The 144,179-nt window shown below is 35.7% G+C and overlaps 1 protein-coding gene across 1 annotated transcript; it reads left to right on the top strand.

The window, feature by feature from the left end:
• Positions 1–24,591: 24,591 nt before the first annotated feature.
• Positions 24,592–68,016, top strand: LOC117707414 (inactive 2'-5' oligoadenylate synthetase 1C-like). The gene is given in 3 exon segments (XM_034500826.1): positions 24,592–24,870; positions 66,632–67,697; positions 67,916–68,016. Coding segments are annotated over 3 exon segments (1,446 nt in total).
• The last annotated feature ends 76,163 nt before the right edge of the window (positions 68,017–144,179 follow it).

The raw sequence follows: 144,179 nt of genomic DNA, 5'->3' as shown, positions 1-144,179 counted from the left end.
TTTAATTTGGTCTCATTTTATATGTAGTGGAGAATTAAATATCTTCTAGTACATTAAGTTCAGTTGACCGAAATGAAAGAAAACATTTTGAACTTAAAAAAATTTAATCAGTTATTGATTTTCTAAATGGCATACTTTTCTTGCAGTTATATTATAAATAAATGGTTACACACAAGCTATATAATGTAAAATACCCTAAACACAACTTTTGCAAAGTCCCTGAAATATAACATTAGAATAAAATATTTTTAAATGAAGAAACACTTTAAAATAAGAACAATTCTGAAACAAGGTAAAAAATTTAAAACTTAATGAATTTGCTGAGAAATTCTATTTCTTTTTATATAAGAGAATGTCATTGTATAATTAACTTCTATATAATATTTAAAAAGTTCATAAATGTATGTGTGTGGATACATACACAAATGTATTCACACATATACATATGTAAGAGTTTTAATAAAAGCATACCTTTGAGAGGAGATTAAACATCTTGCTTAAGCAAAGACTTCCAATGTCAAATCTGTTGTGAAGGTTAACTGGAGATGTGACAATATCATATCCAAGTAGAAGTATTACAATTTTTAAAATCAACACCATTTGATCTGAAACTCAGCAAACAACTGAAGTGGAGTTCCTTTTATGAACTTGGTGCATAAATTCAATATCCTCTTGACTTGTTTTTAATTTATGGAAGATGTAATATAATTTACTATTTTTTCTGATTACTTTTGGTTTGAAGCCTATTTTGTGAGATATTACAATGACTATACTCACTGTCTTATTTCTTGGATCTATATCTTTTTCTATTCTTTTACCATGCAATAATATTTATCTGTCCTGCTGAGCAATGTTTCATGGATTACTAAGTAGGATAAATACTGCTTTAGAATCCAACCTGTTAGTATGGGGGTTTTTATTATGGAATTGACATCATTACAGTTGATATTTATCAATGAACACTGATTATTGATTCATATATTGTTACAATTTTTGTTAATATGGGTTTTCTCTGTATTTTTATTTGCTGGTCTAGGAATATTTATTCCTTGTGTTGAAGTTTTCCATTTAGCACCTCTACAGAACTGGATTTGTAGACAGATACTGCTTAAATATCATTTTATTGCTGAATGCCTATTTTTCTCCATGTATTATGATTGAAAGTTTTCCTGGGTATAGTACTATGGCCTGGTGACTATGATCTTTTAGAGGTTGTACAGCATCTTTCCAGATTCTTCCATTTTTTAGAGACACCATTGAAAGTCCGGTATTATTTTATCAGGTCTAATTTATATGGTCTTTTTCTCACCAGCTTTTTAATATTCTTTTGTTGTACTCCACCTTTAGTGTTTTGATTATCATATGTCTTGGGAAACTTTTTTTTTTTCTGGCTCACTCTGATTGATATTCTACATTATTCTTGTACCTCAATAGGCACTTCTATATTTAGAAAAGGGGTTTTTTAATGACTTCATTGAAAGTATTTTCTGTGCCTTTTACCTGGTTATCTTCTTCTTCCTCTAGTTTTATTATTCATAGACTTGGTCTTTTCCTAGTGTCCCAGATTTTGTTGATGAATTCTGCCTGGAATTTGTTAGATTTAACTCTTTAAAGACCTCTATTATGTTCATAAAAGCTATTTTAAAACCATGGTCCTATGCTTCAGCTATGCTGCACTTCTCAGAAGGTATATATTAGGGTTGCTGGGCTGTAGTGGAGACATATTGCCCTTGAAGTTATTGATTGGGTTTTTATGCTGCCCTCTAGGTTTTGGGATGATTATGAATCTGGGTGCTGATATCTGGTCTTGTCTTTGTTGAGTGAATGATTTGTCTCTTGCTATTTTGTTTCCATCTTTGATTCTAAGATTGACTGGTTTCCATGGGTTGACTGGTAGAAAATGCTTCTCATATCCTACCTAGGGTCCCAAGTAGAATTTGTTTCTAGGTATTGAGAATTGACACTAAAAACTGGGAATGGTAGAAATGCATGGGCCTGGGAGTAGATAAGAAGGTCCATGAGGTTGAAAACTGGTTGTGCCTCCAAGTTCTGCATAGACTTATGGGAATAGGAGCACAGAAGAAGAGACTATAGTAGAAGATATGCTACAAAACTGGAGGGAATACTGTAGAATTGGTATTGGGGTGCTGTAGGAAGACTGATAATACCCTATCTGATTCCCTGGCTGGTGAGGCCTGTGGATTTTCAGAGAATGCCTTTGGGAGTCTGTACATGATATCCATGGATTGTCTGGTGGAGGAAGGCTATAAAAAGGTCTGCCTCAATTATTGCTTTTTTTTCAATTGATAATATTTTATACAGCTTTAATTAAATAATTACATTTTTCTCCTTTCTTCCCTCTAAGTCTTCTGAAGTCCCCACCCTTCAACTCCTTCGGTGTCTGCTCTTCACTCTCAAATTGATAGTCTCTTTCTTTATATTAGTTTTCCATACATAAACATCTGCATATACAGCCATGTAAGTACAAAGCTCCAGGGCTGACCATTTTGCGGGGACACTACTCAGAGAGGATAATTCTTCCTCTATCAGCATCCATCTTATTAGATGTCTGCCATTCTTTATTTAAGATTTGGGTCCTATGTAATTTGTTCCCTTAGATATAAGTGTTTCTATTGATATTGTTATTGTTCAGATTTTGTTGTAGAGCCATTTCTTTAAATGTTATTGTTTAGTCTCAATAATTTACATCCAAATTGCTGCATAGATAAGTGAAATGTAATGATAATCAACAAGACATTTAAATAAACATTAGAAACATATGCATATATAGTTACCTAAAATAAATAAAAAATAGTTTATTAATCTATTTCATATTTTGTCAACTTTGTGATTTTCTGTGATATTTTCTCTCTTTCTGTTTTTTGCCCAGGAAAGTAATGGTAAGATATCAGTTTAGGAAAACAATAAATATAGGTCTAAACAGATGAAGATTTTTATTAGTCATTGTTTTCAAAACATGTAAAACTAAACTACGCAGGTGCCCTGACCAGACCTCGGGCACTAACTCTACACCCAATCCCACAACACCCAGCAGAAGTTGGACTACCAGGAGCTCTAATATGCCCAAGATCATAAATGAGGAGGCCCCAACACCCACCCAAAACAAGGAGTAATTGGGACCCTCTGGGACCCAGGACCCTCTGCCCGGCCAATGGTATGGGTTCATTCCAGTCTGTGCCGGTGCCTGGAGCAGAGCTTGGGCACCAACTCTTCACCCAGTCCCATATAACCCAGAGGAAGCTAAATTTCCAGGAGCTCTAACACACCCAGGAATAGAGGATCATAGAATCACAGGATCTCAGGAGCTGGGTCACACCAGAATTTCAGGATCCCAGATGCAGCCTGACTCCCAGGACCTCTTACACCCAGGATTTCAGGATCACAGGATCACAGAGACAGCTGGACTCTGAGGAGTTCTGACACAACCAAGATAACAGAAAAACAGGCTCCAGTCAGAGACAGTGAGTACAGGTAGCATAGGGGTAACTAGATGGCAAAAGGCAAGCACAAAAACATAAGCAACAGAAACCAAGGTTACTTGGCATCATCAAAACCCATTTCTCCCACCATAGCACGTCCTGAATATTCCAACAAAACAAAAAAGCAAGACTTGGATTTGAAATCACTTCTCATGATGAGGATAGAGGACTTTACAAAGGACATAAATAACTCCCTTAAAGACATACAGAAGAACACAGGTAAACAGCTAGAAGTGCTTAAAGAGGAAACACAAAAATCCCTTAAAGAATTACAGGAAAACGCAGCCTGTTTAGGTAAAGGAATTGAACAAAACCATCCAGGATCTAAAAATGGAAGTAGAAACAATAAAAAAATCACAAAGGGAGACTACCCTGAAGATAGAAAACCTAGGAAATAGATCAGGAGTCATAGATGCAGAAGATATCATAGAAAACATTGACACAATGGCCAAAGAAAATGCAAAATGCAGAAAGTTCCTAACTCAAAACATCCAGAAAATCCAGGACACAATGAAAAGACCAAACCTAAGGATTATAGGTATAGAAGAGAGTGAAGATTTCCAAATTAAAGGGCCAATAAATATCTTCAACAAAATTACAGAAGAAAACTTCCCTAACATAAAGAAAAAGATGCCCATGAATATACAAGAAGCCTACAGCACTCCAAATACACTAGACCAGAAAAGAAATTCCTTCTGTCACATAATAATCAAAACACCAAATGTACAAAACAAAGAATATTAAAAGCAGTAAGGAAAAAAGGTCAAGTAACTTATAAAGGCAGACCTATCAGAATTACTCCAGAGTTCTCACCAGATACTATAAAAACCAGAAGATCCTGGACAGATGTCATAAAGACCCTAGGGGAACACAAATGCCAGCCCAGGCTACTATACCTAGCAAAACTCTCAATTACCATAGATGGAGAAACCAAGATATGCCATAAAAAAAACCCACCAAATTTACACAGTATCTTTCCACAAATTCAACCCTACAAAGGATAATAGAGGAAAAACTTCAATACAAGGAGGGAAATTACACCTCAGAAAAAGTAAGAAAGTAAATCTTCTTTCAACAAACCCCCAAAAAGATAGACACAAACATAATTCCACCTCTAATAACAAAAATAAGATGAAGCCACAATCACTTTTCTTAATATCTCTTAACATCAATGGACTCAATTCCCCAATAAAAAGACAGAGACTATCAGACTGGATATGTAAACAGGACCCAGAATTTTGCTGCACATGAAACTCACCTAAGACAGATACTACCTCAGAGTAAAAGGCTGGAAAACTATTTTCCAAGCATATGGTTCCAAGAAACAAGCTGGAGTAGCCATTCTAATATCGAATAAAATGACCTTTCAACCTAAAGTTATCAAAAAAGATAAGGAGGGACACGTCATAGTAGTCAAAGAAAAAAATCTACCAAGATTAATTCTCAATTCTGAACATCTATTCTCCAAATGCAAAGACACTTACATTCATAAAAGATACTTTACTAAAGCTCAAACGACATGTTTCACCTCACACAATAATAGTGGGAGATTTCAACACCCCACTCTTATCAACGGACAGATTATGGAAATGGAAACAAAACAGAAACACAGTGAAACTAAGACAAATTATGAGCCGAATGGCTCTAACAGGTATCTATAAAACATTTCATCCAAGAAAAAAAAAGAATATACCTTATTCTCAGCACTTCATGGTACTATCTCAAAAATTGACCATCTAATTGGTACCAAAACAAGCCTTAACAGATACAAGAAAAGTGAAATAATCTCATGCATCCTATCACCATGGTCTAAGGCTGATCTTCAATAACAATGAAAACAATGGACAGCCCAAATACAAGTGGAAACTGAATAATGCTCTACCTAATAATAACTTGGTCAAGGAAGATATAAAGAAAGAAATTAAAGACTTTATAAGATTCAATGAAAATGAAGGCACATCATACCAAAACTTGTGGGATACAATAAAAGCAATGCTAAGAGGAAAACTCATAGCTAAGTGCCTACAAAAAGAAACTGGAACGAGCATACACTAGCAGCTTGACAGTACACATGAAAGCTTTAGAACAAAAAGAAGCAAATACAGCCAAGAGCAGTAGAAGGCAGGAAAAAATCATACTCAAGGCTGAAATCAACCAAGTAAAAACAAAAGGAACTATACAAAGAGGAGCTAGTTCTTTGAGGAACTCAACAAGATAGATAAACCCTTAGCTACACTAACCAGAGGGCACAGAGACAGTATCCAAATTAATAAAATCAAAACTGAAAAGGAAGAAATGACAAGAGAAATCTAGGAAATTCAAAAGAATCATCAGATCCTACTACAAAACCTATATACAACACAACTTGAAAATCTGGATGAAATGGACAATTTTCTAGACAGATACCAGGTATCAAAGTTAAATCAGGATCAGATAAACCATCTAGACAGTGCCATAACCCCTAAAGAAATAACAGCTGTAATTAAAAGTCTCCCAAACAAACAAACAAACAAAAATCCTAGGGAAAAATGGTTTTAGTGCAGAATTCTATCAGACCTTCCAGGAAGACCTAATATCAATTCTCTTCAAACTAGTCCACAGAATAAAAATGGAAGGAACACTACCCAATTCGTTCTATGATGCTACAATTACGCTCATACCTAAAACTCACAAAGACCCAACAAAGAAAGAGAACTACAGACCAATCTCCCTTATGAGTATCAATGCAAAATTACTCAACAAAATCCTCTTAAACCAAATTCAAGAACACATCAAAATAATCATCCATCATGATCAAGTAGGCTTTATTCCAGAAAATTCAAGGATAGTTCAATATATGGAAATCCATCAACATAATTCACTATATAGACAAACTCAACAAAAAACCCCACATCATCTCACTAGAGGCTGAGAAAGCATTTGACAAAATTCAACACCCCTTCATGGTAAAAGGCTTGGAAAGATCAGGAATTAAAGGTCCATAACTTAACATAGTAAAAGCAATATACGGCAAACCTGTAGCCAACAACAAACTAAATGGAAAGAAACTTGAATCAATCCCCACTAAAATCAGGAACTAGACAAGGCTGCCAATTCTCTCCCTATGTATTCAATATTGTACTCGACATCCTAGCCAGAACAATTAGAAAACAAAAGGAGGTAAATGGGATATAAATAGGAAAGGAAAAAGTCAAAACATCACTATTTGCAGATGATATGATAGTATACTTAAGTGACCCCAAAAACTTCCACCAGAGAACTCCTAAACCTGATAAACAACTTCAGCAAAGTGGCTGGATATAACATTAACTCAAACAAAGCAGTAGCCTTCCTATACTCAAAGGATAAACAGGCTGAGGAAGAAATTAAGGAAATGACACCCTTCACCATAGTCACAAATAATATAAAATACCTTGGTGTGAATCTAACCAAGCAAGTGAAATATCTTATGACAAGAACTTCAAGTCTCTGAAGAAAAAAATCAAAGAAGATCGCAGAACATGGAAAGATCTCTCATGCTTATGAATTGGTAGGATTAATATAGTAAAACTGGCCATCTTGCTGAAAGCAATCTACAGATTTAATGCAATCTCCATCAAAATTCCATCTCAATTCTTCATAGAGTTAGAAAGATCAATTCATAGAATCTTTTGGAATAACAAAAAACCCAGGATAGTGAAAACTATTCTCAACAATAAAAGATCTGGGGAATCATCATCCCTGACCTCAAGCTAGAGCAATAGTGATAAAAACTGCATGATATTGGTACAGAGACAGGCAAGAAGAACAACGAATAAGCCCAGAAATGAACTCACATACCTATGGTCACTTGATTTTTGACAATGGAGCTAAAACCACCCAGTGAGGAAAAAAAAAAAACCAGCATTTTCAACAAATGGTGCTGGTTCAACTGGAGGTCAGTGTTTAGAAGAATTCAAATCAATCCATTCTTATCTCCTTGTACAAAGCTCAAGTCCAAGTGGATCAAGAACCTCCACATAAAACCAGATACAGAAAAGATATTGAGGAAGAGCCTTAAACACAGGGGCACAGGGTAAAATTTCCTAGATAGAACACTGTCAATAGGACAAAATGGCAAAAAAAAAAAAAAAAAAAAAAAAAAAAAAATAGGAAAGGATCTTTATCAATCCTAAATCAGATAGAGGGCTAATATCAAATATATACAAAGAACTCAAGAAATTTGACTTCAGACAATCCAATAACTCTATTAAAAATGGAGTAAAGAGCTAAATCAAGAATTCTCAATTGAGGAAACTTGAATGATCTAATAGCACCTAAAGAAATGTTCAACATTCTAAGTCATGAGGGAAATGCAAATCAAAACAACCCTGAGATTCCACCTCACACCAGTCAGAATGGCTAAGATTAAAAAACTCAGTTGATAGCAGATGCTGGTAAGGGTGTAAAGCAAGAGGAATACTCCTCCATTGCTGGTGGAATTGTAAGCTGGTACAACCAATCTACAAAGCAGACTGGTGGTTCCTTAGAAAATAGGATATAGTATTACCTGAGGACCCATCTGAGGACTCCTGGGCATATACCCAAAAGATGCTCCAACATATAACAAGGACACATGCACCACTATATTCATAGTAGCCTTATATATAACAGCCAGAAGCTGGAAAGAACCTAGCTGTCCTTCAACAGAGGAATGGACTCAGAAAATGTGGTACATTTATACAATGGAGTACTACTCAGCTATTAAAAACAATGAATTTGTGAAATTCTTAGGCAAATGGATGGATCTAGAAAATATCATCCTGAGTGAGGTAACCCAATCACATAAGAACACAAATGGTATGCACGCACTGATAAATGGATATTAGCCCAAAAGCTTTCAATATTCAAGATTCAACTCACAGACCAAGTGAAGCTAAAGAAGAAGACCAAAGTTAGGGTGCTTCAGTCCTTCTTAGAAGCAGTAACAAAATACCCACAGGAGGAAGTATGGAGACAAAATGTGGAACAGAAACTGAAGGAGAGGCAGTCTCCAGACTGCCCCACAAGAGGATCCAGTCCATGTCCAGTCATCAAATAAAGACAATGTTATGAATGCCAGGAAGTGCATGCTGAGAGGAGCCTGATATAACTGTCTCTTTGGAGGTCTGTCAGAGTCTGACATATACAGAGGAGGATGCTTGCAGCCAACCACTGAACTGTTCATGAGGTCTCTAATGGAGGAGTTATAAAGAGGACTGAAAGAGCTGAAGGGATTTGGGGCCCCATGGGGAGAGTGACAATACCAACCACCCAGAGCTCCCAGGGTCTAAACAGTCAGCGTGGTAGCACTGGTGAAGAGACTGATGGCTCCAGCCATATATGTAGGTAAGGATGGCCTTGTAGGGCATTGGTGGGAGAGTAGGCTCTTGGTCCCTTGAAAGGTGGATGCCCCAGTGTGGGGGAATTCGAGGGTGGGGAGGCAGGAGTGGGTAGGCGGATTGGGGCACACTCTCATAGAACCAGGAGGAGGGGAGATGTGATAGGGGGACTTCAGGGGGAAATTGGGGATAGTGGATAACATCTGAAATGTAAATAAATAAAATATCCAATTAAAAAAAAGGAAGAAATGCTGAAAAATCAAGCTTTTAATTTGTATACTGATAACTAATATATAGCTCATGGTTTACAATGACTTGAAACTGCCCCATTTTTAGATACTGCTAATTCTCAAATTTTGCAATTACTTATGCAAATTCAACTCAATTTAAGAGAACGTACTGTTCCTTAAATTTATAAGATATTTAAGAGCTCATACTGGATTGCTTGGAATCCTTAGGGCAATGCCACAGCAAATTTGTATACCAGACAGATTATAGGCTTTACACGGGAACAGTTAGCCAAACAATCTCATTCTTTACATCATCAAAATAGTAATAGCTTGAGACAACAATTTGGTATTTCTAGAGAATATGCAGGTCAAATCGTAAAGGCTTGTCCTGAATGCCCTCAGTTTCTACCTATACCATATAAAGGTGTTAATCCTTGAGGACTCATACCTAATCAGTTATATCGAATGGATGTTACTCATATTTCTGCTTTTGGACAATTAAAATATCTACATGTGACTATTGACACCCTCTCAGGCTTTCTAGTTGCAATTGCTTCAACAGGAGAAGCAAATAAAAATATAATTAGTTATTGCCTACATTGTTTTTCTATGCTGGCTATTCCAAATCAGGTTAAAACACATAATGAAACTGGCTATTGCAGTCTAGCATTTGAGACTTTTTGTCAACAATTTAATATTACCCATATTACTGGGATTCCTTATAATCCTCAAGGGCAAGGTACTGTGGAATGGGCCAATAAAACTTTAAGACAGTATCTTCATAAAATAAAAAAAATGGGGAGGTATATCTCTGTACACCACAAATTTATTTAAATCATGTTCTTTTTATTTTAAATTTTTAAAAATTTGGATGCCAAGAAACTCTCTGTTTAGTATGTATGGCACCCTATAAGTAGGCATACTTATGCCTAGGTGAAAAGAAAGAATCCACTTACTGGCCTATGGCATAATCCTGATCAGTGATTTAATATGGGAATGAGGGCATATTTGTGTTTTTTTCTGCAGGATGCTGAAGGAGCATGATGGCTGCCAGAGTGAGTGGTGAGAGATGCTGATGCTGGGACAAAGAATGATGCTGACATGTGAGCTTGCTGAGTGCCCTGACAATGGTGACTGGGAAGTTGTATTGGACATATGTTCCCAACCCACCTTTGCTTACTTATACTCCAGGTGGGACAAGTTGCCTTGCCTCAAGTTTTTAGACCTTGTGGAATAGATAATCAAAAAGAAAAGTTACAATGACACTTGTAGTTTTCCTAAATGTGACCGGTTCTTCAGACTCAATCATGGACTGGTCTAGAAATCAATCCAATCTTGGAAATAACAGTCTTCATTTGGAAGGCTGTTTCTGGACATTTTCAGAGACATATTTTCAAGTTAGCTGCAGTTCTCTATGATGTTATGTTAACAAGAGACAAATTTGGACAGGATCTGGATTTCAAACAACTGTTAGTAGATGTTAAGGCTCTTTTAATTGTCATGTTAAAATTAATTTTGTTTCTTCTAAAGTACCTAATGTAAGTTGTATTGATTGTACACTTTCTAATTAATTGTGTTACAGTATTAAAACCTGGCATGTTTGTGATGGGGATCTATCAACCAGCTTTTGTTTTATTGCCCTTAGTATTACTGGACCTTGGTACTCTGAAAAAGCTTGCAAGTACTGGAAGAAGTGAGTCAGGCTTTAAGAAGTAAGCGGGTAGTGGGCTTGATTATTGCTGGTATGCCAGCTTTAATTACATTAATTGCTAGCAGCACTGCTTCTGCAATTGCTTTGACACAAGAAGTCAAGACATCTACTTTTGTTAATTATTTAGCAAAAAAATGTTACAATGTTACTGATGGTTTGAGTATACATGAGGATTTAGATAGACACTTGGAACAATAAATTGATGCTCTTTATCCTATTGAAAATATTGGAAGGAGGTTCAGAGTTTAAGAGTAAGGAGTCATCTCAAGTGTCATGCCATATACAAATGGATTTGTGTTACTTCTAAAATTTACAGTGATAGTCATTATAATTAGAAAAAAGTTTAAAGACACTTGCAGCATATTTTGCATAATTCTAACAACACTCTGCATATTTTAAATATGCATAGTGAGATTATGAATTTAAAGATGCTCCTCTGCTGAGCTTTTATGCTGCAGATACTGCTGATAAAATTCTCCATGGCCTGAGGTCAATATTTCCGTTTTAGTCAATCTTCAAGAATGGTATATATGGCTTGATCATGCTAGCCTTTTTTGCCCTGGGAATACTTTAATTTCTGTTCATCATGTTAAAGCTTGTCTTTAACACCATCAACATATTGGCAGCCAAAAGTACATGACTTGAAACTGAAAATAGACCCTGAGACAGAGTTATTAATTTAACAGTCTGGCAAGCCAAGATGGGTACGATTCTGCACAGAGCCTTTCCAACCTAAGACAGAAATGCATTGTTTTGAAAATGCATATTCCATGACAGATAAGAAAGGCACTCTTGTCAGAATAACCTAAGACAGGCTCAGTCTTGTTTATGAAGTAAAAAAGGAAGAAAGGCAGAGAGCCTTTGGAGCTGCTTGGCAGTAATCTGACATTCGACAAGGACAAGGAAATGGGGTGTTTGACAGGAATCTGACATTGGCCAAAGACAAAGAAGTAATTTCAGGCAGGAATCTAAATCTTAGGCTAGAACAAAGAAGTTGGCTTCAGGCATGAAAGTGATTTTGGTCTAGAACTGGGAAGTAGGCTCAGATATTTTGGTAAACCTGATCAGCCCTTAGAAACAATGATCATGGGAGTGATCATGGGACTTCGTTTATTGTCTTGCTTAGTCTTTGACTATTTGTCCTTATTGCCTTACTTGTTCCTTGACTAGTTGTATCTATTGTATTGCTAGTTCCTCAACATAGAACTGACCTTAATACTTGCATGTAATTAAAATTGTATAAAAGCGAATTGAGAAAAATTAAAAAATAAAATAAAAAATATTCTTTATAACCAACTATAGACCTTGTGAATTTTATATTTTTAGAATAATCATCTTAATTTTGAAATTATATTGATTTGCAGCTATTTTGGTTTTGAAAATAGATAAACTGATACAATTTGTTTTTTTTTTTTAATTTTTATTTATTTATTTATTTATTTATTTATTTACATTCTAGACCCCCATTCCACTCTTGGTCCACCCTCCAACCATTTCACATCCCATACTTCCTCTCTACATCTCTGTCTCCAAGAGGATGCCCCACTACCTAAGCCCCTTCTCACCAGACCTTTAAACTAGCTGGGACCTCCAGTCTCTTGAGGATTAGGTGAATCTTTTCTGACTGAAACCAGACCAGGCATTCCTTTGCTATATATGTGTTGGGGCCTTATATCAGCTAGTGTATGCTGCCCAGTTGGTAGTCTAGTGTTTGAAAGATCTCTGGGATCCAGGTTAATTGAGACTTCTGGTCCTCTTACAGGGTCACCCTCCTCCTCAGCATCCTCCAGACTTTCCCCAATTCAACCACAGGAATCAGCAGCTTCTTTCTGATTCGTTGGGTGCAAATATCTGCATCTGACTCTTTCAGTTGCTTGTTGGGTCTTGCAGATGTCAGTCTTGATATGTCCCCCCCCTTTTTTTTTTTGAACTCCATAGCCTTAGTAATAATGTCAGGCCTTGGGACCTCCACTAATAAAATTCTTAAACTTCTTATATATCTGGTTGTGAGGCTAGCCTTTAATGGTTGAGCCATCTCTCCAGCCCAAATGTACAGCCCAGGCTGGCCTGAAACTAGTGATCCTTCTGCTTCTACCTCCTTCAGCAACTCCTAGGAGCATGTGCCACCACAGCTGGCTTAAACTCCTTTAGAAAATATTCTATAAGCACAATTTATTTAATATAAGATGCTATACTATACAAAATATATTTATCTCAATTATCTGATTTGAAATTCACAGTATCCTATATTTTACAGAACACTATACAAACAAAATATACAAGAAACTTCAGTACTGACCTTGGTGTACAGCACAAAATTCAGATTTTCAGATGAGTGCTTTGAAATCAACATTATTGTACTTCCCAATGCATTATGCACTTAATCTTTCCATGAAAATTACAAAAGCAACATTATCGACAAGTTCTTTCATGCCTTTTTGTTTGTTTTTAGGACAAAAGAGATTTTGTAAGCAGGTTTCACTTCTCCAAGTATTACCATCCACCCTCCCATTCATTTACATTTTACCACTTCCTTTTCTGGGTTTTCATCTACAAAACTAACTAGTAAATATTTCATATGTATATGATCTTACTCCACAGAAGACAGGGCCTCTGGCCCTATTTTTATTTGCGAAATATGTTGGTAACAAAATCTTAATGAGAATCCAGCTGCATCCATTTATTCATATACCAGTTAATGTTACAGTGAGAAAACTAAATGGTTATGTGATGAACTAAATAGCCCACAACGCACAAAATATTTATTGTACATAGCCTTACTTTTTTGTTGTGTGCGTGTGAATCACTGAATTTTATTGGGGTTACATACAGAAATATTGGTGAAGGATTTGTTACAGGATCAGAAATAGCTCAAACATGTCTGTATCACCAAACTCCACTCCATCAAGGATAACAGGTAACAAGTCTATGAACTTGGAGCATACTGAACTGCCTGCAGGCAGTTCAACAGGTTGAAGAGTGTCCTTTCCAAGTGTCTCAGTTGTTCTCAAGCAGACAGCTGGTCTGGTCTAGGACTTTTTTTTACCTCTTAGCATATGGGAGAGAGTGACGAAGCTGTCTTTCTTGTTTACTTTGAGAGGAAGGGAGGGACCTTGAGAATATGATCAGTTTCAGGGAATCCTTGAAGCTCCTTTGAATTTTTTCACTTCTGATTTAAGGAACTTCCCTGCAGAATGGAACATTTTAATATCAGAGAAAAAGGCTTCACAATATGTGTGTTTCATGATTATAACCCATAGTTGAATATTAATTTTCTATTTATTTCTACAAGTTAGCATCTTTTTATTGTTTCATTGTGGTCATTTACATTTAAGATTATTACTAAGAGTGTTTTTCTTATTCATGGATTTTTTTCTGGTTGCTTAGATTATTATGTTTTGTTTTGTTTTGTTTTTTCTCCACTATATTCTGCCATTCTCATTTGTCAAGAACCGCACTACCCCACGTTTGGGGGCCAAAATGTCAGGGACCACTCTATCAATGTTGGAACCCCCACTGCCAAAAGGCTTGGGGGCTAAACTGTTAGAGCCCGCACTGCCCAAAGCTGCTCCAGTCCGCGGGTTGGGGTTCAGCAAGAGAGAGAGTGAGGAAGGACGCAAAGAATGGAGACCAGACAGTATGATTCAATCTCGTTTATTCTTCAGTCTTTCTTCTTCTCTCCAAGTCCCTTGTTTCAAGTCCCAAGTTCCAAGTTCCAAGTCCTTAGTTCCTAGTACCAAGTGTCAGGTCCTAATCCCAGTTCCAGCTGTAATAAGTCTCCAGTCCTTATCCTAGTTCCAGCTGTAATAAATCTCAAGTCCTAATTCCTAGTTCTCTGTTGCTAGTCTCTTTCCTAGTTCCAAGTTCTCAGTCTCAAGTATTCTATTCTGTCTGCCTCTTACGTTTTATACGTCTCACTTCTAAGTCACACCTTTAAGTCTCACACACCCACGGGAAGATCCTGGGTATCTAAAACAAGATGTTATCAGAGTGCTCAGCTGTTGTAGGCTGTTGTAAACAAGTCTCTTGTCAGGGTATATGGCTCAAGATGGCTGCAAGGATGATAGCTGCCTTCTGTCAGCTCCCCACAGGTCCCACTTTAAAAAATTTTTTTTAAAAGAGAAGGCTGGGAAAATTTACAGAAACTGTGCCTGCCTTAGGTTGGAACAAAAGACCCCAGCCTCTTTTTCCTGTCTTTGGATACTCAACAGCCTTTGGTTGAGCTCCTGTCTTAGGATGGTGAGGCCTCCCTTTTTAGGAGCAAGGGTCTTGAACTGTTCTCTTACCCGTCATTGACTATCTGGCTTAGCGCGTAAGTTAGGGGTTAATCTTTATTAGTTTTGATGACATTCGTCTTGTAGTTATGAACTACTTGTGTTTATGATCTTCTTAAGATGGCCTTATTTCTTTTTTAAAAAAAATGAGAAGTCTTGTTTTTTAAGAATTCATGTGATCAAGAGGGGTGTAAAAAACTTGATCTGTTTTTAAGATTGATCAAACTAATAAAAAGAAAATATTTTATAATAATTTGTAGGGTATAGGGCCTTAATAATAAAGTATGTCACTAGAGATGAATGTTGACTCTCACTTCTAACAGTGGACTTTATCATTTTAATTCTTTTAAGTTTTCTTGTTGTTTTTGTTAATTTCATCCAAATCAATAAATATAATGATATTTATCCTTAATCCTGTCTCTCAAGGTATATTAAATGAAAAAAAATGGAAGAATGAGAATAAAATTTGGGGACTAGAGAATAGCTGTGTAAGTATACATGATAGTGTTTATAAATTTGAGGTTACAATAGCAAAAGGTGTTTAGGAAAATGAGTAAATGTATGATATAAACAAATGAGCTGCCCAAACGGTTGTATAATACACTTTGAATTTCTAGTTTTGGGAGCTGTCATCCTGTCATCCATGCTTGGGTGGTTTTTGTGATGCAGCTGACTTTGCATCGTTTCTAATTCTGTAAGAAACTCCTCACACATATTTTTGTAAATAAACAATAAAATACATTGGATCACCAAGTTAGATTTTGGTGGTACTGGTACTTTGGTCTATTACCAGTTTCCTTTCTGGGTAAATAGATATTTGTAAGTATCTCCCCATACATGAATATCTGATTATTTTCATATACTGACCCATATTTGCAATCCTAGACAGGAAATAGTTTGATAATGGTGTATGAGTTTGTAAATGTGTTTTTGAATTTAGTTTGAGAATATATTAAGAATTTTTTGCAAATATTTTCCCTTTTTTCTTTGTATTTATTCTTCTCTCATACAATACATCCTTATAGAAGCTTACCTACCCTCCATTCCTCTCAGTTATTCCACATCTACCCTCCAACCCCAGACCTACTCCTCCTCTGACTCCCTTCAGAAAAGAGCAGGCTTCCAAGTGTTATCAACTGAACATAGCATAGCAAGCATTACATTAAGACCTGAAACAAATTTTTATATTAAGGCTGGATGAGGCAACCCAGTAGAAAAAAAAAAAAAAAAAAAAAAAAAAAAAAAAAAAAAAAAAAAAAAAAGGCTCCCAAGTGTAAGCAAAAGAGTCAAAGATATCCCCAATCCCACTGTTAGGAATCTCACAAAAATTCCAAACCAATCAAAACATATATACAGAGGACATAGCACAGACCCATACAGCTTCTGTGGTTGCAACTTTAGTCTCTGTGAGACCCTGTGACCCCTATTTAGTTGATGCTCTGGCACATGTTCTCCTGTATTCTTGACCCTTCAGGCTCCTACAATCTTCCCTCCACTCTTCTGTGGGGTTCCCTGAGCTCTCCCTAATTTTTGGCTATGGGTCTCTGCATCTACTTCCATCAGCTGCTAGAGAAAGTCTCTTTGAGGAGGATTGGACTAGGAACCTATCTATGAGTATAGAAGAATATCATTAGGAATCATTTAATTGACTTGTTTTTTGTTTTTTGTTTTTTGTTTTTTGTTTTTTGTTTTTTTGCCAGTTCTGTTTGTTTTACCTGGGGTCTCCGGACCATCCAGCTTCTAGTTCCTGGCCATCCAGGTACTACATTGAAATGAGTTCCCTCTTATAACTTGAGCCTCAAGTTAGACCACTCATTGGTTGGCCATTTCCAAAAGCTCTGAGCCATTATTGTCTTAGTATATCTTGCATTCAGAACAGATTGTGGATTGAAGATTTTGTGGAGAGGTTGGTGCCCCAGTTCCACCATTGGATGCCTTTCCTGGTTATAGAAGATGGCCAGTTTAAGCTTTGGAACTTCTATTACTAGGAGTCCTCATTAGGGCCAAGCATGTAGGTTCTAGGAAGTTTCCTCTGCACTAGGTTTCTACATAGCCTCCCCCCCCCCAAGTTCCGCCTAATTCTAGACACCCCCTCTCTCCATCACATGATCTTTTTGTGTTTGTTTCCTTATCTAACCTTAGTATTAGATAATATGATCTTCATAGAATGCTTTAGTAGTATTCCAGCCTTTCTTATTTCATCTAATAGTTTGAGAAGTGCTTGGATAAACTTCTCTTTAATGGTGTAGTAGAATTCAGCATTTCATCCATATATTCCTGATCATTTTATTGTTGAAAGACTATTATTGCTTCAGTCTCATTGCTCACTATCAATATGCTTAAGTCATGAATTCCTGAGATTTATGCTTTTCATCTGCATTTGCCAGGTCCCTTAACTAGATAATACCTTCCTGATACTTCTTAAGTAAGTATACAAACTAGGCCTAAATGAAAATTTCTCACCTTTATTGACATTTGTTTTCACATCCATTTTCCTTTTTTTATTGGATATTTTATTTATTTGCAATTCAAATGTTATCCACTTTCCTGGTTTCTCTTCTGGAAAACTCCTATCCCATTCCCCCTCCCCTGCTTTTATGAGTTGTTTCATCACCCATCCACTCCCGCCTCCCCATCCTGACATTCCCCTACACTGGGGCATTGAGCCTTCACAGGAACAAGGGCCTTTCCTCCCACTGATGTCTGACAAGGCCATCCTCTGATACGTGGGTCTGTGGGTCGCTCCATGTATATACTCTTTGGTTGGTGGTTTAGTCCCTGGGAGCTCTGGGGGTCTGGTTGGTTAATATTATTGTTCTTCTTATGGAGTTGCAAACTCCTTCAGCTCCTTCAGTTCTTTCTCTAACTCCTCCATTGAGGACCCCCTGCTCAGTCCAATTGTTGGCTACAAAGCATCTGCCTCTGTATTTGTCAGGTTCTGGCAGAGTCTCTCAGGAGACAGCAATATCAGGTACCTGTCAACAAGCACTTCTTGGCATCCACAATAGTGTCTGGGTTTGGTGACTGTATATGGGATCCCCAGTTGGGGCAGTCTCTGGATGCCCTTTCCTTCGGCCTCTTCTGAATACTTTGTTTCAGTATTTCCTCTTGTGAGTATTTTGTTCTAGCATCAATTTTCTACACCTAATTTTCATTTGGGTCTCTACTATCTTCATTTTACTTAGCCTGATAAATGTTTTTGAACTCAGTTAACTTTTCAAAAAAACAACTACTTCATTCATTAATTTTTTGGACATTTTATTTACATTTCATCAATTTTTTTGTTTATTTTGATAATTTATTTTTAATCTGCTGAATTAGGTCACATGTCTTGTTTTTCTAAGACATTGTGGTGTATTATTTAGTTGTTTCTTCAAGTTTCCCCTAATTTTATGGCCTGAAATTTGATCTTTTTCAGAGAAAGTTTTATGGCCTTTTCGAAGAATGTGTATTCTATAGATTTTAGATAGAATACTACACAGCTATCTGTGAAGTGCATTTGATCTTTGTGGTAGTTTAACTTTAAAAGGTCATCTTTGATTTTCTTTTTGTCTCAATGACTGACTTGTTGATAAGTAATGGGTTCATTATCATTATATACCTAAATTCATCTATTTCTTTATAAGGTTCAGTGTGTGATTCATTTTACTAAAAACCATTATATCATCATTATAATTGTTCTCTTATATAATGTGAGTTAATATCTGATACATAGCATTTAAGATTTCTGCTAAGCATGTTGATATAATAATATACATGTTGGGTGGAAGAGGTGGTTGAAGTTTGAGAAACTGTCTTCTAATTCATGTTGGGAGCTAAGCTAGACTGTACGTGGAAGAGTTCTCTGAGGGTGTCATATAAACTTTAGCATATTCATTCCCCTTCTTTCCATATAAAGGGCCACTATGAACCTGCTTAATTTTGCAGCCCATGTGTTTCGAAGGTTTTCATTCACTTAATAGTCTTCACAGCTTATGTACACTTGGTGGGGTTATTATCTCAGCCAAATGGTATCTAGAAAGTTCACTGGATAACACAGGAGTAAACAGATCATGTACTAGAAAACCAGTTTCAGTTCTTTTTTATTTAGTACAACAGTGAATACCCTAAGAGGTAGGAGGTAGCAGAAATCAGGTGTTCACTAGTAGTAAAATTAAGAATTCATAGTCACATAAGAAGAAAACCATGACCCAGAGAGGCAGCCGTGACTGCCGTTAATCATCCAGTTAATGGCTTTGAGCATCAGGCTATCATTTTATGTAGGCAATTTCAGACAATAAGGCTTGCTGCTAACCATAGATGATGAGATGTTCTTTCACCATCATCTTCACAATGTAAACAGAGCCTCGTAAACATCACAGTGTGGTTCTGTCTAATCTTCTTCTTCTTTATAACTGCTTCATGTAACTGTCTCTCATGCAGAGTCGGCAGAGGTCTCTAGCTCCCTTACTTATGAATACTTCTATTTTGGAGTCCCTATTAGCTAATCCTCAAACAAGATTGTACTTGGTTATAGACATACAAGATACAATAAGTAACAAAATTAATTTCTTTTCTAATATTGACCTATTATAAAAAAATTCTTAATCTGATTTAATGCTTGAGAAAACTGTGGATTTGTCCTGTGGATAAGTCTCTCGTTCTCAATGGGCCCCTGGCTGAAGATGATGATATATTTCCCCTTGATCGCTCAATAAAACAGAATAGAAATCTGAACTGCCTTCTCAGTTTGTTGAAGCATGTTATTCCTGCTTCTAGTTTGTCAGCCATATTATAACCTTTTAGAGTTGCTGAAGACTGTCTCATTCCCCATTTTTAATAAAAGTAAAGCATAAGTTTTAAATATTCAAATTTTCCTTTCTAATTATAATATCAATCTTTTGCTGAGAATACACATAAAAGTAATTGCAAATTTATCATGATTTTTCCAGCCTCCTTTTTATATTAAAATTTTTGTATAATAGATTGTCATAATAATTCACTATTTTACTTTTGATCTAATTATTTTATATATAGCATGTTTTACAACATATTTTCTGTGTGTTTCAACAAATGTTTTAATACTCCTGATTTTCTCACTGTGACATCCATTTGAATTCCATTAACTGTAGAAAGTTCATATAAATTTCAAATGTATAATTGGCATCCAGAACTCAGGAGCTCCCATGTGAACCATGTGCAAATTTGGCAGAACAAATGGACAATTTCATTATACTGATAAAAGCAGCCCCAGCAAGAGAAGCCTTTAATATAAGTAAGATCATGTCATTTCTTGTACAAAGATTAGTAATGGCTTTCTATTTTCTATGGGATAGAAGTCAAAGTCCTTACAATGATCTCTAAAGCCCAGGCGGTGACTCTCTCTATTACTTATTATTCTCATTCCATTTCTCTGTTCTTTTAGTACTTGTAGAAAGGCTGACATCTTACATCATTGTTCATGAGAATAATTTTGTCTTTAGATTTCTACCTAAATACACCTTTTATGAAGACTATTTTTCTGCTCGTTATGAAATTGCATTTTATACATAATTTTCTCTTTATTTCAAATATTTCTCACTATCACTTAATGCCTAAAATACTTATTTGCTTACTTTTTCTCTTAATTGGCACAAGTTTTATAAATGGAAGTTTCATTTAGTTAGTTTAATTTCTTCAAGGTTTAAATATTAATGACATGCCAGGGTGATGTATAAATTTTGCAAAGGCTGTTGCTATTTTTTACAAATGTTGGTAAAAGGGGAAACAGAATTACAACTCACAGATATTTATCTTCTTCTCTATGTAATATCACATACTTTAAGGAATAATGACCATTTTGGTGATCAGACAGAAAAAAATAATGAAACATAGATAGAGAAATAATCATTCTTTAAACATATTACAAAATGTTTAGTTTGTGATTTATTTCTGGATCATGATGCTTCCAATTTTTCCAAACATGAAATTCAAGATTGCTAACATGTGTTGCAATCTGTTGACAAATTTTAAACTGGAAATTACTATGAGCATTAGAGGTTTTGAAAATACTTAAATGTCTATGAATTAGTATTTTGGAAATGAGCTTTTAGATAGTTATCAAAATATCTCATGATGCTATTTCATTAAATAATTAGAATGCTATTGGAATAAATTTTTTAAAACAAGATCCCTAGAAACAATCACTTGGTGATTTGCTGGAGATTAATTCTTTGGGAGGCAACTCAAAATGTACTTTAAAAGTAAAAACTAAGTTAATGAATTAAATATTTATTCTTTGTTCTTTTAAGCTCAAATGAAGATATATTTGAGATTTTCAACACTATTGATGAGACATCAGAACTTTATTGGCTTTTGACAAATTTTATTATTGTAATTTTTGCTATAAAATGTATTTTAATTCAAATTTTATAATCATAAATTATATTCCATATAAACTCATATAAATGTAACTTTCTAATGAGTTAATTTAAATGTTGAATTAATTACTTTCATAAATAATTCACTTATATGACTTTTCTACCCTGAAAGTGGTACATTTTTATAGTACAGTATTCTCCTGGTGTTCTTGTATAGGTTTCAGTTTATCTAATGACAATATGAATATTAATATATGAGTCAGACATGTGTTGGTTTATAGATTAGAATTTCTCTGTGCTGCATGAAGTAGACAGATTTGCCATTCTAAATATCTCCTAAGAACTGATATACATTTAAAGTACTTTACAAATTAGTAAATTAGTTTGATGTAATTACTTGACACTTGACACCTTGATGTTCTAAGAGAGAGAGAGAGAGAGAGAGAGAGAGAGAGAGAGAGAGAGAGAGAGAAATTGTAGGAAAAATCATCCTATTTCACTTGGAAATATAAGGCAAAATATTGATTTCATCTTCAAAGATTTTACTATGTTTAGTAAAGCAAGTAATGTTCTAAGAGTCACACAAAATGTTACTACACTGATAACCAGTTGGTCTTAAAAAATGTGTTATCCTAATCCTCAAGGCAGAAAAGTTGTTAATAAGGAAAAATATTTAAAAATGCTTTCAGTATAATTATTGCTTTTGTGTGGTAAAATCTTATTTAAAATTTTAGAATACATAGGGAAATTATTTGTCAATGAACAATTTTATAGATGCAAAACAGCAGTGCAAAAGTCTGCAGTAGAGAAAATGTAATGCAGCACTAAAGATATTCTGGCAAGAGATCACAACCAAAGCCCTTCTAGTGTCATGTAACCCAGCTAGAATGACACACTTTTAATTCTTCTGGCTGGAGTACAGACACACTCTTAATCCCACACAGTGGGGATAAAATAAGTTTGTAGAAGGAAGTAGAGATGTTTGAAAGTGACATCTAATTGATGGACAGAAAAAAAAAATGTCAGAGAAACATCTGACAGAATGAGTCAGAATGGGTTATTCCCAATTCTTTCTAGAACAGCACAGGAAAGAGCAGCTATCTTTTTATTAATCATTTTATTTATTTATATTCCAAATATTGCCCTCCTGCCCAATCCATCCCCCAAGAATTCTTTTTGCCATTCCCTCCCCTTTGCCTCTGAGAGAGTGCTTCCCACCCCATACCCTACCCCACCCCTTCACTTATTTTATGCATCCCCACTCCAACCTCCACTCCAAACAGGTAGTCCCCTTCCCTGGGGCTTCACTCTCAGCAGGATTAGGTACCTGCTCTCCCACTGAGGCCAAACAAGGCAGTCCTCTGCCTCATATGTGCTTTTTGCCACAGACCAGCCTATGTATACTCTGTGGTTGATGAGTTAGTCTCGGGTTAGTTGATACTACTATTAGTCTTCCTATGGGGTTGCAAATCCCCTTGAGCTCTTTCAGTCCTTTCCCTACCTCCTACAACTTAATATCTTTCCTGACCCTATAAAACTCCTATGACTCATGATTATACATATATGCACAGGCACACACACACACACACACACACACACACACACACACACACACACATCATATACACAGATTTGTGTGTATATTAAAACTAGAGAACATATAGAAAAGAAACATGCAGTATTTGTTTTTGACTCTCTCTTGTTTTATGTAATATAAATCACAAACACTTTCTGAGATGTAATGCTATTACTTTCTTAAGCTGAATAAAATATTATTTATTGTGTCTGTGTATCATACTTTTTTAAATCTATTCCAAATAGGAAAAAAAATGTTTATGTGAGACAAAAAAAGAAATTGGAAAAAATAAAGACTAAGGCAGGATGATACATAAGAAACACATAAATTGGGCTCCAAAGCAATTCTTGTGTAAGTGAACATGACAAGTATCATTCCAGCATCATGAAAGCCAAATCCCAGAGGGAATCAAGGGGTAGAGAGAGAAATGTGAAAGAAAGATGCTGAATGTGAAAATCTGTAAAACTAGTTGTCTTAGGGTTTCATTTCTGTGACAAGACACCAAAACTAAGGTAACTTTTATAAAGGAAAATGTTTAACTGGGAATGGCTTAAAGTTTCAGAGGTTTAGTCTATTATCACTGTGGTGGGAAGCATGGCAGCTTGCAGGAAGACATGGTACTGGAAGCAGCCAAGAGTTCTCTATCTTAATCCACAAGCAGTATAAAAAGAGTGTGCCACACTTTGAGTTTCATGAGCATATTAAAGACCCCCAAAATCTACCCCACAGCAGCATACTTTTTCAAACAGGGCCACACCTAGTCCAATAAGGCTATATCCCCCAATAATGTCACTCCCTGCAGCCAATCATTCACACACTGGAGTATATTGAAGCCATACCTATTCAAACAACCCCATAGGCTTGTGGCAATAACATAATGTAAAATGCATTTAGTCGAACTTCAACAGCTCCCATAGTCTATTCATAGTGTCAACAATGTTTAAAACTCCAAATTTCATATCAGGCTATTCCTCACTGCCCATGTGTCTCTAGTTTTCTTTCTCTGTCTCTCTGTCTGTCTGTCTCTCTGTCTCTCTGTCTGTCTGTCTGTCTGTCTCTCTGTCTCTCTCTCTCTCTCTCAATTTTTAAAAAATTGGATATTTTATTTACATTTCATATGTAATCCCCTTTCCCCTTCCCCCTTACCCAGAAACCCCCTATCTCATTCTCCCTCCTGCTTCTATGAGGATATGTTCCCACTCACCCTCCGACTCCCATCTCCCCATCCATAATTTCCCCCCACACTGGGGCATCCAGCCTTCACTGGACCAAGGACTTCCTCACTCACTTATGCCTGACACTGTCATCCTCCCATACATATACAGCTGGAGCCTTGAGTCCCTCCCTATGTGTTCCCTGGCTGGTGGTTTAGACCCTGGGAGCTCTGGTTGGTTGGTATTGTTGCGCTCCTCATGGGGCCGCAAACACTTTCAACTCCTTCAGTCTTCTCCCTCACTCCTCCATTGGGAACTCCTTGGAGCAGTGGACTGGTCTGGGCTTCCAACTGAGGCCATGCTGATATATGAGGGCCAAGCTCAATTGATCCAGCCTTTCACCAGCCATTGAAGTTGGCACCAGTGGTGATGTGGACATGAGAGAGCTGGCCCATCCCATCATTGCTTAATGCATTGTGGAGAGCCAACCCCATCTCCAATTGGGCAGCAGAAGAAAGCTAACCTTGGTAGCTTTAGTGTGGAAGAACTCACCTGGTACCTTGAGAGCAGGAGAGCTGGTAGGTTGAGCAACTCAGCTACCACCCAGGCCCAGATGCAATGCCAATGCTTTGAGATGGCCCACCACAACATCTACCCCACCTACACCTACAAGCTTCTGGAACTTCTGAAGGTGCTGATCATAAAGAATCAAAGCTGCAGGATCTCCATGATTCACAGCAACAACAAGGTATCCAAAAGGAGTCTTGTTGAGGATTCAGTATTGATGGCATAGCAGAAGCCAGAGGCTTCTTACCAGAACAGTCACTTATTGCAATGATCATTTGCTAAAAAAGCTATTTGGAAGACAGTTATACTGTGTGATACAGTGAGACACACACTGCAGCTTCCATGGTGAGATTTTTGTTTTGGTTTTTAATTTAATTTTTGTTTTATGATTTATTTTGGTGAGAGATTACAAGGGTGCAGGGTTCATATAGATGAGCTGGGAAATGAATGAAATTGGGGTGTATGATGTGAAAATTACAAAGAATCAATAAAAATTATGAAAAATTTAAAAACGAAAACAAAAAAAAGTCCAAATATCAAAGTCTGTTCTGTGATTCACGTAATCTCTTCTTTCTTGTTTATTGGTTGTTTTATTTATTTACATTTCAAATGTTATTCCCCTTCCTAGTTAAGCCCCCTATCCCTTCCCCTGTCCCCTTGCTTCTATGAGGATGCTCCCCCACCCATCCACCCCGTCTTGCCTCAATGTCCTAGCATTCCTCTATGCTGGGTCATGGAGTCAGCCTTCACAGGACTGAGGGGCTCCCCTCCCATTGATGCCAGATATGGTAATCCTCTGCTACATATGCAGTTGGAGCCATGGGCCCCTCCAGGTATACTCTTTGATTGGTGGTTTAGTCCCTGGGAGCTTTGGGGGGGGGGGACCGGATTGGTTGATATTCTTGTTCTTCCTATGGAATTGCTAACCCCTTCAGCTCCTTCATTCCTTCCCCTAACTCCTCCATTGGTGTCCCCGCACTTAGTCTGATGGTTGGCCATGTGCATCCACATCTGTATTGGTCAGGCTCTAGCACAGCCTCTCAGGAGACAGCTATACCAGTCTCCTGTCAGCAATCTCTTCTTGGTGTTAGCAATAGTGTCTGGGTTTGGAGTCTGTAGATGGGATGAATCCCTACATGGGGAAGTCTCTGGATGGCCTTTCCTTCAGTTTCTGCTCTACTCTTTGTGCCTGCATTTCCTTTCAACAGGAGCAATTCTAGATTAATATTTTTGAGATAGGTGAGTGGCCCCATCCTTCAACTGGGGGCCATGCCTATCTACTGGATATGGTCTGTACAGGTTCTATCTCCTCTCTGTTGGGTATTTCGGCTGACCCTCTGGACTTTTCTTCTGTCTCTTCCTAAACCTGATCCTGTCCTCCCATTTTCCCTATCCCTCCTCCTTCCCTCCCAGATTCTTTCATCCCTCTGCCTACCGTGATTATTTTCTTGCCCCTTCAGAGTAAGAATGAAGCATTCACACTTTGGTCTCACTTCTTCAGTCTGTGAGTTGTACCATAAAAATTCCAAGCTTTTTTCTTTCTTTCTTTCTTTCTTTCTTTCTTTCTTTCTTTTTTTTTTTTTTTTTTTTTTTTTTGGTAATATTCACTTATCAGTGAGTACATCCCACTCGTGTTCTTTTGTGACTGGGCTACCTCATTCAGGAAGATAACCGTGATCCCCTATAAAATAAAAATACAAAAGCAGATCAAATACTTTCAACATATCATAGCACAGAATTTACATTACTATTCCAAAAACATATGGAAGGGAGCACAGTGAGGAAATGCTGGGCCAAAGCCAGACAAAAAACAACCTAGGTAAACTCCAAACTCTGCATCTCTTTGTCTGATGTCAAAATTCTTTTCAAATCTCTAACTGCTTTCATCTTTGTTGGCTGTAACACACTGATTTCTCTTGGGAAAGTTCCACTTCCTGTTGGCAGCATTCTTTGGTATGTATCCCAAGGCTCTGCCATCTCTAACCTCTTGAGGTTATCCAAGGCAATTCAGGCCAATAATAGCCTTTCACAGCTTTCACACAAGGAATTCTATAGGCGTCAGTGGGGATAGCCCTTCCATGTACCTGGCTCAGCACCTTTCCTTAATTGTAGAGGGAGATTCCATAACCCCTTTCTTGTATACTTGACTCTAAAGCCAGAACCATGTAGTCAAAGCTGTCAAGTTTTGCTGTTTGCTAGGCTTAGAACATGCCTTTGTTCAATTACATCACTTCAGTGGTTTTCTTCACTGCCTAGGTTTGGCTATTCTGCAGCTTGCTTCGTAGACCAGGCTGCCCTTACACTCAGAGATCTACATACCTCTGTCTCCCAAGAGCTGGAATTAAAGGCATATGCCATCATGCCTGAACTTAAGTTTTTCTTCCATTGCCTTTTACAAAATGAAACCTTAGCTGGATGGGATCTTCCTCAATGTCACCACACCCTTAATTCCATCTAATGTCTATAATCTGTTTATCTCAATGAACATAGGTTTTATTACCATTCCCGGTATCCCTTTAACTTCTGAATCATACTTTTTGTGTCTTTTCCTTGTTCAGCTTGCTCTATTTAATCAAAATAATTTTTTATAAGAGTAAACCATAGAGCAGAATCTATACGAGCCTATTTCGAGATTACTTTTGCCAATACAATGTAAATCTCTTCCCCTTAGGCTTAAGCAAACTATTCAGACAAGGGCAAAAGCAGCCACATTCTTCATCAAAATATCACAAGAATAATCTCTTGGCCACATACTAGAGTTCTTCTCTGAAACCTCTTGAGTCAGGCCCCTACAGTTCAAATCACCCTCAACACCCCTATTTTCTATGTTTCTAATCAAATGACCCATTGAGGATCACTGAAGTCATGCCATAGCGTTCCTAAACCAATTTGTCAAAATTTACATTCCTCCAAACAAGAACATGGTCAGACCCATCACAGCAGTACTCCAGTCTCTGTAAGCAAGCCCCAGTTAAATGGTTTTCTTTATAGGAGTTGCCTTAGTCATGGTGTCTCTTCACAGCAATGAAACTTTAAGACACTATTGTTACCATCATATTTTAAAAGTCTGTATATTTCAGTTTGCTGAATTATACAATCTATTTAAAGTGCATAATTTAAAGTACATTGATTATAATGATATCAAGAAAAAACACACCCTTCCCAAGAAAATAAGTGGTGCTAAAGGAAAATTGTAATGTAAATTATGTTATATTATTACACCATTCTAAACTCTCAAAGAAGTAGCAATTTAAAGTATATACCTACTTTGAAATCGAAATTAGATCGAATTCACAAATCACAAGAAAACAAAGGAGAAAATAAATACCTAAGCAGTATGGGAGGATGTGCTTTAAAAAACTGAGGAAAATTTTGTGAAAATAAAGTGGAAAACAATATGAAATTATAATAGTAATTAGAAAATAAAGCATGTCCCAAAACTAACAATTCATTAATTTCATGATTCTATAATATGATTTTTATAAACATGAATATTTAATATTCACATGCATATATCTCTAAAACTTATAAATTAACAATAGAAGATATCACATTGTATACCAGCAGTATAACTTATAAGTAAATGGTTATTTCTGGTATTTTACCTCAAATACTTATTTTTAAAGAATAATGAATTCTTTAATATGATGAGAAATTTCTGAAATTCATCAGTGTGGTCCTTCATATAAAGATAGTTTGATGATTTGAATTGAAAGTATACATTTGTGTGTATTATAAATTGATTTCCTTCCCAATATGTAGAAATAAGCAGTGATGGGCATAAGCCAGTTTAAATATGTCTATATTGTCATTTGAATACTTTGAAATTAGGGATCACACAAAGTTTATGGAAAGGACATTTTCACTCTGGTATTTTATTTATTTTGTACTGGATATTTTATTTATTTATATTTCAAATCTTATCCCCTTTTCTGGTTTCCCCTCTGAAAACCCCCTATCCCATTCCCCTCACCCTGCTTCTATGAGGGTGCTTCCCCACCCACCCATCCACTCCTGCCTCCCCACCCTGGCATTTCCCTACACTGGGGCCTCAAGCCCTCACAGGACCAAGGACCTCTCTTCCCATTGAGGTCTGACAAGGTCATCCTCTGCTACATATGTGGCTGGGGCTCTATGGTTGGAGTCCCTGGGAGCTCTAAGGGTTCTGATTGGTTGATATTGCTGTTCCTCTAATGGGGTTCAGCTCTTTCAGTTCTTTCTCTAACTATTCCATTGGGGCTCCACTGTTCTTTCCAATGGTTGGCTACAAGTGTCTGTCTCTGTATTTGTCAGGCTCTGGCAGAGTCTTTCAGGACACAGCTATATCAGGTTCCTGTCAGCATGCACTTCTTGGCATCCACAATAGAGTCTGGGTTTGGTGTCTGTATATGGGATGGATTCCCAGGTGGGGCAGTCTCCCAGATGGGGATGGTCTTTGTTTCAGTCTCTGATCCACATTTTGTTTCTGTATTTCCTTTAGACAGGAGCAATTCTGGGTTAAAAATTTGGGGATGTGTGGGTGGCCCCATCCCACAACTGGGGGCCATGCCTAACCTCTGGATATGTTCTCTACAGGTTCTCCCTCCCCTTTTTGTATATGCTTATTAGAAGCAATGATAAACAATGGAGAGGAATACATCATCAGGATTCTTGAAATGAGTTATTTATAGTATAAGTAATATCCACAACTTTTAAATGGTTAATGAACATTGGAAAATAGAGGGTCAGTCTATGATAAGCAAGAAAAACAAAGACAACAAATACTAGCAATCCAGATCTGAGATTTTTTTCTTTAATACTAAATAATTGTGGTTAATGTGTCTGAGAAATAAGATGTATAATTGGTAACTAATAAAGATTATAGCAATCAAGTATCTGTCAGTACTGTGTCATCAAAGGCTCATTGAGGAAAGATGAACTTCAGAGTGGCTTTTATTATGGAAGAATCTGTTTTCTATGAGGCTGCATGTTTAGATGCCCCAAAGTGGTTCATGGAAAATCCCAGGCCACAGAGACTGTCTTCTCTTCCTTATAATATGAATATCTAAGCATGGTTATGTACTTCATGATGTCACATTGTGAAAGTCAGGAGGGAGACTGCAGTTTGGCAGGAAGATTGATTAGATGTACATAGTAATAAAATCATGTCAATGACAGCCCATCACTTTCCTATGTCCTGTGGTTAAAAGAAAGTCACAGATCTAGCCAGCAGTCAAGGTGAGCAGATGATACATATATCAGGAGGTTAAATCAGATATTTGGCTATGTCTTAACAACATATAAGTCATGTTATTAAACTTAAATTGTCTCTAATATACCTGCAACACAAGTGCTGTAGTATAATACAAAGAAAGAATGAACTAGAAACATGTAAACATACATGTTGCTCTGACAACCTGACCTTTTCTCACAGTTAAAATGTTGCATATATGATAGATGTGTCATGTGACAGATATATACTTCATGGGGTACTTAAACTCAGTAAACTCCTGAAAGCATTATGCATTACAGGAACCTTGGCATTTTATTCTGGAAAAGGAAGTTTAAATATATTTGTTTATAGCAAACTGCGGTGGGTACTTACACTGAGACTCTATTAATTGTTCTGTTTGGTTTGCCACATTATAATTTTTAGAATGAAAAAAAATTTCAGCAATTCAGCCTGCCTCATATTGCTTCTGTTGTTATATTGAAGAAATCAGTATCCCTTATCAAAACCCCATTCATGGAGCGAAATGCTCACTTTCACATCAAAGAATGCAAGGGTGAATTATGAACTGGCAAATTTATTCATAGCTCATTTCCTTGGATATCATCTTAGATGTCTTGCAAAACAAAATACTACTTGAATATGATGTATGTTACAATGAACTTGGGATAAGCCCAGTGAAGGCAGTTTATAATTTAGTTATTTAGTTTATTTATGTGCTCTGTAATTTATATGTGCATCAGCCTTAATCAACAAGATATCTTGGTTTTTTTTTTCACCTCAGGTAATTTATAAATGTTCGTGTTAATATCATATGCTTTCACTGATTCAAGATTAAGCATCCTCAGTTCTATTTCTTTATTTTGACTTATTAATTTTAGTGCATACAAGTGAAAACAGAACTATCCTAGAACATATTGTTACTTTTAATATTCAAAGAATAAATCTTGAAATAAGGCCTACTTATTGTTGATTGTCTTTGAGACATAAATGCCTGAGGGTAAAAACTACCCTCTCACAAAAGATATTGAATCATTATTTATGATTTAGAAAGCTAACTAAATAGCAAAATATGTATAACAATATTTTTTTCTATTTGCTATCATTATAGAAATCATTTAAACTAGAAAAGGCATTTATGTAATAAAGTGTGCATGTGTCATCCAAATTCTCAGTTGTATATTGTTCTTCTAGTGCTTTGTTAAATTTATTGAGGTATAGGTGAAGAACAAAACACTTTCTTAATTAGATGAGATAGGTAGATCCAAAGATTTTAACCCTATGGAATCCATTAACTGATCATTATGACTGCATGAAATAAAAAACCTATCCCCATTATTCATCTTTTCATTTTTCTCATAGGAGTCAATGTCTTAAAATGTACTAGTGTGGGTCTTATACATTGTTTTAAGAAGGGTTGCAAAGTCATTAGTCAAATTGCATTCAATTAGGTCTGCATCTGTGCTTTTCTTCTTAATCTGGATTAGATTACATTGAAATTTCATTCTAAAATGTAGTCAGAAAAAAATGGCATTGTTTCTAACTCTCCTCATTAACCACAGCTACAAACTAGAGCATAACTCAAAATAGCCTTATACAATAATGGAAGGTTACAGGAGAGGTCAAACTTCTACAGATAGATTAGGAAGATAAAGAGGCCACATTTTATAGAACAGATTCTCAAAGTGGAAACCTTTGCATTCCGAGTTGTACCAACCCACAAGCATACTATTTTTCAACCTTCCTAATGCTACAACCCTTTAATATAGTTCCTCATGTTGTGGTGATGCCAAGCCATAAAATTATTTTTGTTGCTATTTGATCCCTGTAATTTTACTATGGTTACTAATCAAAATGTAAATATCTGATATGCAGTGTATCTGACGTGTGACCCCTGTGAAAGGGTCTTTTGACACCTCAATGGATTATGACCAGATCATCATGGATGCTGAGATTGGGATGGGAAGGACATGTGTGCCATATGTGTGATGTTCTGAGGACATCTCCTGAGAGACTGTTTTCTTCCTTTGCCGTGTGGATCCTAAGGATGAACTCAAATCATCAGGTCTGATGAAAGCCATCTTTTTTCTGTTGATCAATCTTGCCAGCTTTATCTTCTTCCCTGTAAAGATACAAGAATCTTGGATCCATGGCAATTCAAAACAGTATGATTTTATATTCTTTAAGACCATAAGAAGTTTTTTTTTATTGCCAGAGACCATAATCCAAGATACTTCAAGTTAGAGTATAACATATTCTTTGAGGATGATTATGTCGAGTCCAACATAACTTTTGGTAGCCAAAAGACAGAGTTCTAATAAAAATGTGGAATGTGATTTGCTGTTACTTTTATGAAAAATAGCACGATGACGTTCATGTGCTTTCATTTGGTGAAATTGAACAAAAGGGATTACATAAGTCTTATATTCAAGGAGAAGTAGACAATCAATACTCCCAATAGCCACAATGGTGAATCCTACTATTGTTGTCATTTTAAATTAAAATTTTGATGTGTATAAAACTTTGATCAACAAACCAAGGAACACAGCAAATATTAGAGCAAGGATTCTAACCAAAGCCATTCATTTATAGGTCAATTTCTAGGTTCCAGAAAGTACTAGCTGTCAAAATTTCATATAAGAATTGTTCCCCTAAGAATACATCAAAACTGGATCTTCTGATCTCTTCCTTCAGGTATCTCCACAGATAAAAATAGATAAAAGTGTACTCTAAAATGACTAAAATAGACAGGCGGTGGTGGTGCACACCTTTAATCCCAGCACTTGGGAGGCAGAGGCAGGCGGATTTCTGAGTTCGAGGTCAGCCTGGTCTACAGAGTGAGTTCCAGGAAAGCCAGGGCTACACAGAGAAGCCCTGTCTTGAAAAACCAAAACAGAAAAAAAAAATAAAAACAATAAAAATAAATAAATAAAATGACTAAAATAACAATCGTTATTATTTTTGAATGTCCCCAAGATGGCTATGTACATGCAACCTCAGGATTGCATTTTCTGTGGAACTGTTATTCTGTTATTATGTCTCTTTGAGACTATCGTCTTTTTAAGTATACTTGCTTGTTTGTTTATTATTGATCATGTGTGTGTGTGTGCGTGTGCATGCATGCACATATGTAGATATGTTTAAGTATACAGCTAGATGTGCATGTGTGTGCTTAGGCATTGAGGTCCTAGTCAATCTCCATTATCACCTTCACCTTCTTTTTGAGACTGTCTCTCATTGGGACCTGAGGATCATAGAGACATGGCCGACTGGCTAAATTTCCACCCACTTTTGCTACTTTGGTGGTTAAAACATTCCCAGTGCCTTGCACAACACACTATCATCTGGTTGGCATGAATTGCACTTATGTTTTCACACTTGTACAGCAAGCATTGTGTTGATTATTTCCCCTGCTATGAGACTATTTCTCTTAATTTTTTTATAGGCTTCAAAATTAACACACAACTTTGGGTATATAGAGATGTACTAAGCAATAATAGAATAGAATAGAAAGAATAAAACAGAAAAAAGGTTGCATTAGTTAAGCATTACATTGCATAAATATTGTGTCTAGATCAAGCTGTTTTTCTTAACTCTGAGGTTTTATTTTGTCAATCTGAATTTTAAAACCCCATTCAGCACATATTTGTGTGTTCACATGTATACACATCCCATACATTTTATACCTCCGATCTGGTGCCCAAACTGAAGCTCCTTTGAAAACCAGTGAATCACTATGTGGCAGGTTAATGCCTCTGCTCTGCCACTGCTGCTGAGCCAGGATGATGGATGAGGTAATGCGCAGGCCTCTAACTGAAAAAGCCATGGAGCCTTCCTGTGAATTTAGGTGTTGATGAAAGATGAGCTCCTGCTAAAAAGAACATATGTTGTTCATGAAACTTCCAAAGGAACTATTAAAAATGCACTACTCATTTTTAAGAGAGGTTTAATTACCGTGTAGACAGCATACAGCAGTATTCTTGTAATCTTCCTGTTGCAGTACTCTTGTGAATGATAGGGATGTGAGGTTTTTAGGATGTGATGTTAGAAAACTGTAAAGTCAAAAGGGATAACGGCCTTGTTAATGTGTCATCAGAAAGCCTCTGCTCAGATGCTTGCCAGTGTGAAGGCTGCTGCATGTCACACTGCTGTTAGATAATAGAGAGAGTGATGGGTACCATTTGGTGTGACTACCATTATGCCCTTTATTTCTGTTATTTAAAAGATCACACATACATATAAATGTATATGATCTTTTAAATTTTACATATATATGTATATATAATTTATAAATATATATTATATATGATATAGTTTAACTTTATTTTGTTGCCATCAAATTGAATTCCAGACAAAATGTAAAGATGAAATCTTGACTGATGTTCAGAATTAACCATTGAAGTAAACAAGGACAGTCAAATGTAGCCAAGATATAATGACTCTTTGGGATTACTTTTACACCACTGATTTTCTCTGATATGCACTGAAAGAACCCATCTACTTCTGTTAGCCTAAGTTTGGTTGAAGGAGTTTCTTAGCTTTATGGAAACAATCCAGTAATTTCTAGTAAATTAACAAGAGAAAAATAAGAATGGCAATATTTCTCTGCTGCTAACCCTTGATAAGGTTTTTAAAACTACCATTAATTTAATCACATAGAAAATTAATTCCACACACATAAAGAGATAAGTTTTAAATCATGACCACCTTTGCAATATATTGTACTAACTCTGATTGTACACATTTTGTGAAATTAGGCAATATATACTAGTTTATCTTACCAGTGTCTTCTTGAATACATTTGCCATGTATTACAATATTATTTGTGCATCTGTGCTTGTGATCTTGATCTGTCTTTAAGTGGAGTCAGTTGAAGCATATTGAAAACTCTTAATGTTCTGCTTGCCTTTCATGTTTGCAATGTGCTCCCTGAATCATTTTTCTCTCCAACCTGTGTTATTTTATACAAACTTGGGCGAGATCTATGACAGTTTAGAGACTTGTAAATGTTTCCAAGATCGAATTTCTTTATGAACATAATATGAAGAAAACCAATGAAAAGATTCAGCATTGCTAAATGTGGCCACATTTTTTAAAAATTTAGTTTTACGTTGGATTTTGAGTCTCCTACACATGTTAGACTTGAGGTTCTTTCAGTGTAGCTGATCTTCTGTTTGAACACTGAAGCAGCCAAAGGGGTAACTCAGATTTGCTTTAATTTAGGAGGAAAAGTGGATGGGCTGCTTTAATGAATCCTGTTCTTTCTGGACTGCCAGCGGGGCTGCTCTTGCCTGTTTTGAAATATAATGTCTGTCCAAACCTTAATGAGTGTTTCACTTATAAGTTCATCATATGAGTGTTAGCTGTGATGCTTTCAAATGTAAATATTTCTTTCAGCATTAAGAACACGAGCTTTTACCAGTCCTTTGTATTGTTTGATATTGATTTTTAGCTCTTTTAAAATGAGAATATATTTGGACAAGCAAAAGAAACTTAAACCACTGATGTTTCTTAGAAGTATAAAAGCAAACATGATGGACATGGGATTTGGGAAGTAAGGTGCTACAGACTAAGGAAAACCCAAAACAACCTTTCTTTAATGATTGTGCATGAGGTGCCCTACTTTGGATTCTGTAGGAACACTGGAGACAGACTGGGATCCTCATTCAAGCAAGGTACATATGCAGCTCCATTTTAGGTATTATAGAAATTTGCTAGTCATCTTTATTTACTATTTTATAAAAATGATGTAGACTTTAGAATGGGTCACTTCTGTCACTTAATGACTTATAGATATAGTTAAGTTACTAATAAGACCAATAAAAGAGAGTTTTGTGTATTTGGAGATAGAATATACACAAGAGTATATAAAGCACAGTAGGTGCTTTTGAGAAGGTCCTGCACCAATACACATACTGGCATGCACTTGAACACAGGGTTCTCAATGGGGTCCCCAATGGAGGAGGTAGAGAAAGGACTGAAGGAGCTAAATGGGTTTGCAACCCCAAAGGAAGAACAATATTATCAACCAACCAGACTCCCCAGAGCTCCCAGGGACTAAACTGCCAACCAAAAAGTACACATGAAGGGACCCATGGCTCTAGCAACATATGTAGCAGAGAATGGCCTTGCTGGACAACAATCGGAGAAGAGGCCCTCAGTCTTGTGAAGGATCAATACCCCAGTGTAGGGGAATTCAAGGGCAGGGAGGTGGCAGAGGGTGGGTGAGTAGGGGAACACCCTCACAGAAGCAGGGTAGTGGGGATAGAATATGAAGTTTCAGGGGGGTGAACTTGGAATGGGGCTAACATTTTAAATATAAATAAAGAAAATATACATTAAAAAAGAAATGTAGAAAATTATTCATATGATAATACTAAAGTAATATTTGTGGTTAGCTTCTGAAAGAGATGATAGCAAGCCCTAAGCTATATAGAAACAATAAGGGTAAAAATCAATCTGAACGACAGTGAACAAAGGCAGAAGCAAGAGGTTAGAAGAATTTCCCACTGACACAGAGATTCAGATTTCATTAGAGAGGGCCTGGGTCCATATAAACACATAGTATGGTATTGAAATATAAATTCACTCAGAGCTTGGTTCATGCCAGTCAGCAGGAGTGTTCCAGAAGGTAACCAATCATTCACAATTGTTTACAAATAGAGTGGTTATTTGACAAAGATGCCAGAAAACAGAAGCACATGAGTAAGACAGAGCCCTTTATCCTTGCTCTTATTTTAGAGACCCTTCAATCACCTTGATGACAAAGCATATTATTAAATCAGGTTGAGAGGAAATTATAAATGAACAAATTAATAAATAAAGGAATTTGTTAATTTTCACGGGTTTATAATATAGCTGTTCATTACAACTCTAGTTTAGAGCAACGTAACACCTGATCCTCAGGATAGTTATCAATATTTTACTGAATTGAGCTAGTGACATGGACTGGTAACAACTTCATTTCATATTACATTCTATTGGTCAGTTCCCAGAATGAAAGAATTAGATTTTATTCCATACCATACATAATCTAATATATACTTGTAGTTCAGTTTTCTGGCTACCATAAAGTAACAATTTGAGTGTTGGTCAGAAAACTATCATAACACACGTTCCATTTATGCTCTGTTGGGTAGTGTTTATGTTTCAGTTTTTATGTTGGCAACCTTTCATATCACGTAGTAAGTGCTAACCTAGGAAATACATGTTATAGTGGTATCCTGGGTAACCTGGTGCAACCATTTCTTAAAGCACTGCCTAGAAAAATCTTAATCCTGAATAGAAAATATATTTACCTAACTAGAATCAATTAGACAAACTAGAACATGCCTACTCTATAAGCCCAAAGTTTCAGTGATCCATCTGATCGTGTACCCTTTTGAAGATTTTATATACAAACTATGAAAGAGTTATAGGAGAAAAAGAAGCACCCTAAATCAACAATGCTTTAACCAAGGTGTTATTGAGTAAAAAGAGTATAATCACTGGTCATTTATCTCTGTTTGGAAAGAGAATTCAGCAGTTGGTTCTAAGCTCATCATAGCCCATATGTACCTGATCTTGACTGATTTAAGCTAATTTAAGGCAGACTTGTTTTTTACTTACTTGTACGGTGACTGAAAGATGTAGATAAGGGAATGTGGATTCTGTACACTCAATTTTTGTGCAGGGCTACGGAGCTGACACAACTATTTGGCAAGACTATAAAAATATACTGTTTTTGCTTCACAAACTATTGGCCTTTACTTTTATTGACTTTCAGCAAAATTGCATTTACCAGTTCGGTAGTCACATCTCTAATGCTTAGGCTGTGCTAATTTACTATTTAAAGAGACTCAAACTTCAAGTAGAGCTGCAATGAGCATAACACCCTAATTAAGGTTTCAATAACTCATTGTCATTTTGTTAAATCAGTCCATTGTCCATAATTGCAAAACTGTCAAGTTAATGAGGAACTGATAATTGATTACCAATTCTGAATTATTCAAGTCTTGCTGATTGTATTTAACATTATAACTCTTTTTCAGCGATCTCTATTTATTTACAGAGATGATTTTATTTTCCTTTTTAACAAAGAAAGATGATTGCATGAGATTTTCTCTCAAAATATAGTGCTTTCCTCTGGATCAGATGACTAATACAATCATCCTGCTACTATATACTATATACTGCAACTCGGAAAATGGCTGTGCTCATCAACCTGATGGTAAATTTGTGTTAAAAAAATTTATTCTTTTGCACATTGTGTTCATATTCTATTGATGAAATGTTATTGTTTCTTCAACAAAATGTATTATGTTTTTTCAACAAGACTATAAACTTAGCACTGGAGTATACAATATTTAGAAAACTGAGACCTTTCTTTTTCTATTTGGGTAATGATTCAAAGAAGGAACACTTAGAGCAGGTAAAAGGACTAGTGAGAATACACAGTTGCAATACTTGTGCAAGTTTTCCTAAAGAGAAATACCTATTTTAAAGGGAGCTCTTTGGGTGTAGACAGTCATCCAGTTCAGTCACCAATATCTGTTTTGTATTCTGGGGCTCAGAGTTAGTTTTTTATCAGGAGAACTTCTTGCAATATTGATAAGTAATTGGTCATGGTACAAGTGTTTAGTCACTACCAAGTTCTTTTATTGTAGTTATTGTGACTGTTATATCTCCATCAAAGGAGATAGTGCTACAGTCATCACTCAAACTATTCTACTCTTTGGATTTTGCTATAAAAAATGGATATAACCTTTAGATTCTTGGTACCCATTTCTGCTATTAGACAAAACTGAATTTGTTATTCTTATCATACCAAAACTACCTACAATAAAGCTTATGGAAAACACATATTTTAATCTATTTTTTCAAAAAAGGAACAAAGAATTATTTTCGACAACATAAATTTACTTTCTTATTCCTAGATATTTTTTCTCATATATTACGAGAAATTATGTTTTATAATTATAAAACCCTCAGTTTTCATGGCCCGGCCCGTAGTAAGTACAAGCTTCAACCAACAAAATAAAAAAATTAATCCACATTTTTGTGCTGCTAAACTTGGTGAAATAACTCCTTGGTCATTAGCAGCTTTAGTCAATACTTCTAAGTTCAATCAGTTTAAGTTGTATTTTCTGCAAACTCATCTAGCACCTGGGCACATAGTCTGCATATACAGTTACTAAACTTGTGCCACCATTAAGGTTCTCCCCTGACTCTGGAACATTTCATTTTGTATGGCTGGATTCTGTAATGGCCTGAATTGGACTGTAGTTAAAAGAACAGGAAGGAGTGTATGGAAGCAGACAATATGATAGCATGACAATCCTTGCACAGCAACTCAGTCCAACAAGTTATTTATTGGGTCTTTATGTAATATGGAACAGGCTTATCATGCATGGAGGAAGGACCTGCTTTAACTTGTAAGAAAAAAGTAATGATATGGAGTTTAATAGAACATGAACTATTTTTTATGGATACCCTCTCAGATTTTCAGGGTAAGTTGTCCAATTACACACATTAACAACATTGTCAGGCAATTAATTGAACAGACTTTGAAATTCAGCTACTTCAAGATTACAAAATGCATCTGGTTTTGGAAATAAAACAAAATAAAAAATGCAACATAAAAAGACTTTTTTTAAAAAAAACTAAACCTACCAATTAGAAAAAGGTGGATTTCAGTCCATGCTTTGAGTTTTCTGGGCAACTTTTCTTTATTCTGTGATTTCCAGTATTTGACTCACTTCACTAGACACAGATTGCTGTATCAAAGGTGTCCTTCAGTGGGTACCTCAGTTAATCATAGCTAAAAGTTTGAGAGCTATGAATGTAACAAAAATATTTGATAGTATTATTTCTTGCTCAGCTATTGTTATGAGTTTTGTACATCTGTAACTCATTTGCTTCTTTCATTGACCATAATTTTCATTTTGCAATGAGTATATTGAATCACTAATCAGTTAAATAACTGTTTCATAGTACACATTAAAGAAATGAATAATTTTTTTAACCTTCAGTAACTAGTACCAGAGTCTAATGGCAGTTCCATTTTATTTTGCTACATGTAGGCTATATTCTAGCCTTAGTTTCAATCACTTGCAATCTGTTCTGACATCAGTTTTGATTTTAGATAAGATTTTTATTGTTGCTTAGAAGCAACAAAATTCAATAACACTTTATGTAGATACACAATTAAATTGCTAGAGAGATAACTCTAAACTCAATTTCTAAATGACAGATCCAAAAACAACCCATTTAAATTATCACCAGCACTGACCTAGTGATGAAACTACAGCTGCTGATGTCTCCAGGGGACATAGTGAAGTGTGTTGCAGCTAAGAGTATTTAACACCTCATGCTGCTGGAGAATGCATAGCCACGATCCAACAATATTTACCAGTATACACACACAAACACACACACACACACACACAGAGAGAGAGAGAGAGAGAGACAGAGAGAGAGACAGAGACAGAGAGAGAGACAGAGACAGAGACAGAGAGAGAGAGAGACAGAGAGAGAAACAGAGAGAAACAAGAGAGAAACAGACAGACAGACAGACAGACAGACAGACAAAATCTTATGTGCCTGGACCCAGGATACCCTCTTCCCCCAGCATATCTTTGTTTCCTGGGTTTGTTCCACTGTACACTATTTATTTGAATTTCTGATATCAATTGTCTGAATTTGCACCTTAAGATTCCTATTTTATTTATTGCAAATAAATTTTAATTATACAATTACTTTGATTATGATTTTCTATCCATGGATGTTCCCAGTTCCTCCCCATCTCTTCTTTTATCCATGTACACACCGTATCAGTTGCATATTTGAAAACAAATAGGCATCTAAAGAATAATAATAAAATAAATTGCAATAGGCAAAGACAACCAAACAACAAAATAATCCAAAGAAAAAGCATAGAAAAATCCATGTAGACAAAGAGACGCACATGTATTCACTCATAGGAGTCTTATAGAATCACAAAATCAGAAGTTATAATACATAAAAATTAAAAGTAAAGTGATCCCACAAAAAATGTGAAAAAGAAGCTACACAGGTGTCATTGAGTCTGTTTTTTGGTGGCCATCTACTGCTGGTCCTGGGGCCTACCCTTATGAGCAGTTTGTATACTCCATGAGAATCCTTTGAATAGGACTAATTTTTCATTTACAAGTGGCTACCATTGAAAATTGCTTCTGGGTTAGATATGGGGACTTGTATCCATGTCTCTCATACAGACTTCTGCAGGCCCAAGTTACATGTTACACACACTCTGTGAGTCCATATGGATAACAGACATGTAATACTAGAAATTATTAATTCATTGTAGTCTCCCTTCCCATCTGGCTTTTATATGTTTTCACACCTTCTTACATGGAGTTCCCTAGTTACCGAGGGGAAAGATTTTTATAGAAACAACCTCTTTAGTGATGAGTGTTCCAAAGTCTCTCACTCTGTACATTTTCTGTCTATAGTTCTCTATATTTATTCATATGTATGGCAGGAGGATGATTCTCTGGTGATGGTTAGTAAGGCACTGATCTGTGAGTACAGCAGAATGGCATTAGAAGTCATCTTATTGCTATATTATGTTTGCAGAACAATAATTGGTGTTTTGCTATTTAGGGTCAGGTTGTTGTCCACTCAAGCAGAGTTGGGTCTGAGTTCAATCTTAAGGCTTGGGCTTTAAATGCAATCAGATCTTGATTGGTTGCTCCTACAATCTTGTTTATATTTGTGTCTGCTATAAAACAAGTAAGGAGGAATAAATGTCTGTGGATCTTAGGTTTTGTGGTTTGCATGTCTTTCAGTAAGATTGATACAGTGTTTCATTCTTGAAACGGTACTAGAGTTCAGGAGCTCTGGTTGTCAGAAAACATAAAAAGAGAAGAGAAGCAAAACATTCCCTACAGTGAACAGAATTCACATTGCTGGCATTTGCACGCGCCTCTTGTAGATGGCTTCATACAATTCTCAACAGAACAATCATATGGACAAATAACATACCCAGCCAATACAAGGAATGCTATTAAAATTCTTGTGAGATAGCACTTCACCCTGGTTAGATTGGATACCATAAGTAATCCAGTAACAAATGCTGTCAAGGATGAGAAGAGTAATCATTGTTCACTGTCAGAGGGTAAGCAAACTAGTGTAGCAATTATGGAAACCTATATGCAAGTTTTTCCAAAAGCAATTAAAATTAAAACCAGAACTAGAACTACCACATAACCCTGTTATTGCCTGAACATATAAACAAAGGATTATACAAAAAAGCATAAGACACTATCAAGATATAATCTATAAATTCTGTTGGTTGACAGATTACTAAAATTTCAAGAGCAAGCAGTTATAAGACTTAACTCATGAAGAATCTTCAATGATTTAAGCAAAATAACCCCTACTTGAGAAATCCAGAGAGCATTGTGTGTGTGTGTGTGTGTGTGTGTGTGTGTGTGTGTGATATATGATATCTGCAGTAGAAATTACTCTTCCTGGACCTTAGTTCAATTGTTCTTAATGACTTGTCTTAATGGGAACCAAATGCCATTTTTATCTGTGCCTCCATCACCGTATAATACCTACCATGTTTCCATTAGCTAATGGAGTTCTTCTGCACCGGGGTTTGTCACATCATAAACGTGATTGTGCATCCATGTATGTGTATGGAGATGAGCTTGTCTCTTACTTAAATGTATCCCTAGCTGAGGAGATAGTACAGTGGGTAAAATGCCAGTACACAAGTATGGGAACTAGAGTTTGGATCCTTAGCACCATGTCAAAGGCTGATGTAGCTCCTCATAACAACAACTCTAGTATAGTGAGGATATAAGGAGATCTCCAGGGTTCACTCACTCACTTTATAGTAGAGATGGGAAAATCCATCTTAGAAACTATGGTTGTAGAAGCCATCGAGACGCACATGCTGACTATGCCCTTTAGGCTCCATGCATACCTATAAAGGCCAGTGTGTCTGCATTCACACAAACACACTCCCAGCACACACACATGGACTCAATGCCCGCAAATACACTCGTTCATAACACATAAAATAAAAATGTCACCCTTACTTTGAAAATATTACAATTTTTATACTCTAATATCTTGTAAAAATGATTCACATTCTGTGTGCTTCACACTTTTTTTTTTGATCATAGATTGGGGCTATGCATTTTACAGAGCTCTCCAAATCTTGGCCAGTCACAGTGGCACAGCTCCCAGGCACCCATGTGATTCCTAGAGTAAATGACTAATACAGTCTTGCAGTGTACTGCAATTACATTTGCCAATATTTTGTATTGCCAATAGTTTTTGGATACTTTGTATTATGTTATCACCATATCACCATAATAGCTATGAGATAACAGGCTGTGTATACACGAGAAAATTAAGATATTTATAAAACAGGCTTTCTTTAAGATTATTTGCCTCAACTATGGTTTATTCAAAATGTTCTGGAAAATTTAAAATTAGACTATAATAATGTCATGATACTCAGTAATTACATGCAGGTTTTGGCAGTGTTTTCAACTTACGTTGCATTAATATGTCATCAACAGTTCATCTACTGAGAAAGGTATGCATATATTACTTCTATCACTACCAATACCTTATGCAATATCCATACAGAAATTAGAATATCATTCCCCAGCCAAAGATCTTTACATTGGAAATTGCTTTGCTTCTTTGTAACAGTTTGTTAAGAAATAATTTTACATCTTTTTTATTTATTACTACTATTATTATTTTACTTATTTACTTTACATCAGCTCACTGCCCCAGGCCTGGTCAACCCCTTCCACAGTCCTTCCCCATTTCTCCTTCCCATCTCCTCTAAGTCAGTGGGGTCTCCCTTGAGTATCCCTCCACCCTCCCACATCAAGTCTCTGCAAGGCTAGGCGAATCCTTTCCCACTGAAGCCAGACAAGGCAATCCAGCTAGAAGAACACATTCCATGGACAGTTAACAGCTTTTGGGATAGTTCCTGATCCATTTGGAACCCACATGAAGACCATGCTTCACATCTACTACATAGAATGATTTTACATCTTATTTTTATTAAATGAAGCTGAGTGCTTTGTATCAATCTCACATTTTCAGAAGAAGCAGTGACAATGTAAAATCATGCTGTCCTCTTACCATATGAACAATTAGAGCTAGGAATATCATACAGTCAAAACTGGTATAATGTAGCACCACCACTCTTGTCTTTTACATCTTAATGTAAATATAAATGCCACAATATTTTTAATTTGTATTAACAATAAATATCATTAAAGTAGCATGTAGTTTCTTTGTGTTGATTTGGACACATGATGTATATGCTAAGTCATTATAATGTCTGATATTTACCATTTATATTTTTCATCCACATTTAAATGTTTCATATACAATTAATGCAAAATTATTAGAGATACAGTAAGTAATTAATATCTACATTTTTACAAATACATGTTTGTATTATATATAACTTATATAATACATGTGTATTATATATATAATGACGTGTGTGTGTGTGTGTGTGTGTGTGTGTGTGTGTGTGTGTGTGTGCATGCTTTGTAATAGTCTCTGAGAAAACAAAATGATTTAATGGATGGATGATTTTTCAACCACAATGAATTTATTAGTTTATAAGGGAAACTTTTATTAGAATTGGTTGGAAAGTTTGGAAATTTATTTATGGCTGACGTGAAAGTACAAGTTAAATATTGCACACTCTCCATAGCACTTCATTCCACTGAAACAAATGGAGTTGAGGCATTTCTTTTTTCCCTGATTGTTCTCTGATAAGTGAAATTATAAAAGACCCAGATATTATTCTGTTTTTACTCACTTGCTATAGTTAGATTAGATAAGGATCATCTTATCTATTTGAGGTTTTGCTGCCATTGTAGAGAAATACACCAAATTACATATTGGAATTTATAACATTTTAACTTAAATATGTTTAAATATATTTAAAATATAAAAGTTAGGGACCAAAGTGATAGCTCAGTGGTTAAGAACACTTGTTTTTCCTAAAGGGCTGGGCTTAGTTCCCAGCACTTACATCAGGAGTATAAGATGGTATCTGGTTTCAGGGAATGCACTTTGCTGTTTTGACCTTTTTGGACAGTGCTGGGCATGGTTCATGTACTCAAGCACACAAATATACACTGAAAAGAATACATTTTCAAAAATTAGATCTAGCTAGATGATGTAATGGAAAAAATATACTTCCATTCAATCCTAATGATATAAATTCAATTCCTGAAACCCACAATAAAAGGAAGAACTGGATTACAAAAGTTGAACACTGACCACCATGTCTGCAACATTATGAGCACAGGCTCAAAATTAAACACACACGCATACACACACACTCAGACATACACACTCAGACACAGACACAAATAAAAATTAAATGTAAATTTAAAAATACCAGTGTAAATGACAAAATTAAATTAAAGTTGGCATTGCATAATTACCATATACATTTATATGGTTATATATTTTTTTACTTGGTTTTGTGAATTATAAATTTTCATGTATATTAACTAAAGCAATTTATTTTGTATCATTTGAAAATGCTGGTATATTTGATGTGTAAAGTATAAGTTCCTGCTAGACTAATAACTAGTGTAAATGAAATACAGGTTCAATATAACAAATTTATTCAGTGTGAAAATAAAGGAGCAATCTAACATCTATTACAACAACTAGTTACTTTTTTTTAAGATTCCACTTATCAGTTAAGGAATTTATATTATTATCCTACTATTTGAAGTACTGTAGAATAATGACATTTTACTATTTTACATAAACAAAATGGTCAACATACATTTATTTATGTATGTAAAATAGTGTATTATAAAACAGAAATCTGTTGTTTGGACATAGTTGCTGTGAAGATATAAAAGCATTTAAACAATTGGAAGTGGTGACTCACAATTTTAATAATTGCACTCCTGAAGTAGAGTTAGTCAAAGCCCTATGAGTTTAAGGCCATTGTGATCCACTAGGTGAGATATAGACCAGCCAAGACTACACAGTGAGACCATGTCTCAAGGAAAAATTAAAAAAAAAATAATCTGGGTTGTTTCCAACTTCTTGCTATTATAAATAAGACTGCTATAAACATAGTGAAGCATGTGTCCTTGTTATATGTTGAAGCATTTTTGGGTATATGCCCAGGAGTGGTATAGCTGGGTCTTCAGGTAGAACTATGTCCAGTTTTCTAAAGAACCACCAGATTGATTTCCAGAGTGGTTGTACCAGATTGCAATTCCACCAGCAATAGAGGAGTGTCCATTTTTTTTCTACATCTTTGCCAGCATCTGCTGTCACCTGAATTTTTGATCTTAGCCATTCTGATTGATGTGAGGCAGAATCTCAGGGTTGTTTGGATTTGCATTTCCCTGATGACTAAGGATGTTGAACATTTCTTTAGGTGCTTCCCTGCCATTCAAGATTCCTCAGTTGAGAATTCTTTATTTAGCTTTGTATCCCATTTTTAATAACGTTATTTGATTCTCTGGAGTATAACTTCTTGAGTTCATTGTAGATATTGGATATTAACCCTCTATCAGATGGAGAGTTGGCAAAGATATTTTCCCAATCCTCAGGACGCCTTTTTGTCGTATTGACATTGTCCTTTGCCTTACAGAAGCCTTTCAATTTTATGAGGTCCAATTTCTCAATTGTTGATCTTAGAGCCTGAGCCATTGTTGTTCAGTTCAGGAGATTTTCCCTGTGCTGATGTATCTGAGGTTTATTTCCAACTTTCTCTTTTTTAAAATTCAGCGTATCTGGTTTTATGTGGAGGTCCTTGATCCACTTGGGCTTGAGCTTTATACAAGGAGATAAGAATGGATCATTTTACATTCTTCTACATGCTGACCTCCAGTTGGATGAGCACCATTTGTTGAATATGCTGTCTTTTCTCCACTGGATGGTTTTGGCTTCTTTGTCAAGAATCAAGTAAACATAGGTATGTGACTTTGTTTCTGTGTCTTCAATTCTATTTCATTTATTTACTTGTCTGTCTCTGTACCAATACTATGTGGTTTTTAATCAATATTCCTTTGTAGTACAGCTTGAAGTCACAGATGGTAGAAGTTTTTTATTGTTGAGAATAGTTTTCTTTCTTTTTTTATTAGATACTTTATTTATTTGCATTTCAAATGTTATCCACTTTTCTGGTTTCCCCTCTAGAAACCCTCCATCCCATCCCTCTCCCTTGCTTTTATGATTGCTTCCCTACCCACCCACCCAATCCTGCCTCCCTGCCCTGGCATTCCCTTACACTGGGGCATTAAGCCTTCACAGAACCAAAGGCCTTTTCTCCCACTGATGCCAGACAAGACCATTCTCTGGTACATATGCTACTGGAGCCCTGGGTTACTCCATGTGTACTCTTTGGTTGATGGTTTAATCTCTGGGAGCTCTGGAGGTACTGGTTAGTTGAGAATAGTTTCCACTATCCTGGCTTTTTGTTTGTTTGGTTTGGTTTTGGTTTTGGTTTCTTTTGCTATTTCAGATAAATTTGAGAATTGCTCTCTCTCAAGAATTGAGAATTCAGTTGGAATTTTGATGGGGATTGCATTAAATATGTAGATTGATTTTGGAAAGATGGCCATTTTTACTATGTTAATCCTGCCAATCCATGAGCATAGGAGATCTTTCCATTTTCTGAAGTTTTCTTTGATTATTTCTTCAGAGAATTGAAGTTTTTGTCATAGAGATCTTTCACTTGCTTGGTTCACCTCACACAAAGATATTTTTTTTATTATTTGTGACTATTGTGAAGAAAGCAGAAAATGTGGTGGTACATTTACAAAATGGAGTACTATTCAGCTATTAAGAACAATGACTTCATGAAATTCACAGGCAAATGGATAGAACTAGAAAAAAATCATCCTGAGTGAGGTAACCCAGTCACAAAAGAACACATATGGTATGTACTCACTGATAAGTGTATATCAGCCCCAAAGCTCAGAATACCCATGATACAATTCACAGACCATCTGAAGCTTAAGCAAAAGGAAGACTAAAGTGTGGATGCTTCAATCCTACATAGAAGGGGTAACAAAATAATCTCAAGAGGTAGAGGGAGAAGTGGACCTGGGAGGGGCAAGGGAGGGGGAGAAAAAAGGTGGAGGGACACAGCAGTGTGGTTCAGCCTTTCCTGAGATTTTCCCTGTGATTACCTCTGCCTCTGCTTGTTAATATGCAGAAAGATATTACTCAACTTGGGCTTTATAAACCACAGACAGTGCTCTGATAAATAAGCAATTCCCTCATTAATAGTTTAAGGCACTGTGTTTCAAGTGTTTTGTTGCCCAGTAATACAGACCAGAAATGTATACATGGAAGATGAATGTTCTTAGTAAAATTACCATGTCATTTTTGAAGGTTTGTTTTATCTGAACTTGCTTAGTGAGATATATAAAAACATATTTCTTCATGGGATTCTTTAGTGTTTGTGTTAATGGACTAAGTGTCTGTTTTATAATGCAATATTGTCTCTGGAGACTTGTTAAGAAATGGGAAGTCCTGCAGGGGTTTCATAGTTCATTTTTAAGCATGTGGCTATAAATAGCAGGGAAGGGTAAGCCAGCAGGGTGATAAGATTCTTAAAGCCTTTTCAAACAATTCTTAAGTAATTTCCCACAGAGATGAAACTTAAATCCATGCTTTTAGAGATGTTCAGTTGATTAAAGGTTCATCAAATTCTTAGAAGAATAAACAGACTATAGATTTGAAAAAATTTACAGTTAATACATGGATTAAGTGTACTTACTCACTTAATTGGACTGCTATTTATTTCTGTTTCAGAAGGAAAAAAAACTTTTTTTTTTGACCTTGAGTGCATAATTTATATTTTGTGACACCTAAAATAAACAGTTCATTGCTCTATTTATACATCTTTCTAAAGTCTTTAAGATTCCATTTGATTCACTTACCTTTGGATGACTGAAATTTAACACATACAAAATGTCATAGCTTATTATTAACAACATCAGTTGTGCCCTCGTAGGGTCATTTGACAATCATATACTGGGGGGAGGGGGTTCACAATGCATTTTTTTATATTGCAACTGTCAATTTGCTGTGCCCATTTTCTGAAGAACAAATGAAATGTACATTTGTTTGAATAAATAAACAGAACATTCAAAAATATTTATGGTCTAGCAAGGTGAACGATAAAGACAGATTCTAAAAAATATTTCATTTGACTAGAGACATTTCTTGGTATGGAGATAATAAAATGATAACAAAAAGCTTTGACCACAAACATAAATCTATAGTTATAACAAGGTCTATTACCTGAATGAATTCTAGATTTGTATACTTATGTGGTCATGTGCACATCACACATCCTTGGACATTTAATATATGCAGATAATGTAATAGTCTGAATGTCAATTTATAATGCATTTGTCACAAACCTCTTTCTTATATTTCTCTCTTCAGTGGAAGATGGTTCCATCTTTCCAGTCTTTATCACCTAGAGAATAGTTGTTGCTTTCTGTTTTTGTTTTTTTAATTCATATTTAATTCATATTTTTAATTCATATTTTTATTTCAGTTTTGTAATACAAGTTGATTCTACCATTATAACACATTCTGAACCTGACTACAAAGCACAAACTTTACTGGAGTTAATTGTCATCATTACAGCAATGTACTTTGAAGTCCTTATGAACAGCATTAAAGAATACTCAAAGACTACTCAGCTATGGAGAAGACAGTGTTTAGTTCTTGTGGGTCTCTGTTCACAGCATTCTTTCCAAATTATCCACACATTCCTGCTATCCACACATTTCTGCTTAAGAACAACTTGACATATACAACTGAGTCACTTGAATGTCTCAATATTCCTATAATTTACAGCACTAGATATCACTAAATTTGAGATCCATTCAGTAGAGTAAATTGCCAAATACATCACACAAATTAGATCAAGCAAAGGATCACCAAAATAAGCTTCTGAGATGCCCAAATAAGCTTCTAAGAGGAAGGCAAATCCTTTCCTCCCTTAGCTTCTTGGGTGTTCAGATAATAAAGGGTTTTGGCATTCTCATAGCACTGGAGTAGTGACTCAGGGACTTACACATCAATTGTCTATTGTGATAGGCAAACTAACAAATACAGAGTCTTAAAGAATGGAAACCATCTGGATTACTATTGCCTATTGGAAGAGGTATTTTAATCCAACAACATGGCTGCTGTGATCTCATCCAAAGCTGTGATCTGGCTAGAATGCAGAAACTCCACACACACCTTTAATCCCTTTTGTTGGAATACAGACACATCCATTGTACTCACCATTAAAGTAAAATTAGTTTGAAGAAGGAAGCAGGTATGTTTGAAAGTGACATCTAATTGAGGGGTAGAAAAGTCACAAATCAGAGAAAGATTTTACAGTGTGAGTCAGAGACAGGATATGTCCAACTCTCACAAGAACAGCACAGGAAAGAGAAGTTATTTAAGAGCAGTGCAGGAAGAGTCAGAGTTGGGAGTCAGTGCAATGAGTGTAGCACAGTGGAATCGAGTTCATTGTTGAGTTCAGGCAGTTCAGGAAGGTCAGCAGAGACAGTTGAAAACAGAAAATAAGACCAAGCCAGAAGACTAGAACAAATTGCCAGAGTTATTTTGAGGCCAAGCAAAGCAATTAGTGAGAAGCCAAGAGAAGTCAGATTGAATCAATCAGCTTATAGAGGAGTTTAAGCCAGAATAGCTGAGTTGAACCAGCCAGCAAGAGTTCAAAAGGAGCTAGAAAAGATGGGCTTATTCAACAGTAAGCCTCCAAGATGACAAGTACATCAGGTGAATCAAAGAAGATTCATATCTGGCACCCACGTAAAGGTTACTTGAACACCTGTCTGTTTTTCTCTCTATATATCACTACAAAATATGTATGTGTTTCATTTGTTAAATATTTTTATTTTGTGCTTTGCTTGTAACATGATAAGAGCATTGAGGCTTTTGTTTTGTTTTGCTTTTGAATTTGGTTTATGCTGAAGCATGATCCCCCTTGAAAGAGAATCTGGTACATAGGAATCAATAACTACTTTTCAAATACCAATCAAATGCTATAGACAAGAGAGGAAAGTGGGAGATGGAGACAAAGTAAATCAGGAAAGATGAAAATGTACCTAAGAAGAAAACAAAGATTTTGAGAGAGGGAGAGACAAAAACAGATTCATAGAATATGTGGCATGCAGCAGAGAAGAGGCTACCATGAGGAGAAAGAGGACAAGTTAGCACATAGGTAAAGGAATTGGAGAGGGTATTGGAAAAAGAAAAAACAATAAGAATAACATATGCAATAAAATATAATAGAAAATACCTACATTCATAACTATTTTAACACATAATAATAAGAAATACAATGCCTCCTATTACTGATTATACTAAAAAAAACAATGATACACATATTTATCTCAAATTACTGTATCTTTGAAGAATGACCTTTATATAATCAAAATTTATAAATTACAAAGGATTATATCATGAAATGTCTTATGTCATGTGAACGAAATATCAAGCTTACCATCTTTTTCAAAGCTCATACAAAATTGAATCTGCAAAGAGTGGAATAAGGAGATGTTTTAATAAGGATACTCTAATGAGACCATAGGGAATTTGAGCGAATAGTTTGCTGCAGAAAATGACACAACAGAAAATATAAAAGAAAAAAATCCATAGAACTAAATCTCTGTCCAATATTCAGAAATGAAGTAAAACATTGGAGAATAAAGACCAAGAATATAGAAGCAGGGCTCATCCAAAAGAAGCTTATATTGGATTAAAAGTTCATAATTAGATTTAGGGAAAAAATATAAGATGGTTTAAAAAAAGCTTTATTAAAAACAATACACCTCCAATTGAATTGAACACTGAGGTTGTTATTATTTCCATGCATTTCCCTTGTTTCTGTGTCTCTGAAGTTATTTTGGTAGATGGTGTTGGCACAATGAACATATGACATAGTCACTGATCACATAAACCCCAGACTCAATGATGTCATAGTCAAAATTTCAAATTGGCTATCAAAATTTTATATTACAAAATTAAGAAATGCAATAAATCAAATCACAATATTATTTTTATTGATGTAACTAAACTTAAGCAGATAAAGAATGTATTTATAACACCAGTTAAACTTAAAGTGTTCCAATCCTGTTAACTATTCTTTTATGATCCAATAACAATTTCCCCTATAATTCACAAACATGAAAGTCTTTAGCCTATTAATTTCTATTTCTGTCATAACACAAAATATTTTATTACCCAACATCCATTTCAAAACTATCATCTGAGCCATTTCTACACTTTTCCCAATTATACATCAAATATACACAGTATTATTTAAAACTTCAAATAAACATTTCATAGAGTTTAGCAGCTTGAGATAAGAAAAAATTACACAAGAATAAGTGAAATTATTTATCCACACAAGAGCCATTATTAGAAAAAGCTGAAGACTAGTTGAAGAATTTGGAAAGTACACCTCAAGGAGAGAGCAAACAAAATAAAAGAATTTGCCATGGAGTTACATTAAAACCTCTGGTTTCTGAAACCATAGGTAAACAGTGCCAGCAGTATCTGCCCTTGTGTCATGATGCTAATCATGAAATGTCCATGGTCTGACTGTTGACCCCACAAAATGTATGGAGGAGGGGCATGTTGGCAGTAAAAGCAACACAATATATCTACAGGTGCCTAGCCTATACCTCACACAGTTTATAGATTCTTGAATCTCAGCTCACTGTAATCTCCTTTTAGGCCCAAAGCAAGATAAAGCCATTGAGAAGCCACCCTCAGGAAGAATTCCCATTGTCCTTTCAGGACTAGGATAATGATTTGTATGATAGAGTCTGGTTACTGTTTTCATTATGCCTATTTTGCCATGTGATGTGCCTTTTCTTCACATGAGTTCCCTCTAGGGAATATTGTTTGACATGTGGAAATTCCCAAACCATATTCAGGTGGCTAATAAAGGTCCAATTGTGAGTCAAAAAATCTATTTTCCTTATAAAATAACCAGCCTCAGGCATTTTGTTTTAGCAACACAAGTAGAATGCCCACCTGATAATAGTGTCATAAAATTTATTACAGGATGCTTAATCTAAATTAAATGAATATGTGACTGGAATTTGTAACTCTAGTGCAGAAAATACAAGATATTTTGGATCAAAATATATTTTAACTGTGCACAAGATACTTGTACTTAATGGTCCTACTGACATGTACAGTAAATTACATTTAGTCCTGTGAACAAAAACATCTTTAGAGGTTATAGAAACTAAACAAGGCAATGACGGGAAAATGGCTTCATTTTAATGAAAAGTGATAATTAGAGAAGAAAAAAAAGATTCATTGACTAGAGTTGAATGAGTTGTCTATAAAAGGAAAGCATGAGCTGGGAGTCTGCCAGGACAATGATGTAAATTAATCAAGTTAATAAAGCAGATTCAACAAATTTGAGTGAAATAGCAATTATGACAAACATTTGCTTTTCAGCTCTTTTATTTAAAATTTTCATGCAGTATATTTTGTCCTGATTCTCTCCCCTTCCATGACTTCTCCATCTTTTTGTGTACCCAATTTTGTGTTATCTATTTTAAAAATAAAAATAAATAAAAATAAAGTGAAGTAAAATCAAGTGAATAAAAAAATCCAATAGGATAAAATCAAACAAAAAAAGCAGAAGGCACACACACTCACAGAGAAAGAGACAGAGAGAGACAAAGAGAGACAGAGAGACAGAGACAGACAGAGAGAGACAGGGACACAAACAGAGAGCCAGTGAAATAGAATCTACTTTGTTTAAGCATTTTTTCCTGGACATGGATCCTGTCCTGAACAGCAATTGATATATCCAGTGTTCCTCCATTGGAGAAAACTGGTTTTTTTTTCATCTCCCCCACTTGTATCTGCTGAACATAACCTCTCAATTAAAGGTCAGCCTTTGTATATGGTAAAGATTTTGACACTGGTAACACAAATAGACCTTAAAAAGCTAGGCAAGAATGGCTATTTTTCATATATGTCAATGAGCTAAGAAAATATTTATGGGATTGGTTAGTATGTCTAAATGTATCTAAGTCCTCTGGGATACTATTTACATTGACATTGTATGACTACCATTGCCTAAAAAATACATTAGAATAAGATATAACCTGAACTGTATGTAATATACACTATGTATGTCTATAGACACAGTATAATGCAGAACAGGGCACAACATATTTAGGAGAAGTGAGGTTTACCCAATATCACCACCCAATGGAAACTAGTTATAGAATATAGCTATGAAAGACTGACTGGCCCTATCTCCAGTAAACTTGAAACACAGAAATATCCAAGTCATGTTCGGTTGTAACAACTCCTACTTGTAAAGCTACATGCTGGGGCTGGAGTTGTTAAGGGATCCCATTGCTCTTCCAGAAAACATATTCAATTCTCATCACCCACATGAGGCACATGTAACTCCAGTTTCAAGGTATCTGACTTCATCTTCTGATCCCCAAAGGCAATTGCACTCACATGTATGTATCACCACAGACACGTGCATATACACATAGTTAAAAACAAAATGAGTATTCAAAACTACTCATTCAGAGTATTAGAACCAATTCTTTGTGAGTACAGGAAAAAGTATCACAAAATCTTATAGATATCTTTTGCAATAAAACTCATCTGCCTATATTGTGGGAGTGTGGGTTATTTCACTCGCAGAATTTAACTGAACTAACTTATGTAACTAAATCACAATACAATCTCTTTTTCTCTTTGTCTCTCACTCTACCCCCACGGGTATGTACACCGATTCCAAATTTCATTAAGAAAACAAATAAAACATTAATTAATTAAGATAATAATGCCACATGAAACATTATTTGGCTGATTTGGTAAAATATTTCTCACAATTTTTACCTTATTAATTTAATTTTATTAGACATAAGAATTCTCATTTTATACAATAGTCTAGCTATCAAAATAATCTTTGCATACACTATATAATTTTGGGAGTAAACAAATTAAAATAACAATCTACTGGGTGTTATTTGTTCAAAAGGTGGTATTGAATTCAAAAATATCATTTTGAGTCCATCTGGAATATTTTGCAAAACTTATGAATGTACTGAATGATCAGGTCTATTGCCACTTTAAAACGAACTATTTTTGAAAGAACCTATACCACTTGAACACAGAAAAATGTCTTGTATATGCACAGTATATCTAATACACGTGAAACAAATTAAAATTCTATGTGTGCCTTTCTTTGAAAAACGTGTTATACATTGAAACCTCATTTTTTCAATATCTACAAATGAAGTACCAGCAAGATGGTTCAGTGGGTAAATGCCCTGACAAGCCTGATGGCATAAATTCAGACCCTAAAACCCACATAGGAGGAGATAGGGACTGTCCTTTATGCTCTGTCTCTGTCTGAGTCTCTGTCTCTTCTGTGTCTGTGTATCTGTGTTTGTGTGTCTGTATCTCCTCTCTCTCCCATAAAAAGTAACACAAAATGAAAATTTATGCCCATGTTTTGGGCAACCATGTTGAAAAATAATTTTTCTTTCATAAAAAAATATTTGATTAAGTTATATTAGCAGAACAGGAGAATTTGATTGTGGTCTGCTCTAAACTACTAATGTCAATATTATAATTCTCTATGTATTAAAACTGAGAAAATCCACAGGATAGTCACAATTTGTATGCCTAGATATAAAAATTAACATATTTTTGTACCAAAATATATGAAACTATAATATGAAATATGAAATCTAAAACTCCTTGAGGAAAATCACCACACATACAGACTTGATTTCATACTGGCTTTCCTAAGGGATGATCTCAACAAGAATAGCCCTTCTGCTGGAAAACCAACCAGTTAAGAAATATTTTCCCTACTGTGTGTTTCTAGAAGCAGATTACAGCAAACAACCAGTTTTCCAAATGTGCCTTAGGTAAGGCCTCTAGGTGATTCTCCTGCCTACTTACAATGATTTCCCACTCTGGCTCAGAAATAAGCTGAATTGGTGGGCTTCACTAGCCAATTTAAGCAAAATGTGTGTGAACTCTGCTTGTCCAGACTCATGAGACCATCATTCTTCACCAGAAAGCTTCTTGCTACAAAGTGCTTTATGAGATTTAGCACTCCAAAAGCCAGGATTAAATAGTTACAAATTAATGATCCTCAGTGGACTCCAAGCTGCCCTGCTGCCTTCTAGAGCCAGAATATGACACAGGTTCAATTCTTATGAACAGTAATTAACATCTTACAGTCCCCCTTTTGCTAGTTACTTCACTGTGAAGTCTCCAGTCCCCGTGTCCTGCAAGCCTGCCACTACATATCTAGCTGCTAAATATTAAAAATAGTCTTTGTCTTTTTTTCTAATACCATGTCTCTCCTCGTATTGCAATAATCTTGACAAACAAAATGTATCCTTAGTTAAGTCTTAGTGTATTGTTTCATCCGTGTTACAGTGTCCAGACTCAAATATATCAGTCCTCATCAAAAAAGTCTGAGGTTTTGTCATTTGTTGAGTGTGTGTGTGTGTGTGTGTGTGTGTGTGTGTGTGTGTGTATGCAAGTTTCAGCAGACAGAGAGAGAGAGAGAGAGAGAGAGAGAGAGAGAGATCATTACAGAAAACTAGAATTTGTCAACATGCAGACTGCTTGTGAGGTACACAGTTCTGATTGCTATATATAGCAATTAGTCTCCCATATAAGACCCAGGGAACATTATAAAAAAGAGAGAGAAGACAGATTATAAAAGCCAGAGGCCAGGATGTCTTCTGCGATGGAGTATCATCTATATATGACAGGGAAGCTATACCCAAGAAATCTTTACAATAGGTTTGCTTTAAATGGCCTCCAAATGCCATGCAACCTGGGTTCGAAAATTTTCACAAGGCTTCATCCATAAGAGAAAAAAAATCATGGTTGTTGAGAGAAGAATCTGTCTTCTTTAAGAGGTCAGCACTCAGCATATATAAGCAATGATAAATGATATCAAAAGATTGTATTTATAAGCTTATATACATATGTGTAACAATTACAGAGTAGGAGGCAATAAATTTGGAAAGGGGTAAGAGGGACACAGGAGAAATAAAAAATAACTAAAAACCTTAAGTCATGTTTTTGACATGATCTTGAAATCACAGGTGGAACCTTCTTATACTCAGAAATAAGTTTGAAAACCATATGCCCCGTAGTACTAATATAACTCCAGGGGGAGTTTACCAGGTAACACAAGGGAAGAGATGTTGAGCAATGAACACAGAGGTGCACTTCTAGGATGACTGAACTTTGAATGCTCTTTATAATGCTTACTTACTTGATGTACCCAAAGCCAAATGTTGGAAACTATTGAGATATGATTAAGTAATTAAAACATATCATTCAAGTATAGTTTCATACAGTAATAGAAATGAGTAAACTATAAAAACAGCTATAAACACTGTAGATTTAAAGGAAAAAATGCTACCAGCAAAGTAGATCCATAGGATATGATTTACGTGATATTCTCAAATATAGAAAAATAAAATAAAATATTAGGCTTTTATACCATGTATGCTGTAACCCTATGAAAACGCAAGTATACCTTTAGGATAGCGGCTACATGTTTGTAGAATAAAGTTGAAAAAAATAGAAAACATAAGGCTTTGAAGCATCTGGGTAACATTTAAATAATTAAGGTGTATAAATGTTCATTAATGTTCATTATTTCTTAATCTAATGCAAATTACATTAAAAGTGATAACCCACCAACACAACAAGAAAATCCTAAGAAATAGAATGACAGATTTGACCTTGTGATGATGAGAGTTGGTTTGTGAAACAGAATAAGTATAGAGCCATTCTCATTTCTGTTGACAGTTTCTGATTGATTTTCTTATCTAAATAATTTTGCACTATACCTTGTGACTAATTTTCTTTGATTTAAAAGTGTTTATATTTTTAAAAAGAAACATTTATGCTTAGTCTTAAATTTCATTCCATTGAAGAGAATCTTGTTTTTAAAAAATCTCATGATTGCAAAAGTATCATAACTTTTATTTCAATGTAGGTTATGAATTACATAGCTATGTTACATTTTATAGTATCTTAAAGTGTTGTATTTTTCCCTATTGCATTATTTTGACATCAAATTCCAGGAAGATGCAAAAGGAAGCAATAAATTCAATCCTAAAGTTGATCAAACTTAAAATCAATAATCAACCTCTCATGAGATCCTCATTCTAAATTAGACAATTGTTGGGGTTGGTCTGAGTTCTATATTTCACCTGTGGCTGAGCTGTGATCACTTCTCTCTCTCTTGGAAGCCCCATATTCCAATGAGACTGGCTGGCTGATGAAAGCATCAAGAGCAGCATTGTCACCCTGCCTCATTGGGGGCAACAAGTTCTCAATTCATATAATTTTAAATTAGAGCATTGTCTGTCACTGTATCCAGTTGGATACTAAGATGGCATATCACATTTAGACCTCCATTGGCATTAATCCTTTGTCTTCTTAAATTTAACAGAAAAACTAGAGGAAGGAAAAGGTCTTGCCCTATGGAAAAAAGAAAATTGCAGCTCAGAGTTCTCTGGCTATAAGATATTTGTCAGTTCTTTCTGCTATACTACTGGCCCACTCTTTCAGGCTCACCACTACAGTGCAACACCAGACCAACCCCAACAGAAAATGTCTCCGGGTTTCCCTCACTTGTAAAGAGAAAAACACAAAACAAAACAACAACAAAAATATCAGACACTTCTGGACTTCTGCCAGGCAACCATTTGTAACTACATAACACTTACTGTGACTTCTGAGCCATTGCCGTTTCGAAAATCTTTCCCACAGATGTGGATTTCTGTTTTCACAGACATTTAAACTAGGCTTTGCCATCCTAATTTACATACGCAGACAGCAAAGCCTCCTTTGCATAATCTCAGCCTGAGTTTTGTCTGCAGGAAATGGAAGGGTTGGGATAGAGTTTGATTTTGACTGTGCCATGCAAGAGCTTCACTAATTACAACACCATTATAAAATGAGTCTTTGACACAGTATCTTGAAGAACTAACATGGTATGAAAAGAAAACACTTTGTGGAGAAAGCTTCATTTCAGCCCCTAGGGCTTTGAAACCTACAGTACAAGAAGCAGCAGAGGAGCAGTTAGCGAGCAGTAAGGACTTGCTCAGTCCCATAAAAATGTGCTGAAATGACAATAGTGAGTGTGTATCAGAAGTTTAATTTAGTCTCCTGAGCGACCTTGTTCATTTGATTGGGTGATATCTGAGAAGATGGTTTAAAGTAAATTTATGAATGCCTAAAGCAGAAGGTGGAGGAAAAGTACATTTCAAACAGCTACCCTGAAGATTTCTTGGATTAGAATAGAAAACGGAAAAAAAAAATACCAGTTTGGCTCATTAATAATTCAACAAGTTCTGATTTTAAAATCCCTTCCAGTCAAAATTCCTGAGTTGCTTTTTCCCAGAAAAGTCTTATTAGTGTGAGCTCTCAGGCATTTGTAAAATCTTTATTAAGACTGAATCTTTTGTTTGTGTTCAGTAGTACCCTCCTTCTCTGCCTCCTTTATTCTGCCTGGGAAATCCAGATGGTCCCAAACATGCATTCAGCACAACTAGCTGTTCAGCTTCTTCTCTACATGCCCCATACAGTACCGCTTCTTTCTGAAATACATGCAAAAATGTTAGACAGGCAATCAATAGAAAAATCCATTATCTACTATTTTAAAATATTTGTGTTGTCTAAAATCATATCACGTAAAAGACTTAAATTTTTCCTTTTTATTTCCAAAATTTTTAAGAATAAAATATTAAAAGTATCTCACAATACCAAAACCGGATAATACTAAAATTTACAAATGTGTTATTCCCATTGTGGTAGTCTGAATGAGAGTAGCCTCCATATATTAATATATTTGAAAGCTTAGTTACCAGGGAGTGGAACTGTTTTAGGATTAAAAAATATGACCTTGATGGAGTAGGTGTGCTCTTGGTTAAGGTGATGGGGGTTGGTTGTTGGTGTTGAGAGACAGCAGGCCCAGTATGTCATTTTAATTAGACCATTGTCTGTCACTGTATCCAGTTGAATACTAACATGGCATATCACATTTAGACCTTCATTGGCATTAATCTTTTGTCTTTTTATCTGTTTGTCTGTCTGTTTGCCTGCCTGCCTGCCTACCTACCTACCTGTCTCTCTGTCTCTTTCTCTGTCTTTGCCTATCTGTCTCTTCCTATTGCCTGTGGATCAGGATATGAAGCTCTCAGATACTGCTCTAGTGCCATGGCTGTTTAACTACTGGCTTTGATGATCATGGAATAACCTTCTAAGACTGTAAGTAAGTCTCAACTAAATGTTTTCTTCTATAAGTTACCTTAATCATTGTGTCTTGTCACAATAGAACAGTAATTGAAACACTCACTTAAATTCCAAGATTGTGAACACAGACTTGCACATAAACAACTGGAGATTTCTTTTAATTCAGTAACTATTGAACACTTATACCAGAAACTCCGCAGTACACTGGTTCCTCTCATGAGCATAAACTAGCTTCTGACTAGCTCAGGCTTGCAATGGGCTCCAGTTCAGATATAAGCATGTTCAATAGTTTTATGTAGACAAATGTAAAAAGTTGTTTAAGTACTTAACCCAGCCTTAAAGAGGGAGGCCAGATCTCTCAAAAAATGTAGTATATATGCTATGTTCTAAAAAAAAGAAAGTACTATATGCATACATATAAATAAATAAGTAACACTAAGGCAACTATATTTTATATTTACATTTATATTTTATATTTGGCCACTATATTTTTATATGTATATATCTATGATATGTGTATATAAATACAGTGTATATAACATATACATTAGAAAAATACATGTAAGTATATAATAAAGTTTAAATTAGAAAAATAAAGGGAAAGTGATGAACGTTAAATCTAACATCATTATATGGGTATAGGTTTTAAATGTGAAAGCTTTACCTAGGCAGCTGACTTCTTGGACTGTATATGTTGAAAGACTACAATGGTAAGCAAAATCATGTGCATATAAGCAACTTTCTAACTTTTAACATGTTTTAATTATGTGTCAACCTATAACCATAATATCTATTTCATTTATCATCATATTTGATCAACATGAATATTGATCAATATGTGCTAAGGAGAAGGGGATAAGGATGAAAGGGAATGTGACTTTATTCAATATTCCTTTATGTTTTCTTACCTTTGCTGATCAAAAATTCTGCAGATGTTCTGATTTAAAGGAGAAAAAGTTTATTCTGGCTGATGGTTTCAGTCCTTGGTCAATTGCCCCTGTTCTTTGAATCTGACATTCTAAAATGATCATGTGACATGGGAATGTGGTATATGTTTTTCAAGCCATTCAGAACTAAGGAGACAAACAATTCAATGTCCCAATACTATTTTCCCATACTGGGGCAGCAACTACTTATCTTTCTTCAACTATGCCCACTTCTAAAGGTTCTTCCACCTTCTTTAGCATCATGAGCTGGGAACTAGGCCCTAGAAGATCCAGAAATCATATCATGCCACTTCTCATGATCATATTTTATCTATGAAATTGTGAAATGCTCGTAGTGGAATGTGTATATTTTGAGGGAACAGTTTGCATTTGCTTCTTGCTTTTTTCTTGTCTCTGTCCATTCTAGAGAACTATACACAACACATAATAAGTTTGAATATTAAGGTGACACAGAGAAAAGTAATTAGAACAACTATTTAACATAGATATTTCATATGCATTTGTGTGTTTGAGTGTGTGTGTGTGTGGTACTCATCTATGTATGTGCACCTGTGTATACCAGTGTATATACATGTGTGTGGATGTGCCCGTACAGGTGAGAGGTCTACCTTGAGAATCATCCTACATCACTCTTCTTATTTTGGAGATAGGGTCCATCACTGGACCTGGAACTTGCCCTGCAAGCCCCAGGGAAGGTCCCCCACCCCAGCTCTGAAGTTATAGGCATGCTTTAATGTATCCAGATTTTTTACATGTGTTCTGAGTTTACCATTTGAGCTTCTCATTTTGGTAGGCATCAAGTATTTTACCAACTGAGCCATGTCCCCAGAACCTATATTTCATGTTTTTTGATGCAGGAAAGATGATTGTGAACAAAATTTCAAATAAGATAAATAACTTGTCTTTCCTTTTAGAATGTTTTAATACATTTTCAACACAGGGAATATAGCTCAGTGTACCTGGCATGCACTAGGCTGATTCCCTAGCACTGAAAAAAATCAAAGCAATGAAAGCTAGCATCAATTTCTTTTCTCTCACTTATCAATCCCTTATTTTTGACCCCTTTGTAATTCCAAAGGAGTACCATATATCAATAGTGAATCACTGATAACTGTTTCTAATTCATGGCTAGCCTTCTCATTGCATTTTAGAATCTCTAAGATACTCAGTTCTGTGTAATCTTCAGGCAAGTCCAGGTTCAGAGTAATGGCCCAGGTATCAATTTTTCCTGAGCCAACTGGTGAACTTCTGTGTACATTTTAAGATATTGAGCCTCTATCTGCAAGGAAGTAATCTGAATCTTGAAATGTTCTTCTTATCTCTCAGAATTCAGGGTATTCACACAAATGAAAATCTCCCCAAAAATCTCATATATATATATATATATATATATATATATATATATATATATATATATATCAGTAGCTAATGCATGAACTGACATTTCTGTAAAAATTGGTATTTAAACAACCTTCAAGTTCCAATCTTGAATACTCCAAAGCATTATTTTAGGTTCAGTGCATATTTTTGAATTAGTAGACACAGTGTTAGTCAATTTTTCTTGTTTTAAAATAATTTATTATGCAAAATAAAAATCACATTTCCTTACAAAATAAACTTCTAGCACTATGAAGAAACACAGCAGTTACTTCTGAACTGTTTTATTAATAATTATAAGTTTTTGAATTAAACTCTTCTGACAAAAAAATTTAAAAGCATTCAGAAATGTTATGGATATTTTATAGATAGAGGTCAGTGGCTTTAAAGTAGTATATGGCATTTCTAAGGACCTGAACTATTTTACAGATCACAAACCTCTCAAAATTTCAAATCAAACATAAGCTTGATATAGAATCCTATTGGAATTCATTTTTTTTTTCAGAGATTCCCATGGATTGGTATGCCCTCGGCCCAAAGTCACACATTGCTATCTTCAAGATAGTTTAGAACAAATTTATTAAAGAGGTGAAAGCCTAAAGTTACCAAAACCTAGTCAATAAACACATAGTACTTTTGAGTATACTGGCTTGTGAGCTACTGACAGGAGTGCTAGAAATTGAACTTGGCTCCTCTGAAAGGACGTTAAACTCCAAGTTAACTGCCAACTTGTTTCTTTAAAACCAAAAGTGGATCCCTGGGTAGTCTCAAACTCATGATCCTCCCGCCTTTACTTCTCCAACATATTCTACTGGCATGTATCACAAAGCAGCCATTTTGCACCTATACTAGAGTCTTCACCCCTATGTCTAGTGTCTTTGGGACAGGACCTTACTATTTATGATATCAACAGAAGAACACAAACATCAAGCCAACCACTAACCCTTTGATCTACAACGCTGGCTGTCCTGCTTGCAAGATTTACCATGGCAATGGTAACAGAAAACTTGTGAATGTATCCAGGCAATAAGACCCACTGCACAAGATGGAACCCACACCCAACACTGCTTGGATGACCAATAACCTGAGACTTAATAGGCCAAGGACCTAGGGTAAAACCAAATAACAGTGGTTAGAAGACAAATGTAGTGATATAATACCTCCTATTGTTATTCTACTTTAATAGTCCCTTGTTCAGCTGTCATCATAGTTCCCCCTTGAAGTAAATGGGAACAAATATAGAAACAGGCAACCAGACATTTCACAGAGAGTGAGAGGCATGTGAAAACTCAGTCCTAAATGGGATGTGTCCATCAAATTCTTCAACTCAGAGCTCAGAAAACCCCAAGGACGAAGAGACAGAGAGTGTAAAAGTCAGAGGACACCAAAACAACAACAACAGCAACAACAACAGCAACAACAGACCTCTATATCAACATGAGCAGCACCCATATGAACTCAGAAAAACTGAAGTACTATGCACAGCACTTCTAAGGTCTGATCAGGTCCTCTGCACTTACATTATGCTTTCTTATTCAGTGCTTTAAGGGGATCTTGAGTATGCAAACATATGGGGCTCTTATTCCTGTACTGTTGGGGGCCGACTTTTAGCAGAAAGCGGCTATCAGCTTTGCAGCCATCTTGAGCCATATACCCTGACATGTGACTTGGATTACAATAGCCTACAACAGCTGAGCACACTCCGATAATCTTGGTTTAGATACCTTGAGATTAAAGGTGCGTGAGATTGAAGGTGTGTGAGATTAAAGGTGTGTGATTTAAGAGTATGACTCAGAAGTGTAGAGATCAGATTTAGAGACAAGACCTAAGGGCATGATTAAAGGTGTAACTTAGAGGCGTGGCTTAGAAGTAAGACATATAAAAGGCAGAGGCAGACAGTAGAGAATCAGACATTAGGGAGACACAGAGGAGAGGACCAGACACAGCAGAGAGAAGACAGGTAGCAGGCACTTGGAAGAGAACTTGGAAGAAGTAACTTGGAACTTGGAGGGATTGGGAGCTAGGGACTAGGCACTAGGAACTCAAGACTTAGGACTTAGACTGAAGAATAAACGGGATTGAATTACACTCTGTCTGGTCTGCATTCTTCGAGTCCGTCCTCACTCTCGCTCTTGCTGAACCCCGACCCGTGGACCGGAGCGGCAGCTTGGGCCGGGATACAGTGGCCACCCAAACGTGGGTCAGCCCGGGCCTCAACATTTTGCTTGGGCCGCGACAATTTTTGGCCGCCCCAACGTGGGGCTAGTGTGGACCCCAACATTTCTGTACTTTCTCTTGGGCATTTTTTCTTCTGTTGTCTTCTCTTTCCCAACTTTGATGTTTTGGTTTCTGTTTAATTTTATTCTGTTGTATTTGAAAAATGAATAAATGAATGAATAAAACTCTAACCACAGTAAAGGCTAACAAATTAACTGCCACTTATATTTGCTGGAAGAGGAAAAATTAGTTTTCTTCAAGAGTGATGCTGCATATTCCAGGGCAGGTCTCATATTCAGAAGTAGTTGAGTAACATGTAATAGATTCTACAGCTTTTGTGTATACTTTTATTTGGTTACAAATTGGTGGGTCTTTTGTTGCTACTCATTTTTACTTTTAATTTTGTTTTCTTGGTTTAAGGGAAGGGTTGTTGTGTTTAGGTTTTGCTTGGGTTTTGTTTGTTGAGAAAGAACTTAAAATTGGGTTGGTAGGGAGAGAGAAGGAATGCAGAAGGGCTTAGGGGAGGTGAAGGATTAAAAAATGGCTATTCTAATTTTTATATTATTCAGTTAGGTTGTATATATATTTTCTCTTCCTACCTTTAACTTATTTAATTTTCCTACTTTGATTCTCTTCAAATTAATGAAACCGAGGAGAAGAATATTGTCAATTGGCTTATACTGTATTTCAGGGTAGATGTACCCTGTTTGTTTGTTTATTTAATATTTACATGGACTGTAAGCCATTTGAGCTGAGAATGTTCTTGCAGTAAATAGTCACTAAGAAAAGGTTAGGACTGGCTTAAGAGAAGTTTCTATTTTAATTTTTGGTCAGGAGAGTCAAAGAAACTCCCAAAACAATGTAGGCTGCCCTTGTTGTCCTTGGTTGCCTCCCAGAGGTTGGACTTTGGACACAGGACTCAGAACAACTGGATCTGATCTGAAAGCCTTCTTCCTGAGGAGGAGGTTCCATAGTAGCAGTAAGTGCTACACATGATGCAAGGACAGGGAAACAGCGCTACTCACCTGTCAAGCCTGTGAACCACAATGATGATCATATGGCAAGATATCACTAAAGGTGAAGCAGTGGCACTCATATTTTGGTGATAACTAACAACTGTATAACGAGGCTACCTTAACAATAGGTTAACTGTGCCTCATTCTGGAACTCTGTCCAACTCTCCAGGGATAGAGTGATCTAAGATCTTAGGGGAGCATCTACCACCCCAACTTGGATCAAGTATTATAACTCCTAACTGCATTCTAAATACTTACCCTTATATCCACAGATACGTGGAAATTTTAGCCCCTATCAGAGAAACTTACTTTTACAACAGATGGCATTACAGAAAACCACAACTGATCAAAACACAGAACTGATACTCTGGTATGCAGTTTCATGAGTATTTCTACAACAGAGCTCCTATAACCTAAGGCTCAGGGCAAACCCTGGAAGAGGAGAAGAAAAGATTGTAATAGGAAGAAGACCAAGGTTTGTGTTGTGAGATGGTTTGTCCTAGAAATGACAAGTAAGCCATCATAATAACATGTCAACAATATAGGTAACTAAACAAAACCTGAACAATGGCATCAGTGAATGTTTTTATGGAAGAGAGAAATCTAATGGGGCCCCACCCCTGACAAAAGCTGACAGGAAACTAAGTACTGCCAAGAGAAAAGAACTAGTTCTCCCTGGAAATGTGCCCTCACACCCATTGTATATCTAATACCAAAGGGGTCAGGCCTAAAGTCACATACATACAATCAATATAAATCAGGCTTGAACTGGAAGTTTTCTGGATATGTGATGCAGACTCACATTGTGTTCTGCTAAGACAGACTCTTGTAAAATTTTATCAGAGAAAAGTTCCATGGGATCTCAGCAGCACACCGGCTTGGGAGATGGACAAGTATATAGAGGATCACCTTCTTCCTGACACTACATTTCTTACTGGGGTCAGAGCAGACATTGACTTCATAAGTGCTTTCCTGAAGGAGAGATGCTTCCAAGGTGCCGCCCACCCTATGAGGGTCTCCAGGGTTGTGATGGGCGGCTCCTACGATGAACACACTGCACTCAAGGGCAGGTCAGAGGCCAACATGGTGGTGTTCTTTAACAATCTCACCAGCTTTGAGGACCGGTTAAACTGGCATGGAGAGTTCCTTGAGGAGATTCAGAAACACCTGTGCCAGTTACAGCAAGAGAAACAATTTAAAGTGAAGTTTGAGTTCCAGAGCTCAGAGCAGCCCAACTCCAGGTCTCTGAGCTTCAAGCTGAACACCCCTGAGCTCCAGCAGGAGATGGAATTTGATGTGCAGCCGGACTACGTTGTCCTGTATGAACTGAGAGACAACAAGTTCACTGAACCCCAATTATACAACCAAATCTACACCCAACTTATCCACGAGTGCACCACCCTGGAGAAGGAGGGTGAGTTCTATATCTGCTTCATAGACCTCCATCAAAACTTCCTGAAGCATCGTACAACCAAGCTGAAGAATCTCATCCGTCTGGTCAAGCACTGGTATCAACTGTGTGAAGAGACGCTGGGGAAGCAGCTGCCCCCATAGTACGCCCTGGAGCTGCTCACAATCTATGTCTGGGAACGTACGAATGAAAATCAACATGAAACAGCCACATCCAAGAGCTTCCTGACCGTCTTAGAACTGGTTGTAGATCACAAGTTTCTTCTAATCTACTGGACATGGTATTATGGTTTTCTTCATCAAGAGATCTCTGACTACCTGAACAGACAGCTCCAAAAAGACAGGCCTGTGATCCTGGACCCGGCTGACCCAGCAAAGAACGTGGCTGGTTCAAACTTAGAGGCCTGGAACCTTCTGGCAGAAGAGGCTGAGTCCTGGATGCATTTCTCTTGCTTTAAGAACCATGATATGTCCTGGATGTCCACCTGGGATTTATCGACCGAGAATAAAAAATGTGTCGTCTTGTGAACACCCAGCACTTGGTCAGGAGGCTCTGGAGTCAGGAGCATGTGCTCCTCTGCTGCAAGACCTTGACCTAGAGGACAGGATGGTGCTCCAGTCTCCAGTGACGGGCATCCAACCTGGGATCAACTCCAGGCTTCTGATCCCTGCCTGCCCATGGACAGCATCCTCACAGCCTTCGTCATCTGCCTTACCCTCCAACAGTGCTCTCTGGGAGTCAGACTCTGAAGGAAAGAGAACTCAAGCTTGACGTCCATCTGTCCAGCTGTTGGGAAGTCCCATCCAACAGTATCTGATCAGCAATAATAAACCACAGTAACTCATGAGGATGTGTGCACTCTGAGGGAAGAGACCATCAAGTACACATGTGTGCATGGGGAGGTGGTGTGTCCATGCTCCCCTAGAAACTGTGAGCTTTTGTTACAAGCTCCCCATGGGCCCAGGTAACTGTCAACCAGCAGTGGACAGAGCAGAACCCAACTTCTACATATTTTGATGTCTGGTGGCTTGGGATCCTTCCAGATCTCTTATACAAGAAATGAAGTCAAGAATCCTTGGCTCCCCCTGTCCATGCTCCCCTGACATGATTCTAGACTTTCCCCATCCCACATAGAAACTGTTTACCAGATGCACATGACCCTGAAGCCCTGGGAATCCGGTCAGGGTGCATCAAGGTGAACTGATTCTGCAGCATGCAGGCTGAGGTCCTTAGCACTGCAGGAAAATAAAATTGCATGCAATCTGTGACCACTGATGACGTTAAAACTTAGTTGTCTGTATGATGATAACATTTGAAGCACTGAATTAAATCACAGTGCACCAACTGAAAAAAAAAGTTCCATGGGAGGACATGTGATGTTTGTTGAGCATAAATAGGACCCAATGGACAGTGAAGGTTTACTTCCATAGCTAAGGTTCACTTCCATAAGCTTTGCAAAGCTTCCTTGGTCTCCTGTCTTCATTTTCGCTGATCTTCACTTTGTTGAGAGAGGCATGGCAGAGCACTTCTGGTGTTGGGCTGTTCTTGGTTGTTCTCAATGACCTATGCCAATTTGGCCAAAGACAGCCAGTTTTTCTAGATAATGCTACTGCTGCTGATTTGTGTTTACTATCCTGATGCTACTGAACTGGACTCCTGGCATTCTGACAAACAGCAATTGCCCCCAAGGAGCTACTTTTAAACAAGTCCACATCCCCTTGTCCTATTTACCATCTTTTCTCTCCTACCACTGAACAGTAGAAGGGGTGAAGGTCTAAACATTTGAAATCCCTTATTAAAAGTATGTTTTGAAAAAAATCTAAGCCTACACAGTTTAGGAAGGATGTATTTATATATTTATGCAAATGTACATATATTTCTCTATCTTGCTCCACCAGAAGGATTACCAATACTTTTTGTTCTCAATAACTACCATTAACAACCCTGGGCCAGGCTTATTATAAGAGTGAACAACCCTGCCACAAGGAATGATAAGCAGCTCATCATCTGCCAAGCGGCCATTGCAACAGGATTAAGGTTCTACTTAGACAAAGGTCTCCCTATTTATCATTATATTGATGATATCTTGGTATCAGGAGATTCCTTTCCCTCCCTCTTACAATGTAAGGATGAATTGATGCCTTTCTTATCCTTCCTAGGATTTATAATAGCTCCTCACAAAATACAGCTTATTTAGCCCATCAAATTATTGGAAATGGAAATTTCCCTCAGTTCAATACACCCTCTTATATCCACCCTTTTTATCCCTCAAACCTTAACTCTCACCTCCTTTCAAAGCTTTTTAATAAAACCTTAATTGTGTTCTTAATTGTGTTAAAGGCGTTCTTTTCTCACTAATACCCTACAACTTCTCTTTGGTCTTCTAGAAGGATAAAAACCCAATAACACTGTAGGAACAAGGGTGTTCCTTCCAAAGGTGTTCCAGAAGTCATTAAGAATCCCAATGTATTCAGACTCTCTTGGTTTTGGTTGCCTCTTTTCCTGCTTCCCAAACCAGTAAGTAGAAGGGGATACATCCTGTCTTTAAGATATTGACACATATGAGGGTGCTGCTGTTATTGGAATTGGAGACTAGAAATATTAGGATACACATACTCAAAATAACAGACAAATCCCCATAGGTGTATATTCCAGACCCCTGGCACAAATGCTGGAGAACAAGAATAGTTTTCATGTTTTATCTCCACCTGTTTGCTACCTATCTCTCTGCTGACTTACACATTTCTTGACCTCTTTGTCTGGTTCTGCAACTAGTCCTTGTCTACTGGAGTATTGTGGACTAGTAAATCAAAGTTGACAAGTAGGCCTGAGCCACCTTCTGCTCTTTATAAAACATCCAACACACAGCTAACCTCCTTTCCATAACAGCTCATCCCAACTCCTAGATATTGTTGGCAACTGTACCAATTAAATATCGCTTCATGAACCCAAAAGAATTTTACCCATATGAAAGTCAGAAAATATTGTGCTTTTTAGTCTGTCTTTCTGACTTTGCCTCATAGGGCCCTCTTCCAAGTTCCATCCTTCATGTTTCCGTAATACTACTGTAACCAAGCCAATGTGTTAACACACCCCACCCCACACACTGCTTTGTTCAATAACATCAACCCCTGCACTAACCCCCTCCCCCAAGGTTTTTGTACCCCTATAATGATTACTCCACAGGTCTTCCTGTCTAAGTCTGAAAATATTCATTTTACAGCTAGGAGAGAAAGAGATCTTCATCTTCTTGCTTATTGGACTCTGCTTGGCAGTTTTAGTAGGAGCTGCAGAGGATGCTGGGACAGCCCTGACACAGACAATGCCTGGTTGACATGACTTCAAAACAAGCTTGACTAGGCCATGGCCTCCACCTTGTGCATTCTCAAGTCCCTCCAGAAACAGATAACTTCCCTCATGAGGGTTGCCTTACAAAGGAGGAGAGTTCTCAACCTGCTGACAGCTGAGCAAGAAGGACTTGTACTGAGGGAGAAATATTATTTCTGTGTTAAATAATCTGGACCAGTAGAACAAAATCTACAGGTACTTGAGAATCTCCAATGAGATCTTTGAGCCTGTTATTTCCCGTGCCATACCATGATATGCAACCCCTCTGATCCTTTGTTTTGTCCTTCCTTTAATCCAGTACTGGCATTTGGGACCTTCCTCTTCCAGACCTCTGTTTCATCCACCTCTAAAATAGCAAGTAAGCAATATTAACAAAGTCACAACAAACCACGTTTTGGTTCAGTACCAAACCATTCTCAACCAAGAGATTGAGGACTATGATGATACCTCCCCTTTATAAATCAAAAATGGAGAGATATGAGGCCAGGGGAGTGGGGGAGCTGTGGGGAGCAGGGCTGGAACTGCTCGAGGTGCTCAAAGTGTGTGAAAAACCCAGAAAATCTTGTCTGCTCTCTCTACTCCACCCTGGGCCTACATGTCCCAGTGCATATAGCTCTATGCCCTAAATTTTGTCTCACAAGAAGTCATATAGCTTGGTAGCCTGGTTAAAATCCCACTTCCCTTATAAGGTAATATCCAACAGCACCCAGGATTCCTCTTCATGGAAATGAAGCATCTCTAATACCCTGGCCCTGGCCAAGGATGTACATTCACCCTGATAGCCCATACTCATTCCCCAAAGGCTTAAATAGTCTTTGCCACCACCCACCCCTGCATTAAAGGAACTGTATCACTGAGCCTGTCTTCCAAGAGTCTGTTCTCATGCCACTCAGTCGACACACCTGAGGCATCCATTCCCCAGTTGTTCCTGCATTGCTTCTCTGTTCAGGAGCTACCTGTGTGGCAAAAGGTTAGTCATGACACAACACATGGAGCAGTGGCACCTGAGTAACAGTATTTAATGACAATTAAAGAAAATGAGGACAAGATTTGAGAAGTAACTATATAGATAAAAAGTTTAAAGGTAAGAAAGAAAAGGGGAAAATATGTAATTATATTTTAATTTTTAAAAATCCAATAAAAAATCTTAACAGAGAATCAAATCTGAAAATAATCAAAACAGCTTCAGTCTTTTGAAAATTCACTGTATTTACAGTAAAAGAGTTCAGAAATAATGAAATTAGAATGGAATACAAGATAGAGATATATAGATGCAGATACAAATATATGAATACTTAATAAAATCAAAAATGACACAAATACCTCAGTGAATTGAAGAATATAGATGGAACCAAATTAGGCAAGGGAGTAAGTACATGATAGGAAAGAGAAGTTTAATAAAAAGATGAAAATAGTGGACAGATTCTTTATCTTACTATCTTTTCTACCTGTTGACTATATTTTAAACAGATACACTTTCAGCCTCCAAAATACAGAGTGATGATATTTATGATTTTGGTATTTTGCTATACTATATTAGAATATTATTCTTCCTTTAAAATGAAAGACCCCATGTTAAAATTTTTAGGTGGAATGTTTTCTCTGGCCATCAATGCAAAGTTCTACTTAAATTTCATTCTACACACACACACACACACACACACACACACACACACACACACACACACACAGACACACAAACACACACACACAGAGAGAGAGAGAGAGAGAGAGAGAGAGAGAGAGAGAGAGAGATTTATCATCTTTTTGTTTTACTTTCCTTGAAATTGTTATTTATCTGCCAGTGTGACATGATCATAAGAGAAAAAAAAAAAAAGAAAATATAAACGATTTATTTTGCTTCAGTTTGAAGATATCAGTCCCTGGTAAGTTGGCACTATTGTTTTTATGTGTGAAGCAAGTCAAAGACATCATGCCAAGAAAACTTACAAAATAAAATTTTTTGCCTCATGCCATTGAAGAAGCAGACAAAGAAAGAGGAGACTCATTTGCTAGTAAAAATATATCATCCAGTTATGAGGTCATTAACTATTTAATTCATTGAAAAATTAGTACACTTTATTATGATATATTTATTTCACAATAAGTAGTACTCATTATGAACACTTCCTGCTGGAGTGTTCAACTTATTTAACATTGAGATTTTTTTATATCCAAATCAAAGTTGAATCAAGAGAATAATTAAAATGGGATAGGACATTTCTTTAATTTTGCCTTTCCATATTTTTCCTAAATTCTCTCTTAGAGTTTTAATTTTTAATTATCAAAAAAGTCTGATAAGTTTAATGCATTTATGCTAATAGAAAAATGATGAAAAAAGAAAGACTGCCAAAGTTTTAAAATATTTATAATATTATTAACTATAGAATTAGTATTTTTCAATATGCTATGTATTTAAAATATGACCTATGAACTAGGATATATTCCTAAAATTTTTCCTTAATCTAATTACACCTAAATGTTTTGAAAGTTGAATTCATGAACTTCATTTTCCTCCTAAAATAAAATATTTATTACTTTTAACAGCACCCTGAGTATTGCATTTCAATGCATTTGTCTTGGAAGAAAAAAAGAGCAAGAAAGTCATTTAAAGCCATTATTCAGAGGGATAGATGAGCTTGAAAGTAGATTTTTATTGCCCACTTGAACTTAATGGGTTCCAGCACACAGAATGAAAAAGAGTTTACACTGTGTCATTTACGTTGACATTAACTTGGTAAGACTCACAGGAGTACTCCAATAACTTTGGTTGCCAAAGTAAAAAATGATCTTTGGATTATATCTGCCCAACTTTGAACATTCCGAGATGAAAATTCGACCTTTTATGCTAATAAAATCTCATGATCTTGACATTAATGTTTCATGTGCACCTAATAGTGAGGACTATGTCATTACTACTAGAAAATCTTTGTTTCATTCAGAACCAGTAGAGATATAGTAGAGATATAGATTAACCACTACTGAAATTCCTCACAAATTTCATTATGATATAAACTCTCATTTTACCATAAATACAAGTAATTATGGGATTATGTGATTGTCAGCAATGATGACATAATTGAAATACTTCTGTTTTAGTATTATAAATATATGATAGTACCATAATAGTAAATACTAATATATAATCATATATTTAATCATATATATATATACATACATACATACATATATGACAATAAGTGGTGGTATCACAGAGTAAAATGTTATTACACAATTTGAGAAAGAAAATGAAAACATTGTATTTAACGTATTTTATTAGTTCTATGAGAATCCATACATTGCCCTTGATTATATTAAAGTCTTTCCTTCTCTTTTCCTAGCTCCACTGTCCTGTACACACCTAGCTGTTTACTGGTGTTTGTTTGTTTGTTTGTTTGTTTGTATTATATCCATCAACTTAAATTTGTGCTGTCCATGTGTTATTGATTGTGCTCTCTTACAATGAACATACTGCATTTACCAGGGGCTAGACTTTTAAAGAAACCCCTAATGCCTTCTTGCTATCTCACAGATTAATATATTTCTCAACCATAATCAAAGTAGTTTGTTTTTAGTAGTCCTTAATCAAGATACTCTTAAGTGGTCAAGGTACAGAAAATATGACTTCAAAATTACCAGCCATTACTGGGATATTTACATTATTCTCCTCATCCAATGGCAGAAAGATCATTGTAGAAGAAGCTGGAAAGAGCCAGAAATGAAAAGACTGTCTTCTGGACACACCAGGGTGGCTATGGTGAACTCAGTAGTTGTGGAAGCATGCACAAGACCTGTGCAAATCTAAACCAGTTCAACTTTCAATTTATAGACTCCGCCTTGTAAAGGGAAGTTGAAAGAAGTGCTTTTAATACTTTCCTGGAGATATTCTATCTGTGGCTTCCACACCATTCCTGAAAGCATGGCTCCTTGTATCTAGTACAAATATACAAACAAAGGAAATATAAAGTTTTTAAATCAATTCAATGTAGGGAGCAAAGAGAAGCATCGAAAATCTAGAATGATGACTATAGAGAAATTTTAATTCAACAACATGGCTGTTCTGGTAAGGGGTCACATCCAAAAAGATCTTGTAAGTCTATGTGATCTGGCTGGAATGACTTACACTTAATCCCTCTAGCTGCAATATAGACCAATGATACCATCAGTACATACATTCAGTCCCAAACAATGAAGGTAAAGTTAGTTTGTAGAAGGAAGCCAGCATGTTTGAAAGTGCCAACCGAGAGGCAAAGCAATGAATCAGAGAAAGATTTGGTAGAGTAAGAGATAGTTTGTACCCAACTCCTAAAAGAATAGACAAGAAAGAGAGCCTACTTAGGAGAAGCACAGAGTAAGAGAGGTGAGTAGGGCAGTTCTGAGTAGTGAGTGCAGTTCTGTCGCACTCAGGTGATGCAGTGGAGTTCAGTTGAGGTCAGTTCAGTGCAGTTCAGTTGAATGCAGTTGAGTTTGTGCAGTTCTATTCAGTTCTGTTCAGTTCATGCAGTCAATGCAGTCAGGAAACTTCAGTTTATGGAAATCAGAGGCAGTTTTTCAAACAATGCAGTGAGAATCTGAGAGAAGCCACTTTGAATCAGTCAGCTTGGGGAAGAGGTTGATCCAAAGCAACTGAGCTGAATAAGTCAGTTAAGTAAGAATAGAAAAGGTAAACTTATTCAGCAGTAAGCCTTAGAGATGATAATTACATCTGGCGAATAAAAGTTACTTTTAGAGATTATATTAAGGAAATAAGTGTATATCTTATTTATGAAATAACAATGTACCTTGGAGGATAATACAATCTAATAAAGAGATTTTCTGTTACATGTGTATAATTGGCAAAATATGGGAAATAATTTTGGCAAAAAAGTAAAATATCAGCCCCAAATATTAGGGAAAAGTAATGTTTTTCAGATTAAAAAGTATAAAGGGAAAATTATTAGACTTATAAAAAATTAGAAATAAAAAGGCTTATCAATATTTACTCAGTGAAACAACAACAAAATAGGAACACATATCTATACACACTGCAGTGAAAAATACAGAATAATACTTCCTATAGGGAAAAGTAAAGAATACAGGCAGACAAGAACCACACAATCATCAATTCTTCAATAGGTTTTATGGATATAAAAAACACATAGTTAATCATAGAACACAGAAAAATTAGCCCAGGATCAGTTTAGCAAGCTAAAGAATAAATACTGTATGATAACCATATAAATGTGTATCATGTTTTCTATCTGTATTTTAGCATCTCTAGAACAATTTAAAAATTATATTTTAAACAAGCACCAACTAATAAAGAGGAAGAAAAAGATAAAGATGACATCCACAAATCCATTACATCTATAGATGAATCTACATATTTGAGAAGTAAAACAGCCCAGAGTGTACGTGTGTATGCATTTGGGTGTGTAGTGTTGTGGATGTGTGTCTTATAGAGTGATTACTCATATATTTATAAAACAATAAAATATAATAGAGAAAATAATATAACAATAATAGAAGAAAGAATATAATAGAGAAAATAATGTTAAAATATCATTCAATGTATTTTTTTGTTTTACAAAGTCCTGATATTTTCTCTATAAACAATGTGTTATGTCAATACTCTCTAAAATGATATGTTGAATACATTTATTTGTATGTTATCAGCCTTAACAATGATTAAAATGATAATGTAAGTTTTATCAATATGAACTAAATGAGAATTATGTATACAAATAACAGAGGCTGGGAGATACCATTGAAGAGGAAGGAGGAGCCATGCGGATGACAGGTATGCTTATCTTATAAAATTAGAGGATAATGTTTATTGTTTGTGGCTAATAAAATAATTAGAAACTCCATCTTACTATTTGAAATTGCTAAGACAAACTGTGCAAATAAAGTTGGAAGTCAACACTATCAGCACTACCAATAGACATGTAAAGTAGTACAACCACCTTTGAAAATACACTGCTTCTAACAAAACTAAACATAAATTTATTATTATACCTCCAGGGTATAATTATTACATGTATTAATTCCTATACATGTAATAGAGAAGAAATATTAATATGACATGAGACATAGGAGCATTTTTATAAATTTTGTAATACTTAAGACAATAAAAAGAGCCATGAATTTTTATAATGAAAAAGGTATTAGAACTAACTAGTATATCAAACATCATGCAGCAAGAAAGGTGCACCAATAAAACTAGTATTATTAGGTGGATATCAAAAAGTTGTATGATTTCTAAAATGGATATACACGTTTTCACTCCATTAGCAGTAGAGGAGTATTCTCTGTGTTCCACATCTTTGTTAGCATATGCTATCAATTGAGTTTTTGATCTTATCCAATATGACTGGTATAAAATAAAATCTTATATTTGTTTTGATTTACACTTCCCTGATGAGTAAGAATTTTGAACATTTCTTTGTTTCTTGGCCATTTGAAATTCCTGTTGAGAATTATCTGTTTAGATCTGTACTCCATTTTCAATTGGGTTATTTGTGGTGTTGGTGTTTTTGTTTGGGTTTTACTGCTGTGAACAGATATCAGGATCAAGGCAACTTTTATAAAGACAATATTTAATTGGGGCTGGCTTACAGGTTCAGAGGTTCAGTCCATTATCATCAAGGGGAGAACATGGCAGCATCCAGGCAGGCATGGTGCAGGAGGAGTTTAGAATTTTACATCTTCATCTGAAAAAGGCTAGCAGAATACTCAATTCCAGGCAGCTATGATGAGGGTCTTAAAGCCCACATCCACAGTGACATCTACTCCAACAAGGCCACACATACTCCAACAAGGCCACACCTAATAATGCCACTCCCTGGGCCAAGCATACACAAACCATAACAGTTGGTGTCTAATTTCTTGAGTTATTTATTATATATTTTATATAATATATATAAATATATATTATATAATATATAGTTTTTATCACTGTTACTCTTTAATACAATTTGAGGTCAAGAATAGTGATACCTCCTGAAGTTCTTTTACAGTTCAGTATTGTTTTAGCTATCCTGGATTTTTTGTTTTTCTATATACAGTTGCTCTTTGAAGGTCTGTAAAGAGTTGTGTTGGAGTTTTGATGGAAATTGTACTGAATCTGTAAATCATTTTAGGTAATATGGCCATTTTTAATACATTATTCCTAAGGATCAATGAGCATGAGAAATTTTTCCATCTTCTTGACATTTTCTTTGTTCAGCAACTTTAAGTTCTTTTTTTGTTGTTATTTTGTTTATTTACATTTCAAATGTTGTGCCCATTCCCAGTTTTCTCTCCTCAAACTCCCCATCCCCTTCCCCTTTGCCTCATTCTAGCATCCCCTTACACTAGGGTATCAAGCCTCAACAGGACCAAGGGCCTCCTCTCTCATTGATGCCAGATAAGGTAATCCTTTGCTACATATGTAGCTGGTACCATGGGTCCCTCCATGTGTACTCTTTGATTGGTGGTTTAGTTCTTAGGAGTTCTGGGGTTCTGATTGGTTGATATTATTGTTCTTTCTATGGGTTGCAATCCCCTTCAGCTCCTTCAATCCTTCCTCTAACTTCCATTGGGGTCCCCATGTTCAGTTTGATGTTTGGCCATAAATATCTGCATCTGTGTTGGTCAACTACTGGCAGAGCATCTCAGGAGACAGCTATACCAGGCTCCTGTCAGCAAGTACTTCTTGGCATCAGCAATAGTGTATGGGTTTAGTCTTTGCAAATGGGTTGGATTCCTAGATGTGGTGGTCTCTAGATGGCCTTTCCTTCAGTCTCTGCTCCATTTTTCTCCTGCATTTCCTTTAGATAAGAATAATTCTGGCTTATAATATTTGAGATGGATGGGTGGTCCTATCTGTCAACTGGGTGCCATGGCTATTTACTTAATATGGTCTGTACAGGTCCTATCTCTCCTTTGTTGAGTATCTTAGCTAATGTCATCCACTTTGGGTCCTAAGAGTCTCTTGTTTCCCTAGCATCTGGGACTTTCTAGTGGCTACCACCAGTTCCCTATCCCTCACTGTTTCATATTTATGTTAAATTTCCTGACCTTCTGAACTGTTCTGTCTCTTCGCATACCTGATCCTGTCCCCCTCTTCCCTGGCCCCTCTCTCCCTTCCAGGATTCTCCTTCCCTTTACATCCTGTGATTATTTTGTTTCCCCTTCTAAGTAGGATTTAAGCATCTATAACTTTAGTCTTCTTTCTTCTTGAGCTGAGTGTTCAACACCTTGTTCTGAATGTTAACACAAGACTGGCTCTCAAGTTCTTAGGAGGAGGGTTTCATTGCCCACCCCCAAAGTGACACACTTCCTCAACAAAGCCAGACCTACTTCAACAATGCTCCATTTCCTAATAGTGCCACCCCCTGCCAAGCATATTCAAACCACCACATGGGTCCTCCATTCTCTCAGAGAAGAAGAGGTTCTGTTCTGGATGGAGGGAGGGACTGTGTGAGGGAAGACCAGGAGAGGAAGAGTGATTAGAGTATACAGTGAATAAAAAGATTCAGAGCCAAAAATAAATAAATAAATAAATAAATAAATAAATAAATAAATAAATGAAGGAAGTGAAAGAAAGAAAGAAAGAAAGAAAGAAAGAAAGAAAGAAAGAAGTCATACTGAATAAAAGATCATAGATACAGAAAGTGACAGTCTGTGTTTTCATTCCATAGTTCTGACACACAAAACCATGCAATGTGAGAGATGAGATTTATCATGTCATGATGAAGGTGCTTCTTTCTTTTCTTTCTTTGGCTGTCATTCCGGGTGTGAAGCCCATTATGAGGTAACTGAGTACCATTTTTGTTCACCCCTAGCATGCCTACTTTCTCTATTTAGACAGAATTTCTACAAATATCATGATGTCATATCAGTATCTCCATCATCTTTCTAAATTTAATCTATATAAGTTAAACTTTATTTAAATTTTTAGTAAATATGACCTATTAATACACATATATTTTGAAAGAAACAGTTTTATTCCAAGTAGGCACCTGGCTAGATGGACGTCTGAATGTGTGACAAGGAAAAGAGTCAAAGAGGAGACAAGAGAAATGGCTGAAGAAAAGAACCATGTTTTGTTGGTAAGCAGAGGTTAACTTTGCTTTAAGTCTCTTGGGGTATCTGCATCTAGGTTATATTATGAAAGAGATAATCACTGAGCAATGGAAAAACATCTTAACTAAGGAGTTTACTAGCAGATATATATTTCATTGTTTAACTTTTACACTAGCAAATACTGTTTTAAAACCAGAGATATTGGTGTCCAACTCTTTGGCAGTTTATTGTGCTTGACCTGAAATGTATTAATGTCACATTAGAGTCTGTGTTCTTCACAATTAGCCCTCCAATGGGTCAGAAGTCTGAGGAAATGAAGTTGAAATGACTCTGCTCTATTTGTCACCAACCTAATGAGGTGAGTGATGGGCTCTGAAAAGAATGGCTGGCTGATTTCTTGGCAAGAAACCATTCTAAGCTCCTCATTAAAGGGTCTGATCCACAGTATCTAAAGTGAAGTGTTCTGAATTTTTAGAATGACCTTAGCTATTTGCTGCTAACATCTCATGTGTCCCCATGTTTCCACTTTCTGCTAAACTTTAAAAATATTGATATAGATATATTGGTTACTCCCCAAGATAGATATTTTCCTTCCAAAATTTACTGTGAGATATGTCTATCAGAAAAATAGTAATTTACAATACTTTAATTTGAAGATAATAGCTGAATTCTAGAATACTAGAAAGAAAATCCTTTGATGAGATGGTTTAATAAGTGAGAAAAACACAATGTTTAAAAATTTTAAAAATTGTTTAATATTAGTTTTCTAACTTTATTTATTATCCTGATCACAGTTTCCCCTCTCATTTTCCCTACTCCTCATCCCTTCCTCCTCTTTTCCTTTATAATAAATAGGAGTTGCCCCATGGGTATCAAGTAGGCTTATCATATCACGTGGCAGTAAGACTAGATGCATCTTCTTATACAGAGGCTAAATAAAGCAATAAAAGGACCCAAGGACAGGCAATACAGTTGGAGACAACCCCTGTTCCTGCTTTAGGAGCTCCAGATGAAGACCCAGCTGTACAACTGTTACATATACATAGACATCCTATGTCCATTTCATGCATACTCTCAAGTTGGCAGTTTAGTTTCTATAAGCCCCTATGGAACCAGGTTAGTTGATTCTTTAGATTTTCTTGTGGTATCTTTGATACCTCTTGCTTCTTCAATCTTTCCTCTCCTTCCACAGGATTCCTCAATCTCCATTGTTTAATTGTGGGTCTTTCCATCATTTTCCATCAGTTGTTGGGTGAAATCTCTCTGACGACAGATATGATAGCCTCCTGTCTCCAAGTATGGGAATATCATTAATTGTGTCAAAGGTATTTTCCCTTTTAAGGCATGGGTCTCAAGATAGGGCTAGTCATTGGTTGGCTCTTCACTCAAATTCAGTTCCATCGTATATCTTTGCACATTTTGTAGGAAGTGCAAATTGTGGGTCTAAGGTTTTGTGAATGGTGTCCCATCCCTCCATTGGAAGTGTTGCCTGGTTACAGAAGGTGGCTAATTCAGGCTCTATATCCCCATTAAGAGGATATTGTTTTTCTGGGTTACCTCACTCAGGATGATCTTTTCTAGTTCAATTCATTTGACTGCAAATTTCATGATGTTATTGTTTTTCATGGCTTAATAATACTCCATTGTGCAAATGACTACATTTTCTTTATCCATTTTTTGGTTGAGGGAAATCTGGATTGTTTTCAGTTTCTAGCTATTACAAATAAAACTGCTATGAACATAGTTGGACAAGTATTCTTGGGGTGTGAGAACTTCTGGGGAGTTATCACAATTCCTAAGTTTAAGTTGTACTACAGAGAAATAGTAATTAAAACTGCATAGTACTGGCATAAAAACAGACAGTTTGATTGATAGAATTCAGTTGAAAACTCAGAAGTAAGTCCACATACCTATGGACACTTGATTTTTGATAATGAAGTCAAAAGTGTATCATGGAAAAAGAAAGCATCTTCAACAAATGTTGCTGGTCTAAGTGGGTGTATTTATGTAAAAGACTGCACCTAGATCCATTTTTATCACCATGTACAAAATTCAAGTTCAAATGGATCAAAGATCACAACATAAAACTGAATACATAAACTTAACAGAAGAGAAAGTAGGGTATAGACTTCAATATATTGACACATGGTGCAACATTCTGAATATTACACCCATAGTTCATGCTCTAAGATCAACAATTTTTAAAAAGAGACCTCATGGAACTGAAAAGCTTCTGTAAAGCAATGGGCACTGTCTAAACGACAAACCGGCAGCCTACACCATGGGAAAAGTTCGTTACCAACTACACATCTGACAGAAGGTTGATAACAAAAATATATAAAGAACTCAAGAAAATAGACATCAACAAACCAAATAACTCAATTAAAAATGAAAGAATTCTTGATAGAAGTGTCTCTAATGGCCAAGAAGCACCTAAAGTAATATTCAACATCCATAGTCATCAGGGAAGTGAAAATTACATCTCTGCTATTTCATCTTATACAAGTCAGAATGGCTAAGATCAAAAAGTCATGTGACTGCACATGCTGGTGAGGATGTGAAGCAAGGAGGAACATTCCTCCTTTTATGTTGAAGTATTTGATCCACTTGGACTTGAGTTTTGTACAAAGTGACAGAAGTGGATCTATATGCATTTTCTTATACACAGGCATCTAGTTAGACCAGCCACAGGGGGAACACTGCAGGTGGAATTGCAAACTTGTACTACTATTCTGGAATCAATTTAGCAGATTTTCAGAAAATTGATACTAGATCTCTCTCAAGACTCAGCTATACCACTCCTGGGTCATATGACCAAATCATGCTCTCTAATGTTTAATCTTAATTGTTTAATATAACTCTCATACATACAGCGGTACAATCCTTTCTAGGTTGATGAGTGAAGTCTGGTGGAATATGAAGGATTCTTAGTGAGCAGTTTCGGGAATTTGAGAAATCAAGGCTTTTGATCAAAACATCATGGAAAGTGTTTCTTTACATTTTGGTAAGTTGAGTGGCCATCAATGTCTTCATATTAATGTGGACATGACTCAATGTGTAAGAGCCCTTGCTGATAAAAAAGAGGAAATAATTTCAAATCCTCAGCAGGTATATAAAAGATTGCAGGAGTGTAACCCTAGTATTTCAGACAGATACAAGTGCATTCTAGGGTATCACTGATCAGACAGCTTCCTCAAACCCCAGATTCAATGAGAGATTCATCAGATTCAATGAGAGATTTTGTCTCAAGGGAATATGAAGAAAGTGATAGAGTGAGACTCCTGACCTTCTATTCTGTGCACATATATGGACATCTGAGTTTAATACATACATACAAAAATTAACAATTAAAGTTGTTTAATTAAAAATTCCTGATAGTTGATATATCTAGGTTGGGTAGTAGGTTACACCTCTGATTGAGCAATACCAAACTTATAAAGCCTATGATTAACATTTTTAAAAAAATGTATATGTGCAAAAAGAAAAAGGGGGCATGGGATAGGGATTTTCTAAGGGGGGAATGGGGAAAGGGGATGGCATCTGAAGTGTAAATAAAATATCTAATAAAAATTATAAAAAAAGTGTTGAAAACAAGGATGTATGAAGATACATACAAAGTGAAGGTTGCTTTTAGAGTCATATTAATCAGTTTAGTTTACTTTCTTTTGTGAGAGAAGTGGTTTTATAATAAATATTTAGCAATCAATTGAAATCAGGTAAAAAAAAATTACCTGCAAGATCTAATACTAAAATAACACACTTGTCACCAAATACCTCCTGATAACTTGGTCATGTTTGCTAACCTGACTTTTTTCCTGAACAGCTGTTAGTTATGATGGGAAAGACAAGGATGGATAAGCTTTACACAAGGTACACATACATTCACTGGTCTTTTTTTCTGAGAGAGTGGAATGATTTCTCCCTTTTTTCTCCCATACCATCTCTTTCATTAAATACTGCAGGTTCAGTTTGGTTGGAGCCAATTCTTTCTCAAGATTCACTAGCCCTGTGGTAACTTCTCCTGGAAGTTTTAATGAGGTATGACCTTCTCTTTTATCTTCTGTACTAAAGTATTTTGTAGTGCTGCCAGAGGCAGTTTAATAACAGGTGAGTTTCACCTCTAGGCTGATTGTATTTCAGCAGAGGTTGAAGTGATCTTTGTATGTCAGGTTGTTAAATCTGAAAAAAAAAACCTCTGTGTGATCTTTCAAAATGAAAGTCAGTACATCAAGGCAATATAGTTCACTTTTTCTTTTTATGGACCTTTTAACATCTTTGTTCTGGACAGCTCTGAGACACTGCAGTTGACGCCCTTTTTTCTGTTAAATCCTTCCACTCATGTATGGTTGTCTAATATGCAAATGAGAAGTTGTCAAAACAAAATATTCTTTTAAGCTTCATAACCTTTTCAAGGAACTTGAGAGCTTAAAGCCTCCATATGAACCTCTGGGGATTCTGAAACCATGGTTTTCAAATATATATTCACAGTAAGAAACTTTCTTGTAGCATCATTCTAATCTGTTTCTTCAACATCCAACACAATGCAATGTAACTTTATTACAGATTGGTAGATTGATAAAGTTTTTTTCCAAATTTTTTAAAACTGTAAAACACAAAACTTCCTATCTCTCTCAAAATTCTCCCCATTGTATCTCAGAAATCACACAGTAATTTGAATCTAACATTTTATATTTAAATTCATATTATTTTTTTAATTTCTTTCTTAACATAAACTATGTGCCAATAATGTTGTAACATGAAGGTTTTAAAAATTAACTTTAAAATTAGTTTGGAGGGATAGCACCTTATATTCTGTTAATTTCTTTTAACTTCTCTATTCTTAAAAATTTGTCTCTATTCTGTATAAAATTCAATACACCATTGCAGTGCATACTTGATAATGATTCAAATTTATTTTTATAAACTCCTATAAATTGACTTTCTTGGCAATGATTTTTTACTTCAGAGTACATAACAATCATTCCATATTTTAAGGTATTTATTTGAATTTCAGACTAGATTGACTGTTCTCTGTATTTCAATTTAGTCAACAATTGATAACAGAATTATTACAGTAGCCTTTAAAAATAACTCTCAACTTATTTTTTTAGGTTAAGGCATAATAGCAAATACGAGCATTGGTGAACCAGGTATCATTCCCATATAAATCCTTCATTGACAAACATAGTTGGATAATGGAATTATGCTTCTGCCTAATGGTCCTTCTTGTGATAGGTTCAGAGAGGATACATGATATAGTTCATCATATCACACTAACTTTTCCAAAATTTTGAACTTTGAATGTCTAAATTGGTAGATAGATAGCTTTGATTTTATTATAGCAGAATGTGTAGCTACTATCTCTCCTAAGTAGAAGTCTTCACAGAATTATTTTTGTTTTTACTTTCTAGGTCCAGGGTTTCAGATTATCATATAATGATATGGCATACCTCAGTACTTAGGCAAAGTTTCTTTGGGCTAGATCTGGGAGAACTAGATTTACTAAAAGATAGTAACAGTAATAATGATTATGGTGGTGGTAATAATGATGAATTTTAAAAGTAATGATAATAATAATGTAAGATATAACATAAAATGGATTGGTTAAAATTTAACCTAAATATTGCTATTATAATGACTTATGGAAGACAGCATTTATCAACCAAGATTGCACTTCAACCATATGCAAGGTCTTCTAAAATGAGTATTTTTTTATTAGCTGTTAAGTCAATAATAAACAATTGTAGTCTGTAGAATTACAGAAGCTAGGTACAGAGTAAGGGACTAAGGAGGTTAGGTAAATCATGTTATAAAAAGGAAATACAATAGTTTTATTGGAGAGGAACTGAAAATGCAAGATCAAGTCAGGAGGGGATTGGAAGAATGGGGGAAAAGGGAGGGATATAGGGAGAGACAGTTAAAATTAAGGGAAATTAAGGGGAAAGATGGAAACCTAATTAAGTAAAAGCTTCATAAAATAATACATATATAAGGCGATCTAAATCAGATTGGCAAGTCTACTGTTCTACTAAAGGAACATACAGCATCAAATTATACCTAATGACATTGTGCTATACTCATAGATCAGGATCTTGTTCAGACATGATTAGAGAAGCTTCCTTCTGCAGTTGATGAAAGCAAATAGAGACACAGATGGACAATGTGCAGTTCACAGGAAAACTTGAACCACTCAGCTCTAAATGGGATTTCTCCACCAAATCCTCCCTCCACCTCCTAGCACTCAGGGAACTCCTACTATTCCATATCCCCCACACACAAATATATATGTTTAGCTTTTTGTGATTAAATTACTAATTCTTACAATTATTTACATTATTTTGAAGTTTAAATTGTTTCTTTTCTTTCAAGGATAATTTCAATGTTATTTTTCTGAAAGGTGCAATATGTTACAGCAGGACCATCAGTGTATTAATCTGCTTCTGGTAGAATAGAGATGATGTGCTCTGGGACATAAATCTTTCCAATGTTTTATAACTCACAAAAGCCTGACTAAATATGCATCTATTCTTCAGAGAGAGAATAATTGAGAATGCATGAGCAGTTTTCTTCAACCATGTTGTCCACATCTTTTTTTCCCTCGTATTCAAGAAAATAATTTCCACGTGCTGTTTTTGAAGAGAATATCCAATAATGATAATATTATAAGCTTGTTGATAATTAATCACAAAGTTGAGAACACAAAAATTTTTTTCTTCCAAGAAAACAATTGCAACATACCTGCAAGTATTAATACTATCTAATAGAAAAACATTCAAGTTCCACAGATGTTATTACTCCATACTCTGTAGCATTATTAGTTTCTATGTTTACTTTAAATGACAGTATTATGGATATTCAAATATTACACTAGTTAAAAAAGAACACAGAAGAGCGGCACAGTACTGGTGTGTATGGGATTCTTGGGGCTAAGTGGTAGAGAGGACTGGGAGTACACACTTTACAATAGGATACAAGAGAATGGGGACATAATTTTTCCTAATGAGAGTAGATCCTTATGAGTAAGTAGAAGGAAATCACAAATAAGATTATATCCAAGGATCACCACCTCTCTTAGTGTTCAGCAATGATTCTTTAAATCCTACAGGGATTGGTAAATCAGCATCATGGTATCTTCTATATAAACTGAGTGACAACAAAGGTTTTATAAAAGAATTTTCAGATTCTCTGGATCCTGTCTATTGGATTACATACCTATGAACTACTTACTAATATTGAATGCATAGTTTCTGACAAGATGTGTAACTTTCTAGCACAGGAATCATAATATTGTATTGCCATGTTTTTCAATTTTACATTTACTGATTGTACTGCTCTTGTTAACTTAAGTGAACAGGTTCATAAATGGCAACAAGCATTTATGCATTGCGTTCCATATGCTTTCCAGTCAAACAGAGTGACAGAGCTTCTCATGTTACTAGGTAGTTCTTTCTTGAATAAAAGGTCTCAGGAATCTCTACAGAATCCTTCCTCTGGTGACATGCCATTCAGTACTCTCAATCACAAGACTTGTGTACTGGATTCACAGAACAAAGAATCAAGGAGAAGCTAGGTTCTGGTCTCCTTCCCAAGGTCTGTATGTGTCTCCTCTTTTCCAGGCTTTCTGGCTCTCTTTACAATTTCCAGGATCTGACAGACCATTTTCCTAGACCAATCTGAGAAGAAACATTATCAGAGGCAATGTAGTTTCAATATACCTATAACATTGAAAAATATTAATAATTGTAATACACTAGCTGGGATGTTACAGTAGAAAAACAAAGATTTTTTTTATTTATAATTTGGAATTCTTGATGTTGGATACATTCCTTAAAGAACACCTATTACTACTGCAGATGTTCAAGTTAGGTTCCCAGTGCCCGTTTCTAGTGGCTACAGTGGCTCACACTGCCCTTAATTTCTGATTTATGGACATCAGCTGATATCTTTAGCTTTCATTGGCATCTTCACTCGTGTATATGTACCCACACAGAGATATACATAGATACAAACACACATGTAAGTAAAAAATAATAAAAATAACTAAAATTGGGATTTATATTCTCCACTAAGACTTTTATTCTCAACTTTATATCTTTATAGAATTTATATAAAGCATCCTCAGTAATAAGGATTTTATGTATGAAGTGGAAACTTAAGAAATAGAGGTAGTTTTCATTGTAGACATGATCTGGGATAGGCTATTCATGCTTAACAAATGCCCTATAACTCTCTGCATGATTATAGTTCTATGTGAACTTACATAGTTTATAAAAAATTATGGCTGATGAAATTTGCAGTTCACCATATTTTCTTTAAACTGGGATAATTGAATTTTAATTCTTTTTCTTTTTTAAAAAAATATTCTTTAATCTTTTTTTTACAATTCAGACTTTATCCCCCTCTCAGTCAACCCTCTGAGTGTTCCACCTCCCATCTGGGGCCTCAAGTCTCTTGAGGGTTAGGTATAGCCCTCTGCTGTACTCTGCTATATACGTGTTGGGGGCCTTCTATCAGCTGATGTATGTTGCTTGGTTGATGGCTCAGTGTCTGAGCAATCTCAGGGGTCCAGGTTAATTTAGACTGCTGTTCTTATAGAGTTGCCTTCATCCTCAGCTTCTTCTTAATTTATCCATAGGGGTCACCAGCCTCTGTTCATTTACGACTACTGTATTCTGCTGAAAAACTCAATTTGAGACAATATTTCATGTGAAAATGAAATTAAATTTAAATTTTATAGGATTGTTATTAAATTAATTGTCCATGGGAATATGCCTATTGATGTATCTGATGGCATTATTTAGCACGATTTTTTTAGACAAAAAAAAAAATTCTCAAGTAAACTATAGGAAAACAGTCCCCAATAAAAAAAACACTTTAATTATTTATATAAGAAAAAAGGCGACTGAGCGGACCACCAGCAGCAGCTCTGCACCCAACCTCACAAAACCCAGATGAAGTGGGCTACCAGGAGCTCTAACCAGGGCAGTATCTCAGGTAAGGAATCAGCAACACTCACCCCAAACAGGGAGTAACCGGGGCACACAGGGACCCAGGAATTCACTTTTGGCCACGAGCACTGGTACTTTCCTGTCTGGGTCTGAGCGCTCAGCAGATCCTGGATTCCGGGAGATAGCTCTGCACCCAATCTCACAGAACCCAGAGGAAGCGGGACTCTCAAGAGCTCTAAGCCGGGCAGTATCTTAGGTAAGGAGGCAGCAACACTCATACCAAATAGAAAGTAACTGGGACCCACTGGGATCCAGGAATTCACTCCTGGGTTAGTGTACTGGTTCCTTCCTGTCTGGGCCCGAGCATAGAGCAGATCCTAGGAGGCAGCTCTGTACCCAACCTCACAAAACCCAGAGGTGGCAGGGCTCTCAGGAGTTCTAACCTGGGCAGTATCTCAGGTCAGGAGACAGCAATACTCTACCCAAACAGGGAGTAACCAAGACCCACAGGGACCCAGGAATTTACTCCTGGCCCAGAGCACTGATTCCTTCCTGTTTCCACCTGAACACTGAGCAGAGCTTGGACCTCAGCTCTAACCCCAGCAGCAACACTCATCCCAAACAATTCTGACACAACCAAGATAATAGGAAAGACAAGGCTCCAGTCAGAGACAGCTCAGGTAGCACCAAGGAGATCCAGATGGGGAAAGGCAAGCACAAGAATACAAGCACCAGAAACCTAGAGTACTCAGCTTCATCAGAACCTAGTTCTCCCACATTAGAAAGTCCTGAATTACCCATATCATCAGGAAAGCAAGAGTCAGATCTAAAATCACTTCTAATGATGATGATAGAGAACTTTAAGAAGGACATAAATAACACCCTCAAAGAAATTGAGGAGAACACAGATAAACAGGTAAAAGCCCTTAAAGAGGAAACACAAAAATCCCTTAAAGAATTACAAGAGAACACAACTAAACAGATGAAGGAATTGAACAAAAACATCCAGGACATAAAAATGGAAGTAGAGACAATTAAGAAATCACAAAGGGAGACTAACAGGGATATAGAAAAGATGGGAAAGAAATCAGGAGTCATAGATGCAAGCATCACCAACAGAATACAAGAGATAGAAGAGAGAATCTCAGGTGCAGAAGATACCATAGAAAATATTAACACAACTGTCAAAGAAAATGCAAAAAGTTCTTAACGTAACACATCCAGGAAATTCAGGACACAATGAGAAGACAGAACTTAAGGGTAATAGGTATAAAAGAAAGTGAGGATTCCCATCTTAAAGGGCCAATAAATATCTTCAACAAAATTATAGAAGAAAACTTCCCTAACCTAAAGAATGAGATGCCCATAATCCCATCTTAAAGGGCCAATAAATATCTTCAACAAAATTATAGAAGAAAACTTCCCTAACCTAAAGAATGAGATGCCCATAATCATCCAAGAAGCCTACAGAAGCCAAATAGACTAGACCAGAAAAGAAATACCTCCTGTCACATAATAATCAAAACAAAAAATGCACAAAAAAAGGAAAGAATTTTAAAAGCAGTAAGGGAAAAAGGCCAAGTAACATATAAAGGCAGACCTATCAGAATTACACCAGACTTCTCACTAGAGACTATAAAAGCTAGAAGATCCTGGACAGATGTCATACAGACCCTAAGAGAATGTAAATGCCAGCCCAGGATATTATACCCAGCAGACTCTCAATTACCATAGATGGAGAAACCAAGATATTCCATGACAAAACCAAATTTACACAATATCTTTCCACAAACCCAGCACTACAAAGAATAATAGCAGGAAAACACCAATATAATGAGGGCAATTATACCCCAGAAAGAGCAAGAAAGTAAGCCTCTTCCAACAAACTCAAAAGAAGATAAACACACAAACAATGCCTCTGCTGTTAACAAAAATAACAGAAAGCAATAATCTCTCCTTAATATCTCTTAACATTAATGGACTCAATTCCCCAATAAAAAGACATAGGCTAACGGGCTCGATACACAAACAGGAAGACAAGGGAAAGCCCACACTCACAAGGATATTGAACAATACTCTACTCAATGATAATGTGGTCAGGGAAGAAATAAGGAAAGAAATTAAAAACTTTTTAGAATTGAATGAAAATGAAGACACATCATACCAAAACCTATGGGACACAATGAAAGCGGTGCTAAGAGGAAAACTCATAGCTCTAAGTACTTACAAAAAGAAACTGGGGAGGGTATACACTAGCAGTTTGACAACACACCTGAAAGCTCTAGAACAAAATGAAGCAAATAAACCCAAGAGGAGTAGACAGGAGGAAGTAATTAAACTCAGGACTGAAATCAACTAAATAGTAACAACAACAACAACAACAACAAAAAACTATACAAAGAATCAATAAAACTAGAAGTTGGTTCTTTGAGAAAATCAACAAGATAGATAAACCCTTAGCCAGACTAATCAGAGGGCAGAGAGACAGTATTCAAATTAATAAAATCAGAAATGAAAAGGGGGACATACTAACAGAAACTGAGGAAATCCAAAAATCATCAGATCCTACTAAAAAGCCTATACTCAACAAAATTGGAAAATCTGGATGAAATGGACAATTTTCTAGACAAATACCAGTTACCAATGTTAAATTAGCAGCATATAAACCATCTAAACAGTCCCATAATCCTGAAAGAAATAGAAGCAGTCATTAAAAATCTAGTCACAAAAAAAAAAAAAAAAAAAAAAAAAAAAAAAAAAAAAGTCTTGGACCAGATGGTTTCAGTGCAGAATTCTATCAGACCTTCAAGGAAGACCTAATACCAATTCTTTTCAAACTATTCCACAAAGTAAAAATAGAAGGAACACTGCCCAATTCATTCTATGAAGCCACAATCATGCTCATACCTAAACCACACAAAGACCCAACAAAGAAAGAGAACTTCAGACCAATTTCCCTAATGAATATCAATGCAAAAATACTCAATAAAATTCTTGAAAACCGAATCAAAGAACACATCAAAACAATCATCCATCATGATCAAGTAGGCTTTATCCAGGAATGCAGGGTTGGTTCAATATACAGATGCCCATCAATGTAATTCACTATATAAACAAATTCTCAATTGAGGAATCTTGAATGGTTGAGAAGCACCAAAATAAGTGTTCAACATTCCTAGTCACCAGAGAAATGCAAATAAAAACAACATTGAGATTCCATCTCACACCAGTCAGAATGGCTAAGATTGAAAGCACAGGTGACAGCAGATGCTGGCAAGGATGTGGACAAAGAGGAACACTCCTCCATTGTTGGTGGGATTGTTAGCTGGTACAACCATTATGGAAATCAGTCTGGTGGTACCTTAGAAAATTGAACATAGTATTATCTGAGGACCCAGCTATACCACTCCTGGGCATATACCCAAAAGATGTTTCAAAATACAGCAGGGACACATGCTCCACTATGTTCATAGCAGCCTTATTTATAATAGCCAGAAGTTGGAAAGAACCCTGATGTCCTTCAACAGAGAAATGGATACAGAAAATATGGTATATTTACACAATGAAGTACTACTCAGCTATTAAAAACAATGAGTTCATGAAATTCTTAGGCAAATGGATGGAAGTTGAGAATATCATCCTGAGTGAGGTAACCCAATCACAAAAGAACATACTTGGCATGCACTCACTGATAAGTGGATATTAGCCCAAAATCTTACAATACCTAAGACACAATGCATAGGCCACATGAAACTCAAGAGGAGGAAGGATGACCAAAGTGTGGGTGCTTTGGTTTTTTTTTTTTTTTTTTTTTTTTTTTTTTTTTACAAGGAGTATCAAAATACACAACCAGAGCTCCCAGGGTCTAAACCTCCAGCCTGAGAACAGAAAGGGAGGGACTCATGGCTCCACTTGTATAGGTAACTGAGGGTGGCCTAGTTAGGCAACAGTGGAAGTGGAGGGCCATGGTCTCCAAAAGATTGGATCCATAGTGTTGGGGAATGTGAGAGCAGGGAGGCAGGAATGGGAGAATGGTGGGAGCACACCTTCATAAAAATTGGAAGAGGGGGTACGGGATAAGGAGTTTTGGGGGAGAAAGGAAGAGGAGATAACAGTGAAAGGTAAATATGTAAAATATCCAATAAAAAAACAGATAATGGGTCTGGCAAAAAAAAAAGATAGTTTACTTATTTCAAATGATTTTCAAAGGTTTCTAGGAGATGCTTATTGGCTAAGATCTTATTTTAAACTCTTCACAAAAGAATTTATGTCTCTGTTTAATATTCTCAAGAGAGATGCAAATCCTAATTTCTCTCAACAATTAATTGACAAAAGAGGAGTAATTTTACAAAAAGTAGAAGAAGCTCTCATTAATTTACATATTATATAGATTGATACAGGTTGATTAATTGTTGGCTGTTTTATAATAGTCCTTTGATAAAAGAAATTATTAATAAAGAATTATATTTCTTTAAATAGTGTCTTCATGACTCTCTGAGGGTGGAAGGGGCATGCCTTGTTTACTCTTAACTTTCTAAAACTGAAAGCTCATAGCAAATCTGCCACTGATTGCCTCTGGCATCACTGAGACCAATTAAAACTATGCCAAAACTATGTGGAAGGACCCTTTTACTCTTAAATGGAATGGCCAGGACCCAGTTCCTACATGGGGCCGAGGATTGATATGCATGTTTGATACCACAGAAGGCACAGCTAAATGGCCACCAAAAAGATTAATGAACTAAATTGATACTCCCACAAAACCAGGCCCAATTATAAATAAGATGAATAACAATTGACATCCAAGGAAGAGAAATTTCCCTGAGAATTCCCTTCTTTTTTCCTTTCCAGATAAAAAAGTAATCACTGGTGATGTCTGCTGTTAGGAGTTCTAATCTTGATGCTGGCTTCTGGACTTATACTACTCAGACCGCCAATGGGCCTTTGACAAGGACATCAAACAGCTGTAGACTGACATCACTAATCTGAAGAAATCCCTCGTTTCGCTGTCTGATGCAATCCCCCCAAATTGCAAAGGACTTTACTGGACTTGATTTTCTCTTTTACAATAGAAAAGATTGTGTACAGCTCTAGACTGTGTACAGCCCTTAAAGAAGAATGCTGCTTTTCGGTAGACAAAACAGGGATGATTAAAGAGAGTATAAAAAAGGCCAGAGGACATCTTGAGAAAAGACAGAGAGAGAAAGAGAAAAATGAGAGCTTGTACAAGAATTGGTCTTCAACCTTTCCATGATTGTTAACCCTACTTCCTTCCATCTTGGGACAATTAATTAGGTTATGTTTGCTTATTTCCTTTGGTCCCTGGGCCTTAAATAGGCTAACTTTGTGAAACAACAGATAGATAATCTGATAGCAAAATCTATTCAGATACATTATCATAAGTTAGCTATGGAGGACCACAAGACTCTAGATGAGGATGTTACTCTATCCAGGGTGCTCCCAAGTCCCATCTCCACCCAACCTAAAAGAGGGGACTTTTGCCCCTAGACCAAGCAGAGAGGGGCCACCCAGAACCCCCCTCTGTCTGGCGATCTGAATTCTTGCTTAGGCTGCGAGGCTAAGCACTGCAAGGGAATGTAAATAAAAGTTAAAAATATGTTTCTGGGTTCCCTGAGGGACAAGCCTGACTGCATAGGGGTTGATGTCAAAAGTATCCCCTCTCCAGGAAAAAGACATCGGGATGGGTATGGCCCTCATGCCTCACTGGACAATGACAGGAGGACTGGAGCCATTACAAGGTCCCCTTTAATTACTGGAGGTCAGGCCTCTATTCCCCACCTTGGCAAGATTAGAATCGCCACAGCCCTTCTATAATTAGAGAAGGGAGGAGATGTCAGGGGCAGCCCTGCTTATATACTGAAGGCCTAAAATCAGCCATAAGCCTAAAATCAGCAATAGGCCTGACATACATGCCTGCTAACACAAAGTCTTGGGTCTCTATGGAAAAACACTGAAACAGATGTCTATAAACTATTGTAAACAGGCAGCTTTTGTGGAAATCTACCAGCTTGAGTAGATATAGACCTTGTAAATAGGCAGCCTTGGTGGATAGTAGCAACTTAGATAAGGACAAGTGAAGCATAGGCAGAGTCATAGTGACCTGACCCCTGAACCTTCACCCAGCTGATACCCTGTTCTGAAAGATATCTGTACTCCCCCTAAACATCTATGCTCCTGTGTCATCCCCTTCCCCACATCCTGCATTTTCGTGTTTATAACCCCTGTGTTAAAAAGTAAAAAATTATGATTCGATAATAATAATAAAAAGACAAAATAAAGAAATGAAAATAAAAGAAATGATACACAGTGTCCCCCTGGCTCTGCTGACTTAGCTTCTGACAATCCATTATCTTGTTCTCAGAAATACTTTGAATTATAAAATGTTATTGTGGTTTTTGTTAGTATGCTGGGTAAAATAATTTTTATCGATTTCATTTTAAATTTCAAAGTTTGTAGTGAGTTAAAATGTCCTTCAACATAATTATAGGTCATATTTATTTTCATATTGTAAAATGCAAGTTAATCTGTTGAACATTTTTTTAAAAATGGATTCCTTTTGAGAATTTCATATATGAGCTCTGTATTTACATAATTCTTTCTTTCTCTCCTTCCTCCCACTCTTCCCAACCCCCAATACTGTTCAAATACATCTTATTTAATTATTGTTCATATAAGTATGTATATATGTATACATGTGTAAGTATGTATGTATATACAAATACTGATAAATAAAGTGTTTTGGGGGAAAAATGAAATGTTGTGTAGCTTTATATGTAGTTATTATGCAACTAATACTTTCTGAAGACATTAATGCTAAAAACACTGAATTAGTGACACTAGATAAGGCTTTGCTTTTTAATCTTCCACATAATTTCTTTTCTGAAGTTTCACAGTAAGTGAATACCATTTTCTAGGTAGAGATGTTAAAAAAAAACCATAATTTTCACTTGGAAAAAAAGAAAAAAGGCACTCTGTTTGTGTTTTAGTTTAATTTTAGAGTCTCCAAGTCTTTCTGATATTTAATTTTTCAAACACAAATTTAAACATGAGACACAAATTTTGTGATGACTGGACCACAAACTTAAAATACAAAGCATGATTATCTGGAACTGTAGTGTCAAATTTTCTTTGATCTATTTTTCATATAAAATGAAGTAAATAATAACACCCATTTCATGATGTTAGTTAATTTCAGTAAAGTTATAAAATATTTTATAAATATTAGCAAGTAAGACAATAAACTATTTTATATGACACAGAATAAGGCTGAATGTTATAGTTTGTTTACACCAATCCAATTTTGTGGTTTTAATATTGCAATAAGAAAAAAAATACCAAAATTAAAGTTAAGAAAATAAAATATATTATTTAATATGTTATGCCACTGGCTAAGACCCTAACCTAGGAACCTAAAGTCCAGAGTGACTTTAAAATAAGAAATATGTATTTCCCCTAAATAATCTATTCTACCCTTGGTTGTGCAGCAATGGTGGAGATTGGTGAGGAAAATGCAGGCCACAGTGCTTTCTATGCTAGTGATTCGGGCTTGCATCCTCCATGTGGTCTATGCTGACTCATTAACACTGGATAGAAATTGGGAAAATGAGATAGAAAATCAATGAGAGAAATCATGAGAAAGAGATGAGGTTATATCCAGAGACCAAGAAAGGAGTCTTGTGGTCTCACCTTCTTCAAAACATAAAATTGTTCTTAGAATGTGTTTTTTTGCTCCACTCTGTTGTAGTAAATAGGAGTGATTTTACTTCAGATCACTTATTATTGCTTGCTGTTGTTATTCAATTGAATGTTCAAATTCTCCTTAATATGCCTCTAAGGAAAAACATATATTTGCCAAGTATGTCTTGCCCTTGTGATTGTACACAGCTTGAACTCAGGACAACCTGCCTGGATGGCTAGAAACCATAGACTTGAGAGCCCAGCTACCTAATATAGAATCAAACTTCACAACATTTCTTTCTGATAATTTATTTCAAAGTAAAGGAACAGTATGACCACATGGAACTTCGGTGTATTTATATTGTTTTTCTGAAATACTAAGGATTGTCCCCATTTACAAGTAGTTTACATTTTGCTTGAATACTGCACATACATAGTAAACTCAAATGGCTCATTTGCCTCATCTATTATTTGAAGACACAGCGGAAATGTTCCATTTATAAGGCAAGAAACAAGTCTCACCATATTGAATCTCTAGGTACCTTGATCTGAACTTTCTAGCTTCTAGAACTGTAAGAATTAACTGTCTTGTATGTCAGATATGTAGGCTATTATAGTTTTTTAAACAATGGCTTAAACTATTACAAATTTGTAATTGCATCATTGAATTGTCAAGAAAACTAATGTGCACTTGAGCCTTGCAGAAATATAGTAGGAGAAAACTTTTGAGTCACAATCACACTCATTCATGATTGACATGATGTATATAGTGAGACTGAGGTTTTTTGAGCAGTAATTTAGATGCTACTTGGTACTTAAGAGTTGATGCTAAACTGGACCTATACTTTTAAGCCATTTGGATAAGTGAATATGTTTTTCACACAATGTACAAAATTGTCATAAAGTGTATTGTTCTGGGCTTAATACACAAGGCTAAGAGAGATTTGAATTACAAAAGCAGCTTGTTGGATCTGCATTAAGATTTTGTTTACTCTGCTTATTGTTGTTATGTATCCAATATACCACATTTAAATATGATATCAGACATGCTACTTAATGATACTTGATAGAAATTAAAAAAATAATCCCTTCATGTTAAAAGTCTAAGAGAGATCAGAAATTCAAGGCCCATACCTAAACATAGTAAAAGCAATATACAGCAATCCAGTAGCCAACATCAAACTAAATGGAGAGAAACTTGAAACAATCACATTAAGATCAGGGACTAGACAAGGCTGACCACTCTCACCCTACCTATTCAATATAGTACTGGAAATCCTAGCCAGAGCAATTACACAACAAAAGGAAGTCAAAGGAATACAAATAGGAAAGGAAGAATACAAAATTTCACTATTTGCAGATGTTATGGTAGTGACCCTAAAACTTCCACCCGAGAACTCCTAAACCTGATAAACAACTTCAGCAAAGTGGCTGAATATAAAATCAACTCAAACAAATCAATAGCCTTCCTCTACTCTAAGGATAAACAGGCTGAGAAAGAAATTAGGGAAATGACACCCTTCACAATAGTCACAAATAATATAAAATACCTTGGAGTGAATCTAACCAAGCAAATGAAAAATCTGTATGACAAGAACTTCAAGTCTCTGAAGAAAGAAATTGAAGAAGATCTCAGAAGATGGAAAGATCTCCCATGCTCCTAGACTGGCAGGATTAATTTAGTCAAAATGGCCATCTTGCCAAAAGCAATCTACAGATTCAATGCAATCCCCATCAAAATTCCAAATCAATTCTTCATACAGATAGAAAGAGCAACTTGCAAATTCATTTGGAACAACAAAAAACCCAGGATAGTGAGAACTATTCTCAACAACAAAAGAACTTCTGGGGGAATCACCATCCCTGACCTCAAACTGTACTACAGAGCAGTAGTGATAAAAACTGCATGGTATTGGTACAGAGACATGCAGGAAGATTAATGGAATAGAATTGAAGATCCAGAAATGAACCCACACACCTATGATCACTTGATCTTTGACAAAGGAGCTAAAACCATCCAGTGGGAAAAAAGGCAGCATTTTCAACAAATGGTGCTGGTTTAACTGGAGGTCAGCATTTAGAAGGATGCAAATCAATCCATTCTTATCTCCTTGTACAAAGCTCAAGTCCAAGTGCATAAAGGACCTTGACATAATACCAGATACTCTGAAACTAATAGAAGAGAAGGTGGGGAAGACCCTCGAATAGCTACGCACAGGGGAAAAGTTCCTGAACAGAACACCAATGGCTTAGGCTCTAAGATTAAGAATTGAAAGATGAGGCCTCATAAAATTGCAAAGGTTCTGTAAGGCAACGGACACTGTCAATAAGACAAAACGCAACCAAATGATTGGGAAAAGATCATTACCAATCCTACATGTGATAGAGGGTTAATATCCAAGACATACAAAGAACTCAAGAAATTATACTCCAAACAACCATATAACCCTATTGAAAAATGGGGTACAGAGCTAAACAAAGAATTCTCAACTGAGGAAACTCGAATGGCTGAGAAGCACCTTAAGAAATTCTCAACATCCTTAGTCATCAGGGAAATGCAAATCAAAACAACCCTGAGATACCACCTCACACCAGTCAGAATGGCTAAGATCAAAAACGCAGGTGATAGTAGATGCTGGTGAGGATGTGGAGAAAGAAGCACACTCCTCCATTGTTGGTGAAATTGCAAGCTGGTACTACCACTCTGGAAATCAGTCTTCCAGTTCCTCAGAAAATTGGACATAGCATTAACTGAGGACCCAGATATACCATTCCTGGGAATATACCCAGAAGATGCTCCAACATATAACAAGGACACATGCTCCACTATGTTCATAGCAGCTTTATTTATAATAGCCAGAAGCTGGAAAGAATCCAGATGTCCTTCAATAGAAGAATGGATACAAAAAAATGTGGTACATTTACACAATGGAGTATTACTCAGTTATTAAAAATAATGAATTCGAGAAATTCTTAGGTAAATGGATGGAACTAGAAAATATCATTCCGAGGTAACCCAATCACAAAAGAATACATGTGGTATTTACTCATTGATAAGCAGATATTAGCCCAAAAGCTTGAAATAGCCAAGATTCAACTCACAGACTACATGAAATTCATGAAGAAGGAAGATTAAGGGTGGATGACTCAGTCCTAATTAGAAGGAGTAACAAAATACTCAAGGGAGCAAATATGGAGACAAAATGTGGAACGGAAACTGAAGGAGGAGCCATCTGGAGACCATTGCACCTTGATATCCATCCCATGTACAGTCACCAAAGGTAGATGCTGATGTGGATGTCAGAAAGTGCCTGCTGATAAGAGCCTGATATAGCTGTCTCCTTAGAGGTCTGCCAGAGTCTGACATATTCAGAGGCAGATCACTGATCTGATCAAGGGTTTCCCAATGGAGAGGGTAAAGAGATAACTGAAAGAGCTGCAAGGGTTGGTGGACCCATGAGGAGCCAACCAACCAGAGCTCTCCAGGATCTAAACCACCAGTCTGGGAGCACATAGGGAGGGACCCATGACTCCATCTGTATATGTAGGGGAGGATGGCCTTGTTGGGTATAGGCAAGAGATAAGATCCTTGGTCCCATTAAGGCTGAACACCGAGTAGGGGGGGAATTGGAGGGTGGGGAGGTGGGAGTGGGGGAGTAGGTGGGGATATATCCTCATAGAAGCAGGAGGAGGGGGATGGGATAGGAGGTTTGTGGGTGGTGGGGGAAATAGGGTAAGGGGATAAAAATCTGAAATGTAAATATTATATCCAATAAAAAAGAAATTAAAAAAAATATCTAATTCAAATGAAAAGTTGCACATATAAATGCATTACAATTATTAATACATAAATCATTGATTTTGTGGAAGTACTTCTTAGAAAGTAGTAAATATATCTGAAAATGTTTTCACTGAATTAGATAACAGTACAATGGTTCTTATTCATGGAACTCTGGCTAATTTAATTGATTGAATGATTTAAACTGTGAGAAATAACAATGTTTTGCCTTTGAGGTAGCTCTACAGACCCAGAAATATTGGGTCCCAGACAGATTTGTATTCTACTTTTTCTTAAGAAAGCAATGAATGTCCTAAGAGATGTCTTTTCTCAGATATCATTATTATAATAATAATAACACATTTTTGTAATGCTTAGCGTTGCTTGACTCTAAGAATGGCTTCAGCTCCTGGGACAGAAATTCAAAGCTCTATTCTCAGGTACCTTAGGGCAAAGAAGTAAAAATTCATATTTCTGGATGGTTTGGAAATATAGAAGTTCACAAAATACCTTTACAAGACAATTTATGTTTCATCAGAATATTAATGTTTTTATTATTATATAATATACATTTTGTTTTATTGCATCATTTTGTGTTACCCAACTGTAGAAAAATATAAGCATCAGGAATATACAGTATTTTTTAAAAGGGCTCTATATAGCCAGTTTTGGGGATATAAGATTGTTTGCTCATTAGCAGTGTTTGATGTTCCTTTAAGGTATTTAAGTTAGTTTCCAGTGCTATAGTGGAATGTTCACAACCACTTATAACTACAGCTTCAACAAATTCAGCATCCACTTCTGGCTTCATACAAATACACACAGAAAAACATAGACATAGACCTAGACACACACACACACACACACATACACACACAAGTCATTAATAGAATTTTGCAGATTCTTGTGTGAAAGTAGAAGAGATGATGGGTGATGAGGAATTACAGTTTAATCCATGATAATGTAGAACCTCTTTATCTTAGATTCATTTCCCACAAAAGTTGAGCCAGGTCCATTGACTTTTGTAGCCTTTTTCAGTAATAACCCAAAAATTTAAAGAAAGTTTTGTTTTTGTATACTAGGGATTAAAAATATAGAGAAATGTATATGGAAAATATAAACTATTTATAACATTGAAAAATTCCAATATTGAAGATAAGAAATATTTTAAATAAATGTATAAAATTTTCACTATCAAAATATATCACAAGGAAAATTAACAGAAAATATTAAGTCATCAGAGAAGAGAAATGTATTATATATATACATATATATATAGTGTACACACATATAATAAATATATATAGTATACATGCACTATATATATAATAAATATATATAGTATACACTATATATATAATAAATGTTATACTATCTATAGGTACATAGATAAAGATATGTATATATATATACATGCATAGATACATAGATGATAGATGTTATATGATAGATATAGATTAGATAGATATAGATGATATGGCTAGATATAGATATACATGTTGTAGATATAGATGATATAGATACAGACATAATCTTACATAAAGTAATCATGAACAAGAAAACAAAAACATAAAAATAAATTAAACAGTATCATATGAATTTCTGAGAAACAAAGCTTATGAATAGCAAACAACACCTACTTTTGTAATCACGCAAATTTCTGAACAATTCAGAGATAGACAAAGAACATTTTATCATACAAAAACCTCAAAGTTTATCTCTTGTGAATTCATTCAGAGATCACTAAAACACTTTCCCATAAAAATGAATAAAGATAAGAAGCAATGGAAAAACCTAGTACTAGGAAAGCATAGACCAACAAAAGACATAAAATGTTATCACAAGACAACATTTAAAGAGAATCACGTACAGTCACTCAACATGGAGAATCATGTGTCCAGATTGGAGTACAAAGACAGCACAGATAATCTTTGGAATATAATCTTTAGAAGAATCCAACACTAGAATAGTTTGTAAATGACAGAATTGCTTGACATGTTTTATCGTTTGAGGAATAAATCTAAAGGTGTTATATAAATCTTATATAGTAGCACCTATTGTTTAATATTGTATTGTATATGTATCTCACTGTGCATGTCTTACCAACAAAATGAGTATTGCCTTTAAAAATAATGAAAATATAATATTACAAATATATAATTGCTAAATTGAATTTTCTGTTTAAAAGTAGAAAATTGAGAAATGTAAAATATTTTTGCTACTGTTCAATAATCAATAAATAGTATAGTTTTAGATTGACAGAGGAATATGTTAATATAGGAGTATTCACAAACTCTTCTTAATTAGTATGGTGCATTTCTCATACATTAATAAAACAACATTAAATACTTGAGTCATAATTTTAAGTTTATACTTCTTCTATTTCTGCTCTCACCTAAGATACACATTACACGTGTACCTTCACAATGTCACCTTATGCTCCTAATGATTGCTATTTTTCTCATATTTTCCTTACTTTAAATGGCTTTGATGATTGTAAAGAATGATTTGCAAAATGTTAATTAAGATTTTCCCCCATATCATTCTTACAATTATACTGAGTTATATGGAGGGATAAAGGATAAATGTCACTATCATATCATTGTGCTGAGATTGTATATAATATATTACATTTATCAATTTCCATACTTTGCTTGGGTTCTGATGTGAATGTCATGTGTCTCTACAATAACCTATTTTGTCCCTTTTTCATTCTAAAATCTTCAGAAAGAAGTTACTATCTGCAGCTCACAATGAGATGATTGGCTCTACTTTTTATCTACCTGAAATAGTTGGAAAATTCATAAAATTTCTTTCTGCAAATATTTACTTATTCAATTACTTATGCAATCATGAAATAATTTTTACATATTTTTATTTTTGTTTAAGTGTGACATTTCAATAGTTGGTCAGAATCTTTCAGCTTTGTCTATTGTGAGAGATGATTTACTTGCCTTCTATTTTACTGTGATAAAACTTTCCAAAGTATTTAGTTTTTTAACTAGTAGTGCTATTAATCTGTATTCACATAGGTTGTATAGTAGATCACATATCATATGTTCATTGAGAATTAGGGATCTAATATTATTTCAGTAATGTTAACTTTTAAATGCCATTTATCAATTAAAAATCCGAAGATGAGACTCTGCTGGAATAAATAATGTGTCCAGAATTTTATAAAAGATGAAGTACCCTATCACAAAGTAAAGGCAATGTATAGATAAAAGAGAAGATAGAATCTTATATGTTCTGCAAGAAGTGCCCAGGTTATACTTGGTTTCCAGAAACAAGAAAAGCTATATGGAAGAGATTTTGTACCACAGCCACAAAATCAAATATACCTTAATATTGTTCTGTATAACACACAATTCTCAATGTTTTACACCACTTGCCATCATTTATTATAACATAGCAGCCCTGGGAAATCAATACATCTATTATTATTTAGCATCAGGTGATTTTGTAAACATAGTGTTCCAATTGATTGAAATCTTACTTTAGAGAAATCACTTAAATGACAGTCTTAACAAAGGGTGCTAGATTATTGAATAACTGTATGTTAAAAAGATCATCTCATGTCTTAGACAAAACTCAATTTAGAAGCATGGAAATAAATACAAAATTTAAAACACTCAGGAAAAAACTAAAATTATTATAATAATAAAATAAAATTGTAATAATTATAATAATAAAATGCATAGCTTTAGACTACTTTTTTCACTTTCTAGATATAAACTGAAATTACTTCTCTTGATTTAGATAGGAGGTCTTTGATGAAGACTATACATTTCATCACTTTTCCTACAATGTGAGGATGTCAGTGAACCGGGAGCCAGACTCTGAAGATGCTGGCATCTTGAGCCTGAGATTAATAACTTCAATAAGAGTATGAAATACAAATCTGTTTCATAGCCCACTCAATTGATATATATTCAGAATCCTGAACTTAGTAAACACATATGACCATTAAGTCTAACTTTTGCTTAGTAATTACAAATCAAGGCAGCATCTAGACAGTTTGTTCTCAATTGCACAGAAATTATAAGGTCACAAATGGTTTCTCTTTTACAAAAAAAAAAAAAAAAAAAAAAAAAAAAAAAAAAAACAGGACAATGGTAGTAGCGCATACCCCCGTGATGTATTTTTTTTTTTAGCTGTTTCTTCCAACTTCAACATATATTCTCAGTTTGAGATTACTCAGCATGTCTCTGCAGTTTTATAAACTGTGTTTGTGTTGTTGAACCCTTTTTCAAACTTTGTTTATATTGACTTGATTTTAGCGTCCAGGTCAGTTATTGACCCTGGTTTTTAGTTTTAGTTTACCTGAGAGTACATCATGGCTAGGTTAGGTAATGTAGTTGTGCTAGAATATTTATAATTCATTTATATTGTAAATGAATTCAACTAAATAAATGAAGAGAAGAATTGGTTGAATAAATCATAGTTCCATTGATCAATAGAATCCTGTGAGAACATTAAATATTATGATACAAATACATTTTTATTGACAAATGTAGGATAACATATTACTTGGAAAAAAGAAGAAAAAGAAGTTTGAATGCTGAAGGCATGATTTAATCCCATTGATTAGATTACAAGATGTAAATCTGGTTGACCTTCTGCATGCACATTTCAAGAACCTGTGCAGATACCAAATCTACCACTTCTTTTGTATCGAATAACATAATAAAATATACTTGCATTTGAGCTACATATCTGCTCACAAGGTTTGTTTCTATAGTTCTGCTTCTGTATATAGTTTTGTTTCTGTTTCTTCTATATTTCCAAGGGCTCAGATCACCTCTTCTTCCTCCACGGACAACAGACACACTCGTACACATTAAACAAATCCTGTGTGTAACATTTTTTGTGAGTCATGATGTTCTGTACACAAAGAGAATGTTTTCAAATATTTTGAATATATATTGGTTGAAGATACATATGAGAAGTACACTACAATAGCACATGATTATACAGTACCTTTGTGTTGTGTTTGTGTGTGCAACTGTGAAAATTATTTTTATTCATTGATTTGTTTATTCCAATTACTATATAATGTATTAACTACTTTTAGCTTAGGCACTGAAATAACTAGATGTATTTTGAAACCCAAGTGAAGTTCCAGTTTGTTATCTCTGTTCAAAACATATTATGTGTGAATATATTTTATAATTCTAAACATATGATCAATTTCATCTTACGTTTTACTGAACATCCTTTTCTACAAATATTGAAGATATTCCAGTACTTATTAGTAGAAAATATGTTAGTGAATGAGAAGTAATAATATAATTCATTAAAACCACAAACATATTAAAATGATGTTTTATAACCTCATATGACAAATAGAAAAGGAGCTAAGAAAAAGAAATTTATATGAAAAGACAATAATATCTTCAATAATTACTTAAAAGTCCTATATCTCTAGGTAATTCTATTAAACTTCAGTGTTCATCTGTAAATTTAAAATAAAACTTTCTTCCAAGGTGTAAATCCATAATCTTATACCTATAATAATTATAATTTATGATTCTTAATTATGTCACAAGCACATGAAACATTACCCATGTGCCCTTTTCATTCACCTAGATGGACATACTTGCATAGGTAGCAATGAATGTAAAATACGCAAGCTTATCATTTTAAATTGAAGATGTTTGAATAGTAATAAGACACATTATATTAAAAATGCATATACATGGTGAGGAGTTAAGTGGGTAAAGTGTTTGTGGTAGAACCATAAAGGACCTAAGATGCCCAGATCCCCCCCTGATCTAAACATGAGAGCATATGCCTGCTGAGGTCTGCCCTCCAACCCAAGCATAGTTGTAGCCATTTAGTTCCATACCTGACAGCTATTTCATACTGTTGTTAAATACCTGCCAGTCACATGACAGAAAAATAACATGACTCAGAGCAGGGTCATGCTAACCACATACACTGTTATGTTCTGTATGTTCTGAGGTTTGTTAATTTTAAGCTATTCCACAAAGCTTTATATAGTATTCACCAATAGTATAGTATAGGGAAATATGAACTGTTATGTCTTAAATGGCTTGAGTTATTGCTGACCACCAGGCAGCACCTTCTGCACCAGCAAATGAGCTCATTATGGTTTTGTTTCGGTTTTTTTTGGTTTTGTGTGTGTGTGTGTGTGTGTGTGTGTGTGTGTGTTTTCTTTATAAGCTGACAGAGAATGATGCCCATTGCACAGCCTGAGCTGTGTCTCTGATCTGATCAGTCTTAGGGTGTGCTTTCAATAAACCATCCTTGTCTGACTGTGACCAGTTTTTGTGTGGTTTGTGGAGTGACCCATGGACCCCTACAGTGCTATTATTTTAATACTACTCTGAAAAAATAAGAGGTAGATGTAGGACCATTTTGGTGGGCTTATGAAATAGATAGCCTAGTGTACAAAGATGTAATCTACAATCAATTACATCAAAAATAAGAAGGACATTGAAGACTGATACACGAGATCCTCTAAGCTCAAGACCCATCCTATGTCTTGCACACTTGCACACAACTCAGCCACACTCACACATACAAATACACAATCCCTTCTAGCCATTTCTCTCTCTTTTTTCTTTTTCTATATCTGTCTCCTTCCTTCCTTCCCTATATGTGCTTGTGTTTGTTCATCTCTCTCTCTCTCTCCCTGTCTCTCTCTCTCTCTCTCTCTCTCTCTCTCTCTCTCTCTCTCTCTCTCTCTCTCTGTGTGTGTGTGTGTGTATGTGTGTGTGTGTGCGTGCGTGCATGTGTGTGTGTGTGTGTGTGTGCGTGCTTTGAAGGAACTATGACTGAAGGCACAATATGAGGAAGAAGTGCCTGAGGTACTGGGCAAGTGATAAAAAAAACATAAGAGACACTTTTAAATGGAGATGAAAATTCTCCATTTAATATGAAATTCTTCCATATTCTCAAATAATAGATGTTTATTGTGACTACATTACCAAGAAGATAGCATTGAAGCTGGGTTTTAGAATATATATGAGACTTTGCGGACTCTTGCACTTGTAAGAAGAAAAGAAGGGGAACTGCAGACATTTTATAGTAATGAGTACAACACATGCTCAAGTATTAGTTTTTGTGCCAATCTTAAGCTTACAAGAGCATGCTCTATTGGGTAAAACTGATAAAGTTAGTTATCATGAGGAAAGAGATTGGGGAATTAATTTTACCAGACCAGTCTTGTGATTAGATTTAACTATCTACCCTACATAACCAGTATACATTTGAGAAGAGACATTTGTGTGTGTGTGTGTGTGTGTGTGTGTGTGTGTGTGTGTGTGTGTGTTCATTTGTTTATATATTGATGCAGGGTTTCACTATGCAGCTTTGTCTGGTCTGGAGCTTACTATGTTGAGCAGACTGGCTTAAATTCACAGATCTACCTTCAGAGTGCAGGAATTAAAAGTATGCATAACCATGGCTGAATATAATTTGTATGTTCTTAATGATAATATAACAAGCCATAAGAAGCAAGACAGAATACAACATTCATCCATGGATTCTATCAGTTCCTACAGTTTTTCTAACTTGTGCTAAATCACACAAATATTTACTGAGTCTTTGATATCAGGCAAGGGTTTAGGCACATTTGTGGAATTTCTCTTTATGAAATCTCACATCTTTTGGGTGATTCTTGCAACTTATTTGTTCTTGTAAAACCTTTGATGCTTGTAGAATCTTTCGCTAATGATCAGAAAAGACTCTTCATGAGTATTATTAATACTAGGTGGACAAGTGTTCTAGTTAAGATTTCAATTGCTGGGAGTAAATACCACACCAAAAGCACCTTGGGGAGGAGAGATCTTATAATTTTTACATCAGCTTAAATCTCCATTCCTGAGGAAAGTCAGAACAGGAACCTGACAGCAGGAACTACTAGAAGCCATGGCTGAATGTTATGTTCTGTCTTGCTTCTTATGGCTACTTCAGTCTGCTTTCTTTTTTTTCTTTTCTTTTCTTTTCTTTTTTTTTTTTATTTCACATTTATTTTAATGAGAAATGTTATATATTAAATTCTTCTTGGTGTTTTAGGCTGATTTCAAATATATTATTCTTTGGTACATTTTAATTTTTTTCAACCTAGAACTGACCTTAATATTTGCATGTAATTAAAAATTTCCACAGACCCAACTATATGCCAGTAGACAGAGGCAATTCCTCAGTTGAAATGTCATCTTTTCATATCTATTTAGGTTTTTATCAACTTGATAAAAAAACATCAGCCAGTATTGATCATGAATGTCTCTGTGTGGGATTGTTTAGCTTCTTCTTTTCTCATACAATACACACCTCAATTGCAATTCCCCTCTCTCAACAACTCCCTGAGTCTCTTCCCATCCTCCTTCTCTCCCAGATTCACTCTTACTTTCATATGTCTTCAGAAAGAAACAGCCTTCCCAGCAACCAAACTCAGCATAACAAGCTACAATAAGACTAGGTGCAAACCTGTATACCAAGGCTGGACTAGGGAAATCAGTAGGAGGCATATGGTCCCAAGTTTAGGCAGAAAGAGTCAGTGATCCCCACTCCCACTCTTAGGTGTCCTACAAGACACCAAACTAACAATAACTTATTTGCAGAGGACCTAGTGTAGATTCAGGCAGGCCTGATGTTTAGTACTTCAGTCCTCAATCCGTGAACCCTGATTAGTTAGTTCTGTGGGCCCTGTTCTCCTGGTGTTCTGGGCCTTCCGGCTCTACAGTTTTCACCCTCTCTTCTATGGGGTTTAATTTAAGTAGGAAGATTCACCCTGAGTGTAGAAAGCACACCATTCCCTAATAAGACAGTTTTGAACTATATAAGAAAGCTAGCAGATCATGGATCTGCCTGTCAGGCAACAAGTAACATCTACAATTTCTGCCCAACTTATTTGACTCTGAAGTAGGATCCCTGGTGAGAGTTAGTGTTAAAATAGCAAGCAGTCCTGCCTTCAAGTCTCTGCCTCAGTTTCTTTCAGCTTTGTATTATAATGTAAAATATTAAGCCACATAAACCCTTTCTTCCTCAAAGTTGCCTTTGGCCAGGATATCTGTCATAGCAACAGACACAAAACTACTAGAGCAGCTAGTGAACAATAGAACAAAAGCTCAGGCTCAGGAAACCTGACTTCAAATTTGGATTAATAATTGCTATGCTAGTCTCCACGGTGAGGCAGAACTGTAGCATAATTAGATCCTGAGGTAAAAATGAGAAGCGGGGAGCTTGAATCCTGTCATTCTGCACAGAGGCAATATTGACAGATTTTGGCAATCAATATTAACATGCTTTCTCTCTCAGGCCTCAGATGGCTTAAGTCATTATATTGCAAAACCACTCCAAATAAATCAGAAATGACTTGGGAATTGAAACCACATTAGGTGCATGCTAGTGTGGCTTATTCTGTCAGTGAAGAAATGAAATGGGTTCAAAGCTATATTCTGGGAGAATAACAATGTACTTTTCTCATCATCAAGGATAAAAAGAACAAAATAAACAAATGTAGCTAAATTAAGTCAATTTTACTAAAAAATGTACTTTTCAACTGCAGCAGACAATCTCAAAAGACTGAGACTGAATCCTACACATGCACTATAAGCCTTTGTCAGAAAGAAGTGTTTTTATTCTTGAAATTACAACACATACCACAGAGGGTTATTTTATGTGGTCACGAGAGTCTATCACATGAAAACTGATATGATTTTACTTAGAAGTAGATCATAAAATTTACAGTAGTTTGACAAGTGTGTAGAAGTTGATAGGGGAAAATAGCCTTTTCTTCAACAGAGTTTAGAATATATTCTCTACATATGACCTTACAGAGTATTGTAGGAATCCAGGAAGAAATACACCTTATTTTTTTTGCCCCAATGGGAAGATTAGCAGTCTCAACTGACCTGGACCCCGAGATCTCTCAGACACTGAGCCATCAACTAGGTAGCTTACATCAGCTGATATGAAGCCTCCAACACATATGCAGCAGAGGACTGCCTGGTCTGGCCTTAGTGAGAGAACTAACACTACAGCTAACCCTCTGGAGAGTTAGTGAGGTCCCCTGGAGTGGACAGGACTGGTGGGGTGGGGGTGGGGACATCCTCTTGAGAGAGAGAGGTAGGGAGGAGGTATGGGATTGGGAGCCATGGTCGGGGGCAGGGGACAGACCAGGAGGAGGATGAAGCCTGGACTGTAAAAAAGGATTAAAGATTTTTTTTAAAAAAATGTTTGATCAATGTAAACAGTGTGTTCTGTTTCATTCCTTTACAAATAGCTTTAATAGATGTACTTAGAATAGATTAATCGGTGGATTCTAAAGCAGAAATGTGGTTTTATTGTGGAAATAATTTTGACCTTGATCGTTCTGCATTTTTATATTTGAAAAATACTTGGGGTGAAGTTGAACAACCTAAACAGCACTGTAATGTGTCAACTTTTCAAGAGTGTGTGTTGTGTTTCTGTCAAGTAAGGAACATTCTATGCTTGAAGTTCCTTTTTATTGCACTTCTCTATTTTAGTTTTAAAGGTTTGTCAGCTGCAGTAAACGCTTTTAATTGAATATAACTAGATTGCCTTGAATATTATTTCATGTTAATAACAACTTCTAATGAACTGTATGGGCCTCCAGTACAGGACATTTTATATATTTATATGTAGGTTAACAATTGTTACAAGATTTATTAGAGAAAAAACTTTTATGAGTGGATAAGGGCATATGTCAGGTGTTAGCTCCAAAGACAGGAGTCATTTGAAAGACTCAGTAAGCAGAGAAGAACCATTCTATTTTCAAAATAGTATCACCAACATTTATGTCTTGAGGTAGAAAATAACAAGTACACAATTTATTATCATTATTATCATTATTATTACTATGTACATGAGAAAAAAGCAGGACAGAGAGAATGGGCTCACTTGAGCCACAGTATATATGAGATTGACAGAAAAGTCAGATGACAACTTCCGTAAATGGTTCTCACCTTCCAACTTGTTAAAGCCTGTCTCTTGTATCTTATGCTGAATTTCACAGTCCATACTACCTGGATCTTGGTCTTCTGGGCAACTGTACTGTCTCTCTACCTCAGCATCTCACCATAAGATTGATTAGATTACAGATATGCATCACAGCACCTGTCTTTTTACATAGATTCTGGATCATTAGGCTTACTTGGCAGGTGGTTTCACATTTTTGAACCATCTTGCAATTCTAACAACCCAATATTTGAAATGAGAAGTAATATGATAATCAATTGACATTGTTCTTAATAAAAAAATAAACTTCTGACTAAAAAAAGTGTTGTACAATTTTAAAAAGTAAGAAATCTTCAGACAGAAAAGTCAGCATTGAAGAATAAGGAGTGAAATACAGACTTTATATGGAAAAACTAGTCTCCAGCATTATCAGTGAGATGTGTAAAAAATTGCTGTCAAGGAAAATATTTTTATGTAATGTCAGCTTTTCTTTACTTTCTTTTTAAATTTTCATTTAAAAAAATCCATGTAGAATTTTATCACATTCTTTATCATATTCTTTTATCATGGACCTTCCTGTCTCCCACCTCCTCCCTGAAGGTTTCCACTCACTACTCACCTAACTTCATGCTCATGCTCACTTCAAAAAAAAAAAAAAAAAAAGTAAGCACAGAAAAAAAGACAAAGAAAAACTGGCACTAAAAAGCATGGAGTTGGATTTGTGTTGGCTAACTATTCCTGAGCGTGAGACTGGCTCTGGTGTGTGGTTGACATACACAGTATCACTGCACTAAAATAAACAAAGCAAAACTGATTTTATATCTCCCAGCAGCTTTTTGTTTCAGTAGATTCTTGCTTAACATTTTAATTTTGTGTCCACAACCACTTGCTCATGCTGTGATTTATTTTGGGTGAACAGTCATCGCTTGTTTATATCTTGCGCATCTGTAACAATGAGTCTGGGTAATGCTTCCTCAAACTGGCCTACCAAAACTGATTTTGGTTCACTTCTCACATAGATTCCTTAGCCTTAAGGATAGATGTGACATAAATACATGCCATTTAGGATTTTACATTCGAACGTCCATCACATTCTACATGTTGTCCATTTCTGGCTCTTTATGCTAATTACTATTTACTGTAATAAGCTTCTCTGATGAGGGTTGAACAATTCACTGGCATCTTACAGATGTATATTTTGTAAAAAAAAATGTGAAGCTAAAACTTTTTTTTTACCTTTTCTGATATTATAATATAGCTGCAACCGTCTCTTTTTTCCCTCCAAACGCTCCTGTATAAACCTTGTCATTCTTGTTCACATGATGTCATATTCTCTTAATTATTACTACATATACATACATATACATGTATGATGTCAATATATGTATATAGATTCTAATTATAACCTATTAAGTCTGTATGTCATTTTAATGTATGTGCAAGTCTGACCATTTGGCACTGAATATGCCAATTATGGATGAGAAATGAAAGCCCCTGAGACCTCAACACTAAACAATAACTGTAAATTACTGTGGAAGGCTGAGAACAGGAAAGAAAAATATTTTAATAGAGAATTCTGCACCACTCTATTGCTAATGAACATAAATAACAATAGATTTTCCGTGAAATGTACATGTTGGACCAAGAAGTTCTTGATAGTTTTAATTGATCTCTATCTTTCTTAGACATCTACAAAATGGTGAACCTCCAAAGTATGTGGACAGACTTTTATAGAAAGAGGGGGAAAAAAAGCTCCATTATAGTATAGTGAGGGAATAGTCATGTAGGAATGGAAACCTAGAAAGTCTCATGATAATCTTGAAGGAATAAAATGATACTTTGGAATGGGTATTATGAAGTTATGACACATCTGAGAGGAATAAAAGATGGGTATAGGCAAAATTAAGCATGTTAAAGACATAAATTAACCCAAGAGGGAGAAACAGCTTTTAAGAATGAAAATATATCACTGAATAGTATCACTATTACAAGGTTATAACTGTTAATTTCTAATTTAAATGAATGTAGTAAAATTGATATTTTCACAAGGTTGGGAAAGGGAGTTGAAATTGATGTTTAATGAGCTATCATTTAAGACATGGCTTTACTTCTTGCCACTAGCCGTAAATGAACAAATCAATACATTTTTTTTTTACAATAGTTTATATTTATGAGGAATGGTATCAAAAATTAAAACGGATAATGTCAAGTTTTTTTTTTACTGGTTATATGCATTTACACACATATGCTATGTTGATATTGGTTTCTCTACATTCTTCTGCTATGAGAGCAATCTATTTGTTAATCCAATTACAAAGACAAAATTTAATATAATTAAGTAATCCAGGAATCAATTTGAGTTCTAGTTAAAGACATAAAAGACATAGCATAGCATTGGTCCAGTGACTGCTAAATAGGTGTTTACCATGTATCTGATATGTAATAAATAATTACTTAAAGAGACAGAACATTGAGTATGGCAAATGAATTAGGAGTTAAAATTAATATCCAATATTTAGGTTTCAATCTACGATTCAAATAAGCAGAAGACCCAACTACTTAAAAAATGGGTGTAACAGTATATGTACTACAAATCCCAGTTAATAGAAATCCCAGGTTGCCTTTCCATGTCAATACTGTTCCCTTCCTTAGATTGTATATTATGCATAGATTTTATTAACTTTTTGCATTTCTATTACAGGTATGTGTGTGTTTCATTTCAAATCTCCCTCATACCATAGTTCTATAAGAATAGTAAATGCATATACAGCTATAATCTATATAACCACAGAAATTTGATAGAGTAAATGACTAGAGTTACAAAATAGATCTCCCTAGAAAGAGAAAATCAAATAGATAATTATAAATAGACTAAGTGTGGCGACCTGGGGAAGAAGGGTTAAATAAGAACCACAGAGGGAATGGCTGGTTGACAAGGGGGGTGGGAGGGGAATACACAGAGGGACAAGTAAAACTAAGGGTCATCTGTGAGTCCATATGGAAACCTATTATAGTAGACCTTCCTAAAATATATACAAGTATGGAGATGCTCTAAATGAAATCTTCAAATGATATGGGGAGACAGAGCCCCACATGAATATTTAAAGATTACATTTAATCAAATTGTTCAAAGGATCCCTATGAAGTAGCTTTCCACAAGCTGGTGAGGAGCTCCGTTGCTGTAGACTGTACCCTCACAGTTCACTGAACATCAGGAATTTGAGATCATGCCTACCTAGAGCTTTTTTTCCTACTGACTAGTGTTCATAGTACAAGAAGTCACTCTGCAGACCACCAGAGGAGAAAGGTCAACACCAAAACAGCTACAGAGCCTGTGATATACAATGTTGACAAGCCTGAAAGCAGTACTGCTTGAAACAGTGGCACAAATGAATTGTGGGAGTATCTAACCAATATCTCTCTAAATTTAAGGTCTGGGCCCACTCCATGAGATCAGCACATACTCAACACAGCTTGGGTGATAAAAAGTCTGAGTCTAGATAAACCATGAACCTAGAAGAAAATGAAACATGGCTGTTCTAATAAAAGTTCATAACAATAAAATGATACCTAATGATATTCTGCTATACTTATAGAATAGTGTCTTGCTCAGCCAATGTATAATAATTGATACTATATTATAAATTCTAAAACAGATTATGAAATGATGAAATCTGATTTGTATGATAACAATGAATATTTTTAATATATAAGTACATTATTTTTATGTCTTTTACATATGTATAAGGTAATTGAAAAAAATTTAAAATATGATGAACAGTTTTGAAATGTACATAAATAATTTCCTGTTGGATAGGTCTCTTAAAGAAACTCTATTTGTCCCCTAGAATGTCTGTCCTTGGTCCTCTAGAAGAGCAGCCAATAGTCTTAACTGCACAACCATATCCTCATTTCCAAGTGGTGGAAGATAAATCCTATGTTTATGATTGGATGCCATATATCCTAACTAAAACATTTAGTTCGGAACCTGGCTTTAGGATGAATGTCAGCTGACGACCATCCACTCAAATCTTTTCTCTCAAGGTAAATAGCTATAAGTTTTCAACCCCGTCAGAAATCCAGAATGCCTGAGTTAACTATAATTGTGGGAAGCACAAAGCAAAGCTTATAAAACTTAGCCAATTTATAGAGACCTCTGAACACCAGGACACTCGCTCTACTTCAAAACGTTGGAGCATCTGTTCTTCAGAACTAAATGTTTTAGTTAGGATAGATGACAGAGGTTCTGGTTAGTCAACAAAAGGATGGACTGGGTATTAGGACTATCTTGTACCTCACGGGTACAAATTGGCATAATTACGCTCTAATTGTATTTTGAGAGAAAAGTTTCATTTTAACAGAAAGGATGATGTGTAGGAGGAGCTAAGGTAGGAGGAGTACTGAGAGGAAGAAAAGGAGTAAGAAGAGGAGAAGAAGAAGGAGAGGAGAAGCCAGGTGATGAAAGAGAGAAAGAGGGGGGAGACAGGGAGGCAGATGTTCATGTATCTCCACCAGCCAAAAATAGTTGTTATATCTAGGTTGGGTAGTGGGTTACACCTCTGATTGAACAATACCAAACTTAGAAAGCCTATGATTAACATTTTTTTTTAAAAAAATGTATAAATGCAAAAAGGAAAAGGGGGCATGGGATAGGGGTTTTCTAAGGGGGGGGGATGGGGAAAGGGGTTGGCATCTGAAGTGTAAATAAAATATCTAATAAAAAAAAAGAAAAGGAAAAAAAATGATTGGATGCCAAGACTTGGAAACTGTTAGTGAAGTAGCCATTACTTTGACAGAAGTGGGCAAGCTGCTTTTGTGGTTGGCTCACTGCTTTGGATGTTGCAAGGAACACCACAGCTAAAGCCCTTTTCCTACTCTAAAAACCACTGTTGAATTCACAGCCTTTCTCAAACAATGCATGGATAATTTAGATGACAATACAACTACCTCTTTTATAGCTCAATAAGATGCCATTAATTGGTCTAATGCGAGACCTTTGCTTGGTCCTTATATGGAAACTGATTGGTTGACTTAACTTTGAGCTTCAGTTGATACAGCTGCAATATATTTCACTTGCATGTGACACAGCTGTCATGTTTAGTTTTTTACTCATTCACTTGAAATGCTTTTCTGCTGTACCTCCGTGTTTCGTTGAAATTTATGAAAACTTCTTTGAATGGTCTTTGCTCATGTATGATTTTTTTACCGTAAGTAGAATAAGCTAAGCATAAAAGAATAGATGGGAAAGATAGTGGGTATAGCTGTAGCCTCTGAGTGGTAAAGGCAATAAGAATAACTGAAGAGGCATTCAGAAAGAAGACAGGAAAAAAATTTTAGTTTTGTCTCCTATTGCTGCTGTAAACACCTTGATGAAAGCAACTTACAGGGAAAATAAATAAGCATATAAGTAAATAAATGTATGTTATTTTACCTTACAGTTGCAGGTTACTGTCTTCTTAGAGAAGACACAGTGGTCAGAGCTTTAAGGAGTTGGTCCTATCAGATTCATAATCTGAAAGATACAGCCATGAATGCATGGAAGCCTCTCTCTCTCTCTCTCTCTCTCTCTCTCTCTCTCTCTCTCTCTCTCTCTCTCTCTCTTTCTCGGTTTTTATAGGGATCAGGCTCTGTGATATTAGCATTTCCTCAGAAGATCCTTTCTCTTTGCTCTGAACTCCATTTCTTCTATTTGCAACATTCTGTACATCCTGTAATTAAGAAAATTTGCAACATCAGCTTTATCCTTCATCCTAAGAATAAATCACTAACATAAGCATTTTGTTAATGTCATACACTTTCTAGAAAGTTTTAGGCTTGGACTGGTTTATAAATTGTTACAATAAAACTTGGAACAGCTTTGTCCTTTGTACTATACACTTGGCAGGCTATGCAAAAACAAACAAAAAAAACCCTACAGTTTTTATGCTTGCCTTTGCTCCCAAATTATATTGAAAGTAACCCAAAGCAGCCATGCAGTAACTTGAGAGCTCCACTTTGTAGATGTCACTTCTCCAAAGATCCTTCACCCTTAAATGTGACCTTCTTATAACCTTGAAGAACATACCCAATGCAGCCACCTTCTTTTATACTGTGTGATGGTGACCTTGTCACAACTTCCAAGTAGCGGTTTCTTATCTTTGTCGGACATCTCATCAACACTCCTTTGACTGCTCACATCCCCTCTTGAATTCTTGTCACAATTAATTTAGTTTTCAAGAATTCAAAACTGTCACTAACTTTATTTTTAACACTTGTCAGCCTTCCATAGAGTCCCCTTTTATTTTGGTGTTAGAAATTGAGCCCCAGCTATCATCCTGGTAGGCAAACTACCATCCAAGGTAGGCACGTGCTCAACCATTGAACTACATCCTAAGTCCTAAAGTCACTTTTACTGTTCTATTCATTTGAAACAAACTTCGAAAGGGTTTGTCTGTACCTATGACTGCTTCAAAGCCACCTCTAAATTCCCAACTACTTACTTTTTTACAACAACTCTACTTCATGGTGTCAGTTTTCTCTTAGCTTAAGACATTTCCTGTGTTTAATAGCACAGTATGGTAGATTTGTCAAGTTATGAAAAAAATATTTATTGTGGGTTCTCATTGTAGAATGTAGGATCAAAAGACAATATCTGAGGGTGGTTTTGCTGGGGCATAGTTTTGTGAGGCAACAGTGAGTGTTAAGCAGGCCTAGCCAATTTATCTTTTATAGGCCACCTGCTTCTGAAGTAGCCCACTAACACTTTAATCTATTTATCACATACAGAGGTTAGTCATTTTATGAAGTAACAACCCAAATCATCCCGTTAGACCTCGGCTCACCTCATTATATCTAATGAGGAGATTACCTTTCTACTTTAATGTATAGAGGAAAAACTAATATCCAAACTATTGTAATCTAGAAAAATTTTTATAGCTGAAGAGACTTTCCTGTATTCAAAGTATTCTCATACTTTACTTCCAATTAATAACAAGGCAATTAGGCTTTTCAAAATATCCATCAAAAATCTATACATATTCATATATATATTTTAAAACATAAATTATATTTCCCCCTTTTCTTTCTTTATGTAGAAGACTCTATTCAACCATTAGTGAAAAGTAATTACTTTGAGCAAAATATCCTGAGACATTCCCGACTATTCACATGTGTATTTCTCTGATCACTGTGTATTAAAATATCGATTATAGTCCATACTCTTTAGTCTATAGGTGATGCTTCCAATGTGAAATATTATAAATTAACACTAATATTTTAGTACCTTATGTATGCATGATGCCCACTGAAGCCAGAAGAAGGTATTGGAAGCCTTGAAACTCAAATTACAAATAGTTGTGATTGACCAGGGGATTGCTGGAAAGCTAATCAGAAACCTCTGGAAGAATAGTCAGTGTTCTTAACTACTAAACTGTCTTTTAAACCACTACCTTCTTTGTTCTATCTTTCTCAAATTGTTATATATATATATATCCGTTATACTTGGTGTTGAGTTTGTATTGACATTTTCTTTCAATCTCATCCTCTACATTGATAATATTAACTCATTTTTTTAAATTGTCACATTATTCTCTGATAGTCCACTTCCTTCCCATACTATCCTACTTTCTGCTATATAGATCAAGAAGCTGTACAGAACTGTAGTACCCACAATTTAGAGTGAAAGGGACATGTTATTTTCCCTCTCCAATGACTTAATAAGGTTGTCTCCAGTTTCATCAATTTCCTAGGAAAGACATAATTTTGTTTTTTATTACTACTCAAAAAAGTTCTATTATATGTATTTACCATATTTTTCTTATTTATTCATCTGTTGAAGGACACCTAGCCAGATTCTGTACCTTGATTCTTGAGCATAATAAAATAAACATGGAAGTCAAGGAATCTATGTAGTATGTTGACTTGTAGCCATATATCTATTTCTAACTATCTCTGTCTCTGTCAGATTATGCAGCATACACACGAATAACAACTAGGACCAATTGTCCTGTCGAGTTTCCATGCTTCCTTGTCTACTAAGCAATCCTACAGAGAAACACAAAAGACCATGAAGGATTCATTGCCGGAGAGAGTGCTTTAGTCTCTCAGGAATTGAAATTGTGACCCAGAAGTCATTGACTCGAATCTGTAAAACATGTGACACATGCATCTCAAGGCACCTATGTCAAGCCAACTCCATGTACTTATACATGTGTATAAAAATTTGAGAGATAAAACTTAATTAATCTGAACACCCTAAATAGAAGAGAAAACATGAGAGAAATAAAATTTAGATTTAACAGTGAATGGAGTGCAAGGCAACAAAAAGCTAGTATAAAGTCAATGATAGGCTATTTTGTTATACTGAGAGTTTTAGATATTAGTAAGAAACCTTGAGTTACATTTCCCTAAATGCTCATGTGTTGAAGAATCCATAAAATGCTGGCTGTAATCACTGATGAGGAGGTGGTACAAGGTAAGTCCTATATAGAAGTAGGCTGTCAAAGACTTGTTGGAAAGGCATCTTGTCCTATTCTCTATCCATTCTTGTCTGTTGATGGACCCATTCTTGTTGAGAATCAGTACTGGTATGAAAGCGTGTGTGATTGCAATTGTTGCATCTTTTCAGGAATATTACATTTCATAGTTCTTTCCCCTACAATACACCTTTAGCATATATAATATTATATATGCATATATATGTATATATAGTTACCCACTGAATTTAACCTTGTGTGTGACCATAATCTAGAGGTATGTAGATTTACTATTTCGTAGGTAAAAAAGATGGCAATATTTCCTCATCTTCCAGAATTTATTTGTAGCCAATAGTTCAGCCATGAGGCATAGAGGTCACTAAAAAAAATTCTCACGCACAGGTGGCTGTTGATGAACCCATTCAGTAGTTCCATGAAAGCAAGTATGACTGCAATTTTATCTTTTCTAGAAAATTATATTTCATATTTCTTTTACTTAAAATATACTGTTGCCAGAAAGGACTGTTGTCCTTTCTTCTATAGTATTCTCTAAATCTTCTGTTGGATTGTGCAAATCTCTGTTCATCACTAAGAAGCCAACCATTACTTACTGTCAGCACATATATCATCCATGAGTCTCTACATTTTTGAATATTCATTGAAAAAATGGCAATTCTCTAGATCAAACTAATAGTAGCTGCTATCTTTGAGTATATACACAGATAGTATTAGGTATTTTTTTTATACAATATCAATTTACTTACATAGTTAAATGATACATTTCCCTCTATGGCCTGTAAGTTCCCTACCATTTAGTCTTTTACCATACTTACAATACAGGCATGTGTTTGTTTCTGCAGAACAGACACCGCATCCAATAAGAAAGTGGTTGGTTCTTCCCATGCTAGTTATGTCACTATTGCACAAGTGTGCAGACCTTGCATGTCAGATTGGTATCAAAGTTCACAGGACTCACAGCTGGGTCAAACTCTTTGATGACTTTTCTCCTCAAGTAGCATAGCAACTTCTACCATTATGAAAGCCAGCCAGTAAGGAGGAAACTTCTGGCCTGGTTCCAGCTTGGCTCCTATATATCTTGCCATCAACATTTGCAATGTCTTCAGCAATAGAATCTCATCGTGTAATGTTAGTATGTAACTTAGAGGGTGGGAGGAGCGAACCTTCATTATTTGAGGGCTTCTAAAGCTTCTCTGACCAACAACTAACAATTAGCTCTTCCACACATGGTGTGGAAAATACTGTGATATTTTAATTAATCTCCTACAGCTTCTAAGGAGCATCACTACAGAACCTTGCTATCTCCATATTTTTAGTATATACTTTTTAATTAAGTTTAAGTGCATAAATTTTAATTGAATTATACTGTATTACATATCCTACAACATTTACATAGATTTATTTATATTTGGTTGCCCTTATCTCTGTGTTGTCTTGTGTTTATTATTCGCCCATTTCCTTCCTTAAATCCATATATTCCCAGTGTCACCCCTCTTTGTTACCATATTAGCTACTATCATAACTGTTCCATTAAGAATTCTCCCAATTGATTACCCCATTTAATTCCTTCCACAGGTGCTTCAGGTTGAAAAAAAACACAAAATTTAAGCTTTAAAGATAACATATCAATCAATTGACGAATGGATAATGAAAATGTGCTACATATACACAATGAAATTTTACTTCAGAAAATTAAAAATGAATTGTATAGGTAAATGAATAAATGTGAAATATACTGAGACTGAGATAGATAAATGTCATCATTGCTACTCTTAGAATTTACCCTATTCCTTTAAGTAGGTAGCAATAATATTTATATGGTAAAATAAAACTAAGGCCAGTTTATAGGAAGAATGTTCAGAGTAATTTTATATAGAATATATTAAAATATTGATTTTTAACATATCAAAAATGAGTATAGTCAACTTTAAAGACCTCTCAAAACATCAATACAGTTTCTGGATTCCTTTAAAAATAGAAAGGAAAAGAGGAAACAATTTTTAAAGGCCTACTTTGTGAACCATGAGAAAGCTAGCCTTTAGAAAGATGACTAGACTTTGACAGAGGCAATTTTTTATTTTTACCTCTCTGCCTCGGGTAATGACATGATGCACAATCACCTTCTAATGCAGCAGTTTCCCAAGTTGCTTCCTCGGAAAAGTCAGTAGGCTCAGTTCTCTAATCAGCTCTGTTCCTAAGAGGTTGACTAACCTCAGGCAATAAAGGTAATCCAGCCATTCCTAACTGAGCTCTTAAAAAGTGATATTGGTGGAATTCTCCTAAACTTCCATTGAAGTTATAAAGATTAGTGAGAAAACTGTAGATTATGCTTTTATTGCTCTGACAATAATTGTTCACAAACGTAAACTACTTATGTTTCACATATTATTAATATATAATAATTAAATAATTATTCACAAACATATAATAATTATTATACATATAATAATTAAATAATTGTTCACAAACGTAAACTTTTTGTGTTTCAGCCTGACTTCAAACGAATGAGGCTCCTCTATTTAGTAGTCCGTCCTATGACGACAGGGAATTTATATGACTTCCTTGAGAGGGGGTTCTGTCAAAAATGCACAATGTAAATTCTTTCTCTAACTTAATAAGTGTTCTGATATATCCTTTTTACAGAGTTATCATTATTTATTTTATCTTTTTTTATTTATCTGAAAAAAATTGTGAAGATAAATATGCTAACTTCCAGCCTAGTATTTTCCCAAAGACACTTCTCTCTGAGTGGCATGGTGCTTTAGATTCAAAAGCTTTGTCATGCCTTTCTAAAGTAAGATAAGTGGATAGATTTTAGATATGGGTACTTTGTCACTTGAACACATATATCAGACTGAAATGAAGAGGAACTTTGAGAGTATCAAATCTATGATTATAATAAACACTGACTGCATTAAGTCTACAGCCTAGAAGATAATATCGCTCAAGGGCAAAGAAACGAAGCAATTTCTGAAATGATCAAGCTCCATCTCACCTCAGCACTTTAAGATTTCTGCAAATTCATTTTTAGAGACTGCAATGAACTATCCCAATAAAAACGCAAGAGCTCAAACATTGCTTTCAGTCTACATTTTATTTACCTCACTTCAATTCTGGGTATACCTAACTGTGTATGTGTTTGTGTGTGTGTGTTTGTGTGTGTTTGTGTGTCTGTAGGTGTGTGTGCTAATATGCATGTTGCAGAAAATTGTAAATTCATTAAAAGAAATGTCTATAATTCTCTTTACTGCTTTATCTCTACTGCCTTAGTAAGAACCCTAAAGATGTTAATGAATGTTTGTCAAATGGATGACTTACATTTGTCATCTATTAAAATAACAAAACATGTCTTCAAATACAGTTAATGTAGTTCATTGGGTGTCAGCACTTACATCACAAGCATGAGAACTTGAATACACCCACATTTAAAGCCAAGCAAAAGTATAAGTGCCTATAACCGCAGCAGGGACTGGAAAAGACATGTGAATCCAAGAACTAAGTGGCCATCCAGTTAGATGAAACACTTACCACAGCTTCTGCTGGAATGCTTCAAAGCAATAAAGTGAAGAGCAATAAAAGAAGCCACACAACATCTTTATCTGGCCTCCACATGCAAACACTTGGGACCATGGACCAGCATGTTCATATACTGATAACACACCTATATTAAACAAATGCTTACATATTTGACACATGGTATTTTTGCATTACAAGTAGAAAATTATTTTGAATGACACCTATAGAAACTATGCTACATTTTCCATTCTTATACAATCAAATGTTAAAAACAAATATTTTCTATGAATGATTTTATCTATTCATCAATCAGCACAAGAATTTAGTTAAGAGTAGATATGCTAGAAAAGATATTTCATAACTTACCTACACATCACATTCCTGATGATTTGGGTCAAGAAAATTTTCTGTGGCTTTTTATCTCTAGATCATTGTATTTATTTTCTTTCTTTTTGTTATTATTTTATTTATTTACATTCTAGTTGTTGCCTCCCCTCAGTCCCCCTTTCCACAGATCTTTATCTGAATCCTCTTCTCCCTTGCCTCCAAGAGGGTACTCCCTTCCACCACCCCCACCCCCACCTTCCCCGGGGCCTCCAGTCTCTCTAAGATTAAGCCCATCTTCTCCTACTGAGGCCAGACAAGGCATACCTCTGCTAAATTTGTGCCAGGAGACTTGGACCAGCTTGTGTATGCTGTTGGTTGGTGGCTCAGCCTCTGGGAACCCCCCTGGAGTCTGGGTTAGTTGAGACTGTTGGTCTTCTTATGGGATAGCTCTCCCCTTCAGCTTCTTCAATCTTTACCCTAATTCAGTCTTAGGGGTCCCTGAATTCAGTCCAATAGTTGGGTATAAATATCTGCATGGGTCCCAGAGAACAGACATGCCAGGCTCCCATCTGTAAGCAGATCATGGTATTTAGTAATAGTGTCAGGGCTTGGTGCCCAACCCCATAAGATGGATTCCCAAGTTGGGCCAATCATTGGACCACCTTTCCTTCAGTCTCTTCCACTTTGTCTCTTTAGTTCTTTTAGGCAGAAACAGTTTAGGGTTAGAAATTTTGACTGCATGTTAGTAACCCTGTCCCTGTGCTTGAGGCCTTGTCTATCTACTGGAGAGCAATTCTGAGTTCTTACTCCCTACTGTCAAGCATTTCATCTAAGGTCACTCCCATTGAGTCCTGAGAGTCTCTCACCTCCCAGTTCTCTGGTACATTCTAGAGGTCCTCCCACTTATCAGCTCCCCCACCCCTGAGGCTGCATATCTCCATTCATTCTGCTGGCCCTCAGGACTTCTCTCCTGTCTGCTCCCCACTCATACATGATCATGTTCCCTTTTCCCCCTCACTCTCCCCTCTCCCACTCAGGTACCTCTCTCCCTCTGACTTCTGTGATTATTTCCTTCCCCCTTCTAAGTGTAATTAAAGCATTCTCATTGAGCGTTTCTGCTTGTTACACTTCTTATGATCTGTGGGTTATATCCTAGGTACTCTGTACTTTTGGGCTAATATCCACTTATCAGTGAGACCATACTATGCATATCCTTTTCAGTCTGAGTCACTTCAAGATGACTCACTCAAGATGATATTTTCTAGTTTCATCCATTTGCCTGAAAAACTCATGTTGTCCTCATTTTTAATAGCTGAATAGTCTTCCATTTGTGTTAATGAACCATATTTTCTGTATCCAGTCCTTGCTTGAAGGACATCTGGGTTGTTTACCTCTTCTGGCTATGACAAATAAGGCTGATATGAACATTGTGGGGCATGTGTCCCTGTGGTATGGTGGGATGTCTTTTGGGAATATTCCCAGAGCATAGCTGGGTCTTCAGGTGGAACAGTTTCCAGTTTTCTGAGGAACCACCAGATTGATTTCAAGAGTAGTTGTAGTGATTTGCAATCCCACCAGCAATGGAGGAGTGTTCTTTTTCTCCACTTCCTTGCCTGTATGTACTGTCACTTGAGTTTTTGACCTTAGCCAATCTGATTGATGTAAGGTGGAATCTCAGTGTCATTTTGATTTGCATATGATTTGATGACTAAGGAGTTTGAATCTTTCTTTAAGTGTTTCTTGCCCATTCGAGAGTCTTTTGAATTATCTGTTTATCTCTGCACCTCATTTTTTAATTGGCTTATTTGGGTTTTGGAGGTTAACTTCTTTGAGCTCTTTATATATTTTGGATATTATCCCTCTGTTGCATGGAGGGTTAGTGAAGATTTCTTTTCCTTATCTGTAGGTTGCCAATTTGTCCTATTGATAGTGTCTTTTGCCTTATAGAAGTTTTTTTTCCTTTTAATGGGCTCCCATTTATCAATTGTTGTTCTTAGAGTTAAGCCATTGGTGTTCTGTTCAGGAAATTTCTCCCTGTGTCAATGAGCTCAATGGTCTTCCCCACTTTCTCTTGTTTTAGATTCAGTGTATCTGGGTTTATGTTGAGGTCCTTGATCCACTTGGACTTGAGCTTTGTGCAAGGGGATAAATATGGATCTATTTTTATTCTCCTGCATAAGGACTGACAATTAGATGGGCATCATTTATTGAAGATGCTTTCTTTTTTCCACTGTATATTTTTGGCTTTTTTTTTTTTTGTCAAAGATCAAGTGCACATAGGCTTATGGGTTTACTTATACATCTTTAATTTTATTCCATTGATCAACCTGTCTGTCTCTGTACCAATCCCATGCAGTTTTTATCATTATTGCTCTGTAATACAGCTTGATGTTAGGGATAGTGATTCCTCTGGAAGTTTTTATTGTTGAATATTGTTTTGGCTATCCTGAATTTTTTTTTTGTTTGTTTATCAGTATGAAGTTGAGAATTGCTCTTTCCGTGTCTGAGAAGAACTGTGTTGGAATCTTGATGGGAATTGCATTGAATCTCTAGATTCCTTTTGGTAGGATGGCCATTTTTACTATGTTAATGGGAGATCTTTACATTTTCTGAGGTGTTCATCAATTTCTCTACAATGATCATTGCAGCCTTGCTTATAATAGCCTGAAGCTGGAAACAACCTAGATGTCCCTCAAATGAAGAATGGGTACAGAAAATGTTGTCCATTTAAACAATAGAATATTATTCAGCTATTAAAAATGAGGACATCATGAGTTTTCCAGGGAAATGGATGGAACTAAAAAATATCATCCTGAGTGAGGGAGCCCAGATCTCAAAGGACATACATGGAATATAGTCACTAATAAGTAGATAGTAGCCAAAAAGTGCATAATACCCAGGAAACAACCCACAGAATTTATGAATGTTACCACACAGAAAGGCCAAGTGAGGATGCTTCAATCCCACTTAGTAGGGGGAAGAAAATAATCTCAGGAGGCAGAGGAAGGGAGAGATCTTAATGGGAGAGGGGATGGGAAAGGAAAAAGGAGAGCATAATTAGGTATGGGGAAGCAGACAGGAAAGAAGCCTTGAGGACTAGCAGAATGAATGGGAATATAAAACCTTAGGGATAGGGAGGTGGGGGGGGGTACCCTCTAGAAAGTACCAGAGACCTGGGAGATGAGAAACTCTCAGTACTCAATGGGAGTGTTCTTAGATGAAATGCTCAACTTTGGGGAGAGGTAACCCAAAGAGTCCAGCTTCAGTAGAAAGACAAGGCCTCAAGAGGATTACCAACCCACAGTCAAAATTTCTGACCCAGAGGTGCTCCTGTCTAAAAGAACATGGGGGATGAAAATGGAGAAGAGACTGAGCAAAACTTGGTCTAGTGATCAGCCCAACTAAGGATCCATTCCATAGGGAGATATTAAGGCCTGATACTACCAGTGATGATTTGGTGTGCTTCCAGACAGGAGACTAGCATGGCTGTCTTCTGAGAGGCCCAACCAGCAGCTTATTGGGACAAAAGCAGATACTTGTACCCAACCATTGGACTGAAGTCAGGGCCCCTATGATTGAATTAATGGCAGGATGGAATATGTGGAATAGAAGGGTAACCCCATAGGAAGACCAGCACTCTCATCTAATCTGAAAGCACCCAGACACTGAACTACCAACCAGGCAGCATACAGGAGCTAGTCTAAAGCCCATGACACATATATAGTAGAGGACTGCCTGGTCTGGCCTCAGTGGGAGAAGATGTGCCTTATCCTGGAGAGACTTGAAGCCCCAGGGAGAGGGGATTGCTGGGGCTGGGGGAGCATTTTCTTGGAGACAGGGGTTAGGCATAATGGAATGAGGAATTGTGGGAGGAAGGGTCAGGAGGAGGGATTGTAAATAAATAAAATAATAATATTAGAGAAAAATTAATAAACAAATAGATACATTGAGCTAAAGAAACATTCTAAAATGTTCAAGATTCAAAACTTTGGATAAGTATGATAAATAAAAACACATTATAATGAAACTCTCAAGAGCTAATTTCAAATAAAGATGGATGACAACTCTACATCTGAATATACATAAAAATTACACACACACACACACACATATATATATCTGTACCTACAGACTTCTTGAACATTTTAAAGAAAATTACACTATATATAAAGAAGTACAAAAGTTTTTCAAATTGTTATGTATGAAAATGTTATGTATGTAACAGTTCTATACTAAAATGAGAAGATGATTAAAATGAAAGAATTTGGGTTTTACTTCATTTAAAAACATTTATTTTCTGTTGAGAAAGTTCATAGAACACCAATGGTCACAAGTAATGTCAAATATTTTGAAAAACTCTACTGTTGTAAAAAAGATGAAAAAGCCAAGTCACGTTGACATAAAAATAATTAAGCCAGGCTCTTCAATTCTGATCTCAAATTTCTGCAACTCAGTTGCTTATATTTTCTGGAAAAATAATCTGCTCATTCTGGTGCTAAGAGTTTATAACAGTATAATTACCTCAAAAAATGCATGGTCATATAGTAACCACAAGTAGATTGTGGTGTTGAGATGGGAGTAAACAATGGTTTTTCTAAATTCAGTGGAATGAGGTTGAAAGAGGATTACAGTTGCTCATGCAGGCTTCAAGAAAACAAGCAGTGTGCTCACACCATACTCTCAGCCTAGGAATTCTTCTCCACAAGTTTTTCCCTTCTAGGGATAAACACAAGAAAACAAAATAAGATAAAGGGCTAGGAGAAGGCCACATGTCTCTTGAGGAATAAAACATGACAGTTTCTTTGTTACTCTAAGGTCCAGTTTTTCCTGAAAGAGCAAATCTAAAAACTGGATAGAAAGAAATCTCTGCAATATTAAATATATTGTGCTGCATGTGGGTAGTTTATAATTGATTAGGTTTTGCAGGTAGCTAGCAACATGAGTCAAAACTATGCAATAAGTACTGTTTTATAAAAGAGGGGATAGAATTAATCTGGTTTTCCTTTACTTTCTAATTTTCCCAGATTCCCTCCACTAACTGTTGCAATGGCCTTTGGGGTTCTAAATGATTTTAAATCCTGAAAACACTTTATCAATGGTTCCAAATTCAAACACTACAAAGCAACATATATTTTAAGTTATAAAATTGGTTGGAACTGGGAATAACCTGTTCTACAAGCAACATCAAATGATGGCCTTTGCCCAACCCACCTTATCCCCATGACTGCCTCAGATTTTGTTTTACATTTCTTTTGGTTTTGTTTTGTTTATTTGTTTGTTTACTTTTTATTCTCAAGTACATACAACAAGTGATTAGGTCAAATTCTGGCTTGTGACAAACTGACTTACTTTCATACCAACTATTGGTAACAGATAAGCAGAGTTCTTACCATATAAAGCTTACCCTCCTTGTTTTCCTAAATGCTCACCTGTCCACTGTTCTCTAAGTCATCTATTGGGACCTCAAATTACTTCCCCCATTATGGAACTCTCTGTCATGTCCATGAACAATGTAAAGTGGGCATAGGGCCCTTCTTCTGTATCCTTTCTTCTTTCAGAATTCCCAAACCTCCCTTTGAACTGCACTTCTGCATTGGTCTTTGACTAAGAAAGTGCGAGCCTTTGGAAATGTTACTCAGTTAATCTGTCACCTCAAGGTTATATCATTTCTCCAACCAGCATCATAAAAAAATAAAACTGGACTTCCTACATTAATAGAGGGTAAAGATGAATTCAGAACACAGTATATTTATCAAGTATTCAAAGAGATGTTATAGAAAAACAGTATGTTTTCAAAAAGACAGAAAACTTTGGTAGATTATAAAGGAAAATATTATCTATAACCATAATTAGAGATGACAACATTCTCCTTTCCTTAATTGATTAAAAGAACAGAGATCCAGTGACATATGAAAACCTGTCCATCTAAGGGTATATTTGAGGAGAAACATGCCTATAGTGTTTTAAATTTGTATATTTTTTATATATTATTATCATATTGTTTTGCCTTCCCAAATTCTTTGCCAGAGCCTCCACATCTTTGTATCCACTCAACTTCATTCCCCATTCTCCCTCAAAGAAAGATGAAAATAACAAACAAACAAGTTTGGCCAACTACTCCAGGGCATGGGGCCTGCCTTTGACTGTGGTTATTAGATATAGGAATTCTCCATTGGAGAAAGTAGGCTTTTACATTCCTAGAAGGTACCAACTGCAAATAACTTTTTGCTTAGGAGTCAAACTTTATGTCTACTTGAGTTTCTGTGCTGGGGTTTTGAACCTGTTCAGGTCTTGTGCAGGCTATCACTGTCTCTGAGTTCATATATGTATCAGACTGTTGCATCTATCATCTCTGTTTCTTTCAATTCATTTCCCACCTCTTCTGTATAAGTTCTTGATCCTTGAGGGAAATTTAAAACATTTTATAATTAAGTGAGGACAAGACACGACAGCATGAAGCATGATGAAGTGGAAAGCAGTTGTAAGGAAGACAGTCACAGCACTAAGGGCCTCCTGAATTCAAAAGGACTCTAGAATTCTTTCACGAGTCTGCCACAGTTGAAAGTATCCCCCTCCAAAAAATATCTAAAAGGAGTAGAGAAGAAGAAAGAAATAAACTTGGGACTGAAATCAATAAATCAAAAAATGACAAAAATGTACAAGCATCAATAAAACAAAGAATTGGTTCTTTGAGAAAATAAAAACAAACAAACAAACAAACAAACAAATAAATAAACATTTCTCCAAATTACCCAAAAAATAAAGGATTAACATCTAAGTAAATGTAATTAGAAATGAAAAATTACAACAGACATTAAGGAAATTTGGAGAATCATAAGCATGTACTTAAAAATCTGAATTTTGCCAAACTAGAAAATCTAAAATGTAGATAATTTTTTTTACTTATTATTTTTACACTCTAGATTTTATCCCCCACCATCTACCCTCCTGCCATTTCACATCCCATACCTCCTCCTCATTCCCCTGTCTCCATGAGGATGTCTCTACCCACACCTGCCACTCCACCTGACCTCTAAAATCCCTGAGGACTCCAGTCTCTTGAGGGTTAGGTGCATCATTTCTGATTCTACCAAAGTTAAATCAAGATGAAATATACAACTTCCTACTGGGTTGCCTCATTCAGCTTTGATATGAGGGCTCCTGCTTAGTCTTATTGCATCTTGTTATACTATGTTCAGTTGATATCCATGGGAGGTCTGCAATTAAGGGAAAAGGAGAATCTAGGTGAGAGACAGTATGACAGGAGAATTTTTAGGAGTAGAAGATGGAGGAACTGTGGTCAGGATGTATTGCATGATGGAGAATGAAGAAAAAGGAAAAAGAAAAAAGAGAGGCAGCCATAAGCTCTAGTGAATTAGAAACTGTAATTAAAAATCTTCCAACAAAAAAAGCCCAGGGCCACATACATTTAGCAGAGAGTTCTACCAGATCTTCAAAGAACTAATGCCAGTCCTCCTCAAATTTCTCTACAAAAAAGAATCTGAAGGAACATTTTAAAATTCTTTTTCTAAAGCAACTTACACCCTGATAGCAAAATCACACAAAAACCGAACATAAAAGAGAATTGTTGGTTCATATTCCTTATGAACAGAGATACAAAAATTCTCAAATACTTGCAAATCAAATTTAAGATTACATTCAAAGTATTATCTACTATTTACAGTCTTGAAGTCCAAATGTTAATGTCCTGAAAGTGTTTATCATTTGCACAGAAAACATGACCACACTCCACAATGTTCTTATGTTAACAAATGCAAACGATTAGAAATTATACCAAAGACATTCTTGAATGACTATAGATTAAAGTCAGGTACAGTCATATGGAGTGTCCCCTTGAGTATTTAAAAGAAAATCAATTAAAACATACCTCCTACATGGCATAGATCAAAGAGGAAGTGTCAAAAACACATTTTTAATTGTACTGAACATAAAAGTAAAGATACATCAAGATTGATGGGATGCAGTGAAAGCAGCATCCAGAAGAAAAATTATAATAAATGCTTGAAACAAAATGCTAAAGCTCTCATGGATAATACATCTGTCTGTGTTGTTATTAATCTCTATATCTTCAGAGTGAGGTGCAAAAGTTTTACACAGCCCTGTAAAATAGAGCTCCACACTATCTGATCTCATTTCTTCAAACTTGGAAGGTTGTAGTGAGGTTTTCGGTTTCTTAAAAAACACAGAAATAGGGACGTGCTTTTGTTCCTTTAGTCCAAGGTGTGGATTGTGGAGCTGTTTCAGATTGTTCACAGATGCTAACTCTGACTTACCTTGTGCTTTTACACAGCCCGGATTTTGCCAGCTGCAACTAGTTTCTGCAATTGTGTGAAATCTGGAATTTTGGGGACTTTTCATAGGATATATATAAATGCTAGGGTCCTGGAGAGGCTGGGTGGGTTGTTGGTTGATTGATGGTTGTTGTTGGTTCTTGGTCATGGTTTGTTAAGTAATCATACACAAAAAGAAAATAGCAAAAGAAGAAGAAGAAGAAGAAGAAGAAGAAGAAGAAGAAGAAGAAGAAGAAGAAGAAGAAGAAGAAGAAGAAGAAGAAGACGAAGAAGAAGAAGAAGAAATTAGATGTACTTGTAGCAAAGATTAAACTTGTCATAAGGAAACTAATATCTCTAATCAGCAATAAATAGTGGAACAATGATGTCATACACTTTCGAACCTCTGACTTTATTCAAAAAGCTTTTTCCATTCCACACTATCCCTTTTTCTTTTAAGGTGTTGAAATGGTGGAAGAAAATAGGTAGAAAAAAGAAGAACCTATACAGTAGCAAAAGACAAGCTACAGAAGGTAAAATGATTACCTCTACCCTTCTTTTCAGTAGGTTCTGTGGCAGTAGTAGCTCTCTGCTTTTCCAAGATAGCTGAGTCCTCCCTCCCTTAATTAACTTCCTTCAGCTTTACTTACCTGAAATAAATTTCTGACTACCCAGTGTCAACCACCACTCTTTGCTGTGGGTAACTACAATGGCATATCAAATGAGCCTTGAATACATTAGATGTAAAGTATCTTTCTCAGACATTCATCAGTATGTCCGCGGTATGGCTCTCCTGTACATGCTACACATGGTTCCAGACTGAGTGGAAACCAAGCTGCCATTTTCACTACAATGCGAAATAACTATAATGAGAAGAACACAGCAACCTTTCATTTTATTTGCATACTACTGGCTAGAACCGAAAGCTGTAGATACAACAAATGAAACTCAATTTCATGGCAAAGATTATGTGACTGATTATGACAGTCAAGTTAAAAGGTATAATATACATTTTGATAAAAATTAATATGGTACATTCTTTTTATTACAACACTATCTCCTTTTGTACAAGAAATCCATTAGCAAATGGGTTTTACTAACTGTATTTGGAGGAGAATAAGTGTTATGAAAACATATAGTTCAGGAGCTTCTTTTCTTCCGCTGAGTACTGATGATCAATAAATGCCTAATTATTTTCATGTTAGATAATGAATAGACCCCAAAACTGATGATTTTACAATTAAATTAGAAACATATTGAATGGAAATTAAAATAATTAGTAGCATTAAAGATCTATGAACATATTTTTGGAGACATAATGTAGATAAAGCAATTATTTTCAATTCAAAGGCAATTTAGATACATGATATTTTTCTTCCTTATTGTTGAACATTTACACGTATAATCATGATTCTTATCTAACCTAAGGTTTATACATATGCTTCTACTATTCTCATTCAACTATATTTACCCATAAATTAATTTTTGAGGGGAAAGATTAAAATGGGATTTTTGTAATCATGAATGATTTGTGAAACAAAGCTTGACCTTTAGTAAGTGAGAGTAACTAAAAACATTCTCTCTCACAGCAAAGAGAAAATAATCTTTATTACTTGGCAGAAAACACATTTTGGACACAGGCATGCAAAAAAAACCAAATCAAAACAAAACAAAATAAACAGGAGGAATGTGAGTCACATGAACTCAACTGAATTAGGAGTTTTAGAAAATATATTTAGCATTAGTTATATCATTCTGAATACAGTAAAAATCTTTGCAATTATAGACAGAAGAGGCAAATTTCAGGTAGATCAAGTATGAGCAGATGCCCAAGCTATTAATGCAGAATGATAGTTTGCATGGTGCACGGCACAGAGAGGATTCAATCATGTCTGCCTACTGCTGTTCTTCAAAACACTAAAACCTGTCCATGATTGGTAAAATACGTCCTTCTTACATAGGAAAAAATGAATATTTTTTCTTCTAGAATCACTAAAATCTTCTCCACTTTTTTGTTTAGATTTCATATCTCAGTTGTCTATTTATAATACATATAATATACAAATTTATTATTGTGAACCATAATCCCTTTCCTATGCTATAGAGACTATTTAGTTACTCTTTTATCTGAGTGTGTTTATCCAACAGAGTTAGAAAGGGCCAGTTATCTAAACTCCTACTCTCTTTAGTATGTGACTTTCCAAGATTTCTGAAACCACTATTCAGACTTCTCTGAGCTTCTACCTCATAGGTGAAGCCTAAAAGAAATCCCCTTGAATGTACAATGTAGTTACTAACTTATTACCTTAACAGCTCTGTGTAAGATTTACCTTTCAGTGCTAGAGACCTTGCCTAGCATGCCTAAGGCTCTGTATTCGATTTACAGTACCAAAACCAGAACATCCCTGTCATGTACACCCTTGCAAAATTTATTTAACAAGTTGTTAATAGTCATTCTATTTGAAGTGATAGGATACATTATGGTTTTTATTTAAAATTGATGGATAGTCATATTTTCAGTTTTTATGTATTTGTGATTACTTGCATTTATTCTTTTGAGAAAACTCTGGATATAACATTTACTTATTTTCTTTTTAAAGGATTTATTTCTGTGTATGTGTGCACATACTCACATGCATACATTCTTATGGCAACCTGGGGAAAGCAAATGCAAAACCCCTTAGAGAGAAGGAGGAAATAAACAGTGAAAGTGGCAAGACACTAAAAAAATTGGATGTAAATCTGAAGGTGTGGTTTAATGTTTGATTACAAAATTTATCTCAAAAAATAGAGAGTTGATGTGTCAGGTGTTTGTAGCCTTACTGGATTAAATATCTGGGTATGAAAACATGTTAAATTTCATGTTTGAATTATCTTTAAGAAATGTAGCCCTTTGATAAGGGAAACTCTGAGTTGGATACATGTAAAGGTCAAAATGAATAATGGAAAATTCTGGGGATATAAAAATATCTATGATGCACATTGGCCATAGGACTTTGAAGAATCAGGTTGCTACTGAAATGGAGGTTACCTCCAGGCAAGTATGCTCTCATAATAACCAAAAGTACTATCCAAGCTTTCAGGAAAGAAGAGAAATCAATATCCCTACCCAGTTGCTATTAAACCACAACAAAGACTAGCTTAGCAAGATTCTCAAGAGTACAGTTGTGGCATTTATGTCTCAGGGGAAATAAAAAACTGCCTAACTAAACTTAAGGCTCACTCAGTGGAAGGAACCTATGCTTAGTATTGTAAACATAAGCAAGACCTATGGCTGGATAGATCATAGAACCTAGAGAACCTACTACTTCATTTTCCTAAATCAATATAATTTACAACTGTATTCTAAATGATTATCCTTCTACTTGCAGATATGTATTTCTCTTACCCCTCCATCAAAGATGCTTATTTTTTTCAGCTTATTTGAGGCTTCTACAGAGATCCACAACTGATTAAAAAAATGGTGGAGAGTAAGTGACCATGGGATGCTCAAACACAACTGATAGCTCTTATAAGACCACCCTATTCATTAGTCTCAGAAGAATGGCAGTAAGGAAAGTGGAATGATTGTAGAAGCCAGAGGCCAAGGACATAGCTGTTAGCATTTTCTAGATATAAGAGGGAAGCTATACCCATGAAATCTCAACAATATGAATGCTGAGACAAAGGACTTGCTTAAAGGATAGCAGGTTACATACAAATGTGGATGGATGGAGAATTTTTCACAAGGCCCCACTGATAGAGAAAAAGCTAAAACTTATAAGTGGCTGCTGAAGAAAACTCTCTGAAAAAAAACTAGCATATATATCTTTGGTCATATGTTAATAATATACCTTAACACACATGCTTGAACACATAATTTTGGCGTTTAACCAATGACATGTATGAAATCTTTACAACCACAAATCTCATTTTGTACAAATCACATGTAGTGATGAAAAACACGCATGGGAGGGGTTTGAAGGAGAGTAACTGGTAGGGGCTGCAGGAGTGAAGAGGAGAAGGCAAGAGATCTAATATTATTTCAACTAAAACCATTTCATCTCATATTCAAGGTACATTTCACTTGTTGGAAAAAGGAACAGTGTTTTCATCACATTGGCATACCATGTATCTGTGGGTCCTTTTCTTGACTGAGAATTGATGTGGGAGGGATCTGCCTTCTATGGAAGGCGCTATCTCTGTGCACACTGGTCTGGAATGTATAAAAAAAGTAGCTGATCCAGTCAAAAAATTTAAAAAAAAAAAAAAGCAAGTTAGTAAAAAGTCTTCCTGGATTTCTGTCTCAAGCTGTTGTTTTGAATTTCTTCCTTGGTTTGGTAGATTATAAACTCTATCATGAAAGATGAAATAAACCATTCCATCCCTCAATAAAAGAATACGTTTAGTATTTACACATACATACATGCATTGTCTTTTTATTTATACTAACAATAGTAATACATTAATCTCTACTGTGTGGCAAATCTGTATGGGTGCTTCTTCTATTTGATATTTGTTCTATGCGATATCTGAGGCACATTTTATGTGTATCATTTCAAGGGAACATATTTTCTTACTTTTGACAATAAAATTACACTTTTGCAGGGGAAAAAATAAATTTAAAATGAAAATAGCTTTGGAACTAGAATTTGTACTTGTTGAAGTTCCCTTAACACATATAGGTGCAAAATATTATTTAAAAGATTATTATTTTAGTGTTAACTATAGTATGGTATAATTTAGAAAATAAAATAATTGATAAAGCACTAGTTAGATAAAATTTGTGATATTCAGAGAAACCAGGAAACTAATGTTGAACTAAAAGGACTATTAAAACATACATTGATATAAATAATATTTACTCCAATTTGTGATTATTTTCTTTGTCTTGTCAGATTGAAAATATAATGGAGAAGTGAGATGCTGGAAGACATTTTCACAATATAGCATTCTTATGCATTTTATGTCAAAGATACATTATCTTTAAGCCTTTAAAGGTGAAGTGTATCCATTTAAAATTCTAATGTGAGCATAGTTTTCTATTTGTATTGATAATTATTTCAAGTGAACATAGTTTATTTTAACTTACATACCAATTTAATATTTATAAGGTCTTTGTTTGTCTTTTTAAATTAAGATATACCATTTTAAACCCATTGAATATTGTGCGTGTATATAATTTGTAGATTGTATGTGTGTGTGTTTATCTCAAACAATAGGTAATAGATATTTCCAGCTTTACAAGTATTAAAAAATGTAGTTTTCATGTTAAATAATTAAAGGTAAAAGAATAGAAACTAAATATAAATATTTCATAGAACTACCATAAACATTAAGATGTAGAAACACATCTGCACTTACATACTTACTGTTCTTACCACCTGTTGACAAATGATGTTCTCATTTAGACAAGGTAAGACCTAAGTTGTCAGATAAGGATGCATGCACTTCTTTTTTAGAGTGCTTGAATGCCAGTGTGTGGTTTTCTCATAAAAATTTCTTCCCCTGAGATATAGTATTTCAGGCTTTGAACTTTAAAATTAAGGGTATATATGCTGAAAAGATAATTTATAAGCATTAAATGTTAGCAATAGGGCATGAAAGACGACTTAAGCAGGTATAATGCTTGTTGCACAAGAGTGAAGACCTGAATTCAGAAGCAAAACACCACATAAAACTTGAATTCACTGTAACACATACTGGAAGATGGAGTTATTGGATGCTAAGACCTCACTGGCCAGCTAGTGAAATCACACTCTCCAGATTCATAAAGAGACCTGGTGTCAAAAACTAAGGTGAGGAGCTGATTTAGGAAGACATCCGAGTTTCAACCTCTGGAATCCTTAAGCACCTGCCAAGGAAAGTAATCCCTGGACACAGAGGCTTCATGTATACCCCATGTGCACACACACATAGATAAGTGAGATGGTAGTTACAAGGAACATGATATTCTTTCTGCATCTTGTAATTCAATATATCTTTAAAAAAAAACTTTTCAGTATATTCATAGTGTGTTCTTGCTGAGAACTTACAAGTTAATTGTTCATAGTCTTAATGTATATAAATTAGCAAAAATAAACATTTTCAAACTTTTTTCCTTTTTAAATATATGTGAGTGTAGTATTCTGTAACTATTTGTTGTTTATTTAAAACAGATCAGTATCACCAGCTACTGCAGACTCCCTTTCATTACAGAATAGAATGATCTCCAGCACAGCTGTCCCCAGCAATCCCCCCAGAAGCTTGTAAATTTACATCATTGGCTTCTACCACACAATTAATTTGTGCATGTTTCCTAGCAGCAATTAGCAGCAGGCACTAGTTTTAATGAAATAAACTTGTGATTCCCACAGGGACTATTTATAATGAACACTACAAAGCAACACGAGCTTCAAACTATTTACATTAAGAATTGATTAATAACAAAGCCATTAAGCGCCATATTTGATTGCATATTGTGCCAATTTAGGGGATTCTGCTAATTAAGTAATCATAATCATTTGCATGTGCTATATCTAATTAACTTTTTATATCTCTTTAGGTTTTTCCTCCAGGACCAATAGCATTCAAGTGGCATTAGCAAAAGGAACGTTTAAACCATTTCCTGGAATATTGTTTCCTGATAAAGTGGATTTCTATGAAAACACTTGGAGAGTCTAATCAGAGAAAGTGCTTGTTCAGGACAATTACTTTGGTCTACACTATATTTGCTCTTGAGAAAATGGATTAACATTAGGGTTAGGGTTAACAGGTCTTTAACATATATCTATGTAAATGAAGTTCAGAAACTTGCTTTAGAACTTCTGAAAAACTTTAAAATTAGAGTTTTAATGCCAGAAATCATTGTAGTGATCTATTCTTAGTGATATTTATCTCTGTAGTAAACAAAAAGAACATGAAAAGGATGACACATTCATAATTGTCTTACCCTCATAAATAAATCTTATAATCATCTCTTCTAAAAGAAATTTGAAACTATCATCTTATTACCAAACCATAGGCTGTAAAACTAAGCTATTTTTCAATAACTTTAGAGTGTTGCAATCTGTTACACCTTAAGTATATTAATCACATATTTTTCAGAACAATAATGCACAAAATTCTCTACTGTAAACAAGAATGGCAGATTTGATTTTTGACATTATCCAGTTATTTATATTTTAGAATTAAACCTTTTTCTGCTTGTTTGTCTATGTCTGAATTTCTGTTTGGAATGAATTGCCTGAAATTATATTTATAATTCACTGAGAGTTGAATTTCATTATGGTTAGTTCAATTTATCATATTGAATATTAACTATACTTAAAGCTCAGTTTTTCAAGGTCTCCATAGAAACTTTCATTACTAATGTAGAAATTTATAAAATAGCTTTATCATCATTTGCAGATAAGAAAGGTAAAAGTAAAGTATTGAGTAATTTTTCAAAGTTAAATCAAACAACAAAACCAATACTTTGCCAAATTATGCATCTCTGAAATCATCAGACATTTTTACCGATACTGCTAGCTCCTACTAAGGCTCTGGAAAGATGATGTAGATAAATGTAAAAGGTTGAAAACTAGGGGGACTCCTGTAAAATGGCTTTGGCATGTTTTTTGTACCCATGTACTCAATACAGATTTGGTTACCTAAACATGACCAGCACAGGATCCAGCGAGCAAAAGTTCTAGCATTGGTAGTGGGAGGTGCCCTCCACAAACTACCCCTTACTGAGGAACTATTGTCAGGTAATAACTTCTGAGGGAAAGGGAATCATTATTTTTTGAGTTATGGCTATAGATAGGTTTCCCATACTCCAGTGGACTGACCTATACTCATGGGTCTGTAACATTAATTGAACTTGCAGTTTAATCATAAGAAGAAAAGGTAAAAGGAGGTGGTAGTTGTGGGGTTACTGTGAGTACTCTCTAGTACTCTCTAGCCAAAGGGGATAAATATGATGATTTTCCATTTTATTGTGTATAAAACTACCAATAAATAAATAAAAACACTTGAAAGTCAATTCTGAAAATTAGTTAACTCTCTCTCTCTCTCTCTCTCTCTCTCTCTCTCTCTCTCTTACACAAACACACACACACACACACACATACACACACACACACACACACACACACTCATACATCATCAACAACAAAACTTGACCAGCCATATCAAGCACTATGTTTCTAAATAATCTAAGGTCTCACTTCTTTAAACTCTACATTTTTAAAATTCTTATTTATTGGCAACAGTGAAAAATCTTTCGGATTTCTGAACAAAAGTTTTTTTTCTATATTATTTTGGGGCTTGATTACAATAGCCACACAGCTACCATTCATTCTGAACCTGAGGCAACCCTGTTTTGACCAAGAAAAAAAATAGCAAAATATAAACCTATATCAGTTTGGTGCCAAAGTTTTGGAATGATACTTTTAGACCAGTACTCTAGAAATGTCATTGATAGATATTCAATGACATTCAACAGTTCAATGCATTCAACAGTTATAAGCCAGCTTTCTAGTCTCTAGTAGGATTTCAGAATATGGATGAAGCCATTGTATTGCTGACTTTGAGAAAGTACCTTCATTTCAAGCCAAAGGGTTAATAATAGCCAGATAGAAAATGTGTTTATTTTGTGGTGTTCTTTTTTATACATCTATACTCATTTTTATTAAAGATTTATTCAATATTTTTAGCCATATGTATGGGTGGGTACATTTGTATTTGGCTGTGTGCTCATGAGTATGGGTACTCATGGAGGACAAAAAAGGTATTGGATCTTCTTGAGCTACAGTTCAGGGTAGTTGTTAGCAAGAGTGCTTGGGACTAAATTCCAGAACCTTAAAGACATTTCTCCAACCCTGCATCAACAGATTTGAGGAAGGCTTACATTATTAGACCTAAGTTGTAAAACAGCTACAAGATAGTTTTGAAGACAGAGAATCAAGGTTAAAAACAATACAGATAAAGAAAGTAACCCAAACTGTGTCGTCTCTCATTCAGTGGGAATTTTCACACTTTGTGATGAGCTTCAGAACTTCTGTTAGATTATAAAAGCATTTGTGGGGCAAGAAAGTTAGCAATTTATGACTTAGCAGTGAATAGCATAGATCATTCTTGCAAGTATCAGTGTTTAGTGCCCAGCATCCATGTCCAGTGTCTTAAAGCTACCAGGAACTTTATCTCCTAAGTATTTGGAGTCTGTCTTAGTTATAGTTCCTATTGCTGTGAATCGACGCATGACCATGGTAACTCTTACAGAGATACATTTAGTTGGAATTGCTTTACAGCTTCAGATGTTTACTCTGTTATCATCATGGTGGAAAGTATGGCAGTGTGCAGGCAGACATGAGGCTGGAGAAGGAGCTAAGAGTTCTACATCCTGATCTGCAGGTAGCAGGAAAAGGACTGGTTTGAGCTTCTAAGACCTCAAAGTGATCCTCACAGTGACCTACGTCTTCCAGCAGGATATATCCACTCTAACAGAGCCACATCTCCTAATAGTGGCATTCTCCTTGGGCACAACACTCAAATACATTAGTACATGAGGGTCATTCCTATTCAGTCTACCACATTCTACTATCTGGTCCTCATAGACTTGTAGCCATAACATAATGTAAAATGTATTTAATCCTACTTCAAATATCCCCATAGTCTGTAACAGTCTCAAACTTGTTTTAAAAGTTCAAAGTTCAAAGTCTCTTCTGAGACTCATGCAATCACTTAACCATAATCTCCTGTGAAATAAAAATAAAAGAGGCACATCACATACTTATAACACAACAGCACCAGGTATACATTACTGTTGCAAAATAAAGAAAAAGGCAGCATAGTAAGGACATACTGGACCAAATGAAAACCAAAAACCAGCTGCACAAACTCCAAACTCTGAATCTGCTATCAAAGTGCTCTTCAGATCTCCAATTTCTTTCACTTTTGTTTATTGCAACATACTTCTCTGTCTTGGGATGATTTCACTCCCTGTTAGTAGATTTCCTCAGTAAATATCTAACAGCTCTGGTATGTTCAACACCTTAGGATCTTTAGAGCAATCCAGGCCTAACCTTCAGATCTATACAGAATGGTCACTCTGAGCCTCCATGCAAGAACACCTCAGCCATACACCTGGCCTCAGTGGCTTTCCTTAGTCTCTGAGGAAGATTATGTAATCCATTTATTCAATTTTGACTCTAAAGCCAGAACCATATGTCCAAAGCTGGCAAGTACTGCTGCTTTCTGGGGCTGAAACATGCTCCACCAGCTTATCCGTTTATGTTTTCACTAGCTATTTGTATTCGATGTTTTTCTTTCCTGCCTAAGCTTGGCTATACTGTAACTTCCTGTAGACCAGGCTGGCCTTGAACTGCCTTGCTATTGGGGTGCTAGCATTAAAAGCATGTTAAACCTTATCAGGCTATGAGCTTTTCTTTAATTCCTTTTCACAAGTTGGAAGATTACTTGATTGGTGTCCTGCCCTGAAGTCACCAGTCCCTTCATTCCATTGAACATCAGCCTGCTTAAAATCTGTTTTTTTCCATGAACACAGGACTTAGCTCCATTTCACTTCCTGGTGCCTTTCCCCCCCCTTGAACTGTACACTTTGTAGTTTTCTTTGCTCAGCTTACTCCTTTACATGATAGATCCTCATAAGAGAGAACACTAATAACCATATGACAAGAGTGGAGTCTAGGTTGTTTTGAGATTTCCTCTGCCAACAGCATTAATCTAAAACTCTTCATTTTAACCTCAGGAAGAGTTTTCAGACAAGGGGAAAAAAACAAAACAGCCACTTTCTTTGCCAAAATATCATAAGAACAATCTCTAGTAAACATACTAAACTTATCCCCTGAAACATCTTAAGCCAAGCCCCCATAGGTTACAGCACCCTCAGTCCCAGTGCCTTGCATGCTTCCATTAAGATGGCTGATTGAAGCCCTGTTACATTTTTCAACTGCTTTTCTAATCACAAGTTCCAACATCCAAATTCCTCCAAATAAAAACATAGTCAGACTTAACACAGCAAAACCTCACCCCTGGTATCCATTTAAGGCCTAGTTGTGTTTTTGTTGTTGTTGTTGTTGTTAGATTTTATTTATTTTTATTAATAAATTTAATATTTCTTCATTGCTTTTTTTTTTACAGCCCAGTCATTATCACCCTCCTGGTCCACTCTCTGACTGTTCCTTATCCCATTCCTCCTCCTCCCTCACCATCTCCAGGAGAATGTTTCCACTTCCATACCCCTGCCCCACAAAACCTTCCCACTCCCAGGGGCCTCAAATCTCTATAGCATTAGGTGCTGCTTCTCTAACTGAGGCCAGACCAGGCAGTTCTCTGCTGTATATGTGTCAGGGGCCTCATATCATCTGGTGTATGATGCTTGGTTGGTGGCTTGGTGTGTGAGAGGTCTCAGGGGTCCAGGTTAGCTGAGACTATTTGAGGTTTTTATTGCTGTGAAGAAACCAGGACCATGAAAACTCTTATAAAGGAAAACATTTCATTGGAAATGGCTTAAAATTTTGGAATTTTAGTTCATTTTCATTATGGTGGGAAGCATGGCAGTGTTCAAGAAAACGAGATGCTAGAGAAACAGGTGAGAGTTCTCCATCTTGATCCACAAATAGAGGGAAAGAACTGGCTTGAGCTTCTGAGACCTAAAAGCCTGCTCTCAAGATGACGTATTTCCTCTGGCAAGGACACACCTGCTAATGGTGTCATTCCTATGGGCCAAGCATACAAACTCTATGAGGTCATGGCTATTCAAACTTCCCCTCATGTGACCATCCTCACACACTAAATCCCACACACATACACAAAATTTAAAACAAAATATTTAAAGACAATTTGCATTATTTTATTCTTGCTCAAAAGTTATATTCACAGAGTAATAAAAAATAAGTTTCCAAATCATAATCTGCTATTCATGTTTTTCTCATATCTTCATTTGATTTTAAGTACAGAATTAACATCTATAATTTTACTTAAACTTCTAGGTAAAAGTCATATTTAATGAAATGCCAGCCTGATTATCTTAAAGTAAAATTAATTCTGATTGTTTGGTTCTACAAACTATATTCACCATTGTAAAGAGTTTTTCCTTTATGTTAAAAGTGTAGAAAGTTTTGTCACTAATACACTGCCTTTGCATTTACAGATATGTTTATTTATAAAGCAGGTGAGAAACTAGAAAATGTTAAATCCACACAAATTTACATATGTATTAAAGTATTTACAGTGTCAGTTGCAATGAGCTCATCACTGATAGACACAAAACCTCAGAAACATTTGAGATCAGTGTGCTGTTTTTTCAACAAAACCTCTCTCTACCTTTCCAATTATTTTGTGTTTTTTGTTTTATAAAATTTACGAAATAATTTCTGACTGCTAAAATTTCAGTAGCTATCCATATGAATGATTACTGGATTTCAAAATAAATGGGAAAGGGTGTTAAAATGAAGAAAGATGTTTATTTATAGTTATGCATGATGTGCAGGTTTATAAACTATATCTACATCCTGTCAGAAGTAAACAGCAATCTCCCTTTAGCAAAAGGTCCACAACTTCAGCAGGTTAAAATGTGAGTGGTGTGGTAATTAACTTAAAAGTTTGTCTGACATTATGATAGATTATGTCCCCTCATGAAC

The sequence above is a fragment of the Arvicanthis niloticus genome, chromosome 4 (genome assembly GCF_011762505.2).
Source record: "Arvicanthis niloticus isolate mArvNil1 chromosome 4, mArvNil1.pat.X, whole genome shotgun sequence".
Taxonomy (NCBI): domain Eukaryota; kingdom Metazoa; phylum Chordata; class Mammalia; order Rodentia; family Muridae; genus Arvicanthis; species Arvicanthis niloticus.
The sequence above is the reverse complement of the archived record's forward strand: the minus strand, read 5'-3'. Positions and strand labels throughout refer to the sequence as shown.